We start from the raw sequence: 144179 nt of genomic DNA, 5'->3' as shown, positions 1-144179 counted from the left end.
AGATAAATGAATGATGATAGAGGGTTTTCAATCCTCTGATGATGCTGAACAAGATAGAATCGAGCTATTTCACAAAGAGTACTTAAATTAGAGAGGTGAAGTTCAGAAACTTACCTCTGAAAATGGAGGTCGTGAGGATGATTGAGGGCACCTGGGCTTGAATGAATGATCTCAATAGCTTCCCTGAGACTCAATGATGCTAACTGGATGCTTATTGTAGCCTGAATCCTTCTGAATTGTTCTATGGACCTCCCTCGATTTGAGCTTCAAGTGAACATGGAGGGTGTTGATTCTCGAGTTACAGATGGGCTGCAGCCATCTGGTTAGCTTCACTATGACCTGAGGAGTGTGTCTGAATGATTGGCTTGGCTTGAAACCTCCTGAATCACTCCATGGACCTCCAACTGCAAGTGCTCCAAAGTGAGAGCAACAATGGTGTTCCTCCACCTACAGAAGTGATCCAGGTGCTTGGATCACCTCAAATGACCTCCCTTGAGATGTTAGAATGCTCACTTCCCAAAGATAAGCTCTGGTTTGAAGAAATCGATTCTTCTTGCCAAAGAACTTTGAAAAACAATGAACAAGAGAAGAGAAAGAGAAAGCAAGTAATATGGTTGCTTTGGTGTGTTTTTGAATGAGGAATGCATCTGTATTTATAGGCAAATGGATCAGTATAGCTGCAGAGGAGTGAGCTTCCTTAGTGAAGTTGATTTGCTTTCTTAGCCATGAAGGAAATTTTGCAAATATCTCTTATGCAATGATGAGAATTTTGATTCCATTTGATCAATCCCCTAGCCCTCGATTTTGCTTGATCTTAGGGGACAATTCTGAGCCAGAAATGAGCTCTAATTGGTTGGTGAGAAGATTCCTTGGGTGATTCATCAATTTGCCATAAATTCACAAATGTAATCATTACATAATCACATGTTCTTGTTTTTAGAATCTTCTTCAATTCTTATGGCATGGTGAAAATGAATGCATGGCATGTTTGCAGATGTATTATGGGTCATGTAGCATCTATATTTGAGGTCATGTGCACAAAATTTCAAAGTTCCAAAATGATGCATGACCTATAATTTCACTTCATGAGGCCAACTTTGAACAAGCATAACTCTTAGCTCAAATTGAATTTTGAGAAGGTTGAACACAATTTGGAAAGCCCTAAACATCTACTTTAAATCATTAGTTTATGTCTTCTTCAGAATCCTTTGGGAAATTTGTGAAAAATGAGGCCAAAGTTGGAAGAAAACTAGGTTAAAACACTTAGAAAAATTTCTAAGTGTTTATGACCTAAACTTCAAAATCTCCAAAACTTCATAAATGGTTGATCTTTTGAAAAAAGTTCCCTTGTAAGATGTTGTTTTATTTGGCAAGATCTACAACTTTCATGTTGGAAGTTTTTTGAGTTGTGTAGGTGAAATTTTGAGATCTCACCATGCCTTCAAAAACCCTAATTCCCGACTTTTCGCTCCTTGATGAATTTCTTTGAATTTCTTTGGCCAAATGACTTTGACATCCATATATTGATGATATTGATCTTTGAAAGTCATTTTTTGACCAAAAACCTTAAAAGTCAATGATGATCCTTCACAGTTGACTTTTCCTGACAAAGTGAATTTTTGGGCTTTTGTGTAGAAATAAGATCTTCTCCCCAAATGGATGATATAAATGGATTATATGGAGGTAGTAGAGATCCTTGAATCATGTCTTGAGTTTTGGATTCATGCCCTGATCAGAAATCAACTATCTTGGTGAATTAGGTCAAAACCCTAATTTGTCGACCATGTGAAAGTAATGACTGTAGACTTTGAATTGAAGTGTGATGTCCAGTAGACCTTGTAATATGAGTTATTTGAAGATGATTGATGTCTTTGAATGACCCTCTGAGGTTTCTTAGGGTTTCCCAAATGTGATCCCTGATTTTAGTCATTGATAGGCTCAAAACCCTAGTCTGGTGACCTGAGTATACCTGTACTCATATGACTGGATGTCTAATCAATCATAGATGAGAAAAGTGAAGTTTTTTGAGCTCCATGATTGTATTAGAGACTAATCTTTGTATTGATTGATCCTTTGCCTGAGCTTTCTTGTCTTTGAGCATCCTTGATTAGGTACTAGATGGAGAAATGACTGCTCTGGGTACTTGTCTTGACCTGATGAAAAATCCTGAAGATATGTCATCTCAGGGGGTCAAAAATTAGGGTATGACAGTATCAAATACAAAAAGCTGAAGAAGCAGTTTGAATTTGAAACTAAGAAGCTGGAAGTGGAAAATTCTGAACTGAAGGAAAAAGTTTTAAATCTATCCAAAGATAGTTGATCTCCTTCTGAAACAGAAAAATCCATTCCAAGTCTCAATCATATTCTGAAAGAATATGACTCGAGCTTCAGAAAGTTCTTATCTAGAAGTATTGGCAGAAGTCATCTTGCTTCTATGATATATGGTGTTTCTGGAAACAGAAGGTTTGGTTTTGGCTATGTGGGTGATACCTCACATAAGTTTGAACCTATTGATGATCTGAAGATCACATACAAGCCATTGTTTGATCAGTTCAAATATGGCCATGCACATGATATTAGGCTCACTTCACATGCACAGAGTTTTAACACTGTTCACACCAAGAAGCATGTGACACATCCTAAGAAATATCATGCTAACAAACCTAAAGAATATCATGTTGTTCCTCCTGTTAAATATTATGCTTAACCCAAGTTCAATCAGAACTTGAGGAGAACTAACAAGAAAGGACCCAAGAAATTGTGGGTACCTAAGGAGAAGATAATTTTTGTTGCAGATATCCTTGGCTGCAAAGAGGACAAAAGGCAAAATGTCATGGTACCTGGACTCTGGGTGCTCGCGACACATGACGGGAAGAAGGTCTACATTCCAAGACCTGGTGCTTAAACCAGGTGGAAAAGTCAAGTTTGGAGGATATCAGAAGGGCAAAATCATTGGCTCTGGAACCATAAGTCTTGGTAACTCTCCTTCCATAACTAATGTACTTCTTGTAGAAGGATTAACGCATAACTTATTATCCATAAGTCAATTAAGTGACAATGGTTATGATATGATCTTCAATCAAAAGTCTTGCAAGGCTGTAAGTCAGAAGGATGGCTCAATCCTATTTACAGGCAAGAGAAAGAACAACATTTATAAGATTGATCTTTCAGATCTTGAGAAGCAGAAGGTGACTTGCCTTATGTCTGTTTCTGAAGAGCAATGGGTCTGGCACAGAAGATTAGGACATGCTAGTTTGAGAAAGATTTCTCAGATTAACAAACTAAATCTGGTCAGAGGACTCCCTAATCTGAAATACAAATCAGATGCTCTTTGTGAAGCATGTCAGAAGGGCAAGTTCTCCAAACCTGCATTCAAGTCTAAGAATGTTGTTTCTTCCTCAAGGCCGTTAGAACTCTTGCACATTGATCTGTTTGGCCCAGTCAAAACAACATCTGTCAGAGGAAAGAAATATGGATTAGTCATCGTAGATGATTATAGCCGCTGGACATGGGTAAAGTTCTTAAAACACAAGGATGAGTCTCATTCAGTGTTCTTTGAATTCTTCACTCAGATCCAATCTGAGAAGGAGTGCAAAATCATAAAGGTCAGAAGTGATCATGGTGGCGAATTTGAGAACAGATTCTTTGAGGAGTTCTTCAAAGAAAATTGTATTGCCCATGATTTCTCTTGCCCTAGAACTCCACAATAAAATGGAGTTGTAGAGTGAAAGAATAGGACTCTACAAGAAATGGCCAGAACCATGATCAATGAGACCAATATGGCTAAGCACTTCTGGGCAGAAGCAATAAACACTGCGTGTTATATTCACAATAGAATCTCTATAAGACCTATTCTAAATAGGACTCCTTATGAATTGTGGAAGAACAGAAAGCCCAACATTTCATATTTTCATCCTTTTGGATGTGTGTGTTTTATTCTGAATACTAAAGATCATCTTGGTAAGTTTGATTCTAAAGCACAAAAGTGTTTCCTTCTTGGATATTTTGAACGCTCTAAAGGCTACAGAGTATACAATACTGAAACATTGATTGTAGAAGAATCAATCAATATCAGGTTTGATGATAAGTTTGGTCTTGAAAAACCAAAGCAGCTTGAGAATTTTGCAGATATAGATATTGATATATCAGAAGCTGTAGAACCAAGAAGCAAAGCTGCAGAAGCTGGAAGTCTCAGAAGAAATGGATCAGAAGATCAAGTTGCTGCATCTTTAGAGAATCTCAGGATTTCTGAAGAACCAACAGTCAGAAGATCATCCAGACTTGCATCAGCTCGTTCAGAAGATGTGATCCTTGGAAAGAAAGACGATCCCATCAGAACAAGGGCATTCCTTAAGAACAATGCAGACTGTCAATTAGGTCTTGTTTCTTTGATCGAGCCAACTTCTGTTGATCAAGCTCTAGAAGATCCAGACTGTATAATTGCCATGTAAGAAGAACTCAATCAGTTTACAAGGAATGACGTATGGGACTTGGTTCCTAGACCAAAAGGATTTAACATCATCGGCACTAAGTGGGTATTCAGAAAAAAGCTAAGCGAGAAGGGAGAAGTGGTAAGAAACAAAGCCAGAATGGTTGCTCAAGGTTATAGTCAGCAAGAAGGGATTGACTACACATAAACCTTTGCACTAGTGGCCAGGTTAGAATCTATTCGTCTATTAATTTCTTTTGCCACTCAACACAACATCACTCTTTATCAGATGGATGTCAAGAGTGCCTTCTTAAATGGTTATATAGATGAAGAAGTTTATGTCCATCAACCTCCTGTTTTTGAAGACTCCAAGTCTCCAAATCATGTTTTTAAATTAAAGAAATCATTATACGGATTGAAGCAAGCTCCTAGAGCTTGGTATGAACGTTTAAGTTCTTTCCTTCTGGAAAATGGTTTCACTAGAGGAAAAGTGGACACTACTCTCTTTTGTAAAACCTTTAAAAAGGATATTTTAATCTGTCAAATATATGTTGATGATATCATCTTTGGAACATCTAATGCTACACTTGGAAAGGAGTTTGCCGAGTCTATGCAGGCTGAATTTGAAATGAGCATGATGGGAGAACTCAAGTATTTCCTTGGGATTCAAATCAACCAAACTTCTGATGGAACCTATGTTCATCAAACGAAGTATGTGAAAGAACTTCTGAGGAAGTTTAATCTTTCTGAAAGCAAATAAGCCAAAACTCCTATGCATCCAACATGTGTCCTAGGTAAGGATGAGGTAAGTAAGAAGGTAGATCAGAAGTTGTACAGAGGTATGATTGGATCTCTTCTATACCTAACTGCTTCTAGACCTGACATTCTCTTCAGTGTTTGTTTGTGTGCTAGATTCCAATCAGATCCGAGAGAATCTCATTTAACTGCTGTTAAGAGAATTCTGAGGTATCTGAAAGGTACTACTAATGTTGGTTTAGTCTATAGAAGATCCAAAGAATACAACTTAGTAGGATTCTGTGATGCTGACTATGCTGGAGATAGAATTGAAAGGAAGAGCACTTCTGGAAGTTGTCAATTTCTTGGAAGTCATCTGATCTCATGGTACAGCAAGAAGCAAGCTACTATTGCCCTCTCAACAACAGAAGCAGAATATGTTGTTGCTGCTGGTTGTAGCACACAAATGCTCTAGATGAGAAGTCAGCTAGAAGATTATCAGATATATGAGAGTAACATTCCTATCTTTTGTGATAATACTTCTGCTATATGTTTATCAAAGAATCCTATCTTACATTCAAAAGCTAAACATATTGAGATTAAACATCATTTCATAAGGGACTATGTTCATAAGGGTGTTATATCTTTAAACTTTGTGGATACAGACCATCAATGGGCTGATATCTTTACAAAACCCCTTGCTGAAGATAGGTTTAAGTTCATTCTGAAAAATATCAGTATGGATTTATGCCCCAAATGAGAAGATGAGAAGATCTTATGGATGGTTAAGTTCTGAAATGTGATTGGATTAGTCTTTTATAAGAAGTTCTGATTTTTAATCAATTAGAAGTAGTGATTCTGTTATTACTAACGTTTCATTGTCTAAGTTGATTCAAAATCTCTTTAAAAGTAAAATAGCTGTAACAGTCTTTCCAGATGGTAAACACGTATTCACTATTTCTGGAAAACCATGCGTGCAGTTGAGGGGACGCCTACTTAGGTAACTGTGCTAATCATTTCTTTTGTCATAATTATCTCTCCTCACGTCACGTAACATTAAATGCTATTCATCATTTCTTTTTATTTCTTTTCTTTTATATTCTTCAAACGTTTATTTTTCCCTCTTATATTTCTCTCTCTTGCATTCAGTTTCTTTTTCTCTCTCTCTCTCTCTCTCTCTCTCTCTCTCTCTCTTTGCATTCATATCATAAACCCTAGCGGTTTTCACTATCTGCAACTTCACCATGAATCCTTCGTCAAGCTCATCAAATCAAGAAACTGGTCGTAATCAGAAGAGAAAGGCAACTGAAGAACCTGAAAACAAACCAAAAAGGGTAAGGATCACCTACGATCCTCTCAAGGTGAATCCTTTTGAAGCTATGATGTCTGGAATCTACTCTAGACGTGTGTTTAAACCTCTTGATGGTATCCCTCAATCACCTCCCTCTTCACAGACATCCACCACCTCTTCCTCTTCATTCACCTCTCTGGAACCACCATCTTCACCATCTGATATCCTTTCCCCCTCAACCCATCTCACAGATATCTCCTCATCTCTCTCACACCCTTTTCCCACCAGAACACCTAACCCCTACAGTTGTATGTTTCCTGACTCCAGATTCACTGTCAACCCTCCAACACCTACCACTCATTCTTATCTAGAGCTTTTACACTCAGATGTAAATAGCTGGTTGGAGATTCTGGGTGCTGCACACCTTAACCATCTGGATGAGTATGCTACCTGCAACCTCTGGGAAGCCTTTCGCCAGGATTTTCTGGTTAGGGCTACGGATGTCCAGAGAAGGATCATGACTGAAGCACCTGGTGCTCGTGGTCTTCTCTTGGAAGTTGGTGAAAGCAGCTATCACCATCTCATCAGGAACAGAAGAGTTCTTGAAGAGAGGATACCTGCAGATGAGATGGAAGAAGAAAATTCCTACAGAGACATCGTGGTTTGGAGACCATGCTATCCAGTGCTGACTGGAGATTTTCAATGGTTGTTCAATTGGTTCAGAACGAACCCTTCTGAAAGCGCTCCTCACATGGTCTTTCCAGAAGTGGTTTATCCTGCAGAAGTTGCTGGTCCAACTCCTCCAACAAACCTAGCAGCTATTCTTCAGGCGTTGGAAGATGGAGCTTCTGAGTTGCCAGAACCAGAATATGCTGAGGCTGCTCCTGAGTCAAAGTTAGATGTTGAGATGGACCGTGCAGAAGCTGAAGATCTTCTAGAAGATCGCCCTGCTGAGATTGCTGTCCCTGTTGGCAGAAGTTCTGGTGCTTCTTCTTCTGGTGAAACCTCAGCTCTGATGAACACTTTGGAAGCTCTTCATCAGAACCAAGCCATGCTAGCTTCTCGTTTGGACACGCAAGAAGCAACCAATGCTGAGTTTTGCTCCTTCATGGCAAGGCAAACTGCAAGCACTGACAGGATTCATGACATACTGGCGCAGATTTTGTCTAGGCTAGGGTCTTAGTCTTTGGTCGTTGTAGTTTTTTCTTTCCTTGTTGCATCTGCTTTCTGCATCCTTTTATGTACTTTCTCTTTCAAATCAATGAAAAGTTATTCTATTTGTCATTTTCTACATCTGAATCTTTTATATTCTTTTTGATGTTATGACAAAAAGGGGGAGAAATATGTGATAAATGATCTGATTAATATTATCAGTTACCGGGTAAAAAGGCCCCACATTACTAACAGAACTTGCAAAGTTCTATGCTTTAAGTTTTGTTGTTGCAGGAATTGAAGATTCTCTTTAAAAGCTCAACATAAGAAGCAACAAGATGAGGAAAAGCAATTCTATAAAGAATCAAGATCTTGGATTCTTGAAGCAAGCTGAGTGCCATGAAGCTTCAGAATCAGAAGCAAAAAGCAAGAAGGAAGAATGTTCAGATATTCTGATGATTGAATATGCTCTGAAACATTATGTCAGATATTCTGATGATAGAATATGCTCTGAAACATTATGTCTATTTGTTCTGATACATATTATGTAGCTCTGATACACATTCTATGTTCTAACTCATTCATGCTGACTTTTGTCGTTTAGTTTTGTTCTGTAACGTTTCAGGATGTAGAGATACTCTGATGATGCTCTGGTACATTCAACAATGTTCTGATACAATCTAGCATGAAGTGATGAAAGAAGAAATTCAAGCTCTGAAGTTGTCCTAATGGAAGCAAGAATCAGAAGCTGTGAGCGTTCTGAAGATCAAAGAAATTCAAGTTATGAAGCTGTCCGATGGAAGCAGGAATCAGAAGCTGTGGATGTTCTGAGGATCTAAAGAAATTCAAGTTCTGAAGCTGTCTGATGGAAGCAAGAATCAGAAGTCATGAATGTTCTGAAGATCAAGCATATGTGAACGTCTCTACTGAAATACTCAGGGAAGTCTTTTATTTATAAAATTCTTCTAGTATTAATTTCAGGGGGAGATTATTCATCTCAGGGGGAGATTGTTAATCTCAGGGGGAGACATATTCACATGCTTATGCTATAGCTGTGTAATTGTCTTTAGCCGTCTGCTCTTTCTGGTCGCAAATTCATATCATTTATATATGTTTTTGTCATCATCAAAAAGGGGGAGATTGTTAGAACAAGATTTGTTCTGATCAATATTCTTAGTTTTGATGATAACAATGATATGAATTTTGTGTGAGATAATGTGGTACTCTAATACACTGCAATTTCCCTTTCAGGAAATATATAAAGAGTATGCACAATTCAGCGCAAGAAGCACTGACTCAGAAGGTTCAAGCATGCAACATCAGAACATGGTCTGGCAAGACATCAGAAGATGGTCAAAGCAGAATCAGAACATGGGTCTATGGAAGCATCAGAAGAACTTGATTTCAAAAGCAGAAGCACTGAAGCTCTCATGGTATCACGCTCAGAAGCACTTCAAGGTCAGAAGACAAGAAGATGCGCTGCACCAAGCTGTTTGACTCTGATGATATTCAAACGTTGTATACACAAACATCAGATCAGAAGCAAGTACAAGATGGCAGGCTACGCTGACTGACAAAAGGAACGTTAGAAGCTATTAAAGGCAACGTCAGTAGACACAGCGTAAACAAGGCTCGAGGTAGTTGACAAAAGAGTGAAACATTAAATGCAATGTTGTACGGAATACGCAAAGCATTAAATGCTCCCAACGGTCATCTTCTCAAGTGCCTATAAGTATGAAGTTCTGATGAGAAGCAAGGTTACCGATTCTGTGAATATTAACTTGCTGAAACGCTGTTCAAATCAAAGCTCACAAACTTCATCTTCATCAAAGCTCACTACATCGCTGTTGTAATATATTAGAGAGATTAAGCTTAAACTTTAAGAGAAATATCACTGTTGTGATTATAGCTTTTCAGAAGCATTGTAATACTCTTAGAATTGATTACATTAATTTGTAAATAACTAGAGTGATCAAGTGTTGATCAGGAAACTCTAGGAAGTCTTAGCTTGTGTCTAAGCAGTTGTAACTAGAGTGATCACGTGGTGGTCAGGATACTCTAGAAAGTCTTAGCTTGTGTCTAAGCATTTGTTCCTAGAGCGATCAGGTTGTGATCAGGATACTCTAGAAGACTTAGTCGTGGGCTAAGTGGAAAACCAGTGTAATCTGTTGCGATTAGTGGATTAAATCCTCAGGTGAGGTAAATCACTCAGTGGGGGTGGACTGGAGTAGTTTAGTTAACAACGAACCAGGATAATAACTGTGCAATTTGTTTTTATCGTTCAAGTTTTTAGACTACACTTATTCAAACCCCCCTTTCTAAGTGTTTTTCTATCCTTCATCAGGTATTACAAACGGTACTGACACGGTAAACCTTTAGAGATCTAATTCTATCATCACGAACGGTACAGACACGATCGTCTTTCCAAGATCTAATTCAGTTGCTACGAACGGTGCTGACACGATCAACCTTTAAGGATATAATTCTATCATCACGAACGGTATAGACACGATCATCTTTCCAAGATCTAATTCAGGTACTACGAACGGTGCTGACACGATCAATCTCCAATAAACACTTATCAACATACTAAGCTCCTTCAGCCTAACGCACGGCTTTCCAGATATCTACGAATGCAAATTAGGTCTAACACACGACTCACCCTTCCACCTAAACGCACGGTTTTCTAGACATCTACGGATGCAAATTGGATTCAGTCTAACGCACGACTCATCCTTCAGCCTAACGCACGGCCTTCCAGACATCTACGGATGCAAATTGGATTTAGTCTAACGCACGACTCATCCCTTAGCCTAACGCACAGATTTCCAGACATCTACGGATGCAAATTGGATTCCATCTAACGCACGACTCATCCCTTAGCCTAACGCACGGCTTTCCAGACATCTACGGATGCAAATTGGATTCAGTCTAACGCACGACTCATCCCTTAGCCTAACGCACGGATTTCCAGACATCTATCGATGCATATTGGATCCGGTCTAACGCACGACCCATCCTTTAGTCTAACGCACGACTCATCCTAAGTATACTCTTCAGATACGGTCTGACGTACGACGTATTCTAACTCTCAAGTCTATCAAGCTGGATGGCATCTTTAAGCCCATCTCAATCAAGTCTCTCAACATCCGGATGGCATCTTTAAGCCCATCTCCGACAATATTCTGTCTGAATGGCATCTTTAAGCCCATCCCCAAAAAAGTCCCTTCATCATCAGCAAGGGCAAATTTCTTGGTATTCTAGTGTTTAATCCTCTTCTACCTTCAGATTTCGACAGCCACATACGCCCGTCTACATCTTCAGATATAAGAAAATTGAACAGGGGCAGCTGTCATACCCTAAAATTTGCCTATCTCATTCCTCTTATTCAAACTCAAGTAAAGTTCAAGACTCAAAGGCATACTCTCCTAAACAATAAAATCCTGAACTAGGGTTTTGTTCTTCTGAAGAAAATGAATGAATCAAAGGCTCCAATATATTTCATATGGCTTATGATGTTTCAAACTATCTCCATGACAAAATTTAGGGCGCAGTTCAAAGGGTTGATCACTCAATCGCTCAGAAAGTCAACAGTCGATTGATTTGACTTAAAAGTCAACTGTGGCCAAAGTACAGTCAAAACTCCTGATTTTTTGTCAACATCCTCCTTATTTTGAAGTATCATTCACCATTTGATCAAGTATTAATCATGGATCATCAAGGAAAGATCAAAAATCAACAAATTCAAACGTTTCTAAATTAGGGTTTCATAGGAAAAGTCAACTGAACTTTGACCAGCCACAACTCCTACATGGAACATCAGAAATTTCCCATTCAAAGCTCATTATGAAGGAAATTGAATTATCTACAACTTTGTCTCTCACATGCCAAGTCAAAAAATGCTTCATTCAAGAGATATGGATTAAAAGATTACAGGTCCTTCTAGAGGATCGCAAAAAGCTATTTTTTGTCAGGAGCCATATCTTCAAGATAAAATCTCCAAATGAAAAATATGTTCCAAAGTGGCATGTAGAAGACATCTTGGGCTTTCCAAAAAGTCCTAGATCATCTCCATACGGTCAAAATTGATTGAGTTATAGCTTACGCAAGTTGGTCGATTTTCAAGAAAAAACATAAAAACCTAAATGCATAGTTTTATGTTTTTAGGTTAATGGGCCTAGAACTTTGATCCCAAAATTGTTTGTGACCCAAGATATGATCCCTAAAACCCATTCACAAGCTTTCATCATTTTTGTTTTTATTTTATTTGAATTTTATGCAATTAAAAGGAAAATAAATGAAATAAAAAGTGAATTAAATGGATCAATACCTAGAGCTTTTTCTTTAGATCATATTAAAGGCCCATGTATGCATCCATAAGACTCCAAATTCGTGGCCTAGGGTTATGGAGAGAATATTTGCTAAAATTAGAAAGAATTAACATGTCTTTTTTTCAAGTATTTTTTCTCTCCTAATAACCTAATATCCAGGCCCATAAACAAACCTAATTCGTTCTCATATATATACACAAGACTTCAGTAAACAAAGGGAGTTTTTTGGCACGGATACAGCAGCCAAGCTAATAGGGTTCTCTCTTAAAAAATGTTCAAGAAAATCATGCACCGTCGAGATCCTAGTCACAGTTCTTTTCAAGAGTTTTCAAGCATTCCATCGTGTTCCTGGGTCAGCATAGGGTAAGCATGGATCAAAGTCTATGAGCAACACTCACTGAATCGCGCCCTACATGAAGCCAGCTTGTATACTTTCTTACGATCATCATATTTTTAATTTAAACGTGTTTTGATTGAACTAACCATCACTAACAGCTTCCTGAGGTTATATGGATCAGTATAGGTCAATTGTTTGCAAGCTTTGATGGCCGAGTCCTATTACACCATTGTTAGGGCTTCGTAAGCTTTTGCTTTGTACGTCCCTTTACAAGAACTTTCAGGCCATATAGACCTCACCATCATGATCAGAGGCATCAAATTAGTAGGACTGGTTCTTTGTGTGCATTTGTATTTGATGTTTTGCAGGTTTCAAACTCGCACCATGGATGACGAAGGATTCGTGGAAAAATCTGCAGGAAAAAGCATAGCTAATTCTGCAGGAAATTCCACAGGGTCTAAGGAAGAAGATAACTATGTGTACCAAGGAGTCTTTGACCAAAGGCGTGGAAAACTCTAGTTCGCCAGTCAGCAATCTTCTCTCTCTCCATACGCGTATCGCACAGCTATTGGCCAGCCAACGAAAACGAATCCTCTCTCCACGTTTTATTGGCCGGTGCAAACCACAAGGACCCACTTTGACTTATCTTGTGAACTTTTGGTTTTGTTGTTTTCTTGATATTTATTTCTTCATAATGATTATTATTGTTGAATAATGGCGCAACACGAATGGAAAAAGGAATGGATGTAATACCCCATGAGCCTGGGTTCGAATCTGGACTCCGCCAGATTATTTTCATCATTCGTTTTACAAAGAAATTGCGTGTGGATTCTATGTTGCACAACCATGTCGCACCTTCAATTTAGGCCGTCAGATCTCATGGAGGTATGATCAAACGTTCCTGAAAGCATAGGCCTATCATAGACCTCCAAGGAACGATTCCACCAGATTCCAGCGCCCAGGTTTTTGTTTTTTTACTATTTTATTTTTGCTGTATGTAGTTTTGTTTTGTTTTTATTAATTAGCTATTAATTTAATGCTTATTCTTTAACCACTAATTAGCTTGGTCAACTTACCAACCATTAGCCAAATAATTAGGATTAAGTTCTAGTTTAAATAATTAGCTTAGTCTTTAATAATTTTAAATTAGGTTTTTAGGGTAATAATTTAATTTTAATTAAATTAGTTTCAGGTTAATTTAATAGTAATTGCCATTTAATTTATTTAGTTAAGTAGAATTTAAATTTAGGTTAATTAATTTTATAATTAATATTAGGTTTAGCCTTTAAATTTCACAAACCATAGATAATCTTAGAAACACATTAGTAGGTGTTGCCCATTAACTATAGGGTTGGTGTTCTCTCCATTCGGCTAACCTGTAAGATTTAGGATATATCACCATGAACTTCCTTCACCTTCAAACCTTGAATTTCTAAAAACGCGCAATTTCTCTTCTCATCCCTTATTCTGTGATTGTCGAATGCCTTCTGTTTAATGTTTTCTTGCCTTTTACTTTCTGCTTTTATTTTTGCCTTCAATTTATTTAATTATTTATTTCCTACCATTTAATTCTAGAAGGTGTATAGGTTGCTTATTCAGTTTTGATGTAATAGTAATTAGGACCTTTATTTTCTCGCGCTTTAAATTCCGCATCCCCCGTTTTGGTTATGTATCCCCAATCCCGAAGCTCTGTAATAGCGTAGGATTTAATTTCCGCAATTTATCTTCTGTCAATATTAACTGTGTGGTTAGTAACATTGGGAGTGACAACAATTAATCAAATGTAGTTCACCTAATCCAAGATTAAATATATCTGAATCAACCACATGATTTCTACACACACTCACCTTTAGGGTAACCACTCTTATGCTGCCTTCTCGATCAAATAGTCAAGTCCCTCCGAATATAGGGATACCTTAGCTTGCCGCCTTCGATCCAAAATCACCATGTCCCTCCGACAAAAGATCACAGTCCCTTCGAGTTGCCTACGATAAATATGATCCCATCCCTTGATTAAATGGTGATAGTCCCTTCGATTGCTAAGGTATCCTTACTGTTGCCTAATGACTATTATATCCTTCCCTTAGACTACCTGCCCTCTTTATGGTAGGGACAGTCTTGTGGCAAACGATTATTCTCGATGACCCTTCGATGACCCGCACATCCAATTGAAAGACTTTCTGCCCTCTCATGGTATGGATAGACCCTTTCGCCCGAAAGACAAAAAGGACAAAAAAAAGACAAACTTAGGGTACGTAGTTCTTAATTGCTTGCTCCATTCAAATCAAAATCAAATGCTTTTCACACCTCTCTTTTCAAATAATTTCAAACGAGGCTATGCTAATTTACAAGCTAAAGTCCTTAACGAAATCTTTTTACTATTCACACACGACACTTCAAACTTTTCAAACAAACAAGTGAGCTAAGCAATTAAGAGCCCATGGAAAACCATGGATGCAAAGGGTGCCTTACACCTTCCCTTTGTATAACTTACCCCCCGAACTCAAAATATTTCAAAGGTCTTTTTCTGTTCTTTTAGCCTTTCTTATTGGATAAAATAAAAGTCGGTGGCGACTCATGCTTAACCGCAACATTTCAATAAAGTCAGTTCACCGTATTACAGTGTGGGTGCACAATCACGTGATTGATTCATATATATTATCTTATAATTAATGATTCTAAATTTGATTCAAGGTGTTCACGCCCTATTATTACTAACCACACAATTAAACAAATAATACAAAATATAACTATTACAAGGCCTTGGGCGGTGGATTACATGGCCAAAAAGCCCATTGATAAGAAAACTAAGGCAAGAAAGAACAATAATTAAATAATAGTAAGTTTAGGATAACCACAAGGTTTGAGCTTTAATCAATCTTGTTAACCCTGAAAATTAGACACCAAGAAGAGAAATGGTTTGTGCATTAAAGATCGACAACCCTGATTTACCGAGGTAAATCAGGGTTAGAAACCATAACAACAATAATTTAAATAAAGTCAAAGGTTTAAAGAAAAGTCGAGAGTTCGATTTAATGTATCAATTAAATAATTATTGGATTAAATCCTAATTATTTAATTGATTAAAAGTATTTATGAAAAAAAAGAATTGACTTTTAAATTAAAAAAAAAAACAATTATCAAAAGAATTATAAAAAATTGAACTTTCGATAAAAAAAAGAAATAAATAAAATAATATGAAAAATATAAACTTTGGTAAATAAATAAAAATATTTTTTTAAAAAATAAATATTTAATAAACAAAAGAAATTAAATAAATAAATTTAAAAACTATGTAATTAAAAATAAAAATAAAAACAAAAAAAAAACTTAGCTTTTATTCAGTGCAGCACGTGAGGATTCATGGTAGACTGACAAGCTGAAGCGCGTTGGATCTACATCAGAAAGGATCTGTTAGTTGAATGATGAAGGTGCATCATTGTCCACAATGGCACGCGCTCACCTGATCCCTAGACATCTCAAAAAGCCAGCACGCGCTTTTTATTTAAAACAGACCAATGACATCCTGCCACACCATCATCTCCCTCGCCCAGCCGTCGTCTTAGCCCAAGCTTTACCCACGGTTTTTCGCTTCCGTTGCCATATACCTGCAAATCACGAATGCAACCAAAACGCACCAAAAATGTTTCGCGACCACACCATTGTGATCGTACGAGTCTCACGAGTTCATTGATACCTGAGATTAGGTCTAATTTTACCTAATGAGGAAAACCCCAATCTACAACTTAAAACCCTAACAATGGTGATACTTAAATAACAGCGTATTAATGCAATTAAGTTTCCAGAATCAATCAAAGCATCAATACAAACATGAATATGCAACTAAAATACATTAATTATGTGTGTATGATTGAATTCGATCCAAAGTTAAAAGGCTTAGAAACATGACTTACAATGGAGTGTTCTTGATGCTTTAAGGTATGAGAGTGGTCGAGTCAGCTTCAGGGAAGATCAAGGAAGGTTTTTGACTGCGTAATTCTCCTTGAATTGTCCTGCAACTAAGAATTCAATCTTGGAATTTTCTTGAATTCTTAGGACTCGGGTTAGGGTTCTTTGAGGTGGTCAAAACTTGTGCTTTAGGTCTGCAAGGCTTGCTTATATATGGGAGAGTGAATTAGGTTACTAAAACCTGAATAAATCTCACTCAATCAATCATTGAAAATTTGATTGAAATATGATTTCAAACTTTCTAAATTAGATCCAATTTCAATCTTTCTTTATCCAATCTTCCTTGCACGAAATTAGATGTGATTTTGTGATAATTTGATGATTGGAATTGATCAAAACCAAAAGAAAATCAAATATTCCCTTACTCTTTTCAAATATTTAACTTATATTGTATTTTCCATGAATTAAATTCAATAAAAAAATCAAATATTAATAAAAAAATTCGTGGTTTTGGATTTGGACCTCTATGATAACTTGAACAACAAGATTGGACCTTAAGAACTTGGGCCTATTTGCAAGAAAACTTATTTTGAAGCCTTTTATTTCACATTTTTTCCTTTAAAATAGTCCAACTTTGACAAGGCATATCGCCCTCAATTTTTAAGGTATGGAGGAGTTCTAAGACTTTTTGAAAACCTCAAGATGTCCTCTATAAGCCACTTTTGAAGCTTTTCCCATTTGGAGATTTTATCTTGATGAAATGGGCTTTGACAAAAAACCGCTTTTGGTTGACTTTCAAAAAGGACCTATAATCTTTTGGTCCATACCTCTCAAATGAAGAATTTTTAGACTTGGCATATGAGAGACAAAGTTGTAGGGAATTCAATTTCCTTCAAAATGAGATTAGAATGGGAAATTTCTGATGTTCCATGTGAGAGTTATGGCTGGTCAAAGTTCAGTTGACTTTAGGCTACAAACCCTAATTTAGAAACTTTAGGTTTTGTTGATTTCTGAACTTTTCTTGATGAATCATGATCAATACTTGATCAAATGATGAATGATACCTCAAAATAAGAATGTTGACAAAAAAATCAGGAGTTTTGACTGTACTTTGACCACAGTTGACTTTTAGGTCAAACTAGTCGACTGTTGACTTTCTAAGCAATTGACTGGGCAATCCTTGGAATTGAAGCTTGTACTTTGCCATAGAGATAGTTTGAAGCATCATTGGCCATATGAAATCCATTGGATACTTTTATTCACTGATTTTCTTCAGAGAAATCAAAATCCTAGTTCATTGAGCCATTGTTTAGGAGGATGTATCTTTGAGCCTTGAACTTTGGTATGAGCTTGAATAGGAGAAATGAGATGGGAAAATTTGGGGGTATGACAGTGTGTTATCTATAAATCTAAAGCTTAATGCTAAGGGAATGCATGCAAAAGGAAGAAAAGAAAATACGGGGAAAATAAGGTTTATAAATAGTTATGCTCGCTTAGGCCCCGCGACCTAATGCCTACGTATCCTTTTCAAGAATCAGAGCGCCGTAGTTCGGCTCACATGTTTTTGTTTGTTTTTGTGTTTTTTAGTGGATGGAGTTACATTGACAATCTAGCGTCAGGATAGCAGCTCGTTGAGTGGAGTCTTATGCGTTACCAGTCTGCGATCGAAAGGAAGCAACATGTCCGATTAAAGGGAAAGAATGCCCTGAAGGCAAGAGAGAGAAGAGAGATGATTGGTTTGTATTTTTTGTGTAACTTCATGATGAACAAAACACAATACAATGCTTCGCACCACTTCATTACTTTGTTTAGGTCTGAGCCTTTATTAGATGTTTTGAATGTTTTTGATTGGTGATTTTTTAAGGGAATTAATCTGCGAGTTGAATCACATAAAAGTGTATAATGGTAGAGAAACAGATTAGGGAATGAATCCCACTCATTTCTATTCTATTATATAGTGATCGAGAAACAGATTAGGGAATGAATCCCACTCATTTCTCTCCCACAAAGTGATTGAGAAACAGGTTAGGGAATAAATCCCACTCATTTCTCTCCCACTATTAGTAAAGAGTGATCCGCCTCTTCCTTTATTAAATGTTTTAATGTTGAAAAGAAAAAGGAAAAGAAACTAGCCTAAAATGAATAACTAGCCTAATGTTATGATTATACCTAAGTGTTAGGATTTTAAGGGAAAGACTAACCTAAAAAGTTATGAAGATATTATAGGTCCTAAATCTAAGGAGACATACAAGTGAAATTACAAGATAAAAATCACAAGTAAGCATGATACAAAATTAGTACAAAATTGACTAAAAGAATGACTTGAAATAGTACAAAATGATTCACAATATAATGCAAAATTAGTGCAAAAGCATGAAACTAAACAAGTCAAAATATAGCATGAAATGGATTAAAAGACTATTTATTTTCTATGACTTTTATATGACTAAAACAAGAATTCTAATCAAGCAAAAGAATTAAAATAAAAGCCTAAACTCATATTTTTTATTGATTTTTTCTATGTCTAAAATTATGCTAAAGTCTAAAGAAATAATAGGAAAAATTGTCATTTTATTCACTAAGAGAAACATGAAAAAAATCCAAGTAAAATATAAATTTATTAAGTGAAGAAAAGTAGAAACAGGGGGTGCAAATATTAAAATAGTGGTGTGATAAGTAACCGGGCGCAGGGCCCAGGCGCAAGGCCCAAAGCCCATCAAAGATGTTGGGAATCAGATTTTTGTCATTGCCACAAAAATGGCACTGGGCCAGCCAGGGGTGAGAGTGTCAACCGGCCCAAAGCAGTGTTATAGTTTCTTAATGCTAAAACGTGTGCAGCATGGGCCAAGTGGGGGTGAGACAATGAATTTCGCAAGGCCCAAGATGTGTCATGTATTGATCCATTTTCACCATTATTGCTCAGATTTTTATTTTTATCAAAGAAAAATTAATCAGAATAAAATTAAAATAAAAACAAAAGGGGAAATTAGGGTTGAATGTGACGATTCACCTTGTTCTCTATTCTTCTTCTTCGCGATGGAATCGGTGCAGCTCACCTTCGATCAATTGACACCGCCGTACACGGCCTCCTCCTTCGCCTTGAATCTTTATCAAACCTCCGCTCATCTCTCTCAATGATCTTCTCTTGCTTCGCCGTTGCAATTCGTGGATTCGTTGACTAATGAAGTATGCGATGAAGATATCGGTGATGGTTACGTAGAAGGTTGTGGTGGTGCTGCGTGAAACTCTTTAGAGCGGAAGGTGAAGAAGATTCAAAGATGCCGTTTTATGGTGATTTTGTGGATTTGCGAATCTGGTTCTTGATTTTTTTTGTTCTTTTGTACTTGCAGATTGAAGGTAATCATGAGGTGAAGCTTCAATTTGAAGTGAAGGAGATGGAGAAGAATTGAAGGAGATGGAAGGTGAGTTCTGTGTGAATGGTTCAGAGGATGGACTGAAGGTGAAGAAGATCGTGTGAAGTGTGTGAGCAATGATTGAAGAATCTGAAGCTGATAAAGAATGGTGGGAGTGAATGAAGGTTCTGAGATGAAGAGTGGTTGAGAGAGACTCAGAAGAATGAAGAATAAGGATGGTTGAATTGAGGAGTGAAGATGATGAATCATGGAAGAAGATGGTTCAGAGAGTGAAGGAGATGGTGATGAAGTGGTGGATGGTGATGTGCAGAATCTGTGGGAGAAAAGGTGATGAATGAATCGAGAGCTTGAAGAATGATGAAGATGGTGATGAATGAAAGTGAAAAATGGTGGAGGATTGTGGTGAGTGAAGATGATAAAGTGGTGAATGAAGCAGAGTGAAGGCCAAGAAGAAGGAAGAAGAATGAAGAGAATCCTCTGTTATATAGATGTGAAGAAAATCGATTCTCTTGGTTAGATTTCACTATGGTATCTGTTTTGATATTAGGACTGTTATGGAATCTGTTAGGATTGGTTATAGTCAGTTAAATGTTGAATGAGAGGTTAGTTACAAAACTGTTAGGTGGTTATAAGTTATGGAAAGTTTGTTACATGGTTGAGAAAGTTAGTTACTAACTTATTAGGTTAATGGTAGTTAGGTTTGGTTTTGGAAGGTTGCATACTGTTATTTTATGTTGTTTGAAAGTTTGTTAGTGACAGTTAGGGTGGTTATGTCTTGGTTCACGTTGGTTTGAATTCGGTTAGAAACAAAATTCTGTTGGGGGTAGTTTGTTAGGCAGGTAAGTTAGTTATGTGTTGTGTTGCAAGTCAGTTTGTTATGTGATGTGTTGCAAGTCGGTTTGTTATGTGAAGCAGGGTCTGTTTGTGTGGTTATGGGCTTTTCTTTGTGGAGCTGATTTGCATTGGATTTTTTCTGAATTTTGATGGAGGGACTGATTATATGTTTGTCACAGTAGAGTTTGGATAGATGTGTTGGGCTACAATTTTGTTTTATGGTGGAATTTGGTTAAGTATGTATGGCTCTTTATGGAAGCATGATTTGTGATCTAATCTCGCTCCCTTTTCCTTTGTGCAGATTTGATATGGCAAATGGAAATCAATGAAGGGTGATGGCTGGGAAAAAAGACCTTGCGGTTTAGACTTAGGCTTGTATTGGTAGTAGTTTTTTTTTGTATATATAACAAATGTTAGACACGATTTGTAAGTGATAGAGATTTGTACTTAATAATTTGAACTTGAATGATGAATGTACTTGAAACACTATTGAATTTGAATGATTAAAAAGCTCCTTCTGTTTGAAAATCTTGAAATGAATCTTTGTAGAAAACTCTTGGTGTAATAATGAATAAATCTCAAAATCCATGGATGAACTAGCTAAGGAAGAAATAAACTTATTTGATTTCCACTTGAATTTTGACCTTGTCTTGATGTATCAGAAGATAGATAAACTCATCATCCTAGTTCACAAACCATTGTTAGAACAAGATTTGTTCTGATCAATTATCTTAGTTTTGATGATAACAATAATATGAATTTTGCTTAAGATAATATGGTACTCTAATCCAATGCAATTTCCTTTTCACGAAATATATAAAGAGTATGCATAATTCAGCGCTCAGAAGCTTTGTCTCAAAGGGTTCAGCATGCAACATCAGAACATGGTCTGGCAAGACATCAGAAGATGGTCGAAGCAGAATCGGAACATGGGTCTATGGAAGCATCAGAAGAACATGAGATCAGAAGCACTGAAGTCCTGATGGTATCACGCTCAGAAGCACTTCAAGGTCAGAAGATCAGAAGATGCTTTGCACCAAGCTGTTTGACTCTGATGATATTCAAACGTTGTATTCACAAACATCAGATCAGAAGGAAGTACAAGTGGCAAGCTACGCTGACTGACAAAAGGAACGTTAAAAGCTATTACAGGCTACGTCAGTAGACACAGCGTGAACAAGGCTCGAGGTAGTTGACAAAAGCGTATAACATTAAATGCGATGCTGTACGGAACACGCAAAGCATTAAATGCACTCAACGGTCATCTTCTCCAACGCCTATAAATATGAAGTTCTGATGAGAAGCAAGGTTAACGATTCTGAACAAAACAACTCATATTAACTTGCTGAAACTCTGTTCTACTCAAAGCTCAGAATCTTCATCTTCATCAAAGCTCACTACATTGCTGTTGTAATATATTAGTGAGATTAAGCTTAAACGTTAAGAGAAATATCACAGTTTGTGATTATAGCTTTTAAGAAGCAATTGTAATACTCTTAGAATTGATTACATTAAGTTGTAAGGAACTAGAGTGATCGTGTGGATCAGAATACTCTAGGAAGTCTTAGAGGTTATCTAAGCAGGTTGTAACTAGAGTGATCGTGTGGATCAGAATACTCTAGAAAGTCTTAGAGGGTATCTAAGCAGTTGTTCCTGGAGTGATCAGTGTGTGATCAGAAGACTCTGGAAGACTTAGTTGCTGACTAAGTGGAGAACCATTGTAATCCGTGCGATTAGTGGATTAAATCCTCAGTTGAGGTAAATCATCTCTGCGGGGGTGGACTGGAGTAGTTTAGTTAACAACGAACCAGGATAAAAATAACTGTGCAATTTATTTTTATCTGTCAAGTTTTTAAAGCTACACTTATTCAAACCCCCCCTTTCTAAGTGTTTTTCTATCCTTCAATTGGCATCAGAGCGCCGGTTCTAAGGTGCAAGCACTTAACCGTGTTTAGAAAAGATTCAGGAAGAGAAAAACGCTTCAGTAAAAGATGGTTGATGAAAGTGCAAAGTCTACACCTGCATCTACATCTGGCTCTGCTGAGCAACACAACGGTTACAATGGTTATACTAGACCGCCGGTATTTGATGGTGAAAACTTTGAATACTGGAAAGATAAACTGGAAAGTTACTTTCTTGGTCTAGATGGTGATCTATGGGATCTTCTGATGGATGGTTACAAACATCCAGTAAATGCCAGTGGCGTAAAGCTGACAAGGCAAGAAATGAATGATGATCAGAAGAAGCTTTTCAGGAATCATCATAAATGCAGAACTGTTTTGCTGAATGCTATCTCTCATGCTGAGTATGAGAAGATATCTAACAGGGAAACGACCTATGACATATATGAGTCCTTGAAAATGACTCATGAAGGAAATGCTCAAGTCAAGGAGACTAAAGCTCTTGCTTTAATCCAGAAGTATGAAGCCTTCAAGATGGAGGATGATGAAGACATTGAAAAGATGTTTTCAAGATTTCAAACTCTTACTGCTGGATTGAGAGTTCTTGACAAGGGATACACCAAGGCTGATCACGTAAAGAAGATCATCAGAAGCTTACCCAGAAGATGGGGTCCTATGGTGACTGCATTCAAGATTGCAAAGAATCTGAATGAAGTTTCTCTGGAAGAGCTTATCAGTGCCTTGAGAAGTCATGAAATAGAGCTGGACGCAAATGAGCCTCAAAAGAAAGGTAAGTCTATTGCATTAAAATCCAATATCAAGAAATGAACTAACGCTTTTCAGGCTAGAGAAGAAGATCCTGAAGAATCAGAATCTGAAGAAGAAGATGAACTGTCCTTGATCTCCAGAAGGCTGAATCTACTCTGGAAGAACAAGCAAAGGAAGTTCAGAGGCGTCAGAAGTTCAAAGAAATTTGAACGTGGAGAATCTTCTGATGACAGAAGATTTGACAAGAAGAAGGTCATGTGCTATGAATGCAATGAGCCTGGACACTTCAAGAATGAATGTCCAAAACTTCAGAAGGAAAATCCCAAGAAGAAGTTTCATAAGAAGAAAGGTCTTATGGCAACCTGGGATGAGTCAGAAGATGATTCAGACTCTGAAGATGAGCAGGCTAACTGTGCGCTGATGGCGACAGAAGATGACGGATCAGAATCTACATCAGAATCAGATTCTGAAGAGGTATTTTCTGAACTTACTAGAGATGAGTTAGTTTCCGGTCTAACTGAACTTCTGGAACTCAAGTCTCAGATTAGTCTCAAATACAAAAAGCTGAAAAAGCTATTTGAATTTGAAACAAAGAAGCTTGAGTTGGAGAATTCTGAATTAAAAGAAAAACTTTTAAAACTATCCAATAATGTTGGATCTCCTTCTGATTCAGAAAAATCCACTCCTAGTCTAAGCCATATTCTGAAAGAATATGATTTAAGTTTCAGGAAGTTCTTATCTAGAAGTATTGGCAGAAGTCAGCTAGCTTCTATGATATATGCTGTGTCTGGAAACAAAAGAGTCGGCATTGGTTTTGAGGGTGAAACCCCATACAAACTTGAACCTGTTGATGAAATGAAATTCACATACAAACCATTGTATGATCAGTTCAAGTATGGCCACTCCCATGATATTAGGCACACTTCACATGCTCAAAGTTTTCACATTACACACACAAAAAAGCATGTGACACAACCTAGGAAATATCATGAAACTCACATTAAAAATTATCATGCTGTTCCTCCTATTGCTTATAATGTCAAACCCAAGTTCAATCAGAACTTGAGAAAATCTAACAAGAAAGGACCCAAGAAGATGTGGGTACCTAAGGATAAGATTATTCCTATTGCAGATATCCTTGGCTGCAAAAAGGACAAAGCACAACATGTCGTGGTACCTGGACTCTGGATGCTCACGACACATGACAGGAAGAAGGTCTGTGTTCCAAGACCTGGTGCTTAAGTCTGGAGGAGAAGTCAAGTTTGGAGGAGATCAGAAGGGCAAGATAATTGGCTCTGGAACTATAAAGTCTGGTAACTCTCCTTCCATTTCTAATGTACTTCTTGTAGAAGGATTAACACATAACCTCTTATCTATCAGTCAATTGAGTGACAATGGTTATGATATAATCTTTAATCAAGAGTCTTGCAAGGCTGTAAATCAGAAGGATGGCTCAATCCTATTTACAGGCAAGAGGAAGAACAACATTTATAAGACAGATCTGCAAGATCTTATGAGTCAGAAAGTGACTTGTCTTATGTCTGTTTCTGAAGAGCAGTGGGTCTGGCACAGAAGATTAGGTCATGCTAGTTTGAGAAAGATTTCTCAGATTAACAAACTGAATCTTGTCAGAGGACTCCCTAATCTGAAATTCAAATCAGATGCTCTTTGTGAAGCATGTCAGAAGGGCAAGTTCTCCAAACCTGCATTCAAGTCCAAGAATGTTGTTTCTACCTCAAGGCCATTAAAACTCCTGCACATTGATCTGTTTGGCCCAGTCAAAATAGCATCTGTCAGAGGGAAGAAATATGGATTAGTCATCGTAGATAATTATAGCCGCTGGACATGGGTAAAATTCTTGAAACACAAGGATGAGTCTCATTCAGTGTTCTTTGATTTCTGCATTCAGATTCAATCTGAAAAAGAGTGTAAAATCATAAAGGTCAGAAGTGATCATGGTGATGAATTTGAGAACAGATCCTTTGAAGAATTCTTCAAAGAAAATGGTATTGCCCATGATTTCTCTTGTCCTAGAACTCCACAACAAAATGGAGTTGTAGAACGAAAGAATAGGACTCTGCAAGAAATGGCCAGAACCATGATTAATGAAACCAATATGGCTAAGCATTTCTGGGCAGAAGCAATAAACACTGCATGCTACATTCAGAATAGAATCTCTGTCAGACCTATTCTAAATAAGACTCCTTATGAATTGTGGAAGAATAGAAAGCCCAACATTTCATATTTCCATCCTTTTGGATGTGTATGCTTTATTCTGAACACTAAAGATCATCTTGGTAAGTTTGATTCCAAAGCACAAAAATGTTTCCTTCTTGGATATTCTGAACGCTCAAAAGGCTACAGAGTATACAATACTGAGACATTGGTTGTGGAAGAATCAATCAATATCAGGTTTGATGATAAGCTTGGTTCTGAAAAACCAAAGCAGTTTGATAATTTTGCAGATTGTGATATTGATATATCAGAAGTTGTTGAGCCAAGAAGCAACGCATCAGATGCAGAGCTTCTCAGAAGCAAAGAATCTGAAGATCAAGTATCAGCTTCTCTGGAGAATCTAAGCATTCCTGAAGAACCATCTGTCAGAAGATCATCCAGACTCATCTCTGATCATTCAGAAGATGTCATTCTTGGAAAGAAGGATGATCCAATCAGAACAAGAGCATTCCTTAAGAACAATGCAGACTGTCAATTAGGTCTTGTGTCTTTGATCGAGCCAACTTCTGTTGATCATGCTCTAGAAGATCCAGACTGGATAATTGCTATGCAAGAAGAACTGAATCAGTTTACAAGGAATGATGTTTGGGATCTTGTTCCTAGACCAGATGGATTCAATATAATCGGTACAAAATGGGTCTTCAGAAACAAGCTCAGTGAGAAAGGTGAAGTGGTAAGGAACAAAGCCAGACTAGTGGCTCAGGGTTATAGTCAGCAAGAAGGGATTGACTACACAGAAACCTTTGCACCAGTGGCCAGGTTAGAATCTATTCGTCTATTAATTTCATTTGCCACTCAACATAACATCACTCTTTATCAGATGGATGTTAAGAGTGCCTTCTTAAATGGTTATATAGATGAAGAAGTTTATGTCCATCAACCTCCTGGTTTTGAAGACTCTATGTCTCCTAATCATGTTTTTAAATTAAAGAAATCGTTGTATGGATTGAAACAAGCTCCCAGAGCTTGGTATGAACGCTTAAGTTCTTTCCTTCTGGATAATGGTTTCACTAGAGGAAAAGTGGACACTACTCTCTTTTGTAAAACCTTTAAAAGGGATATTTTAATTTGTCAAATATATGTAGATGATATTATTTTTGGAACATCTAATGCTACACTTGGAAAGGAGTTTGCTGAGTCTATGCAGGCTGAGTTTGAAATGAGCATGATGGGAGAACTCAAGTATTTCCTTGGAATACAAATAAATCAAACATCAGAAGGAACGTATGTTCACCAAACCAAGTATGTGAAGGAACTTCTGAAGAAGTTTAATCTTCTAGACTGCAAAGAAGCCAAAACTCCTATGCATCCAACATGCATCCTAGGTAAGGATGAGGTAAGTAAGAAGGTAGATCAGAAGTTATACAGAGGTATGATTGGATCTCTTCTATATTTGACTGCTTCTAGACCTGGCATTCTGTTTAGTGTTTGTTTGTGTGCTAGATTCCAATCAGATCCTAGAGAATCTCATTTAACTGCTGTTAAGAGAATTCTAAGGTATCTGAAAGGTACTACTAATGTTGGCTTAGTTTACAAAAAATCTAAAGAATACAACTTAGTAGGATTCTGCGATGCTGACTATGTTGGAGACAGAATTGAAAGAAAAAGTACTTCAGGAAGTTGCCAATTTCTTGGAAGTCATTTGATCTCCTGGTATAGCAAGAAGCAAGCAACTATTGCTCTATCAACAACAGAAGCAGAATATGTTGCTGCTGCTGGTTGCAGTACACAGATGCTCTGGATGAAGAGTCAGTTAGAAGATTATCAGATATATGAGAGTAACATTCCTATATTCTGTGATAATACTTCTGCTATATGTTTATCTAAGAATCCTATTCTTCATTCAAAAGCTAAACATATTGAGATCAAACATCATTTCATAAGGGACTATGTTCAGAAGGGTGTTATATCTTTAAACTTTGTGGATACAGACCATCAATGGGCTGATATCTTTACAAAACCCCTGGCTGAAGATAGGTTTAAGTTCATTATGAAGAACATCAGTATGGATTTATGCCCAGAATGAGAAGATGAGAAGTTCTTATGTATGAGTATCCTCTGAAATGAATGTGGATTTTTTAATCAGAAGTTCTGATTGAAATCTTTTAGAAATTATGATTCGGTTATTACTAACGTTTCAGTGTCTAAGTTGATTCAGAACCTCTTTTAAAGCAAAACAGCTGTAACGTTTTATCTCGGGATGGTAAACCTGTCGTTACTATTCATGGATAAGCGCGCGTGCAGTTGAAGGGACGCCGACCATAGGTAACTGTGCTAGTCACCTCATTTGTCTTTATTATCTCTCCTCATGTCACGTAACATTAAATGCTATCCATCATTTGTTTCATTTTATTTTCTTTTAAATACTCTTCAAACGCTTCTCCTTCCCTCTTATATTTTCTCTATTCCACTTTGTCCTTGTTTTCCTTCCCTATCTTTTTTTTGCATTTATATCAAACCCTAGCTGTTCATTATCTGCAAATCCATCATGAACTCTTCATCAAGCCCAGGAAACCATGAAAATGATCAAAACAAAAAGAGAAAAGCTGTTGAAACATCTTCCTCCAAACCCAAAAAGATAAAGATCACCTATGACCCTCTCAAGGTGAATCCATTCGAAGCAATGTTATCTGGAAACTATTCTAGACGTGTGTTTCAACCCCCTGGTGAAAGCCCTCCATCATCTCCATCTTCTTCCTCATCTTTTTACCTTCAAGACTCAACTTCCTCCTCATCTAACCTTTCCTCTCCCTCAACCCATTCCAAAGAAATCTCCTCATCTTCACCTGCTGAGAATGTTGTCTCTGATAAAGATTGTGGAAGATCTGCATCAGAACCAAGTCTCCCTGACCCCTCGCCTGGAAGCCCAAGAAGCAGTCAATGATGCGTTTCACTCCTTCATGGCATGCTGGCACAGATTTTGTCTTAGCTAGGGTCTTAGGCTTTGGTCTTAGTAGTTTTCCTTCCTTGTTACATCTGCTTGTTAAACATCTTCTCATGTAATATCTTTTGATTATCAATGAAAAGTTTCTTTGTTTTTACATTCCAGTGATTTTATTTGTCGTTTTATTCATCTGAATCTTTTGAAATATTCTTTTTGATGTTATGACAAAAAGGGGGAGAAGATAAATGATAAATGATTTGATTAACCTATCAGTTGCTGGGTAAAGCTCCCACACATTTACTAACAAGAACTGCAAGTTCTATATGGTTTAAGTGTTTTGCAGGTATAAAGAAGTGAAGAGAATCTTCAAAGCAAACACAAGAAGCAAAACCATAAGAAGTGTTATTCTGTAAAAAGAATAAGCTCATGGAAACTGAAGCAAGCTGAGTGCTGTCAAGCTTCAGAAATCAGAAGCAAGAAAGAAGAATGAATCAGAAGCACTGATAATAGAATTTGATCCATATTTGTCTATTTGCTCTGACAAAATTCTATTTGCTCTGATACATTATTTTAGCCTATATGGCTCTGATACATATCATGTGTTCAAATATACATTTTATGTTCTGACTCATTCATGCTGACTTTTGTCGTTTAGTTTTTGTTCTGTAACATTTCAGGATGTAGAGATGCTCTGATGATGCTCTAGTACATTCAACAATGTTCTGATACAAATCTAGCATGAAGTGATGTTGGTAGAAATTCAAGCTCTGAAGCTATCCGAGGGAAGCAAAAATCAGAAGCTGTGAATGTTCTAAAGATCCAGAAAACTCAAGTTCTGAAGCTGTCCTAAATGGAAGCAGAAATCAGAAGCTGTGAATGTTCTGAAGATCAAAGAAATTCAAGTTCTGAAGCTGTCCTAGATGGAATCAGAAATCAGAAGCTGTGAATGTTCTGAAGATCAAAGAAATTCAAGTTCTGAAGCTGTCCTAGATGGAAGCAGGAATCAGAAGCTGTGAGTATTCTAGGGATCTAAGGAAATTCTAGTTCTGAAGCTGTCCAATGGAAGCAGAAGTCAGAAGCTATGAATTCTCTAAAGACAGAAGCTTATGTGATCGTCTCTACCGAAATAATCAGGGAAGTCTTTTATTAAAGTTCTTCGAGTATTTATTTCAGGGGGAGATTATTTATCTCAGGGGGAGACTGTTAATCTCAGGGGGAGACATATTCATATGCTTATGCTATAGCTGTGTAATTTGTCTTTTGCCGTCTGCTCTTTCTGATCGCAAATTCATATCATTTATATATGTTTTTGTCATCATCAAAAAGGGGGAGATTGTTAGAACAAGATTTGTTCTGATCAATTATCTTAGTTTTGATGATAACAATAATATGAATTTTGCTTCAGATAATATGGTACTCTAATCCAATGCAATTTCCTTTTCAGGAAATATATAAAGAGTATGCATAATTCAGCGCTCAGAAGCTTTGTCTCAAAGGGTTCAGCATGCAACATCAGAACATGGTCTGGCAAGACATCAGAAGATGGTCGAAGCAGAATCAGAACATGGGTCTATGGAAGCATCAGAAGAACATGAGATCAGAAGCACTGAAGTCCTGATGGTATCACGCTCAGAAGCACTTCAAGGTCAGAAGATCAGAAGATGCTTTGCACCAAGCTGTTTGACTCTGATGATATTCAAACGTTGTATTCACAAACATCAGATCAGAAGGAAGTACAAGTGGCAAGCTACGCTGACTGACAAAAGGAACGTTAAAAGCTATTACAGGCTACGTCAGTAGACACAGCGTGAACAAGGCTCGAGGTAGTTGACAAAAGCGTATAACATTAAATGCGATGCTGTACGGAACACGCAAAGCATTAAATGCACTCAACGGTCATCTTCTCCAACGCCTATAAATATGAAGTTCTGATGAGAAGCAAGGTTAACGATTCTGAACAAAACAACTCATATTAACTTGCTGAAACTCTGTTCTACTCAAAGCTCAGAATCTTCATCTTCATCAAAGCTCACTACATTGCTGTTGTAATATATTAGTGAGATTAAGCTTAAACGTTAAGAGAAATATCACAGTTTGTGATTATAGCTTTTAAGAAGCAATTGTAATACTCTTAGAATTGATTACATTAAGTTGTAAGGAACTAGAGTGATCGTGTGGATCAGAATACTCTAGGAAGTCTTAGAGGTTATCTAAGCAGGTTGTAACTAGAGTGATCGTGTGGATCAGAATACTCTAGAAAGTCTTAGAGGGTATCTAAGCAGTTGTTCCTGGAGTGATCAGTGTGTGATCAGAAGACTCTGGAAGACTTAGTTGCTGACTAAGTGGAGAACCATTGTAATCCGTGCGATTAGTGGATTAAATCCTCAGTTGAGGTAAATCATCTCTGCGGGGGTGGACTGGAGTAGTTTAGTTAACAACGAACCAGGATAAAAATAACTGTGCAATTTATTTTTATCTGTCAAGTTTTTAAAGCTACACTTATTCAAACCCCCCCTTTCTAAGTGTTTTTCTATCCTTCAACCATGAGTTATTTCCTGTATCTTAATCAACTTTAGGGACCCCCTTGAATCGATGAAAGATAGAATAAGGAAGATATAGTCAAAGAATATCACAACACATCTTGTTCAGATGATGACCACAAATACGTAAACATTTACAAAGAGCCCCAAATGAATCCTTACATCAATGATCCTTGCTCTCATTTCCTAATTATTGATAAATGCACGATTTTATTGATGACCTGATGGGATGATAATGCAGATGAAATGGGACAACATAAGCCAATAAAAAATGGAATTAGATGGGCAAATTTTGGGATGCAACACTCATCTGATGGGTTCCCTACAAAATATTCAAGTTGATATTTCACTGGATCACTCAGAGTTACCATTGTGGTGTCATCTCCCAAAGTCAATCATGTTCATTTTTCTTCGACCCAGAGTTGATGTTTCTGTGTTCAACCCAGAGTTGATTCTAGTAACACCCCAAATCTACCCGATAGTTATACAGAAAAATCAGAGTATAAATTCCAAACAAGTTCATTTGAGGTATCACATATTCGTCATTCCAAAAACATTTACGGCTTACTTTTCTTCATATAGATACATAGCACATAACATAAACGACAAATAATTAAGAGTAATGCTATTTAGTACGAAGGAATTTGGAGAAGAAATGTAAGAATGAACACATGTCACTATATTATAGGGAAATTTTTAATTTATTTTTAATTTAATTTCCTTTTTAATAGGAAATATGGGGTGGTGGTGATAATGAATGGTTGAGATTTATTCTTGCCTTTCTTGTTTTTATGTTTTCTTAACCATTAGCATTTTCCATTAATTAATCTACGAAATCATTTTATCAAAATAAACATTTTTAACTCGCAGCGAAATTCATAAAACTTCTCTATTTTCATTTTAATCATCATAGCATCTTCACAAATAACTTTGAGTCACAAACCAAAGTAAAACATCACTATAATTCAGCAAACATAACAAATAATAAAGTAATCGTTTATCCCCCCGAGTGCTACGTATCAGAGTGACCACCGACTCGACTCACAGCGTCTAAATCTTCATCAAAGCTATCACCTGCACGTTACCAGTATAAAGATAACGGCGAAACAAAAGAAAAGGGTGAGATATCAAACAATATAAACAGGGTGATGATAAATAGTATATTCAGGTTCAAGTTATAATAATTATCACTTTGCGGTATAATCATTACCGTCTACTTAACTTCACTATTTCAATCAACAAAACAAGTCACAATATCTCACGTAAGATCATATTTGAAGTTCACAATAAATCACATAAATTCACACATCAAAACACATAACCTCACAATCACAAAATGAAATGCGACTCTAACAAATGCACATGCATGTGGTACCCAGGGATTCAGCCCCCATCGCCAATTGCCAGATAATAGAGGCATCAAAATAGGCATAAGCCTTCATCGCTGTTTGCCAATCCAGGTCGTCGCTAAAACATGCAAATCATGAGCACTGATGAAATGCAACAAATCACTAACATCACAAAACAACGTCACAAAATATCGTCGCAAAGGCATTCTCCTATATAACCAAAATATATCAATATTTATTGATAAACAATCGTCACCTTAAATCCTGCACTTCGCAATAATTCACAAAAACTTATCGCAACATCGCAATATATCACACGACAAATCAACAACAATAATTTATCACAGATAATTCACGCAAACATCACAATACTTCACAAAACTCACAAAAATATGTCACGTCGCAACATTACCAAAAACACCGCAAGCACAACGGTTATCGGATTATTCCCGAACACTCCTAATATTATTCAACTCGCTATATATTTTTCTGTATATTATTATATTTCTCTGCTACTTATATAATGTCTCTGTTATGAAATTGGTCACTACACTAATGGGCAACAAAGTGCTACTGTTATTTTCATTAACTTCTTCTATATTATTAACTCATACAAATTATAATAATATATAATTATAATTAGACAGAGTTTCGAAGGAACTCTAAACAACTCTACAATAATTCATAAAACTCTAAAGTGCCCAAAAATATCCTACTGACAATTCTTATTACATATAAGGGTAACTTTTATGCAACTCTAAAGGGTCAAGCACCTTCAATTTTAATTTATAGTTTATCGGATTTTTAGTCTAAACAACTCGAAAGCAACTCTGACAACCCTAATGACAACTCTAACAGAATTGAAAATAATTTAAGTTAGCCAATTAGCCTCAATATTTATCTCTAACTCAACTCCTAAAATATTATTTTAGTAATATTAAGTCACTATATTATTATTATTAGTTTTACTAAAGAATTATGTATCAGTAACTAGAAAACCATACATCACTGTTTGTTGAAATACACATGAAATAGTAATCTTCTTATTATGACTCAGTGGTTTGATATTCAGTACTAGGTACAATTACACCTATTCTCAATAAGAACACCTACAAATTCCGCAACGTATATTCTTTTCGCACACGCTATATTTGATCGCGACAATGGGGTATGTCTATGATTATGACTGCAAGTGCACAGTCTATCGCGTATTTTTAAAAGATATCGAACCCACAGGGACTAAAAATCGACCTAATGTAGTTAATGCTACTACATAAATCTAAGGCTAATATTCAATTGATTATCGAGCGGTGCGGGGTTTGAGAAGAAATATGGTTTGAGAAGAAATATTATTAAATATAATTAAATTAAATCTAGAATAATAATATCGGTATGCAATGGTCAGACTTCGGGGATCTAGTAAGCCATCGATGCAGATCGTAATTTAAAACCACTTTTCTATAGAAATCATTAGTTTAAAAACCCTCCTCTCACACTCTCGTGTTTATTGATTATGATTTCACTATTAAACCTAAATGAGCGCTCTCGCTGTATCAATTAAAGTTCAAAGTGATTTTTGAAAACCAAAAAAAACTAATTACCCTTAAAGCGCTCTCGCTGTATTTAAGGTTAATGCCTAATTTCTAGGGTCCAATTAAAATCTCAAACTCTCGTTTTTATTGATCCTAACTTCTATTTGTTTTTAACTCTCGTTACAAAACAGTTTAATTACGCGTTTAGAAATATCAGCCAGACAAATAAATTCAATTAATAAACTACATCGACAGTGTTACTTGATTCCCTCGATTATGTGACCTTACATACCGATAAAATTAAATTAGCCGAACATTGTTTTAATAAACGGAACAGGATAGATATAATAGATATAAAATGATCCGGACATAATTTGATAAATTAACATAAACCGTGAATAATAATAAATGCTAATAAATAAACCTGAATTAAATTGCAGACTGGAAAATCGTATCTTGCAGCACTGGTTCTTGAATCCGGTACTTGAATTAAATTCTAAAATTAAATCTAATTCTGAGAACTGAAACTAAATCTGAAGCTAGAAAAGAAATTGAATTGCAATAGTATTTCCGGTGTGGAAATCTATTGCAGAAAAATGGTTTTGGGAAGAAGACTTGAACGTGCTGGAAGTAGTTGCAGAGAAAAGGAATTTGACGGCAGTAGGTTAGAACTCTGTAACCCTTCGATTCAGTTCTTGTCCTCAATTTATAGAGCAGCTCCAGGTATTTGAAATGTTTCGTAGCAGCATCTCACGGCAGAGAAAATGGAGGAGAAAAAGTAGCATTCTTTGAAAATAGACTCTTCTGGGCCTGGGTGTGTGACTTACGTCACACACATATTCAAGGGGGTGCCAAACGGCTGGAAGAGGGTGCGCCGACCGGCGTGTGGCATGGTGCGCCATCCGTCTGGGCTGCCTCCGTCTGGGCCTTTGGCTTGCCTTGTTTTGTTGCTATTCGCACCTCCTCTCTTTCTTGCACCTTTTTATCTTTTTTAACTTCAATTTTAATACTTTTTCTTCCTTTTCTCACATGAGCCAATAATTATTCAATTACATGAAACACAATGAAATACCGGCATAACACAAAAGAATATAATAAAATTGAAATAAAATAGAATAATAATGCATGTAAATTAAGCTAAATATACGATACGTTTTTGCGTTATCGAACTCCCCCACACTTTAACTTTGCTTGCCCTCAAGCAAACGATCAAGAAAAAGGTTTTACACATTCATGCCATTCATCTTGATTCGTACTCGTCGCGGTGATACTTTGTTAGAGACGCGAAAGCTCCATGAAAACATTAAAGACACAGTAGCGACACTAGACAACTCCAGCTTATGCAGACCAATTCAAATCATGCTATTACAGCTCATCTAGACCCTTTCGCTAGATTTTGCTTGTTTTCATTCGAGCGCAATCACATTAAGCCCTTTATCTTTACACGCACATAGTAGAGTAACCGGTTAGTGACACTGATCCTTATTAGCACGGGGCTCTGACACATTTCTGTGGTACCCGCTTCTTTAACCAATTGCAAGCTGTGGGGGATCGAACCGTAACTCGCCCTACCAAGTTCAATATCAGATACTTTTGAACCAACCGACAATAGGTTTCTTTATTGTTTGCGAGATATACGTCCTTTGGGTTAAGTGACCGGGTGAGAGTCACCTAGCTTAGTCAGAGCAATCTTTTTTAGAATTCCTTACTGAAAATTCTCAGGATCATTCACTTATATTCGTCGGCTCTCTACGTAGTTTATGTTTAAGACGGTGCCGACTGCTGAATAAAATACTCGAAGCTACTTTAAAGCTTAGAGGTTAAAGACTTTGAAATAATAGGCACTTAAATAGAGTCTTGCATAAATCGGAGTTCTAGAGTGTCAAGACAGTAGCGCTTTTGTTTGCTAGTGCTTCGGTTCTATCATATCTTAAATTGTTATGTTCTTTGTAATTTTAGAGTGTCAAGCTATGCGTATAAAGTAAAAAAGGTTTATAGTTCAAGTAGGTGGAGAATTCGACAAACGGAAAACACTCGCATATATTAAACTTAGAATACATGGGTTGGAATGACAGGAAACTAATTTTTTTTTAGGGAATTACTAAAAATACTGGAAATTAAATACTAAGAATTTAAAAACTACCGAAAATAATAATAAAGTGAAAAGCAGCAAGCTTCCTCCCCCACACTTAAACGTTGCTTTGTCCTCAATGCGACCTTGTGTGGTAGAAACGGTGAAAACTCACTACTCGATTCCTCTTACTCGAGCTCTTCCTCGGGTTCTTGCTCTTCCTCCTCTTCGACCTTCATCGCCGTCTCTAGGCGGAACTATCCCAGCATGGTACACATACTCGTGTAAGCCCTCAACACGATATGTCAAACAATTCATTTCATCAGTGAGGTATGCAATGCTTTGATCATTCCATTGCGCATAATCGTGTTGATCTCTTTGCATTTGACGCATCAGCGCCATCATTTCACTATGACTCGCCTCAATCCTTTGATGACACTGAGTTTCTTCCTCATGGTTGTGTATCATCTCTCTATACACATCATCTAGTGTGACTGGTTAATTCCTTCTTCGAGGTGGAGGCACAGATGGTCCTGCAACATTTTCAGGATTGGGTTGGGGGTTTTCAGGCTGGGGCTCTCCTTGATTCATCTCTTGGTCAACTTCATCCACATTATCTGCATTATTTTGATTATCTTCCACGTTCTCACCAGGAGCTGGTGCGTCGAGATCATAGATCCAGTTATCTTCGTGGTCTATCCTCGTGATCTCGATGTTTGGTAGTATAATACTACGAATTTCCCTGTTTCGCACCATGAGGTTGTACCTCCCGTATGGCCTTGATTTGATAAGGCGACTAGCTCTGCAGTTGTAGACATCCATAAAAACGGGTGGTAGAGAAGGTAAATTTGTGATCCTATCATTCAGGTCGAGGGCTCGAGCTATACCAGTGACAACCCATCCTACACAGAATGGTGTGTTTCCTTCTCTTGATACGAGAGCTTGAATCTGAGACATAAGGAAAGTGCTGGGGTTGATTCTATTATTGGCGAAGGCACAATAGAAGAAATATAACTCCTTACTGTTGACTTTATTGATGTTGGTTCTTCCAAATATGGTATTTGCTAAAATGCGGTGGAAGTAACGCATAGTCGGGTTATGAATTTTGAAGTGTAACGCATGTCGGGAGCGACATCTTCATGACCGAATATGCGACGCCAAGTTTCATTTGAGGCTCCTTGCCATTCAAGCTCGGGCAGAATTCTATAGTTGGCTCCTTCAAGACGTGGGAACCGAAAAAGAGCACTAATTCTTGCTTGATTCATGGTGTATTCTCGGTTGAATAATCGGAAGGTAGCGGTTTCGATAAGGTTGTGAGAAGCGTTGGTGGGTGTGTTGTAAATGTAAGAACTTAGGAACTCCAAGGTTAACGCCTCGTATGTGGGGTAGTCGAGTGTGCTCACGAATGATAAACCCGTTTGCTGGGGTAATATTTGCACACCGGTTTCGTACAGCCCCAAACTTCGCAAGCTATCGATATGGGCGAACCTTGATGCTTCCACCCCTCTCTAAGCGAAATGTCAGTAACGGTTTCGTTGAATTTCTCCCTCTTCTCCAATTCGGAAAGTAACACCGGGGAACTCTTCTTCGTTTTGGTTGTTGAGGTTGGCCATAGTTAGGGTATTCTGCTAGAAGTGTGAAAGAAAATTGTAGAAAAATATTTGTGGATTATGGTTCTGTTTGTGGCAGTGGTGCAATATATAGCAGAGGATGAATGAATAGATTGAATGAATGTTGAATGGAATCAAGGTGAGGTTTGAATTGAAGTTGAAAATGGGATTTAATTTTCACTGAAAAGTTTGAAAATGCAGAGGAATGGCTTGCTTCGGGTGTGGAACGAACAAATGAACCACTTCTGCATTTAAGGCAGATGCCGAACGGCTAGGGGGAGGTCACGCCGACCGGCGTGGGTCCCATTCTGGTGGACGGCAGACATGCATGTACATGCATGTACATGCATGTGCATTTGGTCTGTGTGTTGCGCAGAGATTCCATTTTTACTTTTTGACCAAGACTGCATGCATTTTATTGGACCAACATCATTTTGGTAGAAACAACTTTGACTAGTAGTCAAAGTATTTAATTGGGTGCATAGTAAGTTATCAGTAGCAAATAATAGTCCTATCCTATACCAATTGATTTCAAAGCAGTGCAGCAGTATAGGTAGTAGATAAAAAATGCATGTTGCGCTTAACAGCTTTAGCAGATATATTTTTGAAACATTAATTTCTAACAATGCACACACGCAGTATAAATTTAGCAGAGGGAACATATAGAAGTAAAAATAATAAAAACAGAATAAAGAAAAATGCTGAATTTTATTAGAATCAAAAACCGAAAAATTAAAATTTTGTTCTAAAAAATACTAACTAATTAAAATGCTGAAATTTGAAAAACTAAAAATTAAAAATACTAAAAATTAAATCCTAACTAAGCATTCCCTTCCCCCACACTTAAACTAGACGATGTCCTCATTGTCTAAATGTAAGAGTTAGAAATAAAAATTAGCGGGCTTCAATTAGCCACTTTTCGGAGGCGGGATGGACTGAAAGTGTTGATGAAAACTGTCTAGGTTTGTTGTGACCAAATCCATAAATCCGTGGAAATCTCCTCGGAGTCTCCCTAAATCGGTACGATGTACAGCAACATCGTTCCGAAGAGTCTCTATAGCAGCATGTCATACCCCAATTTTTGACCTAAGATACCACCTCATATCATTGCATATGCATCATTTGCATCTCTAACAAATTGCATAACTTGTGTTTGCTACTTGTGACTCAGCAGGATTTAATCAAGAAATCACTCATCAGTACAAGTAACAATCAATTAGGGTTTTGTTCTCCCTTCATCTTAAATGAACCATCTTCATTAACAATCAACATTTGATCCTCAAAGATTCATTTCAACAAGCTCAAAGGCTTTGAATCAACCAGATTAGGGTTTTGACTGAAGACAGCATACTCCTGACTTTTGCTCAGGATTTGACCTAATGACTTGGGACATGACCTCAAGACCCCAAGTACATCATCTTGACCTAATCTATTGGCTCAAGACATCTCCTACACAAGGATTGATCAACAGTGAAATTTCAAATCATCAGACTAGGGTTTTGAACTATCAGGGACTGAAATCAGGGATCACATTTGGGAAACCCTAAAAAGCTCCAAGGAATCACTCAAAGATTTCAATCATCTTCAAATAATCCGTATGACAATATCTAATGGAAATTGTACTTCAATTCAAGATCCACAGTCATCAAATTCATCTGGTCGACAATTAGGGTTTTTGACCTAATTCACCTGAACAACTGACTTTTTAATCAGGACATGGTGCCACAACTTAAAATATGGCTCAAGTTCCTCCAATAATTCAATATGATCCATTCATACCATCCATTTGGTGAGGATAGCTTGATTCATCTGAAATCTCCAGAAGCGCGATTCGCCAGAAAAAGTAAACTATACAAGAACACCATTGACTTTTTGGAAATTTTGGTCAACCATGACTTTTGAAGTTTTAAATCATCAATATATGATATTTGAAGTCATTTGATCAAGGAAAATTAAGAAAATCAATCAAGAATCAAAAAGTCAAAAGTTTGACTTTCCATACTTAGAAAAATTTCTAAGTGTTTTCAATGGCTTTTACCAAACTTTGGAAGGGAATATCTCAAAATTTCACCTACAAACTGAAAAAAACTTCCAACATGAAAGTTGTAGATTTTGATCCAATAAACAACTTTCTCACTTATAATTTTTTTCCATAAGACAACCATTTAAGAGATATGGAGCTTCAAAGTTAGTATCTTTTGAAAAATTCACTTAAAACCTCATTTTCTTCAAAGTTCATGGATCTTTTTCACCCATTTCCTTAAAGGTCTTGAAGAAACTTTCAACTAGGGTTTTGAAGTACATAACAAGAGCTTTCCAAAATGTCCAAGAGCATGAAAAAATATGGAGCATAGCTATGGTTTTGAATTTTACCATTAGTGATCATTTCACTTAAATTATAAGCCATTTTTTCACAAAGTTTGAACATTTTTTGGCAAGTGATGCAAGCAATGACATAAACAAGCAATGAGTGTAAGATATTTCAGGCTTGTGATCATATTGGAAAGAGATAAGAAGCATAGAAGATTTTAACCATGGTTAGTCATTTTAACCATTTGCATTTAATGTGAAAGATTCCATTTTATCTCTTAAAGCCAAGTCACCAAAGAAAGATAAACTTGTATAGTCTTGCATTTAGAACTTTTGGCCTATAAATAGAGGTCCAAAATCCATTCAAAATCACACCAAAACCTCCAAAAGCATAGGTTTTCTTTTCTTTCTTGAATTGCAAGCTTTCTTAAGTTTCAAAGAGGTAGAAAACTCAATCTCCAAACCATTGAAATTCTGGCCAAGATGATGGTTCTAACAACTTCTAAACATCATATGGGATGTGTTTGATCCACTCATACACCCCAAAAACACCTAAATCTCAAAATCACTACCTCACTTCCATATATGCATAAAGAGAGCCTCATCATGTCAATTCTCACACCAGGCCATATCTGTCCAAACTAAGCATCCAAACATCATCCATATACTTCATATGAATGATCCAAACACTCATCATCAACCTGTAAAATCAGAATCATCAAATTCGACTCATGCTCCAAGTGAATGCAAATCGAGTACCACAGTTTGATCCAGATGAATTCAATCCATTCCAAGCCTTCAAACATGTTCCATAATCATCATTGAAGCTATCCAAATCAAGAAACAACATCTGTAACACCTCCAGGCACGAATTCAATTTCCAGTTTTGCAAGTTTTTAAGGTAAGTGTCTTGAACTTCAAACTCTATCATTCATGCATCATAAATGAAAAATTGGTTTACCATCATGTTTCTGCATACATATAGATCATTAACCCTCAATCAATTGCTAATTATCTTGCACATACACGATTTCATGATCAATCTCAGAATTAGGGTTCTTCGTGTTCATCAGAAAATCAATGATCTTAGAGCAAGAATAAATGAAATTAAATGGTACCATCATGTTCCTTGTGAAACACTGAGTGAAATAGACTATCTACTCGATCAATTTGGTTTAGTTTCACGAATTTTCAAATATTTGGTAGGGTTTGTGTTCTTGGCGCCATTTTTGTTTCAGAATTTTGGAAACTGATTGAAAATATAATTAATTGGGCTCGTGTTATTAACAAGCCACAAGCATGGCGCAGTTGGTTCATGTTTTGGTTGGTGAGCGTGAGGGCGTGAGTTCAAACCCTTGTGAGACCAAAATCCAATTTTTTGTCACTTTTCTTATCTTTTTTCATAACAACTTCACTTAATTAATTAACCAATCAAATTAATTCATTTTCACTTCATTTTTTGTACACTCTTTATTTAATATACATATTTTATGAATATCCAAAAAAATCACAAAAAAATAATATTTATTTAATACATTTTTATTAGGTTTAAAGTGACATATTTTTAAGTGTTTTTAATACTTTAAATATTGTTTTTCACTTGATTTTCAAACTTAATCACTTGTAATTATTTTTGTGATCAAAACCTAATCTCTTAGGTCTTAATTAAGCATAAAATTTGTTTTTATCTAATTAAGTTGACTTTTGTCAAAATTCAAACTGTTTTTCAATGAAACGATCAAAGTTTTTCAAACGACAAAACCTCACGTCTCTTTACAAAACAAGCAACCATGTTTTATAAAATAAAACATGGGCCTCCTCTATGGTATAAGTCCCATTCCTTTCTATAAATTTAGGTTTTTCATTGTATATACACCTATCTTTTTACACCACGATCAATTTGATTTAAACCCTCGAGTAACAAGATCAAAAATTAGGGTTTTCTTCAAAACATCTTGGGCCTCCTTTAAGGTATAAGTCCCAAGCCCTTTTGTAAATATACATTTACATAGCTTTGAATAAACTCAATGGGCCTCTCCCCGAGTATAAGCCCCGAGCCCCGTGTACACAAACTGATCATCCTTACGGGTATATTTCCTTCATAAACTCCATTGTACACACACACCTTGTCATATATAACTGTTCATATTTGTTCATATTTGTTCATGTACTTGTTCATATTTGTTCGTACTTGTTCATATTTGTGATTATGTTATATATACTTGTTCAACTTAGTACAACACTAGGTTCCCCATAGCCTCCTATTGGGATGCGTGCAAAGAATCTCCCTTAGTCTAGGTTAGGACATAGAGTATGGTTTCCCGGTGAAATCGCTCTAAGAGCTCAAACCAACTATGCCATGCCTCCTCTTGGGCTTTGTACAAACGAATTGTCTCTCCCATAGCCTCCTATTGGGCTTACAATGCAAGGACCCTCGATTGTCCCTCCCATAGCCTCCTCTTGGGCTTACAATGCAAGGACCCTCGAATAGCCTCCTCTTGGGCTTCGTACAAGGACCCACGGGCTTCTTATAAGCATTCCCATAATCCAAAAACAAATACCCTAGGAGATTAGACATTTATCATCTCTATGATAGGAGTATCTCTTCTATATCATCACAATCAATCAATCAAACTTTTTTTTGCCACAAGGCTGGCTAATCAATCAAACCTTTTGCCACAAGGCTGGCTGATTAATCAAAGTTTTTGCCACAAGGCTGGCTTATCAAAACTTTTGCCACAAGGCTGGCTGATTAATCAAAACTTTTTGTCACAAGGCTGACTTATCAAAAGTTTTTGCCACAAGGCTGGCTAATCAAACTTGTTTTTGCCACAAGGCTGGCTAAATAAAAAAACATCTTTATCATTCTAAGCGCCATAAGTGGCACAACCCAGGGCTTATAATGAAAAGATTTCAAACAAAAACAAACACGTGTATGTGATGATATAGATTAGATACATCGAGCATTTAGATGACATTTGTCTCTTATCCTTTGCTTCCACTAGCATAAGTGGGAACTACGATTGCTCTAACTTTCTCAACATCCTTTTGAGAATACGTAGGCACAAGGTCGTATCCTTGGCGAGCAAAACTTCTATCTCCCTCAAACCACTCAGACCTTAGCACTCTGTAGACCTCGAGCTACAGATGCTCTGATTCCCTCTAAGGGATATGTATGCAGAAGATTGCGATGATCTTTGCGAGCATAATCAAACAAACATCTTAGGCCCCACCTATCTCACAAGAACTCCCAATAACATAGAATGAAACAAACATAACAAAGAAACCTATAGAGTACTAGAGATACGTAGGGTGCTAATACCTTCCCTTTGTATAACCAACCCTCTTACCCGGAATCACTCCCCCTTTTGCATTGCTTTTAATTTTTATTATTTGCTTTGCATTTCTTTTAAGGTTTGTGCAACTTTTTCCCTTTTCCTGTTTTTGGAAACAATAAAAAGTTTGGTCGTGACAAAAACAAAAAAAAATCATTTTCTTGAGCATCGAGCCCAGAGAAGGCATCTGGTGTCTCATCCCGATTTTTCCCCGCGACACAGCAGTGTGGTCAGCCATAGGCACGTCCTCATTAGGTGTAGTATCAATGTCATAGTAGCTAGTCGGTGTCCTCGGATCACTTTCTTCTTCCTCTAAGTCATTCTCACCTTGTCCTTCCAAGTCATAAATACAATTTTCTTTCTTGTGGACACTTGTGAACCGAATGCAAGGTAAAGGAAAATGATTAACCGGCTCATAATTCACAAGAAGCTGATAAGGTGGAGACTCGTAGTTGCTAATCAGGCTCTTGTTGAAGCAAAACTCCATGTCCATGGATTTGAATCCCCCATAAGGAATCAATCTAGCAAGCAGGCCTCTCAGAGATAAAGCACGGGCGATCTTAGTAACAAGACTACCTACAAGGATAGGACCGATGGTATCTTGGGCCAAAGTGGCCATCCTAGCAAGCATAAATGAAACTCTCATAACTGGTCTGGCTTGGAAAACACACATCATAATGCTTAGCTCATCCTTAGTCACCGAAGTATCGCACAGAGGTTTTCCAAGAAGTGTGAAAGCTAGAATCATTTGGAAATACCTAATGGCGGGATTATGGATTTCTGAAGAGAGTCGTAGATCATTCTGGTTTCTACCAGATATGGTACTCCAAAAGTAGTCAATCATGTTATCGGGGAAGTACTCATCATCGACTTCCATCAAGGCGTCCATGCCTGTGGGATATCCTATTAGCTCGGCCAACTGACGGGTGGTGAAGCGGTAGGTGAATCCAAACAATCTGAATGAAACTCTTCCTCTATTGAAACCTAATCCAAGTCTAGGCTCATATCGGAGGGAACTCAGAAACTCTAAGGTCAGGTTGCGGAAAGTGGGTGTGCGGGTGGTGAGGAGATCTCCCATTCAATCTGATGAAGCATAAAGTGCACACTTTCCCGGATACCTAGAACTGTCAGAGTTGAATCATGCGAGAAAGCGGTGAGATCCATCTCACGCTGTGCCAAAATCTCATATCGTCTCCGCTGATCCTCACTCCCAAAATTAACTATCATGTCATCAGTGAAATCCATCTCTAAAGTCAGAAAAGTGGTTAGTACCCTGGAATATTTATAAAATCAGAGAGAAAAATTTTAAGTTAGTATGATTTTAAAACAAAGAGTTAGTATTTTGAAATAGAGTGCAGAAAGAAAAGAAGATAAATTTTAATAAAATATTTAAAATTAAAATTAAAACGACTTAACAGAAAATTAAAGTCAAAAGGTGGGTTGTTTCCCATGAAAGCGCTTTGTTTAACGTCGCAAGCTCGATGAACCGATGGTTATTTCTACGATTCGACGATTAATTCTACGAGCTTTAGGCTATTAGCGTAGTCTTTGTTTTCAACAATATGGTAATGTTTCAATTGATGCCCGTTTACAACGAAGTTATCGCTCGATTTTCCTTTGATTTCGATAGCGCCACTTGGATATACTTTGGTAACTTCGAATGGACCAGACCATCTTGAACGAAGTTTTCCTGGGAATAGTTTAAGTCGAGAATTAAACAGTAGCACCACATCTCCTTCATTGAATTCCTTCCTTGAGATGCGTTTATCGTGCCACTTCTTTGTTCTTTCTTTGTAAATCTTAGCATTCTCGTAAGCATATAATCTAATTTCTTTCAACTCATTGATATCCAATAGCCTTCTTTCGCCTGCGGCGGTGTTGAAGGATAGAAAAACACTTAGAAAGGGGGGTTTGAATAAGTGTAGTCTAAAAACTTGAACGATAAAAACAATTTGCACAGTTATTTTTATCCTGGTTCGTTATTAACTAAACTACTCTAGTCCACCCCCACAGAGTGATTTACCTCACCTGAGGATTTAATCCACTAATCGCAACAGATTACAATGGTTTTCCACTTAGCCCACGACTAAGTCTTCTAGAGTATCCTGATCACAACCTGATCACTCTAGGAACAATTGCTTAGACACAAGCTAAGACTTTCTTAGAGTATCCTGACCACCACGTGATCACTCTAATTACAATTGCTTAGGCACAAGCTAAGACTTCCTAGAGTATCCTGATCAACACTTGATCACTCTAGTTACTTACAAATTAATGTAATCAAATAAGAGTATTACAAATGCTTCTGAAAAGCTATAATCACAACAGTGATATTTCTCTTAAAGTTTAAGCTTAATCTCACTAATATATTACAACAGTAATGTAGTGAGCTTTGATGAAGATGAAGTTTCTGAGCTTTGATTTGAACAGCGTTTCAGCAAGTTTTTCAGAATAGGTTCGTTCAGGATTCGTAACCTTGCTTCTCATCAGAACTTCATATTTATAGGCACTTGAGAAGATGACCGTTGGGAGCATTTAATGCTTTGCGTATTCCGTACAGCATTGTGTAGCGGGGAAAATCTGACATCGAAGCCATAGGATTGACTCGAATCAATATTCCGTTTTGAAATCGCCACCGCGCTTTATTTTTTCAAAGGAAAAGGGAAAAGAACGTAAAACCCAAAGTTTTGTTTTTTTTAAAACAAGAAAGAGAACTCAGGTTCGGGTGTTGATTATATGAGGGGAAGGTTTTAAGCACCCCTCATATCCGTGGTACTCCACGGGAACCTTTTTGAAAATCTGTGTCGTGTGTGCTAAAAAGGGTTTGTTTTATTTTTAAAATAAGCTCGGCAAAGCGTTAAGCTTTGGGCCTACATACCTCCTCGGTGCAATGGAGAAGTCAGAGCTAATGTAGTTCCGCTTTTGGGAAAAAGGGTTTTAAAAACGAATAAACACTTTGTTGTCGTTAGAGAGAAATACTCAGCCATTGATCTTGAGCATGAGAACAAACAAGTTCTTTGCATCGCAAATGAAAGAAGGGCTCCAACTCGGATAAAATCAACGAGTATGCCACTAGCTCTCTCACGCGGAAAATATCTCGTTATTATCGATCAATTTCAAAATCGTGGGGTATAACCACTCGTTTCGACAATTAATGGTGTCTAAACTTTTGAAGAAAAGCCACTAAGGGCGAAAGATATTTTTAAGAAAAGGTTTTGAAAAGATTTGCAAACATAAGAATATTTTGGAAAAAGAGAGAAGATTTTGAAAATTTAAGAATGGGAGGAGATGAAGAGGCTATCCTATTGCGTAAAATAAAAGCTAAGGAAAGAAACGGTCTAACCAAGTAAGAAGCCAACACTTGACATTAAGAGCCAAGGTAGTTTTTCCTATCCTTTGGATTTATCAATACCAACACATTAACACTTGAGGATCCAGATGAACTTATTGTCTTAGCACCACTTTTCATTAAGCACATTAAAATTCTGACGAAAATCGGGCAGAGTAACGGCTGTTTTCGGGTAAAATCCTTATATCAATGCCTTGGAATTAACCATCAAGGGCTTTCAAGGAAATACCTGCACACATAAACATACAACAGAACAATGCCAGACAGACAGAACAATCACAGGATAATAATAGAATGAGTCCAGAGGTACTAGGTCCATAAGTCCGAATCTCCAAAGTGCTAGGGATAGTAACCGATAATCCAAAGAGAACCTTATGTATTTTTTAGATTTTCAGTTGTTTATTAGTGTTTTAGCAAGAAAAGTAGAGTATGGTCCAAGTGGACAAAAGAAAAATAACGGAAGCATAAACATATGTCCAAGTGGACAAAGGGAAAATGGCGGAAAGTAAATATGATGAAATGATAAAGTAAAGCGATAAAGCGAGAAATATAAAGAGCGGTATAGTAAAGAGCGATATAGTAAAGGTGCGGAAATTAAAGTTAGTTGTTAAATGTTAAAGATAACCATCTTGAAACTTGTCAAGTATGTTATCAAAGTTAGTAGGAAGATCTATGGTGAGTGAATGATGTACTCGGATTTAAAGTCAATGGGGCTTATCAGAAGCTTGATAAAATCATAGCGACTACACGATAAAAACCTCCACAAGTCTTAAATCAACCGCATACAATTCTCTTCCATGTTTGATCTTTTTATTCGGGACACGAAATATTGCGCTATGTTAAGCAGATCGCCAAGTGATTTATGTAGAAATCACCCTACAACGAGGCCGGTCAAAACTTTATGTGCTAATGCATGCGAGAAGAACGATATGTAGATCGCCTTCCGAAAGCAATACCGCACGAAAAGAAAGTAGGTAACGATCTAGTCTTCACTAAGAATCCATAAGAATTCTCAAAGTATTAAGACTTTCATCGATCAAAAGAAAAAAAAGGAGAAGAAGAAGATAAAATGCATAAAGATAATCAACTCACACTATCATTAATATCATTCATCTAATATTATGGATTTGGTTCTTTCAAACCTATCAACATCCTAGATCCAATGATATTAATGAAATGGAGGAAGAAGAATAAAATTCACAAAAGATAATCAACTCACACTATCATTAATATCATTCATCTAATATTATGGATTAGGTCATTTCAAACCTATCAACATCCTAGATCCAATGATATTAATGAAGTGGAGGAAGTAGGAAACCAAAACAAGCATTAAAAATGCAAAAAACCACATTCTGCCAGCAGGAAATCGATTTCATGCAGAGGGAAATCGATTTCCATAGTGTAGTTTTCAAAAAAAACAAGTCACGCTCAGCAGGAAATCGATTTCAGCCTTAAGGAAATCGATTTCCTCAGTGTAAAAATCAGCAAAAACAGCATTTAGAGGCATAAAACTTGACTTGAACAAATGTACAAACACCTTATGATCAAACATCAATTGGAGCACGAATTTTCCATCAAATCACCATCAAATAGCACCAATATAGCATCAAAGATGCATCACACACAAGCAACAAAGATCTACATCATGATATACAAAAAGGATGAAGAAAATTTACCAAATCTTGAACAAAACTTGGATCTACTTCAAGAATCACCAACACAAATCTTGATCTCTCAACAATTGAAGAAAAAAAAGTGAAATGGATGGTGGTTTAGCTCAAAGTTTGTGAGGTTCAAGATGTAACTCACAAACTTTATGAAAGAATGAAGAGCTTTGGTGAATTTGGTAGGAATGAGGAGAGAAATTGCAAGAGGTTTTTTGGCTCTCAAAAGCTTGAGAAATGAGAGAGTAGTGGGCTCTATTTATAGGATGAGATCAAGAGTAGTGGTAGTTTGGTCTTTTTGCATTTGGTAATTAGCTTGTGTTTAATTGGTGATTAAAGTGGCAATTAAATGGTAAGAAATGGTAAAATGAGGTTTAAGTGGGTTTAATGAAGGGATTAATTTTGATGAGGTGGAAAATTGGTAAAATGATCAAAGAAAAAGGTGCCAAAATGATGTCAAGCTTCCCTCCTTATATTTTTTGAATTTTGCCTTAAGGAAATCGATTTCCCCAGGAGTGAAATCGATTTCACTCTGTTCCAGAAGAGAAATTGGCGCAAAATACACTAGGTAAATCGATTTACCCAGGAGGGAAATCGATTTCATGCTGTCCAGAATGTGATTTTGTTGAAGATTGCTGCAGGGAAATCGATTTACCCAGTAGGGAAATCGATTTCATCAGTCAAAAATTTGAAAAATGCCTTGTTTATTGCATGTCTTGGCTTGGTACCTACAAAACAAAAGCCTACAAAGAAACAAAACAATATTTTTGGTATTTGGGTTAGTATAATATGCATACAAGATAAACAATCATTGGTGCTTGATGGTCCCTCTTCTTGATGAGGTGAGTGCAACACCATAAACAAACTTCCAAGTGAAGCTCTTGATTAGTGATTGGGATATGAATGATATAGGATCTTAGGGTCAAAAATTGGGGTATGACACATTGCATTTAATGTTTCACTCTTTTGTCAACTACCTCGAGCCTTGTTCACGCTGTGTCTACTAACGTTGCCTTTAATAGCTTTTAATGTTCCTTTTGTCAGTCAGCGTAGCCTGCCACCTTGTACTTGCTTCTGATCTGGTGTTTGTGTATACAACGTTTCAATATCATCAGAGTCAAACAGCTTGGTGCATAGCATCTTCTTGTCTTCTGACCTTGAAGTGCTTCTGAGCGTAATACCATGAGAACTTCAGTGCTTCTGCTTCTGAACTCAAGTTCTTCTGATGCTTCCATAGACCCATGTTCTGATTCTGCTTTGACCATATTCTGATGTCTTGCCAGACCATGTTCTGATGTTGCATGCTGAACCTTCTGAGTCAGTGCTTCTTGCGTTGAATTGTGCATACTCTTTATATATATTTCCTGAAAGGGAAATTGCAGTGTATTAGAGTACCACATTATCTCACACAAAATTCATATCCTTGTTATCATAAAAACTAAGAATATTGATCAGAACAAATCTTGTTCTAACAATCTCCCCCTTTTTGATGATGACAAAAACATATATAAATGATATGAATTTGCGATCAGAAAGAGCAGACGACTAAAGACAATTACACAGCTATAGCATAAGCATGTGAATATGTCTCCCCCTGAGATTAACAATCTCCCCCTGAGATGAATAATCTCCCCCTGAAATTAATACTAGAAGAATTTTATAAATAAAAGACTTCCCTGAGTATTTCAGTAGAGACGCTCACATACGCTTGATCTTCAGAACATTCATGACTTCTGATTTCTGCTTCCATAGGACAGCTTCAGAACTTTTAATTTCTTTAGATCCTCAAAACATTCACAGCTTCTGATTCCTGCTTCCATCGGACAGCTTCAGAACTTGAATTTCTTTGATCTTCAGAACATTCACAGCTTCTGATTCCTGCTTCCATCGGACAGCTTCAGAACTTGAATTTCTTTGATCTTCAGAACATTCACAGCTTCTGATTCCTGCTTCCATCGGACAGCTTCAGAACTTGAATTTCTTCTTACATCACTTCATGCTAGATTGTATCAGAACATTGTTGAATGTACCAGAGCATCATTAGAGCATCTCTACATCCTGAAATGTTACAGAACAAAACTAAACGACAAAAGTCAGCATGAATGAGTCAGAACATAGAATGTGTATCAGAGCCACATAATATGTATCAGAACACATAGACATAAGGTTTCAGAGCATACTATATCATTAGAATATCTGAACATTCTTCCTTCTGATTCTGATTCTGAAGCTTCAGAGCACTCAGCTTGCTTCAAGAATCCAAGAGCTTGATTCTTTATAGAATTGCTTTCCCTCATCTTGTTGCTTCTTATGTTGAGCTTTAAAGAGGATCTTCAATTCCCTGCAACAACAAAACTTAAAGCATAGAACTTTGCAAGTTCTGTTAGTAATGTGGGGCCTTTTTACCCGGTAACTGATAATATTAATCAGATCATTTATCACATATTTTCTCCCCCTTTTTGTCATAACATCAAAAAGAATATAAAAGATTTAAGATGCATAAAACGACAAAGGAAAGAAACAGAATAACTTTTCATTGATTGAACAAACAGGATTACAAAAGATGTATGCAGAATAAGCAGATGCAACATGGAAAGAAAAAAAGTACATGGACTCAAGGACTACAACCCTAGCTTAGACATAATCTTAGCTAACATATCATGAATCCCTGCATTGTTCTCAGTTTGTCTAGCCATGAAAGCTTGAAACTCTGCATGCCTGTCCAGACGAGAAGCTCTACTAGAAGAGAATACATGAATCCAAGGAGAAAGTGAGAGACAGTTCACAGGAAGAGAGCTAATGTCTCAAATGGGGCTTTTCCTTAACATAGAAGTCAAGAACATGATGCTTAACTTCATCCAAAATCTCAAGAAAGTCTTATTCCTTTGGATAAATGTTGATAACAGCATCATAGAAGAGATCTGACTTGAGACTTCTTGGAACCTTGAGTCTCTTGAGAGATCCATCTTGAAATCAATGTCAGCGATCCCCGAGATTTGTTTCTCAACCTGGAACCAATCAATCCTTCCAACCGTTTTATTCAAATAGATTGACCACCCTTTGTCATACCCCAAAATTTGTCCTACCCTATTTTATTTCTAACTGGATTAAGCTCTACATTCCATCTGCATATTTTCATTAGGTCATATAACATATCATGCATCACTAATCAATAAACTTGGTTTGGGATCAAGGATTTGAAAAAGTGGGGTTTCTACTTCATTCGAGCTTGATTCATTTATCTCTTCTTTGAGTATTGGACTATGGAATTAAGTTTTGAAGTATGGGCACTATGGATTTCTTCTTTATCAAGCTACAAAGGCTATTCTTCATCCAAATTAACCAAGGTATCCGGTTAGGGTTTATCTCCCTATGTATATCAGTGAATTACAGTTCGGATTAGGGTTTCTTGTCCATGGTATCAAGGTTTGTTAATTCAATCGAAGTTCAAGGGATTTCATGTTAAGGTGTTCCTCTAAGTTTCAAGTATTATCTCATTCAAGGATTCCTCAATGACATGGGAAATTGACTCGTTCACTTGTTTTGGTCAATATGACTTTCAATCCTCATCAGACACCCGTGTCGCACGCTCGCGAAAAATGAACAGAGTCGCCACCAATATATTTATCCCATAAGGGAAAGGAATATCAGAAAACCTAACAAAGGAAGGAACAAGGTCTTGCGACCAGAGAATCAAGGTACGGGAGTCGGTTACGCGAGGGGAAGGTATTAGCACCCCTCACGCCCATCGTACTCGATGGTATCCACCTATGTTTGTTTCTATCTAAAGGGTGTGTACTATGTCTATGTCTACATGCGAATGAATGCAAAAGAAATACGGGGAAAAGAAGGAATATTTACAAGTGTGCTCGTTCAAGCCCCGCGACTTGATGCCTACGTATCCTTTTCAGGAATCAGAGCGCCGTAGTTCGGCTCCATAGTTTTGTTTGTTTTTGTGTTTTTTAGTTGGGCGGCGTTAACGTTCGCGCTCTTGCACAAGGGGACAGCCTAGGATGCAACGGAGCGGAAATAACGGTGCCCTTAAGAAAGCGAGAGAAGAGAGAGAGAGTTTGAGCGTTTCGAGGAAATCCCTTAAGCAAGGGAAACTCGAGTTACTCTTTGGTTTGTGTTTTTTAGAGGTCGGGAACTTACGCCTGGATGGAACCCTTAAGCAAGGGAGCTCCAAGCACTCGAACATCCCTTAAGCAAGGGAAGTTACAAGCTTCCATTCCCTTTTTATTAGTCAAAGTATTTATTAGTCATTTTTTATGAGTTTTCTTGGTATTTTTTATGGGAGTTTATTCAAGTATTTATTAAGTGTTTTAATGTTGAAAAAGAAAAGAAACTAGCCTAAGTATGAAGGGAATTTCTACCTAATGTTATCATGGTTTCTTCCTAAGGTTAAGAATAGAAGAACATGAAAATTAAAGCGCTAAGTAGAATATTGAAAATAACATGAAAAAGAACAAGTCAAAATATAGCACCTAAGTGAATTAAAAGTACTATTATTTTTATGAGGCATTTTTTAAAGGAATTTAAATGTATTAGAAATCAAGTAGGAAGACTACAACAAATAGTCTAAAAACTACTATTTTTTATGTGTTTTTATTGTGAAAAAACAAATTAATTAAAGTTCTAACAAAAATTATGATTTTTATTGTTTTATCAAAAAGAGATTTAATAACCAAAAACTATGTCAATAGCTAAATTCTAACAAAAACATGGTGTAAGTCAGGGGGTGAGTTATTGAAATGAGGGTGTGAAGAGCAAGGCTCAAGGCCCAACGAAACAGAGGCCCAAAGAGCTTTTTGTAATTCAGTTTTCTCTAGCAAGGTAAAAAACGGATGCTATGGGCCATGGGGGTGTATCAGCAATTATGTACAGGAGGCCCAAGTATTGTTCAGTTTTGTTTTGCAGAAAAAGCTATGGGCCGTGAATGGGGGGTGCAAGAGTAACTCGGGCCCAAAGTAGTGAATTTGATCCATCAGAAATTATATCAATTAAAAAAAATATCCATTAAATAAATGCAATGAATAAAACTAAAAATTTAATCTGGAAAGGGATTTAGGGTTATGTTGTGTCAATCCAGATTCATCGTTCATCCCCTTCCTCACACATAACACTCGACGGCGCCGAACCTCACTCTCCGGCGAAAATCGCTTTCCCTTCGCCGTCGTGAACGATGAAGTATCCCAACCTCTCACTCTCGAATCTTATATCCATCTCTGTCTACCTTATCTCTTCTCCGATTTGACTCCATTCACTTCCGCCATTGAAGAATAAAGACGCGAAATCTCGGACGTATCACACTCACAAGATCACACAGATGCAAATGACTGAAGATACAAACGAATTTGAGGCTTACCTGGGGCGCGAAATGGCGAAGACCGTTGAAGAATCAAAGGGGAGATAATAAGCTTCCGAAGACGAAGGATTCTGTGTCAGGTATGATTCTGTTCCTTCTTCTATCGCCTCCTATCTCTCTCTTGCTCTTCTTCTTCTTCTTCTTCTGTGTGATGCTGTTACTAGTTCTTGCGCGTGAGAATGAGTGGGTTGAAGGTGATGCCGATAATAGTTGCGAATGAGGTTGTGGTGAGGTGGTGGCTGAGCTCAATTGAAACGAGACCTCGAGGTGAAGTCTCGTACAACAATGGTGAGAGAGCTTTAGTGAGTGAGTGAGTTGGGAGGATAATGTTTGAACTGGGGTTTCACAATCCTTCCTTCAGAGTCTGCAAGCGAGACAGTGATGGAAGATGATAGTGCTTAGGTGTTTCTAGGTGTAGCTTTCTGAGTGGGTGGAGCTGACTATTTATACGGCAATGATTGGGCAATCAATATGAGTTCTTAGATGTGGGACTCTGCTTGAACTTACAATGCCTTTTTCCTGATTTTTGAGTGTGGGACTTGTTCTGTTCTTCTGATTTTTCGCTTCTTTTTGTGTATGGGATTGATGTATTCTCTTTTGCACTATATGCAGGTTGTTTGGGATTTCTCTGAACAAGGCTGCAATCGTATGGCCTACTGGATGCGTGCATCACGAATATTGCAGCTCTGTAATCGTTGCCGGTATGCGCTCGATTGAACTTGGTTATCTGAGGCTCTTTTTTGTATTGTATATACTAGAACCCTGTTTAGGATTTGGAGAAGCTGGCAGTGTGGTTTTATGTCATGTGAATGTTGATTTGGAATTGAAAGTTTTGTTTAGCCATGTATGCATGCTGCAACTGATTATGCATGATTGCTAACTTGAAATACTGATTGATGCAGGTTGGTTCTAAATGCATGGAAGTCCAGAACATATGTGCTGCAAGTATCAAAGAGGTCTACTTTGGCATACATGGAGTCTTTGTAAAAAGGAGCCTAGTGTAATATGGAAGCAGCATCATGAAGTGGGCCACGGATGGAGGCTTGGAGATAATCATGGAAACTTTAAGTTTTAGGGACAGACTTAGGATGAGTTTATGATGATTTTTCTGTTTTTGTAATTTTGCAATGAAAGTTTGAATGGGATTTTGAACTATTAAATGATGAATGGTGTGATGGATTTTTTAATTGGAATTTTGTTGAATGTTGAATGATATTTGCAACTTGGACATTTGAAATTGGTCTAGAACTTTTGAAATTGGATGAACGTTGGAACTTGGATACCTCGAGTTCCCGCCATACGACTTTGAATCATGAATCATGATAAACTTTGATTTTTTAGTCTGAACTCCAAGCAACTCACATCTTAATCTAATCGAACTTGTACATTAATAGCCTATGGCCCCAAGTAATCACTTGAAATGAATATTTCATGATGATGAATTCAATCTCAATTCAATCTTCGACGTCCACTTGTACCAAAAACAATAAGCGAATACCTTGATAATATAGAACTCACAATTTCAGATTTTACACCATGACAAAGTCCTTCCTCAATTAATGCCCTTAACATAGCCATAATGCCGTAGAGACTCTTTTGATGAAGATAAGAACTTAAGCACATAAGGACATCTTAACATGAGATCCAATCAACCTCTGCTAATGAACCAGTCTTGTACATCTCGAACCAGAATGAAACCCTGACTTTAATAATCTTTGATCCCCAGTTAAAATCTAATGATTAATGATGCATGATATGCTAGATGACCTAATGGAAGGTATGTACATGAATGCAAAGTCTAAACCAGATAGAAATAACGGGGTAGGACAAATTTGGGGTATGACAGCTGCCCCTATTTAATCGTCTTAAACCTGAAGGTGAGATTGGCGCTAGCCTTTCGAACATTCAAGGTAGAAGAAGATTAAATATCAAAGTACCAGAAATTTGTCCCGCAAAAAGTTGGTGTGATTGTTGTCCTTACCTCTTAATGTGTGAGTTAGTGGTTTTTTGTTTTTTGTTTTGATATCTGCTGGGGAAAGAGAAATTTATTTGGTTTTCTGGTGGAAGAATTTATGGTAGGCAATGGTTGAATGGTGATAGCTTGTAACGTGGTAACGATGCCAATACAAGGTTCTCAATGGAAATGGTTATTGCATGGAAGTAATTGGAAAATACGGGTTTGATGGAAAGGTAGGACCTACGATCTGTGACTCGAAACTAGGGTAAGGTCAACGGACCTACGACCCACAAGAATTGAAAAAGATGAGGATAAGGTTGACAGACCTACGATCCACAAGAAATGAAAAAGATGAGGATAAGGTTAACGGACCTACGATCCACAAGAAATGAAAAAGATGAGGATAAGGTCAACGGACCTACGATCCACAGGAATGAAAAGATGAGGATAAGGTCAACGGACCTACGATCCACAGGAATGCAAAGGATGAGGATAAGGTCAACGGACCTACGATCCACAGGAATGCAAAGGATGAGGATAAGGTCAACGGACCTACGATCCACAGGAATGAAAAGATGAGGATAAGGTCAACGGACCTACGATCCACAGGAATGCAAAGGATGAGGATAAGGTCAACGGACCTACGATCCACAAGAATGAAAAGATGAGGATAAGGTCAACGGACCTACGATCCACAAGAATGCAAAGGATGAGGATAAGGTCAACGGACCTACGATCCCCAAGAAATGAAAAAGATGAGGATAAGGTTGACAGACCTACGATCCATAAGAAATGAAAGAGATGAGGATAAGGTTAACGGACCTACGATCCACAAGAGATGAAAAAGATGAGGATAAGGTCAACGGACCTACGATCCACAGGAATGAAAAGATGAGGATAAGGTCAACGGACCTACGATCCACAGGAATGCAAAGGATGAGGATAAGGTCAACGGACCTACGATCCACAAGAATGCAAAGGATGAGGATAAGGTCAACGGACCTACGATCCACAAGAAATGAAAAAGATGAGGATAAGGTCAACGGACCTACGATCCCCAAGAAAATTATTGGAAAGCACTTAGACTGGGGATTGGGGATTGGTAAAACCAAGTATCGGCACCGCGGGTGGAGGAGATTCGTAATGGAGTAGCAGATATCAATTGGAGTTTGTAAGGACAACTTTTTCTGTGGGGATGTATCATTGTCTTGATTGAGGGACGATTTGTATTGTCTGGCTTATGCTTTGTATGCATGTTTGAATTTTTCTATGGCGTAATGTTCCGCTTTTGACGGATATGTTACGCTTTTGAGGATGCAACATGAATGCAATGAACACTATATGCAAAGTGCCAAATAAAGGCTTTGGTGAGGCAGAGGAGTGGGATCATTGGGGTCCGTTGCCTTGTGATCGTCGAACCATCATTGTGAATTGACATTGGAACCCTACAGTACCAAAGATTATTGGTAACTGCGTCGAGGGTTGGAACATAGCCCTGCTGGGGATGAAATGATTTTGCTCGACTTTCCTTACATCCTAAGCTGCTTGGGGAATCACGAGTTTTGAGAGACCACTCTTCGTCTGCCATATGGGAGAGGGATGTGGACCTTTTCAGGTGCCCCATGCTTACCAGTACTGATGAATTATACTCTGGGACTTTCACGCGGGATGATGATGACCTTTGTGACACATCATGAGCCAAGATGATGGCTAGAACCTGCAACCTGCACAGAAAACAACATTTGGGTGCAAAAGGTGCCCCTTAGAACACTTTTATGTTTATGTAACATCATGTTTCGTTTTGATTTTGTGATTATTGCCCCCACGCTTTCAATGCAATGTTTAATAATGAATTAAATCACATCTCGCATGCGAAAAAGAAAGAAAGAAAACTTTTGCATCAAAAAATCCTTTTATTGATGGGATGCCTGTGAATAGGCTTCTGTACAAGGAAACAACTCCTAAATGAGGTAGTTGCGAAAAAGAAAATAAAACGCAAAGAGCAAAATGGCAAAGAGAAATGCTCGGATTTCCATTAAAACTGATATTGCTACAGTTCCCATATCCTCGATTCTCTCAATGCTTTGCTTCAGAAAGGTAATGGTTGGATTGATTCGTCCGTTCTGTCAAGGGCGTATAGTGGTCTTTGTGAAGGATATTCAGACTGCAGTCTCTCGCTTTTGATCCCTAACTTTTGCCTGGATCGCCCTTTCGGGTTTTCAATCCAGCGGGATACCCCTTTTTGCCTAAGTCGCCCTTTCGGGTTTTCAACTTAGCGGGTTATTCTTCTTTTTTTGTTTTATCCCTAATTTTTGCCCAAACCCTTTTGGTTTGCCGGGATGCCCTTATTTTTGCCTAGGTACGTCGACCTAGCGGGTCTTTTATGCGTAGTATTTTTTGACTGAGTCTGAATTGACTGGAAGCGGAACGTCTTCCCCATCCATCTTTGTCAGGATTAAAGCACCACCTGAAAATGCTTTCTTCACAATGTATGGTCCCTCATAGTTGGGAGTCCATTTGCCCCTTGGATCAGTGTGAATTGGCAAGATCTTCCTTACGACTAGGTCACCTGTGTGGAATTCTCGAGGCCGAATCTTCTTGTCATACGCTTTCTTGATCCTCTTTTGGTACAACTGGCCATGGCAGATAGCAGATAAGCGTTTCTCCTCAATTAGATTGAGATGATCAAGCCTCGTTTGAACCCATTCTGTTTCATCGAGTTTGGCGTCCATCAAGACTCTCAACGAAGGGATTTCCACTTCGACAGGTAGTACGGCCTCCATACCGTAGACGAGAGAGAAGGGGGTTGCCCCAGTTGAAGTACGGACAGAAGTTCTATAGCCATGCAAAGCAAATGGCAACATCTCATGCCAATCTTTATACGTTCTAACCATCTTCTGGACAATCTTCTTTATATTCTTGTTAGCAGCTTCGACTGCGCCATTCATCTTTGGCCGATAGGGTGACGAATTGTGATGTTCAATCTTGAACTCTTCACACAACTCCGCCATCATCTTGTTATTAAGATTGGACCCGTTATCAGTGATGATCTTGTTTGGAACCCCATATCGGCATATGATCTCCTTCTTGATGAAGCGAGTAACGACTTGCTTGGTTACGTTCTTGTAAGAAGCAGCTTCAACCCATTTGGTGAAGTAGTCGATAGCAACAAGAATAAATCTGTGTCCATTTGAAGCTTGTGGCTCTATCCGTCCGATCATGTCTATGCCCCACATAGCAAAGGGCCAAGGCGATGTCAGGACATTCAGAGGAGTCGGTGGAACATGAATTCTGTCAGCATACACTTGACATTTGTGACATTTCTTCACGTACACATAACAATCACTTTCAATCGTCATCCAGTAATATCCTGCTCGCAAGATCTTTTTGGCCATAGAATGTCCACTGGAATGAGTTCCGAAGGATCCTTCATGAATTTCCCGCATGATCAATTCTGCTTCGTGTCTATCCACGCATCTGAGCAAAACTGAATCATAGTTTCTTTTGTACAGGACGTCTCCTGACAAGAAGAATTTGGATGCTAACCTCCGAAGCGTTCGCTTATCACCAATCGTAGCATCTTCGGGATACTCTTGCTTCTCAACATACCTCTTGATGTCGTAATACCATGGCTTTTCATCATACACATCTTCAGTAGTGAGACAATGGGCAGGGAATGCATGGGCAGGTTCCTTGTAACGGAGGATCGTTATGTCCGGCATTTCTTTAGGGGAGCTAACTCTGAACATGGCCGCCAAAGTAGCCAGAGCATCCGCCAATTGATTTTCCTCTCGGGGGATGTGATTGAAAGTGATTTCCTCGAAAGCGGGCAGCAACTCCAAGATATAGTCCTTATAAGGAACTAAATTGGGGTGTCGTGTCTCCCAATCACCTCTCACTTGATGTATAACCAAGGCAGAATCCCCATAAACCTCAAGGATCTTGATTCTCATATCAATGGCTGCTTCGAGACCCATTATGCAGGCTTCGTATTCTGCGACATTGTTCGTGCAATCAAAGCATATTCTAGCTGTAAAAGGGATGTGAGTTTGACGAGGAGAAGTCAAAACTGCCCCAATACCATGGCCCATGGCATTTGATGCACCATCGAACGTGAGAGTCCATCGCTCCCCTGGTTCGGGTCCTTCATCATCATCCAGTTTCATGATATCCTCATCAGGAAAGTCGAACTTCATTGACTGATACTCTTCTAACGGCTGATGAGCAAGATGATCTGCAAGGACACTCCCTTTGATGGCCTTCTGTGTGACATACTGGATATCATATTCTGATAAAAGCATTTGCCATCGGGCTAGTCTTCCTGTAAGAGCCGGCTTTTCAAAGATGTACTTTATCGGGTCCATTTTGGAGATCAATAGAGTGGTATGAGTCAACATATACTGCCTCAGTCGGCGAGCAGCCCATACCAAAGCACAGCAAGTTTTCTCGAGTAGTGAGTAGCGGGATTCACAATCGGTAAACTTTTTGCTCAGGTAATAAATGGCGCACTCTTTTCGACCAGACTCGTCATGTTGGCCCAACACACACCCCATAGATCCTTCAAGCACAGTTAAGTACATAAGAAGCGGCCTCCCAGGAACTGGAGGCATGAGAATTGGTGGCTCTTGGAGATACTGCTTGATCTTTTCGAAGGCTTCCTGACAATGATCATCCCAACGGATATCTTGATTTTTGCGCAGCAATTTGAATATGGGTTCACAAGTGTCAGTGAGATGAGAAATGAACCTGGCTATATAATTCAATCTCCCAAGGAACCCTCGAACTTCTTTTTCATTCTTCGGTGCTGGCATGTTCTGTATTGCTCTTACTTTATCAGGGTCGACCTCAATCCCTCGTTGGCTCACAATGAATCCAAGTAACTTTCCAGATCGCACCCCAAAGGTGCACTTGTTTGGATTAAGCCTCAACTTGAATTTTCGCAGACGAGCAAACAGTTTCTCAAGATATATCAAATGTTCCTCCTCAGTTTGGGATTTTGCAATCATATCGTCGACGTACACCTCAATCTCCTTATGGATCATATCATGGAAAAGGGTCACCATAGCTCGTTGATATGTTGCACCAGCATTCTTAAGACCAAAAGGCATCACCTTATAACAATACGTACCCCACGGAGTGGTAAAAGTAGTCTTGGTCATATCTTCAGGAGCCATTTTTATTTGATTATAGCCAGAAAAGCCATCCATGAAGGAGAATACTGAATACTGAGCAGTGTTGTCGACTAGCACATCAATATGAGGCAGAGGGAAATCATCCTTCGGACTTGCCCTATTCAAATCTCGGTAGTCGACACACATGCGTACCTTTCCGTCCTTCTTAGGAACAGGTACTATGTTTGCAATCCAAGGAGGATATTCACATACTGATAAGAAGCCTGCCTTCAACTGTTTTTCAACTTCTTCCTTGATTTTCAAAGCCATATCGGGTCGAGTTCTTCGTGGTTTCTGCTTTACAGGCGGACATTCTGGTTTGAGCGGTAACCTGTGCATAACTATATCCGTGTCTAAACCAGGCATGTCCTCGTATGACCAGGCGAAGATGTCAACATACTCTCGAAGCAGCTCAATCAACCTTCTCTTCACATCACTTTGCAAAGCGGCCCCTATCTTGACTTCTCTCTTTGCTTCTTCTGAACCGAGGTTGATAATTTCTATGGCTTCCTGATGTGGCTGAATAGATTTCTCCTCTTGTCTCAAAAGTCTTGCCAATTCTTCGGGGACTTCACAATCTTCCCCACTATCCTCATCAGCTTGGTCAATTGGATTCTCAAGGATATTAAGACGTGGAACTGTAACATTATCATTTTTGATGGAATTCGAGGCGGATCTGCACGATGGATGATTTATGCCTTAGAATGCATCACATAAAAAGAAAGAAAAAGAAAAAGCTTTGCCATTTTTGAAAAAGTTTTTAAAGTAAAAACAAAAATGAAAGAAATGGAACAGTAATTGCATGCGAAAATATGATTTTCATTCAATATTAAACAAATTGAAACAACATGGGGGCCCTTCTTTATACAAGCGGTCAAAATGCTTAGGGCGAAGCATATGACTTATCGAAACAAGAAAATTACATCTCCATAAAAGTGACTCTGGGGATGTCCAAGATAGTCCAATTGTTGAGCTCCTGTCCAGGTGCAGCATGGCAAATGAATCTGGAGAGATCTTCTTCATCATCATCATCCACGGCGAGAACCTGACTTCCAGAACTGGTGCTTGCACTGACGAACACTTGAGAAATGGGGGGAATCACCTTCTTTCCAGGAGTTAAGCTGAGCTGAGTAGAAGAAGATGGTTGATACCCAAGGCCATGCTTATCTCGCTTCTCATGAACATCAATCAGCTTGCCCCAGGCACTATGGGAAGTGCCAGCTTCTAAGAAGGCCTTAGCATCATTTAGAGACGAGAGGGGTGCTCCGAGTTCCTTCTTATTCTCAACCACGGGGAGTTTATCAACCGACACAATCTCTAATGCCTGAAAAGGTGTCTCTTGTATCTCTCCCTCCACTTCAACATAACGGTATGACGCCAGATTATTGACTATCAAATCCTCTTCACCAGTGATCACAACAATCTTGTCATTCACAACAAATTTCAAACACTGATGGAGGGTAGACGTCACAGCCCCAGCAGCATGGATCCAAGGACGACCCAAGAGGCAAGTGTATGAAGGACGTATATCCATAACATAGAAGGCAATATAGAACATGTGAGGACCAATCAAGACAGGTAGATCAATTTCCCCTTCTACGGACCTTCTAGAACCATCAAATGCTCTGACACTCATAGTGCACGGTCTCATCATAACCCCATCCATACTCAGCTTAAACAAAGTAGTCTTGGGCATCACATTAAGAGAAGAACCTGTATCAATCAGAACTCGAGACAACACAGCATCCAGACACTTGACTGAGATGTGCAACGCTTTGTTATGTGCCCTACCCTCAGGTGGAAGCTCATCATCAGAAAAACCCAAACAATTACCAGCAGCAATGTTGGTCACAACCCCTTCAAACTGAGGCACGGTAATGTCTTGAGTAACGTGAGCGGAAGCCAGAACTTTCATCAGAGCATCACGATGAGCTTCAGAATGCACCAAGAGAGACAAGATGGAGATCTTGGCTTGGGTCTGATCAAGTTGGTCAATCACCTTGTAATCACTCTTCTTAATGATCTTCAAGAGTTGCTCGGCATCTTGTGCATTACGTGTTACAGGAGGATCAACAGCAACTTGCTTTCCTTTTGCTTGTGTACTAGCCTCTTTATTGGTCTCTTTAGGAGGCGGAGGAGGGGCAGCAAAGATCCGACCACTACGGGTAATACCACTAGTGCCAGTAATATTTGTGATGCTCGAAGTACCCACTGGAGGACAGTCAACCTTCTTCCCTCGAATATACACGGCATTATAACTCCAAGGAACAGCCTTAGAATCATTCACAGGAGAGGGAACAATAGACGAGGTTGAAGGAGTCGAAAGAACTTTTGGAACCTGAATAACCAACGGAGTCCTCGGAGCCTGCATGACCAAGGGAGTACTCGGAGCACGAATGACCAAGGGAGTATTCTGATTCTTTGACACCTCAGCAGGATAGTAAGGTATCTCTAGAGTGGCCACATCTTCGACAGGAACGACCCTTTCTACTCTAAGAACACCTTCGTCCATTAGTTTCTGGATTTCTTCTTTCAACCTAGTGCATTCCTCAGGGTTAGAAGAACATTGCAAACAGTAGTCATGTAGCTCACACAAAACCTTTTGTTGCATAAGATATTCTCTGATAACTGCTAGCGGCATCCTTACCTCATTAACATCATTTACTAGGATCTGATCATCACATAACTCAATAGCGTTGGTCGCACCAGCATGAGGAGGCATAGGGTTATTCTGCACATTAGGACCAGTAGGAGTGAACGAGATAAGTTTGTCATCAAGGAGATCCTGAACTTTGTACTTTAACGCTCTACACTTTTCAATAGTATGGCCCGGGGCGCCTGAGTGGAATTCACAGCGAGCATTAGCATCATATCCTGGAGGAAGAGGACTAGGCGGAGGGCCCATTTCACGGAGTTGCACCAACTGACCAGCAAGTAATTGGGGAAGGAGCTGTGCATATGGCATCGGAATTGGATCTATACGCCTATCAGGGTACCTCTGCCTTTGTGGAGCTCTTTGACCTTGAGGCCTAGGATTCTGTTGACGATTCTGAGGAGCAGCAACTTGTGGTTGTGGTACGAAAGGCTGTTGGGGTGCCATCCATGGTTGTGGAAATGCAGCAGCATATGCCTGAGGGGCATACGGATTGGGAACAGTATATGGCATCGGGTAGTAAGGAGGTGGAACAGCAGAATATACTGGAGTTCGACCTTGGTCAACTGAAGCAGTACTGGTTTCACCTTCTTTCTTCTTCACAAACCCAGAATACGGCTTCTTACCATTACCACTTGAGTTGCTAGGACTAGTAACACCTTGAATGGTACCAGCTTTTACACAGTTCTCAACCCGTTCACCAATGATAACCACATCTGAGAAGGACGGAGAAGTATTACTAACCATGTGTTGAAGGTACGGCCCTTTCAGAGTACCCATAAACAGATCAATCAATTCTCGGTCAAGAAGAGGAGGTTGAACTCGAGCAGCAAGTTCACGCCACCTCTGGGCGTATTCTTTGAAAGATTCTTCAGACTTTTGTGACATATTTTGCAGTTGGGCACGGCTAGGAGCCATAGCAGTATTGTAGTGGTATTGTTTCAGAAAGGCATCAACAAGTCCTCCCCAAGTACTGACATTGGCCCTCTCAAGTTTCATATACCACTCCAACGGAGCTCCTGTGAGACTGTCCTGGAAGAAATGCATAAGCAGAGGTTCGTTCTCGGCGTGAGCGGCCATCTTACGACAGTAAGAACGAATGTGAGTTTCTGGACAAGTAACCCCCTTGTACTTATCAAAATCTGGCACTTTGAACTTCGGTGGAATAACAATTCCAGGTACCAAGCTCAGGGCAGCGGTATCGAAACTCGAAGTTTTAGCAACCTCAACGGCCTTGAGACGTTCTTCGAGAGCTTGGTACATCTTAGCAGTCTCGGTCAACTCAGCAGTAAGATCATGCTCAAGATCAATTACCTCATGGTGGTCATCCACTACCTTTGCTATACCCTCAACAGGAATCTCCTTAGTTTTTACTCCCCCATCAGCAGAATTGGTAGGAGTATCTTTGATCAACCCAGCAACGCTCTTTCTGAGCTCTTCTTGCCCTTGGACAACGACATGAAGAGTCTCCATAAGTTGGGTCATTCTTTCCCCCATAACATCCATATCCCTACGGAGGGCAGCTTGACTCTGTTCAAATTGATCCATGATTCTCTCGTTGCTCCTGGTGCGGTAAGGATGTAAGAAAGTCAGCTTCGTCGTCGGAAAAGAAATCTGTTGTTGGAAGGGACCCCAATTAGAATCTGATAAAAAACCTGAAAATGCAGTATGATATGAGTGCATGGGTGCATGTGTGCATGTTATATTATTTTCAAGAATTTTCGGCTTTGTCTCGAACCAGCACTACAAGATAATGAGAAATAACAAAGCGCAACCAAGATAAACAACCATAATCCATTAATTTCACAACCATGTTTGAAGTACAAAATATCCTGCTCTCATGAGCCAACAATACAGAAAATGGAAATAAGAACCCCATCCAACAAGACTGGTGGTGATTCTATAACAAAAGCCAATACTAAGCAGGATCTCCCATGTCCAAATGACGGAGTGGGCTATCTCCAATGTGCTTATCACTCCAAGTCTTCATTTCTTCAAAGAGCTTCTTGGTTTCAGCACGGGTGGGCCTCTTAATGATCTCTTGAATCAGTAGGTCTTTTCTGAAATGCATTGTTTCCATGTTGCGATTCTTCACCTCCCAATATCTAGCTTCCTCTTGAACTTGGACATTTTCTTGGTCTTTTTCTCTTATCTGGCCTTTCAACTCGCGAATCTCTTCATAACACCCCTCAATCTTTGCCTGACGTTCCAGAAGGAGCTTGTCTGCTTTCTTTCGACGGGCTTTCTCTGATTTGGCTATATCAGTCTGGATTTGGAGCCTCTTTGTCAATTCCGCCAACTGATCCTCATAATGCTCTTTGATCTTCCTCTCTTGAATCTTAGTGGACTTGGGATCGACAACCATTCTCGGCCTCTTTTGAGAAGTGCTTCCCTTGGCATACAACTCTTCAAGCTCTATTTCTCTCATTTTCAACTTATGAAGGGCAGAAAGCTTCTCTTGCCTATCAGTATTCATCTTAACCTGCATTGTCTCCATCTGTTCAGTCAATTTCCGATTCTGCTCAACAGTCTCATTATAACGAGGCATGGAGACGATGTTGGGTTGTGCGCCAACAGGAGGGTACAAAGGATCTTTAATAGGGAAAGGCATCCCTTGGGTATTAGCCACCGTTTCGACCCACTTAGTATAGTCTTCATAAGTCGCACAGTCCCTTTGACCAAAATGCTTCTTGTCTCTCCAACAAATGTTCTTCCAGGCTTGTACAGCTTCTGCCATCTGCCCATTGTCGGTGACCACATGATAGAAAATGTTCTCAGCTATCTCCGATTGCTCAGGAGGATTGACGAAAGCATACCCATAAGTTCTCCTAGCCAAGACGGGATTATAATTGATCCCACCTCTAATACCCATGAGGGGCACATTATTGAACTTTCCACAACTCATAATAACTTCCTTGTCTTCCAAAGATCTGTTATACCATACAATGTCTTTGGCTCTAAGTCCCATAATCCTTTCAGCCCATTTAGAGGTGTGCCTACTATCGACGAAAGCTCCACGTTCAGGCAAATGTGATCTGAACCAACGGTATAGCAAAGGAGCGAAACATCTGACCAAACCCTTCTTTTGACGGTTCTTTTGGTGAACTGAATGATAAACATCCCCCAAGAGTGTAGGAACAGGATTCTGTAGAATGAACAAATGGATTGCACTCATGTCAACAAAATCAGGCACGTTCGGAAACATTAAGATACCATAGATACTTAGAGCCAAGATAGCCCTAAAAGTGTCCCATTCTTTCGCTTCAGCCGCATCACACCCTCTTTTGACCAGGAACTCCATATGAAAACCCTGACATTTTCCTCTCTCGGAAAGATTTGCATCAACAACTGACTTGCTCAAATAAAGAGCCTTGGAGATTTCAATAGAAGTGGGAGCCTCCATGGTGCTATAGTACGGAACTTCCCCCTTCTTGATCGGAACACCAAGGAAAAGAGAATATTCTTCCAATGTGGGAATCAAAAGGTAGTCAGGGAACGTGAAGTAACGGAGAGAAGGGTTGTAGAACTGAAGCAAGGTATGAACTCCTTCTTGCTCATATTTGGTGAACGGCATCTTGAGGAGACTCAGAATATACCCATACTTTTCACGGAACCTGGTTGTTTCATCCGGCGTGATCTTCTTAACCAAACACTCGAGAGAATCCAGATTCGGATTTAGAAATGTGTAAGAGATGTTGCGACTACCAGTCTTCAATGGAGGAGCCATGAGTTGGTCGGAGACAAAGCCAAATGTTCCTGAAAATAAATAAACATGCATGTTAAATGATATGGCGGAATGCATTTCATCGGGAGAATCCTAAAGTCCATTCGTAATTGCATATTTTTCTTTTCTTTTCCTTTTTTTGCGAAGTAAAAATATTCTCTTTTTTCTTTTCATTTTCTTTTTCTTTTCTTCTTATTTTTGAAGTGGACTTTAGAATTCTCCTCAAATGAAGTGAGGTGGATGCAGTAACATGATGTGTCATGGTGCAATGTGGTGAGAGACTGAGTGCCTCTCGCAATTCTGAATATCTGAGTAACACTGGGTATGACAAGTTCAAAGTTTCGGCTTCAGATTGCAATGTGAAAATCCGGGTACGATGAAGGCTAGTATCCTGTCCCTCCCCAAACTCACGGGTATGGATTCTAGACACGGACAGGTGGTCCCTAATGGTCACCAGGGTCTACAGTTCCCATGGGGTACAAAGTGTTTGAGGCAACAAGCGTGCCAGACACAGTGTTCCATGAAAGAACCTCGCCCAGTTGTGGTACCCCATATTGAACTCATCCATAGCAAGCGCTACGGTAGCCAACATGAGCATCCACGCTAATCCTAGGTGTCACTTGGCCTGGGTAGTGGGCCTTTTACCTCAAAACATCCCACCCAACCTGCAAAACAGAACAGAAGACCCCAAGGAACACAGAATATAATCCATATGCATGATGTGCAAACAGAAATAAACATGATATGCAAGCAGAAAATAAACATGCAAACATATATACAAGATATAGACATAAAAACAAGTAAACACCCAGTAAATAAACAAACAAACGCAGGCTAGGATCGACTCACTAAGGATGGACCAGCAACAGGTCTAGCAACATCCCCAGCAGAGTCGCCAGCTGTCGCACGCTCGCGAAAAATGAACAGAGTCGCCACCAATATATTTATCCCATAAGGGAAAGGAACATCAGAAAACCTAACAAAGGGTAAGAACAGGGTCTTGCGACCAGAGAATCTAGGTACGGGAGTCGGTTACGCAAGGGGAAGGTATTAGCACCCCTCACGCCCATCGTACTCGATGGTATCCACCTATGTTTGTTTCTATCTAAAGGGTGTGTACTATGTCTATGTCTACATGCGAATGAATGCAAAAGGAAATACGGGGAAAAGAAGGAATATTTACAAGTGTGCTCGTTCAAGCCCCGCGACTTGATGCCTACGTATCCTTTTCAGGAATCAGAGCGCCGTAGTTCGGCTCCATAGTTTTTGTTTGTTTTTGTGTTTTTTAGTTGGGCGGAGTTAACGTTCGCGCTCTTGCATAAGGGATCGACCTAGGATGCAATGGAGCGGAAATAACGGTGCCCTTAAGAAAGCGAGAGGAGAGAGAAAGCGTTTGAGTGTTTCGAGGAAATCCCTTAAGCAAGGGAAACTCGAGTTACTCTTTGGTTTGTGTTTTTTAAAGATTGGGAACTCACGCCTGAATGGAACCCTTAAGCAAGGGAGCTCCAAGCACTCGAACATCCCTTAAGCAAGAGAAGTTACAAGCTATCATTCCCCTTTTATTAGTCAAAGTATTTATTAGTCATTTTTTATGAGTTTTCTTGGTGTTTTTTATGGGAGGTTTATTCAAGTATTTTTAAATGTTTTATGGTTGTAAAAGAAAAAGAAACTAGCCTAAGAGAACTAGCCTAATATGAATGGGAATTTCTACCTAATATTATCATGGTCTCTACCTAAGGTTAGGGTTTAAAAGAAGCATGGAAAATAAAGCGCTAAGTAGAATATTGAAAATAGCATGAAAAAGAACAAGTAGAAAATATAGCACAAAAGTGAATTAAAAGTACTATTATTTTTATGAGGCATTTTTTAAAGGAATTTAAATGTATTAGAAATCAAGTAGGAAGACTACAACAAATAGTCTAAAAACTACTATTTTTTATGTGTTTTTATTGTGAAAAAACAAATTAATTAAAGTTCTAACAAAAATTATGATTTTTATTGTTTTATCAAAAAGAGATTTAATAACCAAAAACTATGTCAATAGCTAAATTCTAACAAAAACATGGTGTAAGTCAGGGGGTGAGTTATTGAAATGAGGGTGTGAAGAGCAAGGCTCAAGGCCCAACGAAACAGAGGCCCAGAGAGCTTTTTGTAATTCAGTTTTCTCTAGCAAGGTCAAAAACGGATGCTATGGGCCATGGGGGTGTATCAGCAATTATGTACAGGAGGCCCAAGTATTGTTCAGTTTTGTTTTGCAGAAAAAGCTATGGGCCGTGAATGGGGGGTGCAAGAGTAACTCGGGCCCAAAGTAGTGAATTTGATCCATCGGAAATTATATCAATTAAAAAATATATCCATTAAATAAATGCAATGAATAAAACTAAAAATTTAATCTGAAAGGGATTTAGGGTTATGTTGTGTCAATCCAGATTCATCGTTCATCCCCTTCCTCACACATAACACTCGACGGCGCCGAACCTCACTCTCCGGCGAAAATCGCTTTCCCTTCGCCGTCGTGAACGATGAAGTATCCCAACCTCTCACTCTCGAATCTTATATCCATCTCTGTCTACCTTATCTCTTCTCCGATTTGACTCCATTCACTTCCGCCATTGAAGAATAAAGACGCGAAATCTCGGACGTATCACACTCACAAGATCACACAGATGCAAATGACTGAAGATACAAACGAATTTGAGGCTTACCTGGGGCGCGAAATGGCGAAGACCGTTGAAGAATCAAAGGGGAGATAATAAGCTTCCGAAGACGAAGGATTCTGTGTCAGGTATGATTCTGTTCCTTCTTCTATCGCCTCCTATCTCTCTCTTGCTCTTCTTCTTCTTCTTCTTCTGTGTGATGCTGTTACTAGTTCTTGCGCGTGAGAATGAGTGGGTTGAAGGTGATGCCGATAATAGTTGCGAGTGAGGTTGTGGTGAGGTGGTGGCTGAGCTCAATTGAAACGAGACCTCGAGGTGAAGTCTCGTACAACAATGGTGAGAGAGCTTTAGTGAGTGAGTGAGTTGGGAGGATAATGTTTGAACTGGGGTTTCACAATCCTTCCTTCAGAGTCTGCAAGCGAGACAGTGATGGAAGATGATAGTGCTTAGGTGTTTCTAGGTGTAGCTTTCTGAGTGGGTGGAGCTGACTATTTATACGGCAATGATTGGGCAATCAATATGAGTTCTTAGATGTGGGACTCTGCTTGAACTTACAATGCCCTTTTCCTGATTTTTGAGTGTGGGACTGATGTATTCTCTTTTGCACTATATGCAGGTTGTTTGGGATTTCTCTGAACAAGGCTGCAATCGTATGGCCTACTGGATGCGTGCATCACGAATATTGCAGCTCTGTAATCGTTGCCGGTATGCGCTCGATTGAACTTGGTTATCTGAGGCTCTTTTTTGTATTGTATATACTAGAACCCTGTTTAGGATTTGGAGAAGCTGGCAGTGTGGTTTTATGTCATGTGAATGTTGATTTTGTTTTTTTGTTAGGTAATTGAAAGTCTGCTGGCTGTTAGTGTTAATTGTATGAGCTTTGTTCGAAAATTCTGAACTGGTAGTTAGCTTAGGTGGTTGAGATTAGGTTGGAATATTAGGAGATTAGTAAAACATAGCTGTTAGTTTAATGTTGGAAGAGAGGGTTAATTCTGTGCAATGTGTGGATGTGTATGGATGAATCATAGGAATATGGATTGGTGAATTTAGGTAAATGAATATTAGCTTGTTTAACTGATGCAGCCTGTGACTTTGTAACGGATCGAATTGGATAAGGAGACTGTGTGTAAATGAGACTGCTTCCTTTTGTATTGAATCGAATCGGATGAATGAATGATTTTTTTTTGGAATTTTCTTTTGGTTTAACTTGGTGTGATTGTGATGGCTGAACATGTACCTGGCTTTATTTCTGTTAGAAATTTCTTCTGGTTTATATAGAATTAGAACTGATGTGTTGGCAGCTTTGGTTTTTGAATGTCTTGTGGATGGTTTAGTGTAGCATGAGGGTTCAAAATGTTGAATTGTTAGAACTGAGGTTGGAATTGAACTGGTTTGATTTAACTATGACAGCTGGGGGGTATTGTTAGAAATGCTAGTTAAGTGTGAATGTTTAGTTAGGATATAAGATGTTAGATGTGTGAAACTGAGTTGGGGTTTAGAAGTAGTTGCACAAGTGGTGGTTGATGGTTCTTGCCATGCTAGTGGTTAGGGACTGTTTGTATGTACTGATGCCCTTTTTTATGGAGATGATAATGTTGATTTGGAATTGAAAGTTTTGTTTAGCCATGTATGCATGCTGCAACTGATTATGCATGATTGCTAACTTGAAATACTGATTGATGCAGGTTGGTTCTAAATGCATGGAAGTCCAGAACATATGTGCTGCAAGTATCAAAGAGGTCTACTTTGGCATACATGGAGTCTTTGTAAAAAGGAGCCTAGTGTAATATGGAAGCAGCATCATGAAGTGGGCCACGGATGGAGGCTTGGAGATAATCATGGAAACTTTAAGTTTTAGGGACAGACTTAGGATGAGTTTATGATGATTTTTCTGTTTTTGTAATTTTGCAATGAAAGTTTGAATGGGATTTTGAACTATTAAATGATGAATGGTGTGATGGATTTTTTAATTGGAATTTTGTTGAATGTTGAATGATATTTGCAACTTGGACATTTGAAATTGGTCTAGAACTTTTGAAATTGGATGAACGTTGGAACTTGGATACCTCGAGTTCCCGCCATACGACTTTGAATCATGAATCATGATAAACTTTGATTTTTTAGTCTGAACTCCAAGCAACTCACATCTTAATCTAATCGAACTTGTACATTAATAGCCTATGGCCCCAAGTAATCACTTGAAATGAATATTTCATGATGATGAATTCAATCTCAATTCAATCTTCAACGTCCACTTGTACCAAAAACAATAAGCGAATACCTTGATAATATAGAACTCACAATTTCAGATTTTACACCATGACAAAGTCCTTCCTCAATTAATGCCCTTAACATAGCCATAATGCCGTAGAGACTCTTTTGATGAAGATAAGAACTTGAGCACATAAGGACATCTTAACATGAGATCCAATCAACCTCTGCTAATGAACCAATCTTGTACATCTCGAACCAGAATGAAACCCTGACTTTAATAATCTTTGATCCCCAGTTAAAATCTAATGATTAATGATGCATGATATGCTAGATGACCTAATGGAAGGTATGTACATGAATGCAAAGTCTAAGCCAGATAGAAATAACGGGGTAGGACAAATTTGGGGTATGACAACTGGCAAAGAATGCCGAATTGAAGGATACGGAGTCACGCACAATTGGACAAAAAGAAGTATATTTTGGGACCTCCCGTATTGGAAGGATAACTTGTTGCGCCATAATCTAGATGTTATGCATATTGAGAAGAATTTTGTTGCCGAGTCGGACTGCTGCTAGGATTGTTAACTATATAATTCAGCAGATGTATAAATCAGCTTTTAAGAGCTATGGGGACGTCAAAAATAAAGATGAATGGTTTAGAATGTTTAAGGTATTGTTATTTATGTAGGTTATGCATTTAATTTATTGTTTTAGTTATAGTTATTTAAATAAAATTCTCATTATAATTACTTAACATTTTATTTTAATGTCATACAACATTATTGCAGGAGAAATGTGTGTGGGATCCTTTGAGTGAAAAAAGTGTTCAGAAAGTTTTCAATACCAGATGCTCTAAAAGAATGTCTGATATGCTGCGGCGAGTAAGGGAGAATTATGAGCTTCACGGCATCCGTCCTAGCTGGATAGGCGAGGAGGTTTTTCAGGAGCTTGTAATATATTGGAGGACTCCACAATTCCGGGCTAAATCAGAAACCTTTAAGAAGATGAGGGCATCTGAAAAGGGCGGTTGTGTCAACACAGTTGGAAGTATTAGCACCGCCGAGCATGCCCGACGATTGGTAAAAGTTTTAAAATTTTTAAGTTACTTCTTTATTCATAATATAATTTACTAATTATTTTTAATTATATTATTTAGGCTAAGCAGTTGGGTAGAAGACCATTGATGCCTGAGCTGATTTCGAGGACCCGGACAAGGAGATCGGGAGGTGTTGTCGACAAGCGCACTAGGATGTATCTTGTAAGTGAAATTTACGTTGTTTATTTTTTTTATATTGATACAAAGTTTGTGATGTGAATTTCATGTGGCAATTGATAATTTGCCACGTGAAAATCATGTGGCAAATCATAAGTTGTGGCGTGAAAATAACGTGGCAACGTTTTAATATATTTTAATTTATAATATGTATATATTTATTTAGTATCATTAAATATGCATTTAAATATTTAACTTAATTTTTTTTATTGAATATTTGTGCAGGAAGAATATGATAGACGACTTGCCATTTTTCTGGAAAATAATCCTCAATTCATGCCAGCAGAGGGGGAGCCGCTTAACGCGGATGTTGATCACTACATTTGGTGTGACGTTATTAAAGATAAAGGGCCTAATGGTTGCTTTTTTGGGGCTGGAAATTTGGCGTCCAGCTATAGATCTGGTGACCGTAATCTGTTCCAAAGAGTTCAGGATGGAGAGGGTGGATCGCGTCAACCAAATCTGACACAGGAACAAACTGAATTAGTAAGGCAATTGGCGAGACGCGAAAGTGAGGCCCAGATCGAGATGATGCGGAAGAAGCAGTCTGATATGGAGGAGCAGCATGCGCGACAGATGGAGGGCATTATGAAGAAGCAAGCTGAGATGGAGGAGCAGATGAGACGGTTTATGCAAGGAGGAGGAAATTACAGTAATGCTCCTCCTCAAGAGCCGGAGGATGACGGGGTGGCTGGTGATTTTAATCCGGATAACTATTTTCCGGATGATGCCTCTTAAAAACATTTTGTATTTTATTTGTTTTAAATTTTTTTTAATGTAAAATATTCTACATTTTAATTCATTAAAATATTAGTTTTAAATTTTTAATTTTATTTAATTGAATTTATTATATAATGTTTATTATATTAATTTATTTTATATAAATTTATTATATAAATTAGTTTTTATAGATTTTATTATATAAATTTTATTTTATAGATTTTATTATATAAATTTTATTATATATAAATTTTATTATATATATTTTATTATATATTATATTTTATTATATATTAATTAATTATATAAAATATATAAAATAAAACAAATCTAGCGTGAATAAATTTTTTTAAAAAAAAAAAAGCATTTAATGTAGCGATGTGGGAAACACGTCGCTACATTGGTCAACAAACACACTTCCCCACACCTGCCACACCTGCTGTGTGTGCAGTGGGATGTTTCCTATGTAATCCTGTTGCGACGTGGGAGTCACGTCGCTACTTTCTGACGTGGTCTCCACGTCGCTACAATGTTGCCACGCGTGCTCCTGCGACATAAATGCTCACGTCGCTACTTTTTGTTTGCCACGTGATTTTGCATGTTGCGACGTGTAATCCACGTCGCTGCAGAGAACATTTTTTGTAGTGTTGGAATATTTCGGATATGCATCTCCGAACACACCCCCTTTCCCAAAAAGGGGATTTTTCGGAAATGCATCTCCGAAAACTCAAAAAAGGGGGTGTTTTCGGAAATGCATCTCCGAAAACACCTTTTTTCGTGTTTTCGGAAGTGCACTTCCGAAATCACCTTTTTTTTCAGAAAAAAAGTGATTTCGGAGATGCATTTCCGAAATATAAGGGCATTCTGGGAATTTCGTCAGGGGTGGCCAAGAAGGTTAGGAGGTCTGTTAAGAAATTTCCAAATATAATTAGAAGGCCATTTCAGATAATTTAGAGACATTATTTTAATTATTAAAAATAGATTTTTAATAAAAAAAACTTAATTTTTTAATGAAGATATTATGTTTAAATTGTATATAACATCAATTATATAAAAATAGGTCATCCTTGTAATATAAAAAAAGGTTTTATCCTGTAAAAAAACCGTTAAATTAATATTATTATCAACAATTTATCTACTTAAAAGAGACATCCTTATAACACTTTATAAAATAAATTCATTAACCAAATCTTTATATTGTATTATCTCTAGACTTTCCAATCGCTATCAATGCTAAATCTTGTAACATGGTAGACGGTATATATGTAAGACTTCAACGATTTTAATTTTAAAACTTTTCTTTTATTAGAAACAATTGTTATTGGAGTAATTAATAAATTTTTTATATACAATGATTTTATTTGAAAATAATCTCATACCATTTAAAATTTAATATATCAACAAATTTGAGTTTTTCTTTTGGGATCATATTTCTTAGTTGCCTTAATATGACATAAAGTTCTTTCTCATCAATATTTGACCACTAATTAAGTTTCAACGCCTATTCAAATTATTAAAAACAAAAATTTAAAGTTGCATCTTCTAATTCCAATGATTGTAATTTAAGAAAAGTAAATAAGAAATTATCAATACTTTTATATTGTTGCTTTTATTCTTAACTAGTTGCATTCACATTTAAAAAATTAAAAAAAAAAAAATTCTATACGCTAATAGAATTTGAATAAATATCAACATATAGTATTATCAAAGAAATTTGCATTTAGTAACTAACATCAAGAGTACAATCTAGTATGATTGAGAAATATTTTTCTTTTAAAAGGAGGTTCGAAAGTTTAACCTAGTAAAAACTTTTAAGATTCACAGAAAGTCTCGTGAAAAAATCTTGGGGAGAGGATTAAGTCTTTTCTTTTTGACCGAGCCTCTATGATTTCCAGTTTTATCTCTCTTTCCTATAACTCTTTACTTTCAACATTTTATTTCTGCTGCTAATTTTTAAAATCTTTTAAAAATAATTTTAAACTCTGAAAATAATCTTAAAGCTTTTCAAACTACTATTTTTCTGAATCACACAATTTACCGCTCTCTTGTGTGTGAAGTCATATGTCCAATGTTAGCATGAAATATGTCCAAGTTTTTCACCCGCCTTAAGAGCTAAAATATTTTATCTTTATAGATCTACTCTTAATACAAGCATGAAATACACCAATGTTAGCATCACCCTCCTTAAGCCACTCATTTCTAGACCTCTGAAAAAAATTGTGTCTCTAATCCAAAGCAGGGACCAAAGATCTGAGACAACCTTCTTCCTAAAGTCAATCTCCTCCACCAATAGCCACCCTGCTCAAGTCACACATCTAGAAAGCTCACTTACTCCCTTAAGAAAAAAAAATTAGGAATCACGGGTACCAAGAACTTGATGATTCCAAGATTTCAAAGCACATTTGAGCTTCTTTTTTAGAACAAAAGCTTTCCAACCAAGGAACTGAGAACTAAACCAACTACTAAACACCAACTCAGGGAGGCAGCGATGAGAAAACCAATGATTATTGAAATGGAACGACTTTGGATCCCACAACGAATTAGAATATCTGATAATAATAGGACAATAATCTAATAGATCTCTAGGTAAAGCCCATTGAGATGTAGTCTCCCATAGCTCCCACTAGCCATCCGATATAAGAATCTTATATAGGCGACTTATTCTCCACCAAAATGTCGGTACCAAGTAAAACTCCTTTTTATAAAAGGGAGGACAAGCAAATCCATCTCTGAGATGAAGTTACTGAACTCAACAAACTCAAGATTACCAACATGGGGGGCGAAACTATACCCCCAATTCTCTGAATCGAAGGACAAACGGAATTAAAGTCTCTCATAATACACCAAACCTCCCGTCCAAGATTGGTCCTCCTCAACAAGAGGTCCCTATGAAGGACCATTTTCTCTCTCTGACTACATTTAGAATAAATATTAACAACAAAATAAACTGTTTTAGCCACTCAGATACCTAGAACAATTAAAAGAAAAGAGAAATGATCCCTTCGAACTATACAAAATAGAGATGAGAACATCACTATTACTCGAAGAAGCTCAAGGATAAGCAAAATCGGTTTAATCTTAATATAATATTTTTGACGACGATATATATATATATATATATATATATATATATATATATATATATATATATATATATATATATATATATATATATATATATATATATATATATATATATATATATATATATATATATATATATATATATATGAAAAATTATACTTTAAAAATTTTATTTTAAAGTCTGAGTGAGGTACAAAATCTACAGTATGTGTACAAACAACAATATCAAGTTGAGTTGATTATTGTCAAGTAATTTGGATCCAAGAAGAAGCATCCGCGATATTTACTTGCAAAGCTGAGCATTGGATTCGACCACAACACATTTATATAGTAACACATTCATTCATCTTAGCACCGAAAAACGACAAGGAATAATCACAGCATGCATGAGGCCAATAATATGTTTACTCTTAGAACAACCGCACTATTCATGCAAGGTAATTGCAATTTCAGTATGGTGGAAGTGGAATATACCAAATTGATTGATGACAATATGCATTTATTTAAAATAGGGTTAATAGCTATTTACCCCCGGTCATATAGGCGAGATTTGATTTTTCCCCTCTTAAAAAAAAATTTTGTGATTCCCCCCTTGAGAAACCCAGATTCTAAATTGCATCCCCCTCATGCTGACTTGGCCATGGAATCTTCATACTTGGCCTGACAAGTGGCTTTTTCAAAATTTTTTTTTTTTAAATCAATGTCATTTTTTCATTTTTTTATATATTATTTTTATTATTACGTTTTTTATAATTGTTATTACATCAGAACCATACATGGGAATTGAATGTTGGATTTATAAAAAATAATATATATAAAAAAAATAAAAAAAATGAAAAAATGACGTGGATTTAAAAAAATTGAAAAAGTCACTTGGCAGGCCAAGTATGAAGATTCCATGGCCAAGTCAGCATGAGGGAGATGCAATTTGGAATCTGGGTTTCTCAAGGGGGGAATCACATATTTTTTTTTAAGAGGGGGAAAATCAAATCTCGACTATATAGCAGGGGGGTGAATAGCTATTAACCCTTTTTAAATATTAGTTCCATATCTATGACCATCATGCTATTCACACCCTAACTAACACGTTCCATATTAATGTGTATTTAAAGTTTACAAAAGAACATATATTTTTTAAAACAAATTGCATGCGTCAAGAATAGTGTTATAAATTGTCTTGATATGAGAAGTTATATGAACCATCACATGCAATTTTAATATAAGAGTAAGCTTATCCGTCACAAGATAATCATTTTTTAAAGTTATATATTGTATAAATTTCGTTAGTATATATATTTATGAAATTTAACTATATAATACTATGAGTTTAAGTAGTACATGCTGGAAATTATGGACCTTCAATGTTTATGGATGAGTTCCAATATAATAAATGACAATAAATACATTACAAATAATCCCACATAGAAAGTGATGTTTACTTTTAAAATATTTATAAAGACTTTGAAACATTAAACTCAACAAACGAGTCAAACAAGATAAAGTGTCACATAGATAAATATGGTGGTCTCAAACATTATGCCACTTGTCTCATCCAAACAACTCTTCGTTGGTGTCGCGACACCGACTTCGACTCCGGCTCCAAAGGCATAGAGGCGGTAGTGGCGGCATGTAGGCGGCATTTGAGCACTCTGATTATTTGGTCATTGCTGAAAGTTTGAATTTCGAATTCAAAATATGCAACACTTTATGAAGTGGTGCATAAGGTAACTATAAGAAAATCATTATAAACTTATGTTGAAAATGTGTTGTTTCGTCAAGAGTTGCAAACTTCTGAAACAACACTTGCATGGCCTATAATTATATTATTCAGAATTTAGAAATCATATATTCAAATTGTACATCCTCTTCATTATTCCAGACACTTTTCCTCGCATTCGAGTTCTTCACCAGTCTTGTGCTGACTCAATTAAGAGGCTGAATTATCATGGATATTCTTGCTTTCCAAACTCTAAAACCATAAAGAGAGTGCTTGAAATACTTTCAAGAAAGTGACTCCATTCACGATTAAGACTTGGATCCTTTTAACTTTACCAAAATTTCTAAGTCTTCTGAAAATTATCTTCTTAATTCCCTATCTCTCAAAATAATCATTTTTTGCAAAAAGTTCCAATATGATAAGTTCTTTGTTTTGCCAAGATCTACAACTTTCATGTTGGGAGATTTTTTAGTGTGTAAGCAAAATTTGGAGATCCATGAATTAGGTCAAAATACACTTAAAAACCCTAATTTGACTTTTTGTTGACTTTTTTTATTCTTGATGAATTCTTTGAATTTTCTTTGATCAAATGTCTTCAATATCCATATGATGATGATTTGGATCCTTAAAAGTCCATAGTTGACTATTTTTCTCAAAAGTTAAAGGTTGACTTGCACAGTTGACTTTTTCCAAATGAGTTGCAGTTTTGTGATTTCCAGATGAATCAAGCTCTCCTCTTCAAATGAATGATATGAATAGACTATAATATTAATTTGGATGCCCTTGAATCATATTTTGAGTCTTGGAGCCATCTCCTGATTAAAAGTCAATCCTCTAGTGAGATTAGGTCAAAAACCCTAATTGGAGCTTCTGATAAACTTGAAGGTGATTGATCTTGCATTGACCCATCCTTGGACCTTGGTATTGATTAGAGAATCCCTTGAATCATAGAGGAATGTTGGGTTTCTTTGTGGGTCTCAAAATCCTAATTTGCCCAGTCTTCTCTTGATCAATCTCCTGTTTTGGGACACAAGCAACAAACAACAATTTTTTTATATTTTGGGTTAACAAATTATAAATGCATGATGATTATGATGACAATGATGATCCTAATGTTTAAGCTATGGTGGGATCTCAGTGTTCAAAAATTGGGGTGCAACAGCTGCCCCTATTTAAGTTCCTGATACCTGATGAGGGGAAGATGGAATCTTCGACACAACATGGTAAGAGGGACTTAAATACAAAAGATAGCACAATTTTGGACCCTGAGAGCCCACATGCATGATATGAAAACAACATATTTTTTTGTTTTTTTTATGGAACAAACAAACAAACAACATTCTTCCTACAAACTAGGAGGAAGGAAACAAATCTACAGGGGACATAGGATAAACAGTCTCTGACACTTGGGAAATGGACAATGCCACAGACTTTGATAAATTCAGTACTCTCACAGAATGAACCAGGTGTAAACATTAGTCCTTTTGACACAAAATAAGGGTTATGGATTCACACATAACACATCACCAAGCTATGGATTCTCACACAACGAGGTAAAAAGAAAGGGGTTCTGGATTCTCTCAAAACAAAGGGTCAATTACGGATTCTCTCGTAATGACAAAGATATGTTATGGATTCACACGTTACAACAACAACACCAAGCTATGGATTCTCACACAACAAGGTTAACTCTTTTCCATAGGCTGCATTCTTATGCTGGGGGAGGAAATCAATGGGCTTTCTCAATGGGCTGCATTCTTAAGACTCTATAAAAGAAATAATCAAAGCAAAACATTTTTAATTGATTTTTAAACATAAAAGACATGTTTTTTGATTAATTTTTAAATGATGATAAAATAAATATTTTTTGGGATTTTTTAACATGGTATGAAAATACATGAAATAAATAAATCACACAAAAAATAAGGGGTTAAAAATATTAAAAATACTAATTTTAAAGATTTTTTGAAGTTTTATAGGAAAACTAAAAATAAGTTATTAAGAATAAAGAGAGTGTGGGCAATGGGGTTTGAACCCACACCCCTTGGTTTATTAACCAAAACTAACACCAAGCCAGCTGCGCGCGTGTAATGATAAAGAGATGACCTCAATTGATTTTATTTGAAAACAAGCAAGTTTGGAAAACTAAAAAAATTAGGAAAAGGGTTTGGGGAGAGGGGGATTTGAACCCTAGACCCTATGGACGCGCACACAAACACACAATGACCAGCTGGACTAAATGATGATTTCGTTTAGTGAAAGCATGCAATTAATAATTTCATAAATTGAAAGTTTGAAAAATGAAGATGAAACTTCATCTTCTTCATTGGACCACGAAGAACAGCAACATAACACTCATGGCGCCAAATTTGAATTTCTTCAAAACTCAATCAATTTTGACAAATTAAAACCCTAACATGATCAAAAATGTCACACGAATCTAACCATGCCATTAACACACATTGATTCAAACTAAAACACACGAATTTCTGGAATTTTCGCATGAACCCTAAAAATAGATTTTCAAATTAAATGCTTAAAACACACAATCAGGCCCTAAAAGCTTAGGGCTTTTAGTCCTCACATTATTCCAAATAGAATGGTATCAAGTTTCAATTAAATTGATGCACAAACAAGTATGCTCAGAGTTCAGTTCAATACCTCTAAAAATGAACTTGCAACTTGTGCTTAGAGGTGTTCTAGAATGATGAAAATGATCTGAATAGCTTCAACACCTTCCAATGAAGCAATCTGGGCACTTAGAATCCTTTGAAGGTCCCTGCAACTCCAAGCTCGATTTCACCTACAACAAGAAAAAGTTATGGCTAGAACACATAGTTCTAGGTGTTACAGATTAGTGTTAAGTATCTGAATAGCTTCTATATACAATATAGAAGGTATTTGAACCAAAAGGCCTCAAAATGCACGAGTAAAAATGTAGATCATTGTTTATGGCTTAAGAGTGAATTTTGGGAAAATGCAAATGGTGATTTTGTGATTTAGGCCTTTGGTAGGTGTTTGGAGGTTTTGTACAGCTTCTATATGATGATTAGAAGCTGTTAGAAGTGTTTGTTTGAATGGTAAGTGTTTGGTTTGTGTTTTGGCTAGTGATGAGCTTAAATGAAGCTTTAATGGAGTGAAAATGGTGAATTTTGGTTAAGGGACCTTTGAGAGGTTAAGGAAGGTATAGACACCTTCTAAATGATGTTTAGAAGTTGTATAAACCTTTGGTTGCCACCCAGAATTACTAGAACTCAGAATCACTATAAAAGTGCAAAGTTTGGAAAAGTGAGAATTTCAAGTGATAGGTGACTTGGAGAATTCTTGTGTAATTGATCAAGGGAGTGATACTCTCTATTTATAGGCAAGAATTAAGGTTTGTGGGAGGAAAAAGTTCAGAGTTTTGAAGCTCCCATGTGACTTCGTACTTCTTTGCTTGTTTGTGAAGAAATGAGAAAATTGGAGTTCCAATGGCAAGGTACAAGTTCAAGCATGCTTCCATGACTTTATTCTAAGTTTGGAGAGCTTGCTTGTGGTGTTCAATTTGATTTTGATGCAGAGGAAAAATTTTAGTGGCTCAAGGAGTGGACTTTGTGCATAAAGCTAGCTTTTCTAAAATGGAAATGGTGACTTTAGTTCATAAATGGTATGAAACTTGGACAGTGCATAAAACACTTGGTCCATAGCTCAAAAGAATGTGTAATCTTCTGATTATGGCCTCTTAAACAAGTTAAAATGGCTGTACTTGAGAGATTCCCACAGATTTGGATGAATTTTGGACTTTGTTCTTCATGTTCTTCATGAAAATGCTCCATTTCAAGTGTTCATGGTGCCCTATTGACAAATTCATACCTCTTTGATCAAGCCATGGATTTTCATGCTACTTATCTCTTTGGAAAGCTCTTGATACATACTTCAATTCACTTGTTGAAAGTTTCTTCAAACTCTTTTTGGATCATTGAGAAAAATGATCATAAAGTTAAGAAAAAATCCAAGTAAAACACTTGAATTTTTTTTAAAGTCTTTTGAAAATTATCTTCTTAATTCCCTATCTTTGAAAATAATCATTTTTTGCAAAAAGTTCCAATATGATAAGTTGTTTTTTTTGCCAAGATCTACAACTTTCATGTTGGGAGATTTTTTAGTGTGTAAGCAAAATTTGGAGATCCATGAATTAGGACAAAATACACTTAAAAACCCTAATTTGACTTTTTGTTAATTTTTTTGATTCTTGATAAATTCTTTGAATTTTCTTTGATCAAATGTCTTCAATATCCATATGATGATGATTTGGATCCTTAAAAATCCATAGTTGACTATTTTTCTCAAAAGTCAAAGGTTGACTTGCACAGTTGACTTTTTCCAAATGAACTGCAGTTTTGTGATTTCCAAATGAATAAAGCTCTCCTCTTCAAATGAATGATATGAATGGACTATAATGTTGATTTGGATGCCCTTGAATCATATTTTGAGTCTTGGAACCATCTCCTGATTAAAAGTCAACCCTCTAGTGAAATTAGGTCAAAAACCCTAATTGGAGCTTCTGATGAACTTGAAGGTGATTGATCTTGCATTGACCCATCCTTGGACCTTGGTATTGATTAGAGAATCCCTTGAATCATAGAGGAATGTTGGGTTTATTTGTGGGTCTCAAAACCCTAATTTGCCCAGTCTTCTCTTGATCAATATCCTATTTTGGGACACAAGCAACAAACAATAATTTTTTTTTGTATTTTGGGTTAACAAATGATAAATGCATGATGATTATGATGACAATGATGATACTAATGTTTAAGCTATGGTGGGATCTCAGTGGTAAAAAATTGGGGTGCAACACAATGCCTAAAAATAGTTGTCGACCACGAGAATAGTTGATTGCTGCATTTGAGGTTTGGGCATCTGAATTTTAGGTCATTCAATAAACTGATTACTCAAGATATGGTAATTGGTATACCAAGTCTTGTGATTCCCTACAAATTCTCTGAAGGCTACATAGTAGGGAAGCAACCCAGAAAGTCTTTTGTTTCAGATGTATGTGGCCCATTCGAGGAGCATATCATTGGTGGAAACATGTATTTTGTTTTGTTTATCGATGAGTATAGTCAAAAGCTTTGGATCTATGTGATCAAGCACAAATATGAATTATTTGAAATCTTTAAAAGATTCAAAATGCTTGTTGAAAACCAGAGTGAAAAGAATATCAAGGTTCTGCGGATAGAATGAGGTGGAGAATACACATCTAAGATATTTGAGGAATTATGTTCAAAACATGGTATAGATAATGAGGTAACTGCTCTTTAAACGCCTCAACATAATGGAATAGCAGAGAGAAGAAATATGATGATAATGGATATGGCAAGATGCATTCTAAAGTAGAAGAATCTGCCAAAATCCCTATGGGGTGAAGCACTAATCACTATTGTCTATATGTTGAACATGTTTCCTATAAATAAATTGAAGAACAAGGTTCCTGGAGAAGTTTGGAGTGGAAAACAACCATTAGTGAGTCATTTGAAGATGTTTGACTCTATTTGTTACAAGCATGTTCCTTATGCAAGAAGAAGGAAGCTTGATGATAAATGTGAACATACAATTCTAGTAGGATATCACAAAACTGGAGCTCACGGGCTATTCAATCCAATCAATGATAAGATCGTGATGAGTCTAGACATTTTGATTGATGAAAACTCAGTCTAGGATTGGAATTCTGGTGATGCAATTAACAAGCCCTTGATGAGTTATGGCGTTGAAGAAGAAATTTATGAGATCGAATTCAAAGCAGTTGACGACTTTCCACACACAGTCAAAGTTGAAGGGGTGTGGCTAGCACAAGCCAAAGACCACAAAGAACCAGAATTCTTCTAGCAAGGATTCAAGACTATGAAGTGGTTGGTGATGATGAAGTTGCAATAAATGGAGAACTAGTTCATTTTGTTTTACTTGTAGGTGTTAAACTAATCATCTATAGTGAGGCTTTACAGAATAAACAGCAGAAGTAAGCTATGTTCGAAGAGTTACAAGCGAACGAAAGAAACAACACATGGGAGCTAGTTGAATTTCCAACGCACACAAAAGCTATCAAAGTGAAGTAGGTGTTCATGTTTAAGCATATTGTTAATGGGTCGATAGCAAGACATAAGGAAAGATTAATTGCTCGAGGATTTCTTCAGAGACCAGGACTCGACTACTCTGATATATATGCACTAGTAGAAAGATTGAAAAATGTCAGATTGGTGGTAGCCTTGGCATGTAAGCAAGGCCGATCGATATTTCACTTAGATGTAAAATCCTAATTTTTGAATGGTCCTTTAGATGAAGAGATATATGTCACACAACCTCCTGGGTTTGTGATACAGGAGGAAGCAAGGAAATTGTTTAAGTCGCACAAAGCCCTCTATGGCCTCAAACAGGCACCTAGGGCATGCAAAAAGAAGATCGACTCATTGTTAGTCGAATTGGAATTTGTCAAATGCAATTCTAAGTATGGTGTCTATGTTCAGGTTGTGGCATAATATATAACAATCATCTGCTTATATGTTTATGACTTTCTAGTAAGTAGAAATAATGTGGAGAACTTGTCAAAGTTCAAAGAGCTAATGATGAGGGAATTTGAAATGTCGAATCTGGGAAACTTGTCGTATTTCCTAGGCATGGAATTTCAAATTACTAATAAAGGTATGGTGATGCATCAAGGGAAGTATGTCAAAGATATACGCAAAAGATTCATGTTGGTTGTTCGAATCTTGCATTTTCACCAGTCGAATCAAATGTTAAGCTAGAGAAGCATGGAGAGGAAGACAAAGTCGACGTCACTTTGTTCAAACAAATCGTCGGATATCTAAGATATGTGTGCAATAGTCGACCTGATATAGGTTTCTCAGTTGGATGGATGAGCAGATACATGAATGAAACAAGGGTATCACACATGAAGGCTGCAAGAAGAATCCTGGGATACTTAAAAGGATGAATAACTTGTGGAATTCTATTTTCATGAGATTCGGAAAGCAAAGAAGCTATGATTACTTGCTATTCAGATGCTTCTTGGTATGGAGATAAGGAAGATCGAAGAATCACAACTAGTTACTTCTTTCAAGGATTTGGTGCCCCAATATCATAGTGCTTGAGAAAGAAACTTGTGGTGGAATTATCATCATGTGAGGCTGAATCCTATACTCCATCTCATCTAGCACATATCTAATCCAAATATCTTGACATGGAGTATAGCAGAATCCTATACTCCATGTCAAGAGATTTGGATTATATATGTGCTAGATGAGATGGAGGTAGGTAGAAGTAAAGAAACTTATGGAGCTACAGATCGACAACAAGTCAGACATAAATATTGCAAATAATTCAGTTCTGCAAGAAAGGAGTAATCACATCAAAGATATATTTCACTTCTTAATGAAAAATGTAAATCAAGGTGAACTTGAAGTGAGACATTGCTCAAGTGAAGCAAAGTTGGCCAAAAGTTTCACCAAAGGATTGAAGATCGACAGATTCCTAACTATGAGAAAAAATTAAGAATAGTTTATATCAATTATGATTAGCTAGTTCTTAGTAAATTGAATTATAAGGAGTATGTTGAAAGTATAATCCAAGTTGTGTAACCCAAGCCCAAGCCCAAGCCCAAGCCCAAGTTAGTAAGTTACTTGGTTTGGAAGTTAATCTTTTGTATATATACATAGTGTAATTCAGTTTGAAACAACAATAATAATACAACAATCTTTATTCTTCTCCCCCCCATCTCTCTCTCTCTCTCTCTCTCTCTCTCTCTCATTCTCTTTTGAAACAAAGTGTCTCACGAACTAACACCCTGAAGTACTCAAATTAATTGAGATACCTTTTAAAACAAATATAACTATATTTGTAAATGCATTTATTAAGAAATTTACTTTGTATTTTACAACAATAATTTTTCATTGGTATTTTTTACGTTCGAGAAAGAATTCAAGGCGGTGTTTTTAATCCATCAATGCGTTGATACGAATAATTTCATAAAAGTTTGTGATTACAAATCATCGAAGCAAGCATGGGAAATTTTGGAGAAGACAAATGCAGGGGATAACAATGCGAAGGTTGTGCGATTACAAACTCACAAACGTCAACTTCAGTTGATTCAAATGGAGAAGAAAGAGACAATCAACGACTTCACAACGAGAATTACTCAGTTGGTAAACCAAGTAAAAGCGTATGGGAAAACGATCACAGAGCAGTATGTTGTCGCGAAAATCTCGCGTTCTTTGACGGCAAGATTCGATAACTTAGTCGTAGTGATTGAGGAACCGGAGGATCTTGGGACGATGAGCAAAGAGGAGCTACAAAGCTCTCTAGAGGCTCATGAGCAAATGTTGGAGGAGAGAAATTATGATAAGGCAAAGGCGAAAATTTCTTTATAAGCTCGCTTCAATGAGAAAAACAAGAAGTTGAAAGGAAAAAGCCCCAATATAAAAATGTTCTCTCGTGAGTTAAGAAGTGTTGAGAAACAAAGTGTGGGGAAGTCCCACATTGATTAGAAAAGTGGGGACTTTAGCATTTATAAATGAGAAAATTCAAACACCTATCACCTTAAAATTTTAGACAAATATGTCTTGTGTCTCTCACAAAAATATGTTGCTCATAAAAATAAAAATCAAAACCTCAATAAAATACTTCCTCGTATTGAACTCCCAATTATGTCCAATAATAAAGAGAGATTCTATGGTGAAGTCACAAAATTGACTTCTTTGATGAAGTTACTTTAATTAACCAATAAAATAAATAACAGTAAATGCCACATTTTATAGTGCAGAAAGATTATAGGGAGTCTTCCAATAAGTTAATAATAATTTAATTGAGACAGTCATTTTATAATTTAAATGACAATTTTACTTAACTAATTTATTTTTTATCGTAACTAAATAAATTTAAGATAAACAAGAAAAGTGTTTTATTTATTTATTTTTCTATTGTCGCACTGTCATAGGCAAACACATCGGACTATTGGGTAGCAGAGCTTCACTATACAACAATATTCTGCGATTTTGTGTTCAATCGGTATTATCGATTGAAGGATAGAAAAACACTTAGAAAAGGGGGGGGGGTTTTGAATAAGTGTAGCTTTAAAACTTGTAAGATAAAAACAATTTGCACAATGATTTTTATCCTGATTCGTTGTTAACTAAACTACTCCAGTCCACCCCCTTGGAGTGATTTACCTCACCTGAGGATTTAATCCACTAATCACACGAGATTACAATGGTTTTCTACTTAGACAACTTCTAAGTCTTCTAGAGTATACTGATCACAACCTGATCACTCTAGGAACAATCTGCTTAGATACCCTCTAAGACTTTCTAGAGTATACTGATCAACAACCTAATCACTCTAGTTCTTACAACTTAATGTAAACAAATTCTAAGAGTTACAATGCTTCTTATAAAGCTATTATCACAACTGTGATTTTCTCTTAAGTTTAAGCTTGATCTCACTAAAGTATTACAACAGCAATATAGTGAGGTTGATGATGAAGTTTGAGAGCTTTTGATTTGAACAGCGTTTCAGCGTTTTTGCATAAGAGTCTTGTATTCAAAATTCGTAACTTAGCTTCTCATCAAAACTTCATATATATAGGCGTTTGAGAAGATGACCGTTGGGAGCATTTAATGCTTTGCGTATTCCGTACAACATTGCATTTAATGTTTCACTCTTTTGTCAACTACCTCGAGCCTTGCTTTCGTTGTGTCTACTGACATTGCCTTTCATAGCTTTCAACGTTCCTTTTGTCAGTCAGCGTAGCCTGCCAGCTAGTACTTGCTTCTGATCTGATGTTTGTGTGAATAACGTTTGAATATCATCAGAGTCAAACAGCTTGGTGCAGAGCATCTTCTTGTCTTCTGACCTTGAAGTGCTTCTGAGCGTGATACCATGAGAACTTCAGTGCTTCTACTTCTGATCTCAAGTTCTTCTGATGCTTCCATAGACCCATGTTCTGATTCTGCTTGACCATCTTCTGATGTCTTGCCAGACCATGTTCTGATGTTGCATGCTGAACCTTCTGAGTCAGTGCTTCTTGCGCTGATTTTGTGCATACTCTTTATATAATTCCTGAAATGGAAATTGCATAATATTAGAGTACCACATTATCTCATACAAAATTCATATACATTGTTATCATTAAAACTAAGAATATTGATCAGAACAAATCTTGTTCTAACATCGATAACATGTCTCACTACATATAAAAAAAGAGTATATGAATATGATTTTGGTTTATATATGTGGAGCTTACTTTTGTATTTTGATCAAACACACATGTTTCATGCATGGTACTGATGGTAGAGAAAAATTTTCATTCAAATTCTAGTGATAATTTTTTTTAAAAGAAAAAAGTAAATTAAAAAATAATATAAAGATAATAATTTTTTCACTTTTAGTTTATTAGAAATTTAATTGCAATATTAATAAACTTGAGATAAATGTTATGTACAAATAACTAAGTCAATATTACATTTTCATTGATTAGATTAATGACTTCACTAAAAAACTTAATTGTGTGACTTCATCATAGAATTTTCCCATAATAACTAGTAACAAACCCGTGCATACGCACGGGTTCTGCTCTGATACGCACATTTGTTTACATAATACATTTATTTTAAATAGAATATTTAAAAAGAAAAAATATTTAGATTAGTAATAAATTTTTCATATATAAAATTATTTAAATCAATAATACATTTTTCCCTTATATCATTCTTGGATCATAAATATTTGAATCATAAATATCATCTTTCTTATATAAAAATATGTAGACAAGAATATATTTTTTCCCGTATTCAAATATTATTTATGTTTAGATATCATATAGAAAAGTATCTGAATCAATAGTAAATTTTTGTAGATCAAAATATTTAGATTAATAGTAGATTTTTTCCCGTATACCATTTTTTGATAAAAAAATTTGGATCATAAATACCATTTTTCGTATATAAAAATATTTAGATCAATAATAAAATTTTTCTGTATACAAATATTATTTTTGTTTAGGTATCATTTATAAAAATATTTGAATGAATAGTAAATTTTCGTATAAAAAATATTTAGATCAATAATAGATTTTTCCCCGTATACAATTTTTGAATAAAAAATTTTTGGATCATAAATACCATTTTTCATATATAAAAATATTTAGATCAACAATAAATTTTTCCCGTATTTAAATATTATTTATGTTTAGGCATCATTTGCAAAAATATCTAGATCAATAGTAAATTTTCGTATATAAAAATATTTAAATCAATAATATATTTTCTGTATACCATTTTTGAATTAAAATTTTTGGATCATAAATACCATTTTTCATTTAGAAAAATATTTAGATCAATAAAAGATTTTTTTCCGTATACAAATATTATTAATGTTTAGGTATCGTTTACAAAAATATTTGGATTAATAATAAGTTTTCGTATATAAAAATATTTAGATCAATAATAGATTTTTTCCCATATACCATTTTTTAATTAAATTTTTTTGGATCATAAATACCATTTTTCATATAGAAAAATATTTAGATTAATTATAGATTTTTTTCCGTATACAAATATTATTTATGTTTAGGTAATGTTTACGAAAATATATAGATCAATAGTAAATTTTCCTATATAAAAATATTTAGATCAATAATAGATTTTTTTCCCATATACCATTTTTGAATAAAATATTTAGGATCATAAATACCATTTTTCGTATATAAAAATATTTAGATCAATAATAAATTTTTCCCGTATTTAAATATTATTTATGTATAGGTATCATTTATAAAAATATCTGGATCAATAGTAAATTTTCGTATATAAAAATATTTAAATCAATAATATACTTTTTTCCGTATACCATTTTTGAATTAAAATTTTTGGATTATAATTACTATTTTTCATATAGAAAAATATTTAGATCAATAAAAGATTTTTTCCCGTATACAAATATTATTTATGTTTAAGTATCGTTTACAAAAATATTTGGATCAATAGTAAATTTTCGTATATAAAAATATTTAGATAAATAATAGATTTTTATCCCGTATACCATTTTTGAATTAAATTTTTTTGGATCATAAATACTATTTTTCATATAGAAAAATATTTATATCAATTATAGATTTTTTTCCCGTATACAAGTATTATTTATGTTTAGATAACGTTTACAAAAATATCTAGATCAATAGTAAATTTTTGTATATAAAAATATTTAGATCAATAATAGATTTTTTTTCTGTATACCATTTTTGAATAAATTTTTTTTGGATCATAAATACAATTTTTCGTATATAAAAATATTTAGATCAATAATAGATTTTTCCCGTATATAAATATTATTTATGTTTAGGTATCATTTACAAAAATATCTAGATCAATAGTAAAATTTCGTGTATAAAAATATTTAAATCAGTAATAGTTTTTTTTCCCGTATACCATTTTTTAATTAAATTTTTGGATCATAAATACCATTTCTCTTATAAAAAAGTAAATGGAGTATAGAGAGATTATGGTAGAAAACTAAAAAGGTGAAGAGAGAGAAATAATGGTTAAAGTAAGTTATAATATAGTTAAATAAAATATTAAGACTATAATGGACAATTGTGTAGATAGACAAAAAAATCAACAATTTTAATAGGTGTAAAAAAAATAAGGATGGGTAATTTTGTAAAAACCAGAACCACTAATTTTCTTATATTATAGATAAATGTAATGTTTCAATGAGATACATTGTTATTCTTTTGCATTAGTTTAAAATAGTTTTATTGTACCGAAAGAAAAAAATTGGTTGTATTATGTATCTTTAATCAAATAAGAAAAAAACGACAAATCCCAATTTCATTTTCACATAATATCATGGAGAATTTACATACCCCGTTTCTAAATCTTAAGGTCGATTTACAAAGTAACAAACGTCGACATAAATTTCATGGCTACATAAAGAGAATCTCTAGTTAAAATGTTTGATAGTGAAAAAAAATTATTGTTTGGGTGTCGTTTTCCTAATACTAGATATTCCTATTATAGAAGGTGTGGTTTTGTATGCGTTTTGTCTCTGTAATGCCATAAAGAAAGATTTTTATGTCTGTTGTGGGAGTGACCCATTTTAATATATATACAAGATGTCGTATTCGTTCTTTGTATCATTCGAAGTCTCCAAGTGTATAATAAAATATCTTTGACTAGAAACTTAAGAAAAATACAAAGTAATTGGGAATGGGGTAGCAACAGAAAAAACAACAAAAACTACAAAGCTGATATATCTCCATGCCAACGACGCCGTGGAGCATTTTGGTTCGTGGGAAATTGTCTAAATAGGACAAATCTAAAGTAGTATGATATTTCTTAATGAAAATAGATTTTAAACGTAACTTTTTATTTTTTGTATTTATTGTTAACTCTTACCATTGTATATGCACCGACAGGGTTGGTTAGTACATAAAAATGCACCACGAAATTATTAGATAAAATCTTGTTTGATAAATTATTCATCCGTTCCTATTTATAAAATCCATTTTCAATCTTTTCGTAAAATCTTAAAATATAAGTTATGTATGTAAATATGTAAAGATAATACAATTATTTGATAAATTTATTACAACAATTATTTATTTAATATTCATAAATTATGTTGTAAGATCTAATTAAAAAACAAAAGATATGTGTTATCATTATTCTAAAAACACAATACATGAGAACCTCCCGTAATTAAAGAATGTTAGAGGTTTTGAGGTTATAGTTACGTCACATAGGAAGGTGAAAAGTTTTACATGTGGTAGATGCTTAATGAAATTGGCCCTCCTCAATCTTAGGGTTGAGATATTTATAGAAAATCTCAGGGCCTGGGTCTTAGACTTCTAGAAAATAGCATCTGATTTCTAGAGCGTGGGAATGAAGTAGTTAATATCTTATTATTCAGGAGAACGTGGTCAATCCTCCATTGACTCCCTTTTTGCATCGTTGTGGCTTAGGACACACCACCTCCATGTTTCCACAGGAAGGTGATATATTTGAGAAACGGGCATCGCATCCAAATGATGGGCGCTCGATCTAGTAATCGAGCGACTAGGAAGATGTTTTGGACGATGTGTTACGTCGTTCACCATCCATGTTACCCCTTTTCAAATATACCAATACATAGTCCCTCAAGCACGGGACTTGGAAAAGACGAAGTGATTTAATCTTGTTTTCCTCTCCTTATTTGGATGAGTCCCTAAGGTAACCTAGGGTGAGTCCCTCAAGCCTAGGGTGAGTCCGGGCACCATATGATATTCTAGAATACATATCAAGGTGTCAATGAGGTCATCATGCGTCAACTAAGAGAAATACCTAAATGTCAGTTGAGGGAAATCCCTAAACATCACTTGAGGTAAAAGCACGTGTTTGTATTTAATGAGATCGATGATGATTTTTCTCTCAAGAAGCCACTTTGGCCTTAATTCCTTACTAGTGTCTCTGACATGGAAAATATTTTCTTTTCTTTTAACTATTAAGATGCGCTATGGTGGGGTGTAGATTATCCATACGACTGACCTCCCTTCCATATAAAAGGATTTCAGCTTCCCTTATTTAACCTTTTTCACATTCTCTTCTTCTAAGCTTTCAACTATTTTTCTTAAGAGTTCTAACAAGCGCATAGTGCATTATATCACAAGCTCTTGACCTCGTTTGCATGTATGATTCCATTGTCCATTCGTTCTCTCTACTCTTAAAGGTTTGTTAAGATTTTAGAATGCTTAAGGAGTGATTGTGCACCATTGTCTTGAATTAGACAGTTGGGGCCATGAGGGCCCTGGTAGTTTTGATAGTTATTCTCTTACTTTTCTCGTTTTTATCAAGAATCAATGGAGAAGACATATGCTAAATGCTTTGATGTCATATACTTCACGTCTTTGTACTTTAATGAGGACAGAGTCACAACTTTTCCAGTGACAAATCACACTTTCCAATACTGGACACGAAGATGATGTGATTTTTAAACCATGTTTTAAGGAGGAGATGGCAAAAATGGCCACCCTAGATGGATCTCCCACCCCTAATTTTAAATGCTCCTCCGTTTTATTTATGCTTTAGGGGTTTTAATACCTTTTACATCGTTTGAAGTTTAGTTTATAGCAAGTGCGAATGGTGTTGCTTCGTAGGTTACACCAAACGTCTGAAGCGAGATTAGGGAGTTCAAAATTACATGTCAGAGACAGCGTGTCTTCCCCAGCGTCGGGATATTCTTTTCTTTCTATGGTATCAAAATCAACGCCAAAAGTGACTGGCCAACCTTATGCGCCTTGACGAGAAAAAATGTGTTCAAGCCCCACTCAAAACCCTAGAAAGAATGGAAGTACAAGTTCGAGGAATCAAAGGGCGATACTATGTATAAATGGTCATGGGTGGGGCATTTTGCACCCCTGGCTTCCCACTCTCATGGATGAGAAACCCGAATATCGTCATGGATTTTAACTTTTATTACCTTACCTCAACTGAGCAAGAGGTGATTCAAATATTGGGTGGGTTTTGTGGAACTATTTGCTTGCAAATATAATCTAGAACTAATCAAAGCTTAGAAATAAGCAAGTTTCATTCAACCTTAATGATGTCCTGGTTTTTATGATGACAACACCTAATGTTGCAACAACACTTGAAGTGGTTTTAATGTTAACAACACATGAAGTCAAACAATACTTGAAGTTAGCTCAAGCAGTGAAAGATGTACAAGATGTTTGATCAAGCTATTCATATGAATCTAGATAAATAATTAGGATTTATGATCACTAGTGATGATTAGAAAATATCTTTGGAGTCAGGTTAACGCAATCTTGCTATAGTATGTTTTCGAAATAAACCTTGCTTCAATTAGGTCTTTTGAGGGTTGTAATGTAGCTTGGTTCATAGTTTTTTGAAACAAAAGGATATAAGGCTCAAAAATTTTAATTTTAAACCCACCTCATTCTCTTTGATGATCTTCGGTCCTACGTTCAGTTAATTCGACACATGTATTCAATTTGCTAGAGAATTTTGATTGTGTAGAGGTGAAGATAATGCCTCAAGAACTTATGAGATTTCCTTGAAGTGGAAGTCATCTATTTTAGTGTTTGCTTTTCTTGTTTTGACATGGTGGTCACATAATTTTGTTCTCTTTTTTTTATTAAGGAATTTGGTGACCTTTTTTTTATTTTCTTTTTTTTTGTTTCTTTTTATCTCTTATTTTTTCCTGGACCACTCTTTCGAGTTTTTAGTCCACTGGGATGCCCTAATTTTTTCCTAAGTCATTTTTCAAGCTCTCGACTTAGCGGACTCTTCTTTCTATTTTTTTAAACTATTTCCACGGACTTTATTCTTTCAGTGAAAAGTTTGTGACTATCATGGTATTGGTTATTGAATAACAACCATTATAAGCTTATAGATTTCCACGACTTCTTTGACACTTCATGATGTGTGTAAGGAACAAGATGTGATTGAACCTCAAATGGGACATTTCTCTGAAAATTTGAATGCATGGTCAAATTAACTAAAAAAGTACCTACCCCTAGTTAAGATTAAGGGTTTTGTAGTTCAGAAAGAAACACCAACTATTAGGCTCAAAGGGGTTGACTAGGGATTAAACCTCCTTAACTCCTTAGTTTTAGGGAATTTAAGCAATGCCTTACATTATCAGCAAAGTTTTATTAAAAAGCGTACATGGGCCTTTTTTTACATCATCCTCCATCCAATGGTTGCTTAACGAAAGTTGATAGAGGAAAGCAAGGTGGAGGAACATTAATATATTTTTTATTTTTTCTATTTTTTATTTTATTTTCATGCAATAAAAAGGAAAGGAAAAGAGCGAGTGAACATAAAATAATTAATTCAAAAGATGCATGCTCATTTCATTAATATTACTATTCAAAAACAACAAGTTTAAACAGAAAATAACACTTGACAAACAACGAAATTGCAAATGAAAATGATAAAAATAGCTTAACGATTATCAGCATCGAGGATGAGCTTTCCCGTCTGATCCACTGGCTTTAGGACTTAACTTCCCATGCTTGCTTCATTCATTGTGTCTTGGCAAAGGGTTTCTCTTGACGTTCGGGACATTCTCTTTGAAAGTAATCATATTTTTGTCCATCAGCTCCAACACTTTAGCCTTGAGTATCATGCAAGTGTCCAAGCAATGTCCTACTTCCCCTTCATGGTACTTGCATGTTACATTTGCATTGTACCATGTCGGGTATGGTGTTGAAAAGGGATCAATAGACCAAGGAGTCACTAATGAACCCTGAAGTAGTTGTGGGTAGAGTTCATTATACGTCACAGGAATAAGGTCAAAGTGAGTATTGTTCCTCTTGTTCTGATTTTGGTTTTTATATTGAGGATTGGCAGGCGTTGGTTGGGGTTGGCAAGTAGGTAATGTTTCCACATAACAGGATGTTCCACCTCCGACCATAACAACATTGGTTTCTCCTTCTTTCTTTTTTTCGAAGTTCCCAAAGAACTTCTTCACACCACTTGATGCCTAGTAGCATCAGGAATATTTCTCCTTTTGAGCCCATGCTCAATTATTTCTTTGATAGTTACTAACTCAGAGAATCTAGACAGTGCACTTCTAATCATTTTATCATATAAGGGAGCTTGCAAGGTATCCATGAATAAATTGACCAATTCTCGCTCAGCAAGGGGGTCCGCTTTCTAGCTTTCTTCAACGTTGAGCAAACTCTTTGAAATGTTTTTTATCTTCCTTGGTATGCTTTGCAGTCGTCTCATATTTGGAGCCATGTCAGCATTTTATTTGTATTGTTTCACGAAGGCCTCTGCCAGGTCCCTCTATGACTGTGAAGGTGTGAGAAAACATAAGAGACGGGGTTTGAATTGGATTGCACCAAATTTAATCTTTTTCGCAACTCAAACACAAAGCTAACAAGTGAATAAAATTAAATGAACACAATTATTTTTATCCTGGTTCATTGTTAAGTAAATTACTCCAGTCCACCGCGCAAGGTAATTTGCCTTATCCGCAAGGACTTAATCCATTATAATCAACCGATTATAGACAACCACAATAAGTCTGATCAACCTTGTTGAGAACCCCAAAAAGTCCTTCGATCCTTATTGCTAATCCATGATGACCGCAACCAAAATCTTCTTGAGAATCCTAACTACACCTAGTCTCTCAAGGAACCTATCAACAACTGTTGATTACAAAGATATGTATACAGAGATGCTTCTAAAAAGCATATTACATAATGTTTAAGTACAAAAACACAAAAAATTGATAGCAAGAAATGAACCAAATCTCCTTGCTAAAAATACAAAACTATACAAAGAATATATCAAAAGAGTTTGTGCAGCGTTTTAGCGTAGTTTTATAGAACTGATTTGTTGATTTCAAATTCTTCAAAGTCCTCCTTTTATAGTTGAAAAAGATATTCATTGGAGGGTATAATAGGAAACATAAAACCAACTATTTTGTCCCCAACGGTCATGGTGGGAATGGTAGACAACAAGTAAAAAAGTTTTGTCCTTACGCCACCCTATTAGAGTACTGGTCACATTGTACTTTGTACTTTTATACTCACCATGTACAAGACTTAACTCCCCTTATCTTGGATAAACAAAGCTCCTGCTGATGATGAACTCTAGGACATCAGTAGAAATCTCATGAAGCAGACTTCACACACTCAGAATGGGAAGTTACAGCTTCATACTTTTGTTGAGCACAAATTTATCATGTGAGATCAATCTTGATCTACCTACATGATCATTCCTTTAATCACCCAAGCTTAGTTATTAAATAATGACACAACTGATCTACACCCATAGGATGATGATATGTCATGCAACCTTGGTTTGACATACACCTTTAGTTTGTTCCATATACAAGTTAACCATCAAGAGAAATAAACTCTCAAACACTTTCTGAGACATAGTGTTCAGAAACAGACTTGCACTCACACCTCAAATAAATACTCAGCTCCCGTCAAAGTATTTTCCATCAGTCACATGCTCATTTTTATTAGACTGTGACAATCTATTCTTGCATCAGAAGGGACTATCTCTGAAAAGAAATATAGACATCTTCTTTCTTTAGGTAGGATGTCATGTATATATGATCCAACATTAATCATATTTACATCATCCCGAAAGACCATTTTCCTTATCATGGCCTTCTGAGATGATGTCCCAATGTATCTTCCAACATCATTCTTGATCAGAGGTTTTGACCATGTATTATGGTTCTTGAGTCACTATCTATAGCACACACTCCATTGCATGGACGATATATGATCTTGGCAACAGCAGTAGCAGATTCCCCTCTAGGAGTAAATCTTATAACAACATTCCTTGATGCATTCTTGACGATCTATTCTTCAGACTCACATGCATCATCCTTACTTGAATGTCTTCTTCACCATAAGAGTTCCATGTTCTCACGGACTGGATAATGACCTTAATAAAGAGTGCACACCCTTCATCTTGTTGGAAACCACCATCACATGGTCTTCTAGATCAGTTCTTCCTCAACAACCCCTTTCCCGAAGCCACTTGGAACCTAGTCTATTTGAGCAAGATATCCCAAGGAAAATTTCACATAAAACCGCCTTCTTTCGATCACACGCAACCTCTAGATGTCATAGAGAATGTCCTTGATAATTGAGCTTAACTTTAGGTGTAAATATTATGTTGATCATTCCTTGATCAGCAGAATTATCTAAGATGTGTTTTCTGGATAGAAACTTCTTATATAATCACCCCAGATGCATCCTCTTCAAAAATCATGAGAATGTTCTAAACATATGTAATCAATACACATTTGTTTAGCCCCTAAAGCATCTGCTAAGCAACAGGAATCTGCACACCTACTGATATGATGTTCCAACATCAAGTAGAACAACAGTTCCTTTCTCACGGAACAAACTAAAATCCTTGATCACCTTCAAGGTCTTCAATGAACGTCTATCATTTAATAAACAGGTCAGGATTACATTCCTAATTTCGTCACACACTAGGAATATCTATGCTGATGTATATGATCCCCATTGATCAACTTCTCTTCATCAATATTATTGATAAGCGCCTTTATGAGTGGACTTGCGATGAACCTCAAGTATTTTTGGCAACTTTAATAAGTTTCTTGAAGTTTCCCGTCAAGAATCACACCCTCATTGGGTATATCTTCAGAACAAATCATACTACCCTTTATACATGGACACGCGAGAGTACTAGAATTTTGAAGATATCTCTGCCTTGTAGAGAGAACATCTCACACACTAGAGAATCCACCATCATGGATGATTTAAAACAAACATGTAGAGCATGTTAGTTAGTGGAATCTACACACATCATCATTGAAGGACGCAACTTCCTCAATCAGCTGGTTGAATGTTATGACATTATATCTTACATCTCTGCATACATGTCAATCCAGCAATCTTTAAACCTGCTAAGGGAATCAGGAACCTCTCCCCCTTAGTTAGTGTACCAGGACTATCCTTCATAGCTCTCACCATCAGAGGCATGAGGATCTACCATGGGTCTTCCATTACATGTAACTTCACATATCAAGACCCCAAGCTCCTTAGTGACTTTAAAGTGCACCTTAACATATCCTGCACCCAGGTATCCGAGTCCAGTTGATCTTAGATGAAACAATGGTTTGAAAATAAATCAAACTACACATCCTTAGTTTATCAGGACAACCTAACCATTACTTATAGTCAGCACTCCTTATTCAGCGTGAGAGCTGTAAAGGTCCACACCCATGATGCACACATGAACCAACATACATGTTGAGGAGAAAAATAAATTCTCCCAACTTTTCTCAAACATGTCTTCATATCCTATCTAAGACCGGTGTCCTTGCTTACACCCTATGCTACAATATGGAGAAGATTCTCTCCTTATTGCAGCTACAGAACTCCACACACTTTCCTCTATCATACATTATCCTATGTTTCTTGTTCTTCATGGATTGGATCATTAAATCCTTCTTCCTTGTCCATTGAACCAGAAAGTATCTTCCCTAAGTCTCACCCAGATACATAGCAGGATGCCTGCTCTAATACCAATTGAAATTCTGGTCTTCAGATTCCAAATGTTCTATGACTTGTTGGGACATCTGATCTGATACAGCACACAACAAATAGATATCCATGAATGAAAAACAATGCTGAAAAGTAAATGAACACACAGGATTGTTAACCCATTTTGGTGTACAAAACACCTTCTCTGAGGGCTACCAAGCCAGGAAGGAAATTCACAATGAGCAGTATCAATTCAAAACTAAACAACATCTGGTTTACAACTTCTCCCTTAATCCCTACCCAGTGCAACTTCTACTTAAGAACTTCCTAGATAAGAGAAATCCCTCTAACTTCCAATCACCACAGTGATGTCTCACAATAACTACCCTAGTTACTGATATTGACAGCCCTTTACCACAATCTTCAATTACAAACAATACACGGTTAAGACTCTTAATCAACAAATTCTCGATCTTGCTTAAAAGCTTTGATCAAGAACAATAGCTTGAAACACAAGCAACAGACACTTAGATAACTATATCAAGGATACCTAAGTGACACATATACATTCAATACTTAACAACTTATGAATGCATGACAAAACTTACAACTCAAAAACCAGTTCTACTCTTTTATCAACATGATATTAGAGAGGCTCACAATTTGCATTCAAACCCTAACCTATTCCCGTAAGCTCTGATCTTCAATTTGGTTTGTATTCTTCTATTTAAAGCACCCATCTGGTGTGGACTTGGGCTTTAAAACGCAGCAGGAAGACGACTAGAAACCTGCAAAATATTCTCCTTAAAATAGGTCTTCAATCATTAGCTTCCTAAATATTCTCCATTTTTAGAAACCATGAAAATCTTCATAACATATAAAACCTTTTATCCTCAAATTTAGCGCCAGATTGGATTGCATAATATTCTCCAAATATTCCGCATCTGTAACCACTTAAGCAGAATCCAAAAGCCCATGTTGATATCTAGTCACGATGACAGATGATCCTGCATATGACATCTTGTTCGACATGTTACATCATAGCAGTAGATAGAACATCTTGTTCAACATTAGTTCAGCACATATTTTCTGCAAGTTGAACCATTCTAACTAACATGTTGCTGTCTAATTTGTTTTACTAAAATTAATACCAAACGTATAAACAGAGAATTAACAACTAGCCTATGGTAGAAAGTATGGCACTTACTATCACACCCTTCGTAACCATGGACCATCAATCGTGATGAAATCCTTCTTCCAACCGTGGTGATAGATAATTTTCGTGATAGTGCTACATATTTTTCGCTTCACAAAGTATTATTTTATTTAATCCAAAAGCATTTGGAGATGGTAATGGTTTCTCTTCTCTTAACCCAGTTTATAAAAAAAAAAAATTTATTTTTTTGATTTTTATTTTTGACAATTTTTTAAGATATCATTTCATTTTTAAAAATTTAACGAAAAAATAACAAAATCACTTAATTGGAAGGTGGTCTCACTAAGATACGAAGCTACACAAAAGGACAAAGCAGAGAGGACAATGTGTAATAAATTCACCGTCATTCGTTAGCGCGAGTTATTTTCCCACGTGTGAGCAAAGGGATGGACCATGCACACGTGTCCGATACTTTCTCGTATTTGTTCCTCCAACATGGACGAGGTACATCCTCGTCATAGCATTGGATTCTCTTCTCCGTCCTCAGGTGCAGTGCATGCGCACACTGTTCTCACTCTTCACCAAACATCTATGTCGTTGACTCAAATATTAAAGAATTTAATTATTCTCTTAAAAATGTACTATTACCCTAATTAAAATATGTTTGTAGGATTGGTTGATATTGCTAGCACTACCTTGTGTCCCGATACGAAGTTTGAATCTGAATGTCATTTTAGAAAGAGAAAAATAATAAATTTATGTACTTTAGTGTCTTAATTATTAAAACTTTTAAAGTATATTTCTAATCAAATATGGAGTAACTTTTAAGGTATAGAGCTAGCACTTATTTTTCTTTTCAAAACAAACTATTAAATATTTTAGGGATTCAAACTCATACGTGATTTAAAATAGATTTTTTAAAAAATCGTTTTTTAAAATATTATAAGTTTTTTTATATATATATTTTTTTAAAAATGAAACACTAGTTTTGAAATCCTATAACATAAACATACATTATTAAAGATCAAAACTTTGTCAAAATTGTAATTTTTTTAAAAAATTATATTTTAAAAATTATATTTTTGAAAATCTATTTGAAATAACTTCAAAATAAAGTAATTTTTTGAAATTTTGATATCTATTTTTTTTCATAAATAAATAAAATACCTAAAATCATATTTTAAGAGGAATTATTCAAACCAAATTTTTATTTGAAACTTTTATAATAAAATTCTTTGTAAAATTTTTTACACAAAATTATGTAACACTATAAAAATTATTTAAAAATAAAGCCAAAATAAACGGTCCTTAGATGAACTTTCAAATAACGATTTATGAATATATAAATAGGAGATATCATTAAAAAATATTAAATTAAAAAGAAAAGCAATCATCACTTTAAAAAAAAAAGTTATTTTAATTCATAATAAAAAGAAAATATAAAATTATATGATAATAAATTTTAAACACATTATTTATGAGGTTTTATTGATTTGTTTTAATAATGATATTCACCTAACTAACTTGTGTGACCTGGTGTGTGGGTGATCGTTTGATGTAGATCAACGATTAAGAGGAACATTACGGCGTGCTCATGTGTGGTGCTTAGGAAAGAGGGTCCCCGTGTATGTTAGTGATCGTTGCAAGCCTAACGATTGGTCCTAGAGGTTAGGTCGTTCATATTGAGTATTTGACCATCTCAAAATACTTTAACCCAAGTCGTTGTTATTAGCCTTGAAGGGAGGATTGTGTATGTAGATATTAATAAAGCTGACCCAGGAATATGGATCGTTGAGGAGATTGGTCGTTAAAACATGGACGAGAGGAAGAGAGTTTCACATTGGTGTTGACTAAGGTAGTTAGCATATGAAACATACACTTTTAATACATTTCATGCATACATAACATTGTTACCAGGAAGACCTCCAAATACATTCTCATGCGTAGGGTAGGGAAGAAATATGTCTATGTATACTTGAGTACACTTAAGTGCAGTTACAAACTTGAGAATTCATCTGAGCCATTGAATGTGATCTTTAAACTTTCAATGAATCATGATCGTCTAACTTGGTGTTCTTAGTGCATATAAAGTGGGAACTTGATGCTTAAATTTACTTTTTGAAATTCTGGTGTTCAGATTTCAGATGTCCTATGACTTGTTAGGACATCTGATCTGATACAACATACAACGAACATATATTCATGAATGAAAAATAATTCTAGAAAGTAATTGAACACATAGGATTGTTAACCCAGTTCGGTGTACAATAACACCTACTCTGGGGACTACCAAGCCAGAAAAGAAATATACTATTAGTAGTATCAATTTGAAGTACTATGCAAGCAACCTCCGGTTTAGTGACTTCTCACTTAATCCCTACCCAGTGCAACTTCTACCTAATAACTTCCTAGATAATAGAAACCCCTCTCACTTCCAATCACCGCAGTGATGTCTCACAATAACTACCCTAGTCACTGATATTGACGACCTTTTACCACAATCTTCAATTACAAGCAATACTCAATTAAGACTCTCTTAATTAACAAATACTTGATCTTGCTTAAAAGATTTGATCAAGAACAATATCTTGAAACAAAAGCAACACACACTTAGATAACTGTATCAATGATACCTAAGTGACACACATACATTCAATACTTAACAGCTTATGAATGCATGACAAGACATACAACTCCATAAACAGTCCTACTCTACTATCAACATGATATTAGAGAGGCTCACAATAAAAGGACAAACCCTAACCTAATCCTGTAAGTTCTACTCTTCAATAGATTTGTAGTCTTCTATTTATAGCACTCATCTGGTCTGGATTTGGGCTTCAAACCACAGTAGGGAGACTGCTGGAAATCTACAAAATATTCTCCAAGAAAATATGTCTCTTAAATATTCTCCATATTTAGAAATCAATCAGATCTCTTGAACACAGATAAAATCTTATATCCTCAGATTAAGAGTTATATTGGATTGCATAATATTCTTCAAATATTCTGCATCTGTGATAATTAAGACAGAATCCAAAATCCCAACTTAACACTTAGTCACGATGTCGGATGATCCTTCATAGGACATCTTGTTTGATACTGTTAGACGCTGGCCTTAGGATCTAGAGGGGGGGTGAATAGATCGTTCACAGTTTTACGGAGTTAAACGACTTTTCAGCGGAAGTGATTCTGAATCGACTCGCGTCTATTCCGAACCACTATCGAAACGATTGTATATGTGTTTAAAACCAGTCAAAAACTTGAGGTAAGTGATAAGAGTATACGTTGCAGAATCAAAGCGTTGCTCTTATTGAAAATCAGATTAACTTCTTGTATGATGGACAATGTTTGCAATGCAGTAAAAGTGATAGAAACAAATATACAAACACTTGGTGATAATGATCAAATTGACGGTGATTCAATATGTGATGGATTGTGATGTTTATATAAGTTCTTAATTCACAATCTTAACACTCGAATCGTTGATCAATTTGCTATTATAACCAAACACGAACAGAACGTAAATGAAAAAGTAAAAGCGACAAGAACACGATATTTGTTTAGGCAGTTCGTCGATCGTCCTCGCTACGACTACGTCTGCCCCCAATTCCAAACTGAAATTGGGTAATCTTTCATTAATGTTGAAAGTAGTATATACAAAGAAGATAACAAAGCGATAAACCATAAACCAATTATGTCGATCCTTTGAATCTTCTTCCCCCTTAATCTTGAGTCAGATCAAGGTTATCCAAGAGCTTCACTTTGATCCCTTTCTGCAGTGTCTTCAATTCCCTCGAACCCTTGTTCTTCAATCTTCACACTCAGTCGGATCCTCGATGAAACCTCTTGATAAAAACCCCCAAGAAACACCTATCTTGGAGGACAAAACCCGCAGATTTTATTCACCAAAAACCCCACAAATCTTCACCCACCAGGAATCTTCAATTCCGTTCCATGGACGTTATCGAACTCGATCACTAACCCTCAACGCAAGAATGATTATGTGTAATTGTGTTGGAGATGACGAAGAACGAAGATGAGAAGCCTTTGTGTATCTTTCAGTCGTTGGTGTTGCTTGTAATAATGAACCTTGGACAATATATATGATAGCTTAACAGTTGGAGATAAGAGAAACAGAATTTTTGACTTCTTGATCAGTTAGGTCGACCTCTTGTAGTGCTAAGGTCGACCTAGCAGAGCTTGCAGAATTTTGCTCCCAGTTAGGTCGACCTGTTAAAGGAGTAGGTCGACCAGAATCCTCTTCAGATGCATTCTGGGGACATTTTCTCAGATTAGGTCGACCTAGTTGTTGTGTAGGTCGACCTAGCAGACTGATATGTAAATTTCTTCAATTTAGGTCGACCTAGATGATGTGTGAGTCGACCTAGCAGAAGTATATGGATTTTTCTCCATTTTAGGTCGACCTGGGTTGACAGTAGGTCGACCTAACTGCTGCTTTTCTGCATTCTTCTTGTTTTGCTTGTGTTGAGTCGACCTATATGCATAATAGATCAACCTGTTCTGTCATGAGTGATCAATGCTTGCTTTTCTTTGAGTTTTCTGCTCCCGCTTTGTTGTTTGAATGCTTATTGAGTTTGCCATGAATCAAAAACATCTTTGAGTGTAATCTTGTATTCACATTCTCCCCCTTTTTGATGATGGCAAACCAGTAGTCGAGGCTTTGGTCGAGGCTTTGGTAGTAAGTGACAAATACTCAACAAACTCAGCATCTACTCAACAAAGCTCTAAGTGACAAATACTCAACAAACTCAGCATCTACTCAACAAAGCTCCCCCGTACACTCAGCATCTATCTCTCAACAAGGCAATCTCTCAACAAAGCTCCCCCGTACACTCAGCATCTATCTCCCCCTTTGACAACATCAAAAAGAGATACAACGAAAATAGAAGAGTAACGAGAGAAACATATATAAAATAACATGAAAAAGATAAAACAGTGAAGTTGACAATAAAATAACATAGATAAACCATAAGATACATAAGATCCAAACATGTTTAGCAGTACATTTTAACATAACAATGATCCGAGATATAAACAAACTACAAAAGAGTGTGACAACACATAGAAATATGACATAATTATGATGAGATAAGATGCAATGATATGATGATATGATGAAGAATGCATCCTAGCGCCTGCCCCTTCTTCCTCTTCCTCTCTGAAACGTATGCGGGCGATCTTCTTCAACCTGTTCCAACAGATCCAGCACAGATAAGTTGAGAGTGTTGAAGCTTTGGCTTATGTTTGCATGACGATTTAGAGCAGTTTCTCAAACTGATTTTGTCTTAGGACAGAGTTGGATGCAAATGTTTCAAAATCATTCTTGTGGTCTTGAATCAAGCCGTATAGCGATTGATATTGAAGTTGTTGTTCATCATATCGATCTTGTTGTAGCTGTTGCATGGTTTGGAACTGGAGCTGTTGTGATTGATATTGAAGTTGTTGTTCATTATATCTCTCTTGTTGAAGTTGTTGCATGGTCTGGAGCTGGAGCTGTTGTGATTCAAAATGTTGTTGTTGTTGAAATTGCATATTTTCAAGCATGGAGATAATGTTGGACTGATCTAGTGGAGGTGGAGCCGTGTATCCCCAAGGGATTTCTTCCTCTTGAGAAGGGACATATTGCCAATTTGGATCCGTGTCATGAGCTACATCTTCCATGGTTTGATCCTCATCATTTGCTATTTCTTGATCATTTCCCTCTTCTTCATTCCCTACAGTATGACCAAATTCAGTAGGATCATCATAGTTGTAGATAATTCTTCCGGTTCCCTTTTGTATAAGATAGTAGGTTTTCTTATTCGGATCCCAATGATATCCCATGAGAGTTAAAGTTGTTTGGGAGAAATCCTGGTTCTGTTTCATGTGCACGTAAGACAACCCATCCAGTTTCATGCCAAAGTGGTTTACTATGGTTTGAATGATCGAGCCATAGCATAAAGCAGTAGTCTTTTGTTGTATCTCTTGAAACTTGGCAGTCAGAAAGTGTGGCCAGTGCACACGCGTCCTGTTTTGAATCAGGTACATTAAAACAATCTCATTCCTTTCAATTCTGGAAAATCCGCCTGCTCGTGGTCGAATGACTCTTGAGATAATCCAGTTAAGGAGCCTAGGATCCCTTTTTAGGTGACCGGCTGTGATGGATTCATTTTGCTTGTCAAGAACAGCAGGATCTTTGAGAATGGATGTCATGTAAGCGACATGATCATAATTGGCCGGAAGGTCACCGTCTTCTATACGAACTTCGTCTCCCAAGAGTGTAAGACCAAAGATACTAATCCATGCACGTTTGTCAACAATATGAGATCTTGACCCCATCTTAAACCTAAAATTACAGCCTTCCTCTCTTGTGAACCCTGCATAGAAGGCCCTAACAGTATTCTCACAGTACGGTGTGGCACATTCCAAAAGGGGGTGAACGTTCTGATGCTTAATAAGACTAACAACATCAGGAATATGCATATTCTTAGCAACATGTTGATTAAAGACATATTGCTTCACTACCTTCCTTTTCATTTGCCATTTTTCAAAATTTTCTCTGCAATCAGGGTGAACAAGGGCTACAGCACTTACCGGTTGTGAGGATGATCCAGACGCAACTTCCTTTCCCTTTCTTGATTTTGGAGGCATGGTTGTTGATGATTTGTGAGAGAGAGATGATTTTGACACTTTTTGAACTTAGAGGAATTAGGGTTGGCCGTACACAATGAAGTGAGAATGAATGAAGATGGAAAGAATGAAGAATGGTTATGTATGGGGATGGTCGGGTCGACCTAACAGACCCAATTTGGGAATTATTTCAGCAGTGGGTCGACCTACATGAAGGCTGGGTCGACCTAACAGAAGTAGTGAAAAAAATAACCAATTTAGGTCGACCTAAAGAGTGGGTAGGTCGACGTAACTGGACAATTTTAGTTTCTGCTGAAATTTTTCTTCTGTAGGTCGACTCAGATACAAGGTAGGTCGACCTAAATTGCTTCAAAATGTTTGAAATGACTTAGAGATGTTGCTATATGATGGATTTATGCTTAGTTGCTTGCTTGTATGCCCAAATTATGATATGTTATGAGTGGAGATGATAAACACATATGTAATTGAGATATATAGATAAACATATATGAAGTCACTATAAGCATGTTAATTTGATAGCATATTATAGCATAAATAAAATTTTTGGAAGTGAACAATAAACATGTTACCGCTTTCTCAATATGTAGGTGTTTTGTCATCATTGTGTGGAGTCCTCTTGTTAGTGTGCCATACTCCTAGATTTGATGATGAATTGTCTTGATAGAATGTTTCATAACATGATTGCTTGATTTTTGCGAAAAACTCATCTAGTATCGATTACTTGCTGTTCTCCCGGATGCGGGACATGGTCCCAAACAATATTCTGCTTAGAATAGGTTTAAAATTTCTTTGCAATGCAACTTGCCAATTGCACATCAAGTAATGCGTCCTTTGTGTTTTTCGGGTTAACTTGTATTTGTGATGTATCTTATACATTTGTGGTGGCCAGGTCACTTGCATTTCCTTTGCTAAGAATAGTTCTTCATAGATGACATACCAAAAGTGATATGTCTTCCTTTTATGTGTCTTGAGCATCAGCTATCAAGAGACCACCACCTTTTGGCGATGTCAAGACACTTTTCCTGCAAAGATTAATTTAGAGTGGAAGGTCCCCAATCTTCATTGGGTCCTAGATGGTGAGTACAGACATTGTTGCACTTAGGCAACCATTGAAATACTCCTTTAGGAACTAAAATTCTCCTAAATTTGCATTTTTCAATGGTATGTCCCTTTTTGCAACAATAATGACAGGTAATATGATGAGAATATGGTGTTTTGCTGGTTGATACTTTTGGTACAAAAGTGTATTTACTATATAAAGGAGTATACGATCTTTTGAACTTATTTGGATCAACGGCAAACGTCACTTTTGGTTGCAGAGCCTTGTCTAACTTGGCTTTTAGATCTCTTACTTCTTTTTGCCAAATGTGACATGTCTCACAACCAAACCACGATGTAGGATCTATTTCAACTTTATCCTTTTGAATGTCTAGCATAAATTGTTTTAAAGCTTCCATATCCTTTTCGGTTTTCTCAACTTTTGATTCAAGATATGAAAAGATTTTCTTATTTGAGGCCAAAAGTTTGAAAGCTTTAATTGCATCTCTATGTAATTCTTCAAAAGCAAGTTTTAGTTGAGAATGAGATACCTTATCTACGAGTTCAGGTTTAAGATGACTTACAACTTTCTTTTTCTTGTGTTGATGAGCCATGAAACATAGGTTTGCTGATTCTTCTTCATCGCTTGATGAGCTTTCACTAGATGAATCACTTTCCCATGCTATGTAGGCTCTTTTAGATTTGTTATGACCTTTGCTTTGGTTCTTCTCTTTTTCCTTCTTAAGGTATGGACAATCCGGTTTGTAGTGACCGGCTTTCCCACAATTGAAGCAAAGACCTTTGATTTTTCCTTTGTTGTCGTCATCTTGTTTGAACTTGTTTGATTGCTTTCTATAGTTGATCAAGCCTTTGTCATAATGTTTTGCTCCATTTTTCTTTAGATATTTGTTGTATCTTCGCACAAACAGTCCCATTTCCTCATCATCGGAGTCTTCGTCATCACTTGTATCACTATCCTTTGGCTCTTGTCTTGAGGTCTTGGAGCTTGAAGCTTTTAGAGCTATTGACTTCTTCTCTACCTCTTTCTCCATGTTCTTTTCTTTCTTTGCCCTTTTCTCATGCATGTCAAGGCATTTAAGGTGTTGTTCATGTTCCTCTAGTTTACCAAAGAGAGTGGTAATGTCTAAGGTGTTTAGATTATTTGCTTCCTTTATTGCTGTAACCTTGGGTTGCCATTCCCTGTTCAAGCATCTTAAGATTTTGTTAGTAGCAACTGCATTGGAAACAAGTCTATCAAGAGAATTTAACCGATTTTTCAGGTGAACGAATCTCTTCTGCATGTTTTCGATGGATTCACCATCTTCCATGTGGAAGAGTTCGAACTCTTGAGTTAACGTATTGATCCTAGCTAGTTTGACATCATCCGTTCCCTCGTGGGAAACTTGCAATGTGTCCCACATAGCTTTAGCTGATCTACAATGGGAAACGCGATAGTATTCATCAACTCCTAGAGCTGAGATTAGAATGTTTCTCGCTTTCCAATCGTATGCATATCTCTTTTCATCTTCAGCATCCCAAGTATTTTCTGGTTTTGGAACAACTGCACCAGCTGCATTTGTCATGGTGATCTGAAAGGGACCATTGACAATGGCTGTCCAGATGTTCCTATCAATTGCATTGATGTGGACACACATACAATCCTTCCAATAGCCATAGTTTTCACCGTTGAAAACTGGAGCTCTATTGTGAGCCCCTTTAGGTCCGGAAGCCATCTTTCCAATAAGTGTTTCACGTAGCACGGAATAAACCAGAGCTCTTGATGCCACTTGTTAGACGCTGGCCTTAGGATCTAGAGGGGGGTGAATAGATCATTCACAGTTTTACGGAGTTAAACGACTTTTTAGCGGAAGTGATTCTGAATCGACTCGCGTCTATTCCGAACCACTATCGAAACGATTGTATATGTGTTTAAAACCAGTCAAAAACTTGAGGTAAGTGATAAGAGTATACGTTGCAGAATCAAAGTGTTGCTCTTATTGAAAATCAGATTAACTTCTTGTATGATGGACAATGTTTGCAATGCAGTAAAAGTGATAGAAACAAATATACAAACACTTGGTGATAATGAATTAATGATCAAATTGACGGTGATTCAATATGTGATGGATTGTGATGTTTATATAAGTTCTTAATTCACAATCTTAACACTCGAATCGTTGATCAATTTGCTATTATAACCAAACACGAACAGAACGTAAATGAAAAAGTAAAAGCGACAAGAACACGATATTTGTTTAGGCAGTTCGTCGATCGTCCTCGCTACGACTACGTCTGCCCCCAATTCCAAACTGAAATTGGGTAATCTTTCATTAATGTTGAAAGTAGTATATACAAAGAAGATAATAAAGCGATAAACCATAAACCAATTATGTCGATCCTTTGAATCTTCTTCCCCCTTAATCTTGAGTCAGATCAAGGTTATCCAAGAGCTTCACTTTGATCCCTTTCTGCAGTGTCTTCAATTCCCTCGAACCCTTGTTCTTCAATCTTCACACTCAGTCGGATCCTCGATGAAACCTCTTGATAAAAACCCCCAAGAAACACCTATCTTGGAGGACAAAACCCGCAGATTTTATTCACCAAAAACCCCACAAATCTTCACCCACTAGGAATCTTCAATTCCGTTCCATGGACGTTATCGAACTCGATCACTAACCCTCAACGCAAGAATGATTATGTGTAATTGTGTTGGAGATGATGAAGAACGAAGATGAGAAGCCTTTGTGTATCTTTCAGTCGTTGGTGTTGCTTGTAATAATGAACCTTGGACAATATATATGATAGCTTAACAGTTGGAGATGAGAGAAACAGAATTTTTGACTTCTTGATCAGTTAGGTCGACCTCTTGTAGTGCTTAGGTCGACCTAGCAGAGCTTGCAGAATTTTGCTCCCAGTTAGGTCGACCTGTTAAAGGAGTAGGTCGACCAGAATCCTCTTTAGATGCATTCTGGGGACATTTTCTCAGATTAGGTCGACCTAGTTGTTGTGTAGGTCGACCTAGCAGACTGATATGTAAATTTCTTCAATTTAGGTCGACCTAGATGATGTGTGAGTCGACCTAGCAGAAGTATATGGATTTTTCTCCATTTTAGGTCGACCTGGGTTGACAGTAGGTCGACCTAACTGCTGCTTTTCTGCATTCTTCTTGTTTTGCTTGTGTTGAGTCGACCTATATGCATAATAGATCAACCTGTTCTGTCATGAGTGATCAATGCTTGCTTTTCTTTGAGTTTTCTGCTCCCGCTTTGTTGTTTGAATGCTTATTGAGTTTGCCATGAATCAAAAACATCTTTGAGTGTAATCTTGTATTCACAGATACATGTTATACCAGATGCAATAAATAGAACATCTTGTTCAACATATTGATCAACATATATTTTCTACAATGTTGAAACATTCTATACAACATGTTGTTGTCTAATTTGTTTTACTAAAATTAATGTCAACCATACAATTAGAAAATTAACAATCTCCCCCTTTGGAAAATTTTGGCTAAAATAAATTTACATGTTATAATCAAATCTCAGCAACAACAAAAAATGTAAATGTCCAGTCCGTGTTCCGGAGTCCTCATACACTCCTCAAGTATACTTTCTCAACTTGAGACTTTTAGTAGTAAATCTACCCGTCAGAGAGTTAGTCTTCTTCTTATTCATATGAAGGTTGTCAGAGCTTCATATTTAACATCTTTGCACAACATTTTGAATAAGCTCCATATACCCACACACCACAGACCAACAACATTAGGAAATGAGTAGAAAGTCCTGGAGTCATTTGGTGTGCACGAGCAAGAAGATAACTGACACCCCCCCCTCAATGTGGAAACCAAATCTTGCCACTGATGGAAGTATCCAATTTTCCATACTGATGGATAAAATTTCCAGAGGGCATAAGAGACCCATTAAGTGGCATAAAAGACCCCTTAAGAAGCATAAGAGGAAACTTAAGAAGCAACCATCAGTCAACTTGTGTAACTCATAACATAGGACACAGTTGTGTTCATAACTCATATCACATGACATAAAACCCACAAAACGCATGATGAAACATCTTATTTGACATCTTTATAACTCCATAAATTCAGACACAAAAAGGAAAGCAGACCTAAAACCATACCCTTGACAATATTTTCTCTCCCCTTTTTTAGCCAAAGAAATAGCAAAGAATGTCGTCACAGACCATACCTAGACAATACTCACCCAAACCCGAACAAACGCCATAGCCCTATTTAGAAAGAGAATGACACAAAATGAGTAGAGATAAGGAGTGACCTCTTTAAATAGTTGGGCAATTACATAGGGAATAACGATCATTGATAGTAACAATGGTCTTAGTCAAAGAGAACGTTATTTGAGGAAGATAACATCACGCAAATAACTATACACCATCCAAGTCAGTTTTGAATGCTTTATTGACTCTAGACTGGTTCTCCTGAAACGTTGGTTCTAATAAATGTTCATGTCGGAACAATGTCTTGACATCTTTTCCCATGGGACATATCCCAAGGAAATAAGATATCATGTGTGGGATTTCCCATGGTCCAAGTTGACCTTGACTTATCCATGCCTCAAGTAGGAGAGAAAAAAAATGCTCTTCTGCATAGTGTTGTCCCTCAAAGTGTTCCACAGAGACAGGTGCACTCATGATTCAATCAACCAACTTCTTATGACTAGAATCATACATGTCCTCCTAAGATCACAACAAAAACAAGTACACAAACCTTGGTAGTCCTTATGTCAAGATATGTAGTCTGACATTATAATCTTACACGAGATACATCATCTCCACAAGCTTGACCAGCACACAAGACCTCTAGGACAAAAATATTGAGGCAATAATCCATGTACAAGACTTAAATCCCCTTGTCTTGGACAAACAAAGCTCCTATTGATTATAAACTCTAGAACACCAGTAGAAATCTCATGAAGCAAACTTTACACATTCCTCCGACAAATACTCAACTCATGTCAAAGTATTTGCAATCAGTCATTTGCATCCCTTTATTAGAGGAAAATTTTCTCAAGTTCCTATCTTCACAACTTCTCTTGGATTCTCACACATGGTAGAGCTCAAGGCATGACAGACTCCTTCAGTACACCACTAGTACAAGAGGATTCTTCATCATGACTAGCATTCACAACACTATGCAAGATTAGGCCAGTGACTTATCTTCATACTCCACTATGAACTCTTGAACAACTTCCTTTTATGAAGGAGCAGACCAACTGAAATGATGTTCCAACATCAGTTCAGACATTAGTCTAAATCACATGGGTTTAACTGTTGTACCATGACTTTGGATACACCATTCATAGTAATCCAAACACCTCACTTGAAAGGAACCCAAGAGTTCTTAACATCAGTTGATCAACCTCCATGATCATACTATAGTAACCTACACACCTCAAGAAGCTTCTTCTCACCAACACAATTCCAAGACCTCCAGTCTAAGTTTTAGGTGATAGATCCAATCCTTATGCACCTAAAGAGGAGATTGCCTCTAACAGGTATCTGGAGAAGACTACAAAAACCAAGGTATTGACTGATCATCATACCATAAATAGATTGTCCATGATAAGTATGCTTTTCCTAAAATCTTCAAGACATAGGGATACCCTTCAATCCTTTCTTAAGAACCATGATCCTTTGGTCTCTAATAGGATTACCAACTGCTTCTTGCTCCAAACAAACATCTGAAATGCTCATCCTATGTGATTTGGATGAACCTTAATCAAAATACCTATCAACCACTTAGGTTGATATATCTCCATAGCACACAACCCCTTTGATTGTCTCTTTCACTACATTAGAACAAGAGTTCCATGTTCTCATAGACTTGATAATAGTACCAAGTTTGAGTAAACAACCTCTATCATGTTTATGAGACACACTACCGGAAATATTGAGAAAAATAAATTCTCAACACCAGGATGTCAAGACATAATATCTGACATTTATTTACGGCTCTTCAACTTAAGATTAGGGACTCCCTTCAACAACTGCCAAGAACACCTTCGACCCAAAATACTGCATACATATTATAACATATTCATAGTGCATATTTCATCAATATGAACACAACACATCCTTTAACCCTTCATATTCATCTCATACCTAAACCTCTATTTATCAACAATGGTGCATATTCAACAATCATGTCAAAATAAAATTTTACTCATAAAAGGGCATATGAATATCAACACACAATTATAACATCAATTTTCAGAATTAGGAATTAGAATACCCAATGCTAAGGAGGTTAAGAGTTCCTCCATCTACCCCACATGCTTTAACACCCATTAAAGAAGCACATCTCCCCTTACCTTATTTTCTCATAGCAAGCACACAAATCATCTCTTGAATTCTTCTTCTTCTTCTTCTTCTTCTTCTTCTACTACCTCTAGTCAACCTTACCTCTTCCTCTTTTGTTTTCAAACTCTACGCACTATAAAAATTATCCCTAAACCCAGGTTTATCTCATAAACTTATACTTATGGTTAAACTTCTCAAAATTATGAACATGGCCCAACTAAAATACTTCTTATTCCTTCATCCCACTAATTTTCCTTACTTCCCATATTTGGCCCAATTACTCTATTTTTCTTATTTTTACTAAATAATATAAAAAACTATCATTTTACTTAATAAAAATTATTCTATACACCCATAATTATTTTATCATTCCCTTAACTTAAGGATTCACACCCCCACAAACATTCCAATAGATAAATAAATCATTGAATAGACATAATTAATCTATAGAATATGGTAAAATATCCTATATGAAAAATAGGGCGTTACACCGTCGGTGGCAAGTCCAAGCCTAAGGTACCTAGGCTCAAGGGAAAAATTCGGAAACAATAAATCAATTTTCTTCCATTGCAATGAATCAGCTACATGGCTAATTTTATGTCATGTATTCTGTCATTTGCATGCCATATAATATTATTTGCATCATTTAGATTAGCAAACACTCTCTTGAGCCTTTGAGTTATCGGTAGGTACTAAATCACCTTGGCAAGAACACCCTTTCTGGTTACACCACCATCATCTTCAGCACCACTATCCTTCAGCTTGTAGCGTCACTCCCCACACCTCTGACACTCCTTCAAGTTTTCATACTCTTTCATGTATAATATGCAATCATTACGAAATACGTGCATTATGACCACTACAACACGGAAGCCCTATAAGAGCGCTTTTTTTGGGCTTTAAGAGCGCTTTAAAGCGCTGCCAAAGCCAGCGCTGGCGTAGGTAACGAAAGCGCTTTTAAAAGCGCTCTGGTAGCCCCCCCTATAAGAGCGCTTTTTTCCAGAAAAGCGCTCTGGTAGCCCCCCCTATAAGAGCGCTTTTTCCAGAAAAGCGCTCTGGTAGACCCCCCTATAAGAGCGCTTTTTCCAGAAAAAACGCTCTTATAGGGGGGGTCTGCCAGAGCGCTTTTTTTGGAAAAAGCGCTCTTGTAGCCCCCCCTATAAGAGCGCTTTTCCAAAATCGCTTTCGTAGGTTGCGTATTTTTTTATTTTTTTTATTTTTTTTTAATCTTAGGCAGCGCTTTTAGTAATAAAGCGCTTTAGTAGGTGGCCCTTTAAGAGAGTTTTTTAAAAGCACTGTCGTTGCTAAATGAGGTATTTTAAAGTGCAACCTGTAATTTTAGCCTCCCAGTTCGACCTGTAATATATTTTCAACCTGTAATATTTTCGACCTGTAATATATTTTCGACGATATATTTTCAACCATAGGTAGGACTATATATATATATACTAATATAATACCATTATAATATCCAAAATTATATATATACATCATTATAGTTCCTGTCAAACAAACTAAATCATGTAAAGTATGAATACAGAAAGTTTCACATGTAACTAACTCATGTCAAACAAACTAAATCTGTAACATCAACAATATTATACTTCAAATATTGGCAACAGTATGAACAAAGTTAGTAACCATATATCCTAGAGTACTATAATATTATACTTCAAATCGACACAAATCCTACTGCATGAATAGCTGATGAATATAAAATTGACACAAATCCTCTTTGATTTCTTCCAACTTAAGTCTCGTGTAAGAAGCAGCACGAAATTCGTCAAAGTACTACAGAACAAAAACATAATATGAATGATTTAGTTAAATGCAATAAATTATAAGAAGTTATCTAATTAAGTTATAAATCCATACTGTGATTGGAATCTCTAATTGATTCATTTGAAGGATTTCTTTCATAAACCTCAAAACATAGTATCCGCAATCTGAACTGTTTCGCTGTATCGGACACTACATAGAAAAACAAATAAGATTTTATAGTTGTCTTGTTTTATCAAGTAGCATAAATATTTTAAGCAAAATTGTGAAAAATAATGTACCTGCACTTTGATCCAAGTAATGTTGTTTGATTTAGTCCGGGATACCTGTGCGTCTCGTTGACTTCGGAACACTTGTATTGATCTAACAAAAAAATAAAAGCATATATTTAGATCAATCTCACAAATAATTAAATATATAAATATACACGAATATTTAGAACGATCCCACTTACAAATCAATGATTTCCTTCATAGCCGGATAATTGCTCCACTCACCATCTACCGAATTCAGAAAATATACCACTTCTCTTATAGGGTTGATAGCAAGCAACAACCAGTGTGCTCTATAAATTAAAACAATAGGTTATATGATAATTTTGCTACGCAAAAGAAACAAAGATTAGATGAACCAAGAATGAGAAACTAACCCTATTGGTCGGGTATTATACGCCCAAAGAATCAGACTTTCTGTATTGCCGGAGGACAAGAATCTATCGATTAAGCGCTGTCTAACTGATTCCGGTTCCGAAGCAATTGTCATTCCGCTGCAATGGGCGGAAGACACGAAACGGAATCTGTTTGACAATGCAGTCCCGCGCAACACTCTGTCATACAACAAACTTAAATAAAAACATAATAAACATTAGATTATTTTCATTGAAATGTGTGATAACACGAAAATGTATCACATATTTGGCTTGATTTACATATATTATTTCCTTATTTTATCTTAATTATGTTGCTTTATATTGGTATTATGCTGGTATTTTCATTGTTTTAGGTTTTATGTTCGTTTTGAGGGATATTTGTGAAAAGGAAAGAAATGGAGCTAAAATCACTACTATTTGTGCCTAAAAGATGGAAAAGGGGTGCTGAAGAAATAAAGGGGTGCAAAGAAGGCCCAATTGAGCAAAGTACAAATCCAGCCCACGTGAAGCTGAAGCCCCCACGTCTCCAAGTGGGAGACGGTCGTCTCACCCTCCACAAATCAAGGGACGCACGTTCCCATCATCCAAGCCACGTCTCCAAGTGGGAGACGCCCGTCTTCACGCTCCTTGCCACGTCTCCTCAGAAGACGCACGTCTCCTAAGCCCAAGGGGTGAAAGAGAGCCACGTCAGCTACTTGAGACGTCCGTCTCCACCTCTCCACTATTTTCTCCACCTTTTTCTCAACTTCCCACGCATGATCTCCACTACTTCTCACATGATGCTGAAAGGAACTTCCATTTCCATTCCCTATAAATAGAGGCTGAGCATTCATTTGAGGGTATCCAAGTTTTAGGCGCGGAAGCGCTGTTCATAGTTTTAGGCATAAATTATCACTTTGTAAAAGTGGTAGTTTCTCACATTGAGGAACTACCACACCATTAGTTTTAGGCCTACAATTTATGTACTCTTGGATCACAATCTTGCCGACATTATTTCAAAGCTTTATTCAAGTTTGTTTCGTCTGCTTTACTTACAGGTTTATTTATTTGCAATTATTTTAGTTTCATGTTCTTATAATATTGTTTTATCATTATAATTATAATATGGTTAGTAATTATAATTTCATGTTTAGTAATTATAATTCCATGTTTAATAATTATAATTTCATGTTTGTTTCTTTAAGTATGTCTGGCTAATTTATTTAGATGTCGGTATGTAAAGTAATTTAACCGTAGGGATCCGAAATAAATTGGCTTAATTATGTTTTATTAAATGTCACTTGTTTTAGGTTTGTATGTCTAATTTAATTAGTAAGTCTTAAAACCAATAGAGCGAAAGTTTGAGGGGTTAAGACGGTCAAAGGTTAAAATCAATAGAGCGAAAGTTTGAGATCTTTAACTGGATAGTAGACATAGGACATTAGTTTTAAGGATGGCGAAAGCGTATTAAAACTAATTAGAACTTATTTATTTCCAAAAAGTGTTTTTACACCCGAGCGGGATGGCGAAAGCGTACGTTAGGGATATTAGCATGTTCCGAGTCAACAGAGCGAGAGTTTGAGATAAGGAGATTTAAGTAGATAACGACTTCATAAAACAAGCATTTTATTAACTATGTTGTTTTCAAAAAGCGTTTCTAAATCTAATGGGATGGCGAAAGCGTACATTAAGAGTTAGGATCGTAGTCTGAATCAATAGAGCGAGAGTTTGAGAGGAGGACTTTTAAATAACATAGTTAGTAAAGATCTTTGATTTAATTAGAATCTGGCCAATGGAACTTCGGATCACCTAAGTTAGACGAAATACATACCGATATCCGTTTATTATTATATTTTACCTAGATTTAAGATTTTAGTTTCCCCATTTATAAAAAAACCCAAATATCATTAGCCTTAGCTTTACATAGTAACTTTAGATAACGGTAGGTCGATTTATAGTCCCTGTGGATTCGATATCTTTTAAAACTACACGACACGACTGTGCACTTGCAGTTATCCCGACTAATAGACACGCAAAGTCGCGATCAAGTTTTTGGCGCCGTTGCCGGGGACTATTCAAGTCGATATCGTAACTCGCTGTTACACCGTAGAGACTAAGGCATTTTTTTTCTTTCTTTTCATTTACTACTATGTATCACCCAAACTTTTTCTATAACCCCCACTCCCAGTATTTCGAGGAATCACCTGGATCCTATAAATCCGATCTCGAAATACTATTGGAGAACTTCAATGCTGCGCCACCAATTCATTCTCACCCAAACTACCTTTGCAACTCCCAATCTCAACATTTCGAGGAACCACAAGAAACCAATAATCCAAACCTTGAAACATTAATTGAGGATTACAATTCGACACTAGCTTATCCTCAACCGAATTCCCTCTACAATCATCAATCCCAACATTTTGAGGAACCACAAGAATTTTATAATTCCAACCAAACCTATCCTCAACCGAATTTCCTCTACGATCACCACGCCCAATATTTCGAGGAACCACAAGAATCCTATAATTCTAACCCCGAAGCATTAATAGAGGATTTCTGTGCAATGCCAACTTATCATCAACCAAATTTCCTCTACGATCACCACGCCCAACATTTTGAGGAGTCGCAAGATTATCATAAATCCAACCTCGAAATCTTAATGGAGGAATTCATCGAAGCACAAACTCTCTCTAGGCTAGAATCTATGACGACGAAGCACTTTGAAGAAACGCAAAATGCTACGCTAGCTCCCTTTGAAGAACCTCAAGAATCCCATAATTTTAACTTCGAAACATCAATGGAGGATTCCGACGAGACGCCAACTCACTCTAGATTAGAAGCCATGATGGAGCACTTTGTAGAGACACAAACCGTCCAAAACCAAGAGTTTATCAAACAAAGTCTTCAAAACAATGAAACCCTTAGGCAACTGACCACTATGGTTGAGTCCCTCGCGACTCACAACATGGCATTAGAGACTCAAATCGCCCAACTTGAACAAAAGCCACTAGGAGACTTACTTGAGGAGTATATTGACATAACCATTAGTGAAGAACAAATTGAAATTCCTGAGGAGAGTGATAATGAGATTGAGGAGAGTGATAATGTGGTTGAAGAGATTTCTAGTGAGAAAAGAGTGGCCATTGAGAAAAATCCACCAACACAAACTGAAATAGAGGTTGTAGAAGAGGTAGAGAAGGAAGCACCTATAGTTGTCCCTCTTCCCTATACCCCACCGATTCCTTCTCCGCAAAGTTTTATGGAAGCTAAGGTAGAATCCCAATCCAAAACGTATGTGGAGGTATTGGAAAATATCCACACAAATGCACCCTTGTTTGAAGTCTTGCATAAAAAGAGAAATTTAGAGGATCATGAAACCAAGGAGATCATTAGTGTTAAGAGGGTGAGGTCAACCTTTGAGGCGGTGGACGAAATTACTAATCCTAAGCTTGAAAAACTAACACTTAGGATAGATCCAGAACCACCACCACCACGAGTTCAAAAGAACAAACCACCCCACAGAAAAGAGAAGTTAGAGAACCATAAAACTAGGAATATTACTATTGTTAAGAGGGTAAGGTTAATCTTTGAGGTGGTGGATAATATCACTAAGCCCGAACTTGAAAAGCTGATACTTAGGATCGATCCAGAACCGCCACCACGATTTCAAAAGAATGAACCACCCCACAGAAGAAAGAAAAGAAAAGGTGAGGGATATGTGAGATGGCTTGATAAGTGGCCATGGAAAACGAGGTTTGTTAAAAGTTCAACCGAGGAGTCATTCTCGAGAGAACCACCTTGAGTGCTTGCACTCTTAAGCCGTCGAGCTATCGACGTTAAACAAAGCGCTGCGTGGGAGGCAACCCACGAGTTTTCAATTTAATGTTTTCCTTTTATTGTTTGAACTTGCAGATAATAAAGATATGGATCGCCTGTCACGTCTCGATCATATCTAGGCGAAAAACCTATAGATGATCATCTCAAAGATGAGAGGGTCTCCACGCACATTCCTACGAGTGTTGCTGCTGGTGGTGACACAAATTGATGAGTATGATAGGAGAAGGTATTTCCTCCGGACGCGGAGTGGATTTGGTTGTGATAGCCCGCCGGTAGCATCCATACAGGTTCTGTTTTTTCCTTCTCCACTTTGGATCGAAACATTGAGGACAATGTTTGGTTTAAGTGTGGGGGAGAAGCTTTACCGCTTTCATTTGTTGCTTTATCGTTTTCTAGTTATGTTTTCAAGTCTTTATATGTGATTTTCTGTTGTTATCGAATTTCCGAAAAATTTGAAAATTTTAACCTCCAACGAAAATTTGAATTTTCACGCATGGCATACACACTCTGAAAGTATAGAGGTTGTCCTACTTTAGGCTTTGTTAGAAAGACTTGGAGATGTTTCAACAACATCGATACTGTCCTGACACCCTAAACCCCCTTATTATGTGATATCAATTTGGATGCCCATTATGTCGAAACCTTAGGCTCAAGTTTTCAAAGTAGCTCTTAAGTAGTTTATATTAGCAGTCGGCACCATCTTAAGCACAAACTACGTAGGGAGTCGATGAATATAAGTGAATGATCCTGTTTTTAATTGATAAATGATTTGATTGAAAAATAACCCTCTAAGTTAGGTGACCCTCACCCGGTCATTTAGCCCAACGGTTGTTACGCATATAAGGATTTAATAATTAGCACCCACTGTTGGTTGGCCTAGAGGTCACTGGTACTGGGCTTGGTAGGGTGGACTACGGTCTGATCCCCCGCAACCGCAGTTGGGAAATATGGGGCTTCGCCATTTAAAAAACCAGAACCTCGTGCTAAAGAAAAGAAAAGGATCATAGTCGCTAACCGATTTCCCCTACTATGTGAGTGTACGGATAACGGGCTTAATGTGATTGCGCTTGAATGAAAAGAGTGAAAGGAAAAACGAGAGATATAGGTTGAGTTATAATGGCATAATTCGAATTGGTTTGTATAAGGAGGGAGTTTTTGACATTGTGTCGTCACGGTATCCTTGGTGTTGGCATTTAGTACCTATCGATCTAACCTTTGCCTAGTAACCACGTATGACTAGGAGTCGTGTCATGCCCTTGTTTCGAAACTTGCTTAATCATTTTCTTTTACCGTGTGGTTGATTGCTTGAGGACAAGCAATGGTTTAAGTGTGGGGGTATTTGATAACACGAAAATGTATCACATATTTGGCTTGATTTACATATATTATTTCCTTATTTTATCTTAATTATGTTGCTTTATATTGGTATTATGCTGGTATTTTCATTGTTTTAGGTTTTATGTTCGTTTTGAGGGATATTTGTGAAAAGGAAAGAAATGGAGCTAAAATCACTACTATTTGTGCCTAAAAGATGGAAAAGGGGTGCTGAAGAAATAAAGGGGTGCAAAGAAGGCCCAATTGAGCAAAGTACAAATCCAGCCCACGTGAAGCTGAAGCCCCCACGTCTCCAAGTGGGAGACGGTCGTCTCACCCTCCACAAATCAAGGGACGCACGTTCCCATCATCCAAGCCACGTCTCCAAGTGGGAGACGCCCGTCTTCACGCTCCTTGCCACGTCTCCTCAGAAGACGCACGTCTCCTAAGCCCAAGGGGTGAAAGAGAGCCACGTCAGCTACTTGAGACGTCCGTCTCCACCTCTCCACTATTTTCTCCACCTTTTTCTCAACTTCCCACGCATGATCTCCACTACTTCTCACATGATGCTGAAAGGAACTTCCATTTCCATTCCCTATAAATAGAGGCTGAGCATTCATTTGAGGGTATCCAAGTTTTAGGCGCGGAAGCGCTGTTCATAGTTTTAGGCATAAATTATCACTTTGTAAAAGTGGTAGTTTCTCACATTGAGGAACTACCACACCATTAGTTTTAGGCCTACAATTTATGTACTCTTGGATCACAATCTTGCCGACATTATTTCAAAGCTTTATTCAAGTTTGTTTCGTCTGCTTTACTTACAGGTTTATTTATTTGCAATTATTTTAGTTTCATGTTCTTATAATATTGTTTTATCATTATAATTATAATATGGTTAGTAATTATAATTTCATGTTTAGTAATTATAATTCCATGTTTAATAATTATAATTTCATGTTTGTTTCTTTAAGTATGTCTGGCTAATTTATTTAGATGTCGGTATGTAAAGTAATTTAACCGTAGGGATCCGAAATAAATTGGCTTAATTATGTTTTATTAAATGTCACTTGTTTTAGGTTTGTATGTCTAATTTAATTAGTAAGTCTTAAAACCAATAGAGCGAAAGTTTGAGGGGTTAAGACGGTCAAAGGTTAAAATCAATAGAGCGAAAGTTTGAGATCTTTAACTGGATAGTAGACATAGGACATTAGTTTTAAGGATGGCGAAAGCGTATTAAAACTAATTAGAACTTATTTATTTCCAAAAAGTGTTTTTACACCCGAGCGGGATGGCGAAAGCGTACGTTAGGGATATTAGCATGTTCCGAGTCAACAGAGCGAGAGTTTGAGATAAGGAGATTTAAGTAGATAACGACTTCATAAAACAAGCATTTTATTAACTATGTTGTTTTCAAAAAGCGTTTCTAAATCTAATGGGATGGCGAAAGCGTACATTAAGAGTTAGGATCGTAGTCTGAATCAATAGAGCGAGAGTTTGAGAGGAGGACTTTTAAATAACATAGTTAGTAAAGATCTTTGATTTAATTAGAATCTGGCCAATGGAACTTCGGATCACCTAAGTTAGACGAAATACATACCGATATCCGTTTATTATTATATTTTACCTAGATTTAAGATTTTAGTTTCCCCATTTATAAAAAAACCCAAATATCATTAGCCTTAGCTTTACATAGTAACTTTAGATAACGGTAGGTCGATTTATAGTCCCTGTGGATTCGATATCTTTTAAAACTACACGACACGACTGTGCACTTGCAGTTATCCCGACTAATAGACACGCAAAGTCGCGATCAATGTGTAAATAAATTGTTCGACTAATTAAATAATATATCGGATGAGTGAATATTACCGGATGTATGAGTGCATATTAGCGACTCCTAGTTGTTCATGCGTAAAAATCTCTTCCAAGTCATCTATTGCAATATGTGACATGAATTCAATACCAAAGATACCTTCATCCATATTGATTTCACGGAGAGAACCATCCTTCAAATAGGACATATCAACAAGTGTTCCGAGCGTCGTCCGGTATCGAGGCACAAAAGCACCACCTTTTTTTGCCGCTTGCTTCGGAGGACCCTTAGGTGGTACGCTACGAACTTGCTGTGTCACTTGTTGTGACCCCCGAGCAGATGCCTAAAAATTATATAACAATCGGTAAAACATAAAACCATGCAGTTTTAGATTCAAATTATATATTAACACCTTAAATGTACCTCTTTTAGTGATGCAACAGACTCCTCCTCCTGTAAAATCCCTTTACCCTTAATTGCGGGTTTTGTAGGAGCAGTCTAAAATTAAAATGTAAAAAATAATTAACGTAACGGTGCAGAATTGACATTCGAAAACTAAATGATTCATAATGGTTTTCAATATACCTCATCACCAATGATAATGAGCTCCGAGGGCCATGCAACAAATGACCCTATTGCATCTCGCATCAATGTTGTCTCAGAGACCATGTCAGGTACAACATCATGATATAATACAACATCAACTGATACTTTCAGGTGTCCATCCGGGAGCGGTCTATGGTGAAGTAAATCTCCCAAAGTGTTGTGCACTTTTCCCTTGCCAACTAGGCGATAATTCGGTAACGATAAGTATAGTTGGCAAGATGAAATGCCCTAAACCAATAGTAAATATAAAGTCATTATCATTAATAAAATAGAACAATTTGTAAGGAAAAAAATTTATAATTACCTCGAAAGTTTTCTTTGACAGTTGATACTAGCTTTATCACTAGTTTCTTTCACCGATGAAGTATTGCACTTTTCTCTCATATACATATCTTTATCTCTTTGCAATTCAGAGACTTGTGCTTGCAATTCCTGCAATTTTTGCAACACTTCTTCATTGCTAGGATTTCTTCTCCTAGAATGCTTGTAAAAAGAGGTTGGAGTCACACCATGACCTTTACCCCTCACCCGACCGGGATACTCAGGAGCATCTAGTGCTCTACTAAGTACGCTCCTATCATCATGGTCCTCACCGGTGGATACCGATTGCGACAAGGTCTCGTGTAATTCATTTACATTTGAATAATTATTAGTGGAGATAAAAAAATCATTTATATATTAAAAAACATTTGATTTAATTTAAGACACAATGTTATACTTACACATTTAGCATAAACTCTTTGAACATCGGGATTGACAGCTCGATTCTTGCCCACACGAGCTTCCTTCCACAACACATGTACTGGAAGTGAGGTTTCCTCACTTTTCGTCTCCTCTAACTATGCATTGACGCAAATGATAAAATCGTCAAATAAAACACATTTAGACAATTAATTAAAACACATTTCTATTTACTTACAATTTTTTCCTCTAAGCGTGCATATCCCAAACGCCCTTTTTTGTATGGATACGCGGCTTTTGATGCTTTCGCACTATTTGTGGCACTCCTTTTCCGAAAAGCTTCATCTCTTTGCTCTACAAACTTAGCCCAATCTTCATCATTAATGAACATCTCATACTTTTTTGGAAGTCCCGGGGCCTCTTCAAGAAAGTTTCCTTCTTTATCCTTAAGATAGTTGTTTGTTAGATAAGCTTTCCACCCTCTATATCTTTTTCCGGCCAAACTAAATATGAAGCGTTTACGCTCATCTGGTATGGTAAAAGATCTCTGCAAACAAACATACGCATAGAGTGTGTTAGTATAAGTAATTTAATCAAATTATCGTCAAGATAATAACAACAACCATACATGATACCTTAAGCTCGTCCCAAATCATGTCTTTTTTCTTGTCCAACTCTTTGCTTTTCAGATTCCATTTAGCTACGGAGACTGGAATATGCAAACGAACAAGTGTACCAATATAGCTTGTCAACTTTGCAGAATTAGGACCAATTGGTTGGTTATCAGAATTCCATTCCAAATTATATATCAATCCTTGGTCTCTATGTCGAATGATTCCCTTCATAATAGTGATGCCTCGTGCAACTTCTTTTGATGATGTATCGGGTTGAGGATTTGTATCCGGAGCATCTCTATCTTGTGAGTTTTCTTGTGGGTTATCTTGTGGGTTTTCTTGTGGGTTCTCTTGTGGGTTTTCTTGATTACTAGCCATTGAACCTGTATCAAACAAACTAAAGCACATTAGTACACTATTAATAAGCTAACAATCTATACAAGTCAAATGGAAGTCAAACCATGCATATACAAGTAAATCAGAATCGAAATCGATGAAATCAGAATAAGCGTAAAAAAAAGAAAGTTGTCGGAATTGAACGAAATTTACATGGCTATGGTAAAACGTCCTCACGGACTCAAAAATGAAGTCGGTTTTCCGAAATTCAGACCCTAAGCCCGACTTTTGATCACGGGCAGAAGCAAAACCGATAAAAAAACAGTCCCGAAATGTAAAGATAAGTGAATGAGCAGCTACGGAATTGTCAAAATAGTATAGTTACATGTAAAGAAGTCGACAAACAGATACATGGTTCAAAAGTTATGTACAAAACGAAAATATGCACCAAAATTGAATAAGTATTGTAACAATCGGAATACAAATTGAAAAAACTATACAAATTGAATATATAAAAATCGGTACAAATTGAATAACGCACATTAGTCGGAATATGTATACTATTACCTTTTTCACTAACGTCTCTTTCTTTTCTTGGTAGGATTGTGTTCTACGCGTCTCTTAACAACGCGGATGGTTGGATTGATCCAAATTCCCTCATTATGATCATTTCTAGTACAAGATTCGTTCTCATTTTGATCGTTTCTTGTACAAGATTCAATGCCAACACCAATATCACCTTGATCTCCAATGTTTTCATCAACTATTTTGTTTGATAAAAGCACTATAGACCATTTCGTACTTGTCGGATCATTGACATAGAACACTTGTTTAGCTTGAGAGGCTAGAATGAAAGGCTCATCTTTGTACCCCACCCTGTTGAGATCCACTTGCAAAAATCCTGACTTATCCATTCGTATGCCATTATTATTTTCAACCCACTTGCAACCAAATACAGGAATTTGAAACTTTGCGTAATCAAATACCAAAATGCGCTCGATAACCCCAAAATATGACAAATTTGCAAATTTCGGATTTAATTCATTCGCACTTGATATGTGCATTGCTTCAGCTACCAAGGTAACACCACTATTTTGCATAGTACTTTTATCATCCTGTTCTTTGGTATAAAATGTGTATCCATTAATTGCGTATGCGCTATAAGAAAACACAATTATACTTGGACCATAGGCTAAATATCTCAACCTTTCTGTTACTGAAGCAGGATCTGAATGATACTTTGAATAAATATGTTCCCTAAACCACGGTATGAAACTTCGATTGTGCTCTCGTACTATCCAATTCTCATTTCTATTCGGATTTAAATCTCGGAGAACAACCTTGTGCATTTCAACATACGGCTCAACCTCAATCTCATTGTGCAGAACATACAAGTGCGCTTGATCCCGTTAGACCATTGATACTGTCACAACTTTATTTCCAATTAGCCTTTTTCCTTCTTTTTTTCGACAATATGAGATTTGGGGAGTCCAATTGATTGAACATTTGACAAATATTCAGTACAAAACTCAACCGCTTCTTCAACAACGTATCGTTCGGCAATACAACCCTCCAGTCGACTTCTGTTTTTGACGTACCTTTTTAATATTTTCATATAACGTTCAGCAGGGTACATCCATCTCATATAAGCTGGTCCGCACAATTGTGTCTCTTTCACAAGATGAACGACTAGATGAACCATTATGTCAAAAAACGAGGGAGGAAAATACATTTCAAGATCACATAAAGTAACAACTATCTCTTTTTGCAATGTTGGTAAGATCGCGTGATCGATCACCTTACTGCAAATTGACCTGAAGAAAAAACACAGTTTAGTTATTGCGCTTCTTACTTTTTCTGGCAGAATAGAACGTATACCTATTGGTAAAAAATGTTCCATTATAACATGGCAATCATGCGTCTTCAAACTCTTTAACTTGAGGTCTTTCATGGACACAAGTCTTCTAATATCTGAAGAGTAGCCTTCTGGAACTTTAACTTCACTGAGAAACTTACACAATGTTTTCTTCTCCTTTCTAGATAGAGTGTAAACAGCAGGTGGCAGATATGTTCGTCTTCCTTTCGTCACGGGTCCCAATTCAGTTCTCATTCCCATGTTTACCATGTCCTTCCTTATGTTAAGGCCATCCTTAGACTTTCCTTGTATATTGAGTAACGTACCTATAACATTGTCAAATACATTTTTTTCAATATGCATAACATCCAGGAAATGTCTTACGTACAATTACTTCCAATATGGAAGTTCAAAAAAAATTGACTTCTTCTTCCACCCACCCTTGACAAGTGAATGTGCAAAAGGCTTGCCAAACTGAGTGCTCACATCTTTCACCTTTTCAAAAATTTGATCACCTGACAAAAAAGGCGGGGCTGTACGATGTTCGGCCTTTCCATTGAATGCTTTTCTCCACCCACAATAGTGATGATTAGAATTTAAGAATCTACAATGGCCGAGAAAGACATTCTTCTGACAAAGATCCAATCGTGTCGTATCGGTTTCATCTTCACAAACAGGACACGCTTTTTGACCTTTATTGCTGTACCCGAATAGATTTCCGTATGCTGGAAAATCATTAATTGTTCCAAACAACATCGCCCTCAAGTTGAAACTTTCTTTCCTATACCCATCGTAAACCTCCACACCGTTCTCCCACAAAAACTTTAAATCTTCGATTAAGGGTGCCAAGTATACGTCTATGTCATTCCCTGGTTGTTTAGGCCCAGAAATTAGCATAGATAACATCATGTACTTACGCTTCATACATAGCCACGGAGGTAGGTTATAAATCATAAGAATCACAGGCCATGTGCTATGCGAGATACTTTGAATACCATGCGGGTTCATTCCATCAGTAGACAATGACAAGCGAAGGTTTCTTGCTTCTTTTCCAAATTCAGGATAATCAGTATCAACTTTCATCCACTGTGGTGAGTCTTCCGGATGTCGCAACTTTCCATCAATAATTCTTTCATATGCATGCCAAGTCAAGTGTCTTGAATCGGTTTCACTACGATACATGCGTCTAAATCTCGGAATTATAGGAAAATACCATAAGACTTTGGCCGGAGACAACTTTTTCTTATATCGAGGGGCACCCCATTTTGGACACTCATTCAATGCTGCATACTCGTTTCGAAACAAAACGCAGTCGTTTGGACATGCATGTATCTTATCATAGCTCATGCCAATAGAGGACAACATCTTTTTGGCCTCATACGTTCAATTGGGAAGAACATTATCATCTGGTAGCATATCTTTCATAAGGGCTAATAACTCTGTACCATCCATTGTCCGCCTTTAAGTTGTACAACTTTAACACCGCAGACAATCTTGTGAATTTTGTACAACCATCATACAACGGTTTCTCTGCATCGCTTACCAACCTCTCGAACATTTTGGGACAATCCTCAAGATCTTCTTCAAGCGCTTCTGCAATCTCTTCGACTCGATCATAATCATGTGTCTGTGCAATCGTCGTTTGAAGCATACTTCGTATTACACCTCGACTCAACATTCCCGTTACTTTTCTCACCATGCATTGTCCAACATGTATAACTTCTATCAATTCCAAACCGTAGTAAATGCGATGCCAACTTATTCCCGTCAACCTTATCCCTATAACAACAACCCAAGCAAGGACACGGCATTCGAATCGGGTCTTCGGAGTGCGCAACTGCAAACTTAATGAATTCCCATACCCCTTTCTCGTACTCTTTCGACAATCGGTTTGAATTCATCCATGTTTTATCCATGTCTTAATTAAGCTAAACAAATGCTTTTGCTTCTTGGTTTCTCTATCAGGTACTAAGGAATTCTGTCAAGATAAGAAATAGCTATCATCATTATGTCTTGATCAGAATACCTAATGAGATCCTATAAAGTGTGAATAATAGAACTAAATCTTGTCAAACCACTCAAGTCTTGAAATAGAATGTTATGCAACTATAGTACAAAGATATACTACTGTGAATAAGCAACACTTAAGCAATACCTAATGAGATCCTATAGCTTTCATATTGGTTAAGTTGGTAGTTAGCTAAAGATAGGAAGTTATAGTTGTCTCGATTGTTTGAGTCTCTAAAAGAAGACAGTACCTTATTTCAGCCTACCCCCGATTTCTTAAAGAAGACATTACCTTATTTCAAGGTAATATAAGTCCACAAACCAAAAAACTGGTTGAGAGACACTAAATTGAAATTAAATAGAACCATAAACAATAAACTATAAGCAGAAAACAACAAACTATAAGCAAGAAGAAAGGGCTAGTAACCTGAGTTGGACTTGATGTGGGAGACGGGTAGGTTTGAATCGGCGTTGTACAAGTAGAAACCAGAGGCTTCAAAACGCAGAGAATGAGCGATGTACGTCGAACTAGGCCGGGAAATGCTGCTAATTCAAAGGAAAGAAAACTTTTATTATAAAAACGAGCCATCATAGCAGTTCATTTAAAGCACGACTAATTACTTTGGCAAGAGAGAACAATTAATTACCTGTATAGAAGTAAGCAACTTCTAGACCCACACAATGTAAGATTATTGAAAACTATCAAACTTCCACTCTTCACAAGTAACCCCTATAGCAAATTCACAAAGTTAGTAAGTTCATCACTTAACGACTAACAAAATTGACATCAAGAATCATAACAACATTGTAAAAAATCAGCATTATGTACATGGTGCTAAACATATTTAAAATCAAGTAAACACATGAATAATGATGTCAATATAACCATGAATAATTAATATTCATGGATTTCAATCTATAATCTTCATCATCTTTAGGTTTGAATCTAATGAGAATATACAAAAAATAAAAAATAATGAGACAAAAGAAACAATGAGAATATACAAAAAATAAAGTCAACACATATAAGCCAAACGATACAACAAAATCAAAGAAATGAGCAAAAATTCAAAGTCATCGAAAACGAACCAAACTCATATAGTCACATCCAAATGTCCCACTGAACTAAAAAATAATATTGGTTTTTACCGAATTTCGACCGAAAGCGAGACTTTTAAGCCGATTAACAAAACAGTAGCAAAAATCGAAAATAAAGTGCACGAAATGGAAAACTGGGCATAGCATTAGATTCAAAAGCATCGTTCTACCCGAAAACACTAATCATATGCATTAAAACTCACAACGGTCAAAGAGTTATGACATTTTTCGTAAAGTCGGCGTATCGTACCAAACTTGCAAATTGAGAAGGATAGGAACAAACAAGCATAAGGCAATAAACTTCCAGAAATCAAGAGCCACAATTAACATCCAACAACTCAAGTTCCAAATTACATCAACAATTGAATCCCAACTCAAAATGCACAATGATTTTCTCTAGTTTCTACACTTTCTATGAGTCAAAATAATAATGAAATGCATCAACAACTACCTATAAAAAAACTGCATTATTTGTGTTCAAAACAATCTCAACCACCTTCACAAAGCATGTTATATCCAACTCTAATGATCAATCCTTCACACAAGGCAATTCTAAACAATTTCTAGCAAGTAAAAAAAATGGAAACACGACACAACTCATGCTCAAGAATCTAGTTTATCCGACAACAATTATCAACAAGATTCAAATCAAGAACTCTCACCATATTCAAATTCAAATTCACAAACCAACCATAACACTAACTCCATTGAAAAATCAGCAACACCACCTTCATTAATAACTCTATCATTATCAACTTTCAACAATACAACATCATCAATCCAATTAAAACTTCAAGCACTATTATCATTCATATTTGCAACAAGAGACAAGCAATTTCATCATCACTAAATGAACATCATCAATAAACAGTGACAACATCAATGCCAACAATTCACAGTAAATATCCTTCATATCAACACTTAGCATGTGCACTAACAAACCATAACAACTAAAATCCTAACAATGTCATCTAACAATAACAACTAAAACCCTAACAATGTCATCTAAAAATATCAACTAAAACCCTAACAATGTCATCCCTCAATATCAACTAAGACCCTAACAATGTCAGTAAAATATTGGATTATTCAATAGAATCTACCTTGAGATAGAGATAATGGAGAGAGATGGATAACAAGCAAGGTGCAGCAAGAACGGTGGAGGACGGCCAGAGGAGGGCGACGAACGGTGGAGGACGGCGAACGGTGGAGGACGACGAACAGTGGAGGAAGGCAAACTGTAGAGAACGGTTTGAGTTCAGTTTCGTAGGAGAAGAAGTACTGTTCGTGAAAAATAGAATAATGAATATGTGAAGCATTTCTTTTTTTTTTTGTTTTAATTAAATGGGCTTAGACAGCGCTTTGGAGAAAAGTGCTCTCGTACACCCCCCTTTACCAGCGCTTTTAACAAAGGGCTTTCATTACCCCCCTTCACCAGCGCTTTTAACAAAGCGCTTTCATACCCCCCCTTTACCAGCGCTTTTGTTAAAGCGCTTTCATAAACCCCCTATAGCAGCGCTTTCTAAAAGCGCTCTCGTACCCCTGTCGCTACCGCGAAAAATGGATCAGAGTCGCCACTAATATATTTATCCCATAAGGGAAAGGAATACCAGGAAACCTAACTCGAACAAGAACAAGGTCTTTCGACCAGAGAAACAGGGAACGGGAGTCGGTTACGCGAGGGGAAGGTGTTAGCACCCCTCACGCCCATCGTACTCGATGGTATCCACCTATGTTTGTTTCTATCTAAAGGGTGTCTAATGTCTAAAACCTAAATGCGAATGCATGCAAAAGAAATACGGGGAAAAGAAGGAATTATTTACAAGTGTGTTCGCTTAGGCCCCGCGACCCAATGCCTACGTATCCTTTTCAGGAATCAGAACGACCGTAGTTCGGCTCCATAGTTTCTATTTGTTTTGTGTTTTTTAGTTGAACAGAGGTTAAGGTCACAATCCACGATGCTCGACCTTTGGAGACTTATACGCCTAGTTTTGGAATGGACTCAACATGTTCTTAAGCGCCTAACAAGGCAAAAGAAAAGAATCCTGGGTTTGTGTTTTTTATGTAACTACATGATGAGCAAAACCCAATACAAGGTTTCGCACCACTTCGTCACTTTGTTTTAATTCGAGCCTTTATTAAGTGTTTTAAATGTTTTTAGTTGGGTATTTTTTAAGGGAATTTACTTGCGATTAGAATCACATAAAAATGTATAATGATCGAGAAGCAGATTAGGGAATGAATCCCACTCACTTCTATCCCATTATATAATGTTCAAGAAACAGATTAGGGAATGAATCCCACTCATTTCTATCCCATTAATTAATGTTTGAGAAACAGATTAGGGAATGAATCCCACTCATTTCTCTCCCATTAAATAGTGACCGAGAAACAGATTAGGGAATGAATCCCACTCATTTCTATGCCACTAAGTGATTGAGAAACAGATTAGGGAATGAATCCCACTCATTTCTCTATCACTTGCTTAATGTGATTCGCCTCTTTATTTATTAGTGTTTTAAAGTTGAAAAGAAGAAGAATGAACAAGGGAACTAACCTATTCTCTAATCTAAGTTATTCTAATCTAAGTCTAATGGCCCTAAGGTCAAGGATAACTATCCTAACCTATCTCAATTCCTCTTAACAAAGAAGGAAGAGTCTAAGGGAACATGGCAAAAGAATGGAGTTACAACTCCAACAAGATGAGAAGAGAGCCCTAGGGCAGTAGCAAATCAAGGAAATAAATGTCCCAAATCAAACACAAAAGCCATAAGGCACTACACGAAAATATTCACAAAGAGTTACCAAAGTATCGCATAAATCGTCACTTAACGATTAGCGAACAAACATCCATTGATCGAAACAAAAGCAAATGAAAAACATGAACAAAGCTTAAAGTCAGTAGCTATTAGTTCATTTATAGGTCCAAGACCTTATACCAATCTATGTTAGTCAATTAACTTGAAACAAACAAAGTTCTAACAAAACTATACAAAACTAGGTCAAAACTAGCTAATAGAATTCAAATGGTGAATGAAGTTTAGAAAAATGAAATCAAATGATGGAAATCAGTAGCTAATAACCTCTAATAGATGTCTAAACAATCATGGAATCAAGTCACAAAGTTTCATACAAAATTATAGGTCATTTGGACAAGTTACGATACAATCGTTAATCAAAAGCGAGTTATTTACAAGTAACAAAGAAAAATCAAGTAAAATAAGAAAACATGACTTGAAAAATTCAACTCCAGGTCTTAGGACCTCTAAACATCCCTACTTATATGTACAAAAAGAAACTAAGTCAATTGCATAAAGGTAAAGCAAATTATAGGTCAACTTCGCATGGTTATCCGTTTGGGAACGTACATAAATCGGGTATAGAAAATCTAATTAAAACCTAACCAAAACATAGAATTAGACTTTTATTTTTTTCACACAATATGGTATATGAGTCTACTGATATCACACAAAAAATGGCAATTAAATTCTACTCCTAAGGTATTAAACAAAATTAATTTGCAAAACCGATCAAACTTAAAGACACAATGAACATGTTGAAAGAAAGGATTTATTAAAAATAGGAAAACAATTTCTAAAAATCTAAAAAAAAAACTACAATTATCTACCCACATTATAATATCTAAAACATATTTTTGTTCATTTTTTATTTGAATTAAAACTGGTTTATGAGTCAAAAATTAGAGGTAAAACAAAATTAAAACAAAACTTAAATCTGCCTAGCAGGAGGGGTGTGTTAGTAAAAGCAATGAACTGAAGTTAGTTGAAAGTAGCGCTTGGGCCCAAATACAGGGGGGTGGAAATAGCAATTTCGTATGGCCCAAAGCATAGATCCAGATTCATATTATCATGATTCCATTAATCTTAACAATCTCAATTAATTACAACTAATCAACGTGTTAACTTAATTAATATGCATAATTAGGATTAAGCAACAATTAAAATAGAAAAGAGGGATTAGGTCAAATATATGTGACCTTTGGGCTTTCTCGTTCTTCCTCACACGGACCTCACGGACGAACGGCGCCGGAGATCTTCTTCTCCGTGAAAACGCCCACCGCGCGCCACCGTGAAACAACAGACAATATCATCTCGCCTCATATCTCTCATGTTCCGACCCGTCCTTATCTCCGATCAAATCGTTTGCTCTCTCGATCTCTCTTCGACTCAAGCTCTCTCGATCTCTCTCCGTCTCAGTCTCACGACGCGCGATGATGATGTGTGTTGTTGTTGTTGAAGAAGATAGTGAGAGTCGGAGGAAGAAGATTTCAGATTGAAGATTTTGCGGAAGCTTGAAGATTGCGGAATCAGTTCAGGGGTTAGTTACACGATTCATTTTCTGTTATGATATTTTTTTCTTCTGATTTCTGCTAGCCGAATTCCTTCTATCTCTCTTCTGATTTTTTGTGTTCAATTATTCTGTTGGTGATTGAATTGAGGAAGGTTGAAGAGCTTTGGTGGTGAAGAGAGAAGAAAGTGATAAATTTGTGAAGAAGATGATGAAGACTGAATGAAGCAGAGATGAGGATTTTGTTATCAGGTTGAATCAAGAGAGAGGGAATTGAAGAGTGTGTGAATCGGTGTTAAAGATTTTCTGGTTTTTTCTGAATCGATGATGAAGAAGAGAGAAAGATGAAGGTGTGAAGGGTGAAGAAAAAGAAGAGTGGAAGGTGAGAATGGTGCGTGTGTTATGGTGTGTGAAGAAGCTGAATGATGATGAGTGAAGATGATGAATGGAAGTGTTGAAGATTGAAGAATTGTGGAGTGAGGATGGAGATGAATGAATGAAGAGAAGAAGCAGATGCAGAGCAAAATGGTGGAGACTGATAAAGATGTGTGTGAATTGTGGAGAGGCTGAATTGAGGAATGTGGTTCTGATTTATAGAGGTGGAGAGAAGCGATTCTGAAGGTTAGTTTTCCCTTTTGATATTTCTGTTGAATCCTTCTCCTTCTGTAACTGATTTTTTTTGGTAGTTACAAAATTAGTTATGCTGTTAGGATTTGTTAGGGATTAGAAATTCTGTTATGTTAGTTATATGACTGAAAGTTAGTTAGGCTGTTAGCTTGGGTGTGAAATTTGAATATTGGAAGGAGAAGAATTTGTTATATCTTCTGCTAAATGAAGCTTGGTCTGCTGTAATGTCTTGATTCTTTGTAACAATTAGTGGAACTGATAGGGCAATTACATAGGATGGAGGCTAGTTTGAAAGGAAAGGTATGAAAAGGTTAGTGTGTTTAATTGGACTGTTGATGACAGTTAGGTAGAAAACTTGAACGTGAATCCGATGTTTTACGGATTGAATACCGTCATGATATGAACGTTGTTTCAGAACCTTAATGTGTATGAATGGTTTAGTGAATTCACATTGGGTTTGAAGTGTGTTGAATGATATGGACAGTATGGATGATTTATGAATTGATGAATGGATTCACATGTGTGTTGGAACTTGGATATTGGTATGAATTTGCTTTGGCATATAATACTGTATGTATGCTGAACTTGTGGTGAAATTGGCATTTTTGTGTAGAGTCAAATTCTGAACTGCTTCTTTTCCTTTGCAGACTTTCTATCATGCGTTAGCTTGAATGAACACGCGGTGGTGACTGTTGGTTTTGGACTGTTAGTGACTGAATCTGAACTGGTTTTCTTTGTGTCGAATTTGACGATGTATGGCTATACTGAACCGAATTGATCTTTTTGTGCAGGGCTTGGCTTTCTTTGGATGTTGTCGGTCCTGTTTTGGTTGCTTCAAGGGCTCGATTTTTTTTGTTTTGTTAGCTGCCAGCCTGAATTTGTGCAAGGAGTTTTTGATACACTACTCACGGTTTTGCCCCTTTATTTTTTGCGTGTGTAGGGTTTACAAGTCAGTACCACGGCAGCATGAAGATAACAAAGAGCATGGAGGCCTCTCATGGAGACTTTTGAGGACATGGGATTTAGACTTAGGTTTAAGACAAATTTCTGTGTAAACTCTTGGTTATAGAATCAATATTGTAATGGAATGGTAACCATGTACTCCTTTGAAATGGAAATGGATCCCTTCCTTCGGAAACTGTGATTTGATTTTCTAATCTTCCAACCTTTTGTCATTTCCCACACTCTTCAATTTGTAGTGACTTCTCCTTGTGTTGTACTTGAAACATATACTTGAACTTGAATTCATTGGTGGTGACTTAGCGATATTCAGACATGACATGAGTACAATGAATTGTTGACTTTAAATACTAAGAAATCTCACACGAATGCTTGAGAACTTTATTTCACCTTGATTATCCTTGAACTTAAATCCACCTCAAGTCTAATGAACAAATTTCAATCAACTCGCATCTTCAAAGAAACTCTTTTAATTCGATTCAATTTACTAATTCAAACCAAACTTGTCTATCAAGCAAAAAGCGTTAGCATAAATGATGCCCTGAGTACAATGCAATCTTCAAGTTCATCCTCTTGCACCATGGTTCAATAATGATCTCAGAATAAAATCGCAATGCCTTGAGGAAACCACAAATGAGAGAACCTAATTTGACGATCCTCAGTTGGAGACTTTCTCAAGCTCAAAACACAACAGGTGAAGACCCTATCTTTGGTCAACCCTAGGGAAATAAACCTTGATCCCACACTTCACTGCTGGAAACATCAGGAGAATTAGACTTTAATTGTCGTACACACCTCAAACTCAATATGAAGCCCTAGGCTTTCGAAACCATTGATCCTAGTGCCATGTTATTTGGTCAATGATATATGATCTATGTTAATGCCCTAATGGTGAGATGCACATGAATGCAAAGCTTAAACCAGTTAGGATTAAATATGTGGGCAAATTTTGGGGTGCAACAGCTGCCCCTATTCAATCTTCTTGAACCTGAATGTACGAACGACACAAGTTCTGGACATGAGAGGTGTAAGTGGATTGAATACCAAGGAACCCTAAAATTTGCACTCTGGAGTAACAACTCCGAGGTGATATTTGTGATTTTGAAAGAGGACACCAATTACCACTGACTCCAAACAAGGGATACTATTAAATGCTTGACATAAACAAGAAGCGCCAATCAACTACTGGACCTTTGCCGATAACAACCGGACTTTGAAAGAAAGGACCGATAACAATCGGACCTGACTGAAGGATGCCTGTAACCACAGGACTTTTAAGGAAAAGACTAGTGACCACTAGACTTGACCAAAGGATTCCTGTAACAACAGGACTTTTACTGGTAACAACCAGATTTTGAAGGATAGGACTAATAACAATCGGACCTAACCAAGGGACGCCTGTAACAACAGGACTTTAAAGGAACAGACTAGTAACAACTAGAACTGACCAACGGATGCCTGTAACAACAGGACTTTTGCTGGTAACAACCAGACTTTAAAGGATGTCTGTAACAACAGGACTTTAAAGGAACAGACTAGTAACAACTAGAGCTGACCAAGGGATGCCTGTAACGGCAGGACTTTTGCTGGTAACAACCAGACTTTAAAGGATGCCTGTAACAACAGGACTTTTGCTGGTAACAACCAAACTTTGAAAGATGCCCATAACCATGGGACTTTTAAGGAAAAGGCTAGTAACCACTAGACTCGACCGAAGGATGCCTGTAACTACAGGACTTTAAGGAAAAGGCTAGTAACAACTAGACTCAACCAAAGGATGCCTATAACCATAGGACTTTCGCTGGTAACAACCAGAATTTGAAGGATGCCCATAACCATGGGACTTCAAGGAGAGAGATGCCAATAATCATTGGGCTTGACTGAAGGAGACCAGTAATGACTAGACTCTTATTGGGGATGTTGTCAAGCACTGGGTTTGCGAGGAAACATTGATGCTCGCGAAGCATAAGAACTACATGGATCCCACAGGCCGAAAGGCAGGGTGCAATTCTACAAGAGTGGCAATCGTTCGAATTGCCACACACCAAGTATGGTTCATCCAAACGATTGAACTCAGCAAAAGGGAAATAACCACAGAGACAATGATCTTGACGGAGAAAGACGTCGTATCCAATCCACCCTGGAGAGAGAATGTGAGACTTCTTCTGGGAATATATTACCTTGTGCTTTTGGAGCACATACAAACTTGGCTTATGCATTGATGCATGTTTGATTTTTCCATGGCGTAATGCTCCATATTCATGGAAATGCTACGCATTTTTGTAGATGCAATGTGAATGCAATGATTACTATATGTGGAGATAACGGGGGCCCTTTAGAGAATATTCCGTCGACTTGTCGATCGAGTTTCGTCTCTGACCTCGAGAGAGGTAAACACCAGGGAGATTCCCCTTAGTGTTAAGAACTCTGTGGGGGTGCCAATAGACATTGGACTTTAACTTGCAATATATATTTCTTCTTTGACTTGAAGAATACTTCTGACTTCTCACCATGTGCCATAGCTCGGAGAATTTGTAGCTTGAGGAGATTCCCTCAATTTACCATGTTGGGAATAAGAAATTCGGATAAGGAACTCTTTATGGGATGAGTGGAACAACTCCGAGGAGAAATAGACTCCTATACTTGGGGAGAGAATGAATTCTCAAGGAGAAATAAACTCATGTGCTCGGGGGGAGACTTTTCTAGGAGAAATAAACTCTTATGCTTAAAGAATGGAACCAAATCCCAGGAGAAATAAACTCCTATGATTGGGGAGAGAGTAACTTGCTGGGGAAAGCATTATGATACTTCTCCATTATGTGAGGGTCGAATGCACTTTTCAAGCGAATGACGATTCCTTCAATACAAACCAAAAAGATTATGCCCCAGGCTACCTGATTTACGAAGAGATCTGCCTCGAAGGGATCCTTATGCCCCAATTACTTGAGATCATTCTGCCCCAGCATATTCAATTATTTGAAATGTTCTTTCTCTTGATCCACGGATCCTTGAAGAGGTTTTTCGAATCTCGACGTAATTGCCCCATATTGAGTGAGTTTGAGAGATTCCTCGACGTCACTACCTCGGATTGATTGAAATCAAGAGAGATTCCTCGACTTGATTGACCCAGATTAATTGGATTTGAGAGGTCACACCTCGATTTGATTGCCCCTGATTATGTACATCTTATCAGAGTTCTCGAGTTTACTTCCCTTGAAGTCGACCAAACTATGAAAGCAAATTTATCATGCTCAATGGAGCCTTCAACCCTTTCCCTCAAGGTAACCAATCAAAGAAACATAAATTGCTCATGCTCAACGGAGTCTTCGAGTTCTCTTACTTTGACACATTCAAGCTCTTCATGGGTTCTCATCATGGAAACTTCCTTGGTGTTTAAGCAAATGTTTTTTATGCAAAAGAATGTTAATTATAAGAATGACAATCCTAATGCAAAGCCTATGTTAGTCTTGAAGTTTAAAAAAAAACTTTTTATGAAATGAGGTTGCAACCTCTTGTGAATGAAAGATAAAGCGAGCATACGATACCAACATAGATATGTGCTAAGCTTCATTGGGAGTCAGTAAACACTATTTCATCTGAGTGCGCTTTTGAAATAAACCCTACTTCAATTAGGACTTTTAAGGGTTATAACTTGGTCGGGTTCATGGTTTTAAGAAACAAAGGATTTTAGGCTCAAAATTATTTGGTGCCCACCCCCTTCGTGATGTTCTCCATTCCTAAGTTCGATTAACTCAACATGAGTGCTCATCCCTCACAAGGAATTTTTGAAATGGTTGAGGAATCAATGAGGTCTTTCGGACATGGCAGTCGCTCACCTTTTTTTCTTTTGATTCATTATCACACGACTTTGTTCTTGCTTTATTTTCACCATCATTTTTTCTTTTTATTGCAATATTTTTTCATCATTTTTCTTTTCATTCTTTTTTTTTTATCATATATTTTTTTGCTCTCTTTTTTTTTGAACAAGTCGTGTGACCTCACACTGTCTTTGATTCGCTGGAAGTGATTGCGACTGCCTCATTCCATGATTGATGAAGGGTTACCATTGTGGTACCGTCCTCTTTTGTCCTCTTGGTAGGTGAAGGATAACCATCACAGTTTTGACTTTCCTCAACCTTTTGAAGGATAACCATTGTTGTATCCTTAAATGTATATCATTTGGTGAGTTTTGAACACTTGATCAAGTTAAATGAACATTACCCTGCCCCAGGGTTAAAATTAAGGGTTTTTCTGATAAAACAAGAAACTCCTCCTTCAAGGCTCAAAGGGGTTAACGAGGGTCTATCTCCCTTATATCTCCGGTGTTTAGGGATTTGAAACAATGCCTGTACATCCTCAGCAGGGTTTTATTCAAAAACACACAATTAGGGATTTTGCATTTTTATTGTCATCATTCTCCCTCCGCTCGTTGCCTAAGCAAGAGATTAATAAAGTTGGTATCGTAATGCCAAAAACTTTTTTTTTTGAGTGAAAACGAATGGATTACTTCAAGACAAACATAAACAATGCATTATGATTTTTCATTCAGAAATTAACAAATTTTTACATGCTAGAAATGCTTAAACAAACAATGAAACGTTACAAATGAGAGTGCAATAAAAAACTAAATGAATGCCCTTGTTGAGGAGACTTGACTCCGTCTGGACTTATTGCTCTTGAATGCTTTTTTCAGTTTTGATACCCCATTGAGACTTCAACTTGTGCATAGGACCTCTTGGAGTGGATTGTGGTTATTCCGAAATCAACGAGGACTTGAATTCTGCCTTTGAATGTCCTACCACCTTCAGTTGAATGGCTAGGTGCCCCAGCATGGTAATCACTTAGCATTATCATATGTTCCTTCCACACACTTCAGATTACTTCCCAGAAGTATATTCCAACAAAGGCGTACAAGAGTGGTGCATTTTTGCCTTACTTTAGGGATTCGAGCGATGCAAATGATGCAATACTCAAGATAGACAATGTCTTGCTTATCCCTCGGTCGGGAGCCCCAAATATAGATGCTAGAATAGTAATCACCATTATAAATGGAAGAAGATAGTATGATCATCACACTCAGGAGAGCTACGTGTGGTAAGGAAAGCCCAAAACACCAACTGGAATACCAACAATCAAGGATATAACTGAGTACAAGGCATTGAAATTACATCACTTCGTTTCCCATATTGTTTCTGTCTCATATTCTTTCTTTCTCTGTCGACGGTCAAATGTCACTGAGAAGAAAATTTCGGGAAGAGATGACTCATGATATGAAGCCAAAGCTTGAGAATGAGAAATGTCTTCGTAGAACCCTCTTGATTATCACATGGAAAAAAATTCTGACGAAGTTGCACAAGAATTTGTAGTGCTTTAAGGGATTCGAGCATGCGAATGATGCAATACTCAAGATAGACAATGTCTTGCTTATCCCTCAATCGGGAGCCCCAAGCAACTTCCACATATGTACAAGAGATGATTATCACTTTAGCTTCAATATCCAAACCATTCGGAGTGAGAGTAAATGATCCTTGCAGTTTTTTTTTTGATATCAGGCACTAGGTACAGACACGCAATGTCTAACTCAACGGAGTCACGACCTTTTATGATTTTCAACCTTTTCTCCAAGAGGTGGAACCTTTTTTCATTTCAATGACCGAAAACTTGAAGACTTCAATTTCCAAATTATTCTCATGATGGGTTCCCTCCTTAACAGTAATAGGAATCGCAACAGTACTCAAACATTCTGATTCATAAGAACTTCCCTTGAGGTAAGATTAACATTCACATTTAGCCTTTGAGGAACCTGTCTCAATTCTTCTGGTCTAAGAGAGAAACCTTGGGTAGCCTCCATACACTGATTCACGTCAATCCCCATTTCTGTCCTCGTCTTATTCAAAACCTCACGGAGTTGTTCCATTATTAACTTTCAAGCACATAGCGGCGAGAAGTCATTTTGTTGTTGAAGTTAGCATTTGAGTAGAAAGAGCCCTCATAAGCTTCTGAGAGAACTATGAAATGCATGATAGTATGAATGCATGTTTCATTTCTAAGGGATCCTAAAGTCTTTTCATCAACTTTTGTTTCTCTTTTATTCTTTTTTTTTTGTTGCATATAGTATCTTTTCTTTTTTCTTTTCCATCTTTTATTTTTTTCTACTTTTTTCATCGTTTTTTTTTTGGAAATAGACTTTAGAATCCCCCACAAATGAAGTGGATAAAGTAATGATGTTATGCAATGCAAAAGCATGGGATCAAGGTCCATATAATCCGAGTAACCACTGTACAATTCTCTGAATAACTGATGTAGGTCAGATGTCATGAAATCAAAGGTCCGACACCTTTTTGAATACCAGGAGAACCAATAGTCACCAACAGAATAGAATAGTCACCAACGGTACCTGTCATGAATATCCCACCCCACTCACAGGTGAATCTAGGTCATGGTAGGTCAAAAGGTCTCCAGCGTTAACAACTCTCCTGAAACACCATCATTGTTGCAAATACATGCCAACAACGGTATCCCATTCGAGTCTCAGCTGGTCGTGGGTCTCATGATCGCAATCAACAGAACCTGACATTCTGTTGGCGTCATGACTATCCACTCTATCCTAGGTATCCTATGTGTTAGCTCTGGCCTGGGTATTGGGCCTTTTACCTCATAGAACAACCCACCCAACCTGCAAAACAGAACAGAAGACCCCAAGGAACACAGAATATAATCCATATGCATGATGTGCAAACAGAAATAAACATGATATGCAAGCAGAAAAGTAAACATGTAAACATATATACAAGGTATAGACATAAAAACAAATAAACACCCAGTAAATAAACAAGCAAACGCAGGCTAGGATCGACTCACTAAGGATGGACCAGCAACAGGTCCATCAACATCCCCAGCAGAGTCGCCAGCTGTCGCTACCCCGCGAAAAATGGATCAGAGTCGCCACTAATATATTTATCCCATAAGGGAAAGGAATACCAGGAAACCTAACTCGAACAAGAACAAGGTCTTTCGACCAGAGAAACAGGGAACGGGAGT

The 144179-nt window shown here is 37.0% G+C and overlaps 2 protein-coding genes across 2 annotated transcripts; one reads left to right on the top strand and one right to left on the bottom strand.

Moving 5' to 3' along the window:
• Nucleotides 1-64800: 64800 nt before the first annotated feature.
• LOC131660016 (uncharacterized) lies at nucleotides 64801-66816 on the bottom strand. Its single transcript, XM_058929133.1, has 3 exons — nucleotides 65572-66816; nucleotides 65185-65481; nucleotides 64801-64989 (listed from the first exon to the last, which is right to left on the bottom strand). The coding sequence occupies exons 1-3, from the start codon at nucleotides 66814-66816 to the stop codon at nucleotides 64801-64803; spliced, it is 1731 nt and encodes a 576-aa protein (XP_058785116.1).
• Nucleotides 66817-72325: 5509 nt separating this feature from the next.
• On the top strand, nucleotides 72326-106223 carry LOC131660008 (uncharacterized). Its single transcript, XM_058929121.1, has 4 exons — nucleotides 72326-72763; nucleotides 72841-72942; nucleotides 73183-73651; nucleotides 105961-106223. The coding sequence occupies exons 1-4, from the start codon at nucleotides 72545-72547 to the stop codon at nucleotides 106221-106223; spliced, it is 1053 nt and encodes a 350-aa protein (XP_058785104.1). The 5' UTR covers nucleotides 72326-72544.
• Nucleotides 106224-144179: the final 37956 nt, after the last annotated feature.

Source organism: Vicia villosa, linkage group LG1 (genome assembly GCF_029867415.1).
Source record: "Vicia villosa cultivar HV-30 ecotype Madison, WI linkage group LG1, Vvil1.0, whole genome shotgun sequence".
Lineage (NCBI taxonomy): Eukaryota > Viridiplantae > Streptophyta > Magnoliopsida > Fabales > Fabaceae > Vicia > Vicia villosa.
The sequence above is the reverse complement of the archived record's forward strand: the minus strand, read 5'-3'. Positions and strand labels throughout refer to the sequence as shown.

Coding starts and splice junctions, on each gene's coding strand:
- LOC131660016 (XM_058929133.1), bottom strand. CDS start 66,816: ATGGCTCCTCCATTGAAGACTGGTAGTCGCAACATCTCTTACACATTT. Junction 65,482..65,571: donor AACAGATGGAGACAATGCAG/GTTAAGATGAAT, acceptor TTGTATGCCAAG/GGAAGCACTTCTCAAAAGAG. Junction 64,990..65,184: donor AGGAAGCTAGATATTGGGAG/GTGAAGAATCGC, acceptor CTTTTGTTATAG/AATCACCACCAGTCTTGTTG.
- LOC131660008 (XM_058929121.1), top strand. CDS start 72,545: ATGTCTGATATGCTGCGGCGAGTAAGGGAGAATTATGAGCTTCACGGC. Junction 72,943..73,182: donor AGCGCACTAGGATGTATCTT/GTAAGTGAAATT, acceptor ATATTTGTGCAG/GAAGAATATGATAGACGACT. Junction 73,652..105,960: donor GGAGGATGACGGGGTGGCTG/GTGATTTTAATC, acceptor ATTTTGTCTTAG/GACAGAGTTGGATGCAAATG.